The following is a 144,179-nucleotide window of genomic DNA, read 5'->3' on the forward strand; positions in this document are numbered from 1 at the left end:
GTTTCCTTTCAGAACTTACAGAAACCATCCTCAAACTGACTTTGGCAACCAAAGTACTGGATGCCGGTCAACAGATTTAATCAACCTAAGACCAGTAGGTCTTGGGTCCCCAGATTTTAATCTATTTCTTTAATTGTGCAGGAACAGTCAAACAGAGCTGTAAACAATCTGTGGGTTGTTGACAATGGCTGTTCCCGGCACGTGACTGGTAACAAGAAATTGTTACGTGACTGGAAATCTGTTCAAGGAGGAAGGGTTAGTTTCGCTGGAGAGAGTGGAGGTAGAATCAGTGGTATTGGAACTGTGACTAATGGAAGAATGAAATTAGAGAAGGTGAATTATGTGGAAGAGTTGAAGCATAACTTGTTGAGTGTGTCTCAGATTTGTGACAAAGAATACACGGTGCATTTTACTAAAAATGAGGCAATCGTTCTTTATCCTGGTTTCAAGATACCAGAGGCCTGGGTGGTAAAGAGAGCTCCAAGAGAAAAGAACACGTATGTAATGGATATGAGGTCAACTAAGATGACAACGGAAGAATCATGTCTTCTGTCAAAGGCAACTGAGTCTGAGTCAGAGTTATGGCATCAAAGAATGGGGCATATACATCTTCGCAAAATGAATTACATTGTCAAGAATGGGCTGGTTCTTGGTGTTCCCTTGAAGAATTTTAACTTTGAAGATCAATGCTTGTCGTACAAGAAGGGAAAGCAACACAAGAAACCTCATCACTCCAAGAAGGTTAACTCAATTGTCAGTACCCTAGACCTACTTCACATGGATCTCTTTGGTCCCGTGAATGTAAAGAGTCTCGGTGGAACATCATACTGCTTGGTTGTAACCGATGATTACTCTCGATTCTCTTGGGTATACTTTCTGAAGGCAAAAGATGAGACAGTTCAGTTGGTAATTAACTTGATTACCAAGGTTGAAAATATTGTTGGGAGAAAGGTTAAGTACATCAGGAGCGATAATGGTACAGAATTCAAGAACTACCAGATGGAGATGTTCTGCTTACAGAAAGGGATAGAACATCAGAACAGCGCTCCGTATACTCCGCAACAAAATGGGGTAGCTGAGAGGAAGAATAGAACGCTAAACGAAGGAGCCAGAACCATGCTGGCGGATGCTAAACTTCCCGTGGTGTTCTGGGCTGAAGCTTTTGCCACAGCCTGTTATATCCTTAATCGTGTTTTAACTGTTAAAAGATTAAATAAAACTTGTTATGAACTTATGCATGGTAGAAAGCCAAACTTGAATGGTCTCGAACCCTTCGGGTCCCCATGTTCGATACTAAAGACAAACTCAAAATTTGGTGAGAAAGCCGACGAAGGTATTTTAGTCGGATATGTTGTTGGGACAACCAACAGAAGAGTCTTTAATTTATCGAACAACAAGGTTGAGGTGGTATGTAACACTGACATTACGAGTTACTATTCACCAAAGCCTAGCATGGGACCCGCTGAAGCTTTCGACTATGATAAACTATTCAAATCTTTTAATATGCCTTACTTGGATTTTGCAGAAGTTGATGAGAAAATTGCTTCACAGATTCTGTATGACGAGGAGGAAATTATTTTGCAACGTCCGCGATATGATGAAAGTCAACCTTCCTCGTCAAGTGCAGTTGATACTCCTGCTGCCTCTACTGAAGAAGAATTCTACAATCCATTTCACTCTCAACATCAATCACTCATTGATGAACTCTCTTCGAATTTAGACAACAATCTGGAAGTCGGTCCGGTTCAGACTACTGGAATTCACAAAAATCACCCTTTGGAGAACGTGATAGGTAATCTGTCTGACGGTGTTCAAACAAGAAGGAGTTTGGATGAACACACATGTGTTAACGCAAGCATTAAAGACACAGGTATCATAAATGAATGCTTGTACACCTGCTTCATCAGCCAGATTGAACCGAAGAATTATCAAATGGCTCTAAAGGATAGCTCATGGGTCGAAGCTATGCAAGAAGAGTTAGCACAGTTCGAGAAGATGGAAGTATGGAAATTAGTTGAAAAACCAAAGAATGTAAATGCTATTGGTACAAAGTAGGTTTTTAAATGTAAAAGAGATGAGAAAGGGATAATCATACGGAACAAGGCAAGGCTGGTAGTAAAAGGGTTCAATCAGCAAGAAAGAATCGACTACAACGAAGTGTTTGCTCCTGTGGCAAGATTGGAGGCAATTCGACTATTTTTGGCATTTGCTGCACACAAAGAGATGAAAGTGTTCCAGTTAGATGTGAAAAGTGCCTTTCTTAATGGTAAAGTCGATGAGGTGGTGTATGTTGAACAACCTCCAGGATTTCCTGACCCTGATTTTCCTGATCATGTGTACAAACTGAGTAAAGCTTTATATGGGCTACATCAGGCACCTCGTTCCTGGTACGCAACCTTGTCCGATTACTTGATTGAGAATGGGTTCGAAAGAGGAAAGATCGACAGCACGCTGTTTGTCAAGAGAAAAGGGGGAGATTTTCTACTAGTGCAAGTCTATGTGGACGTCATCATTTTTGCTACATCAAAAGTCGCCATGTGTCAGGAATTTGAAGCAGTCATGAAAAAAAGGTTTAAAATGAGCGCCATGGGCGAATTAAATTTCTTTTTGGGATTGCAGGTAGATCAGAAGAAAGATGGGATGTTTATTCATCAAACAAAATATGTCCATGATGTGCTCAAGCGCTTCAAGATGGAAGATAGCACCCCATTTGATACTCCAGTTTGCGTCAACCACAAAATGGGTGCTGATTCGGACAGTGATGAAGACGTGGATCCCACCCAATATCGAGCAATCATAGGTTCTTGGTTGGCAGCTTGGTTATAGTCGTTATGAAGAATGAAGGAGCACTGCTGCACTTCCACGACATGGGAAAGGATCATGGGATGAGGAAAAGAAAGAAAAGGTGCAAGGTGAGGAGATATCGAGAGGTAGAATAGCTGAAATGAGTTCAAAGGAATTAGTTAAGACACGCTTCTTTAGCACAGGCCACGGAGTGAAGTTGGAAGGTTCAATGAACTATGCGAAGGGCAAATCTTGGGCGCTATTGTTGTCTATATACAAGTGGCGTAGGCGAAGCTGTGGCGACTCGTGGAGTAGACAGCGAGCTCCGCTTGAACAGAAAGCAGCAAGCTGCAAGCACTACTCTAAAAGTAGTGAGCTCCGCAACAAAAGCGGACCTGATATTATGTTTGCAGTTTGTCTTTGTGCTCGTTTTCAGGCAAGCCCGAAGGAATCTCACATGAATGGAGTGAAGAGAATATTGCGGTATCTTAAAGGCAAGCCTAAGTTGGGATCGTGGTACACGAAAGGGGGAGAACTGGATTTGGTAGCTTACACAGATTCTGACTATGGAGGTTGCAATCAGAACAGGAAGTCAACAACCGGTGGATGTTAGTTTCTGGGAGGAAGATTGATGTCGTGGCAGTGCAAGAAACAGACCTCAGTAGCCATTTCCACCTGTGAAGAAGAGTACATGGCAGCATCGAACTGCTGCTCCCAGGTTCTTTGGATACAACAGCAATTGCGCAATTACGGTCGGAATTTCACTCAGACTCCTATTTGCATTGATAATACTGCTGCAATCTCAGTAACTAACAATCCCGTCAAACACAGCAAAACTAAACATATTGACATTCGTCATCATTTTATACGGGATTGTGCTGAGAAGAAATTAATTGTGCTCGAAAAGGTTGATTCTTTGGATAATTTCGCCGATCTTTTTACTAAAGCGTTTGACCGATCCCGTTTTCAAAATCTTGTTGAGCTGAATGGGATGATCAATCCCGAGTAACCTTGTTTTTCGTTTTTATTTACAAAAAAAAAAAAACAAAAAACATCACTATCGCTTAGAATTATGTCAGTTGCTTCAGTTTGAAGGACACATCTTCGGATATGTTTGGTCCTTACTTCTACTAGTAGATTATGAGGATAGCTATTAACCAGATGACTGAAAGTGACCGAGGCGGTTTATGATGGGTTTGTATTCTTTCGCTGAAAAATAGTCGTTCATACTTAGTTAGAAGGACACATACTCGTATGTGGTCGGTCCACCTGATCCATTGGATCTTTAGGGTAGCCGTTTACCTGAAGAATTTGACTTGATCGGGGCGATAGAATTTAAAATTTTTTTAGGGAGATGATATAAATTTTTCAAGTCTATAACTTCTTAAGAAGTTTCAATACAATGTTTAAAAGAAAATTGATCCAACCATAGAAAGTGATAGAAAAACTAATTCTGTGTGCTTAACTGGTGAAGTTATTAAGCCTAAAAGACTCTAGAAAAACCATTGTAAGTTATGGTAGCTTTATATGGTGCGTAAAAGTAGAAGTGATACAAACTAAATCTCCTCGATTTAATGTGGAGAATCATTCTGAGTTGTGCATGTCTCCATATACATCTTTCCGAATGATAGGCAGAAAAGTGATTACCCAGTCATACACGAGCCCATGAGTGTTCTGATTCCCGAGAAGATGGTGTGTCAAGTACCTGCAGTGATCCAGATTCGGGACTTGCAGTCGTCTATTATTTGAAGCTGTATTAATATCTTTATTTAAAAAAAAATGTTGTTAAGCCTTCTGAAGCTTATGTTATTTCAAATATCAATCGAGAGGCAAGAAAGAGAACGGGAAGACGACTCTAAAGATCGATGTGTGCTTACTGTTTAATCAAACACTACGGGTCGAAGTCAACTCAGGGTAAGCCAAATACGCTTTGAGAATAGATAGGAGGCATCACAATCTATCATGTGATGTCCATCTAAATTTTGAGCTTAATTGAACCTAATCCGTATCACAGAAGCGATGAAAACCATACTAAGTTTTATACTTGCTTACAACCTGTTTCTTTATGTCATAATACCGCTGAACATGGATCTATGTGACAGCCACTTAATTAGTATGATCCCTGTTCGGATCTTTTCTAAAACATGCAGGTTCTCGTCAAGACTGAAATTTGATCCCGTTTAATTAATTACTAAAATTTTCATTGCATATTTTGTTCTATGGTTTAAAACTTGGTTACTTTGTTCTTTGATCGTAAAAGTTTAAACCTTTAACGGAGAATTTTAAAAGACAGTTTCATTTTAATCAAATTTATATGGGCCTGTTTTGTAAATTAAGTTAGGCGAACTTGTGATAAGGTAAAGAGGCGAAGTTGACCATGGTTGACCTTAAGCGAAGTTAATGGACCAGCGAAGTTGTCACAGGGGCGAAGTTAATCTTAACTTCGCCCATGTATTTTCAAACCTATATAAGGGTCAACGTGGTCAAACACTTTACAAATTATCAGAAACTAAGCGAACTTACACTCTCTTCCAACCTCGGCAAACTTAAAACTCGAATCGAACCTCATTATTATCTGTTTCCATCCGTGTTAAAGGTGTGTAGGCTTGGTATAACATGTAATTCATACTAATGGTGATAATCAGAGGCCTTGGTGATTCGATTTGTAACATAGTTTGTGCTAACCTTTAGACACTCGATAAACTATCTGTTTATACCATGTTTGTAACTCAGTTGATCTTCTAGATCTCATTAGAACTATCTTTTCATGTTTTCATTCTCAAATACACCAAACAAAACCTCGATCGGACCTCAGTATTACGCCGTTTCAGATTCAGGCGAAGTTAGGTTTAGGCGAAGTTGTTCTCAACTTCGCCCTAAGCATAACTTCGCCTGCTCATTTTTTTAATTAATTAATTGTTCTGGTTTGTTCTCAGGCGAAGTTAGTGTTAAGCGAAGTTATACTCAACTTCGCCTTATGATTAACTTCGCCTGCTCAACCTTTCATAATTAACTTCGCCTGCACATTAGATATTGTCATAACTTTGCTCATGGTAACAGGCGAAGTTATGATCTGCTACGCCAATGTTCTAACTTAGACCGTTTGTTGTGCAGATATGGTTGCTGTGGCAGGGGCTGGTGGTGCTGGTGGTGACGAAGGTAGTGACAACAACAGACAGTTCTTTCCGGGTCACAACATGTATATCACTTTGGATCCGGATGCTAGTGGTGTCTACGACTATCGCGAGATCATCTCCTTCCTCGCTCGCTCACGTATTTTTCACGCCATCACCACAACTCTCCCCATTTCTCTACCGAATATTGAAGATTTCTGGCGAAAGGTAGAATATGACTGTAGAGTTGATCCTCCGGTTATGCGCGCTACAGTGAACAATCAGGTGGTTCAGTTCTCAGCAGATCAGATCAGAGTCGCCTTGCAGTTCAGGGCTGAAACTACAGATGATCCAAAAGATTTTCCAGCTCTATTCAGAGATGGTGCATTTCTACGTATGGGCTATTCGGGTCCTTTGGGTGACACTCAAAGGGGAAAGGGTTTCTTACTAGATTAGTGGTGTTTTCTGATGCACGTAATGATAGTGTGCATGTCTGGTCGTAAAGCTGGTACTGACGGTTTGAGGGCAACGATGCAATCTGCTATGACAGCCCTGACTTACAACAAGCCCTACAGCTTTAGTCAGATGGTGTTTTATGAAATTGATCGTCAGAGACGCGCGGTCGCCAGGGAAAGATTTTTAATGTACCCGAGATTTTTACAGATGATTTTGAATCATGTAGCACCTACGCTACCTCAACGACGTCCTATCTATTATGTTGAGAGTGTAAGTAAGAGAATCTTTGCGCAATGCAGGTCGTCAAGTGCTCGTAGCAAACCAGAGCTTCGTCCGCGGCACACTGCGTTGTTTGGTTATTTGGTGAACCCTGATTATATTGCTCCTCAAGGAGATGAATTTCGAGACCCGAAACCGCAACAGGCAAATGTTCCTCAACCACCTCCACCTGTGGTACAGCAAGCAATGCCTACTGATCCTGTTGCAGCTCTGGAGAAACAGGTCGATCTTGAAGCTGCCTTTGGTGGCCAAGGGTTCTTTGATATGGAACAAATTGATCCAACTGCTGAGGTTCGAGCCCCAGAAGCTGAGGCATTGGGTGTGAATGTTTCGATGGTAGCTACGTCTGTAGCAGATTCTGAGAGAACCGACTCTGACTCCTCCACTGATGATATCGCTGAAGCACAACAGATTCTGGTCAGACAAGAAAGAATACATGGCAAGAGAAAGAAAGACTCGGATGACAGTGAATCTGACTTCGAGGAGGAGTTAGACTAGTTGATACGACGATCGAAGAGGGTCAGAACTGGTGAGGGTTCGGGAGACGGTGAAAGCTCAAGGGTGGTTCGTTTCTCTCCACCCTCGTTATCTGGTATGACTATGGTTCCTACTTCTATGAATTTAACAATACCGATAACCTCCAGTGTTCCCGTGGTGACAACGTCATCATCATTTGGTATTCGACCAACCACGTTTCAGTTTTCGGCTCCGGAGATAGTTTCCTTGCCACCTCCCACTGTTACTCCATCGGAGGTTGTTGCAAGATTTGTTGAGTCAACGTTGGTTGCTACTGCGGGGTTATCTGTTACAATTCCACCCGCGGCTACTATTCAGCCTGCTTCTGATACTCCAGCCAGTTTGGGAATACCTCCACCTTATGCTCAAGACGTTTCTCACATGCGTTTTGATTTTGATGCTACCTTGTCCGATTCTGAAAGGATAGCTACTCTTGAACGGGTCGTTGCTGAACAGACAAGAATCAATCTAATCCAGACTCAGGCTATCCAGAGACTTGTAGCAGAAATCAGATCCAATCGTCCCTCCTTGTTGAACACGGTAAACTTTTTAATGCTCTAAAGCAGTTCTTAGCATCTCAGGGGGAGACGAGCTGCAAGGGCGATGAGTTGAGAACCAAGAAAAGACAAGATAGAGACGATGATCCCAATGCATCGAAAGGTGCAGGTGGTGAGTTGCCAAGAACTGAACAAACTCTTGGGACTTCCACATCTCAGGGGGAGTCAACTGGTACGGCAGGTGGATCAGGTGGTGAAGATGTCGTGGTTGTTGATGATGATGATGTGGGTGATGATGATGTGTTAACTGTTGAGGAGATTGAAAAGATAGAAGAACAGATTGTGATTGATAGTGAGATAGAGGAAGGTGAGATTTTGGATGACAGTGTAGAACATGATATTCCAGACGTTGACAAAGTGAATGTGAGTCATGATATGGATGTGTCTGATGAGTCTGAGTGGGAAGAACAGCCGAGATGGAAAGAAGGCTACGCTCAGTGGTTTGTTAAGACAAAGAAGCTAGCGGTTCCAACAATGTTCAAAAAGAGTTACAATATCAAAGGGTATGCTGAGTCGAAGAAGGGTATTATTTGCTGGCTGTATGATGAGCAGTTGAAGTTATTTGTGATTAAACGCTTTGATGGGATTCAGTATTTTAAGAGGACGTTGAGATCTCTCAATACCTTTCCTGAGTGTGAGGTGAAGGATTTGGCTAAAATGGGATTGATTAATAGGAGTGATGACAATATGGCAAGAATAATTGGGAAGATTGTGTGGAAAGAAAGTGTGAAAGAGAAGAAGTTTGAGCTGTTAAAGCCTCAGAAAGGGAAGCTAGTTGAAGATAAGGAAAGAGGAATGCGAGCTGATGGCAAACCTTGGATGGTGATGAAATATAAGCCGGTTCGGTGTTTGAAAGAAGTGCCGATGAAGATAATGCCCAAGGATGTCTTAAAGAATCTCAAGTGGTGGTACGTTGATAGTCAAACAGCTGAAGCAGTTATGGAAGATGAAGACGAACAGGAGATTCTAAGAGTGTATGATCCCATGCACTTGGTAAATTTGTCTCAAGCTGACTTGCAGGTGCTAAACGATAAGAAGATATTCTATATTCCTGCATGGAAAGATGAAGCTAAGAAGTATCAGAGGGTAGTCTCTGTCTGTGTAAAAGAGGACGTTCATGCTTGAAGACGGATGACACGAGATTTTTGGGATTACTAGACAAGAGAATGAAGATAGCATTACTTAGTGATTTTTCATTTTCCACCAAACATGCTCGGGAGCAAAAGTGTGCTCGGGAGCAAGGGTGTGCTCGACACAAACTTGAGTTTTCTCTTCATAAGCATAATTGTTCAAGACAAAACAAAGTATGCTCAAAAAAGAGTCTGCTCGAATAAATGACAAAGTGTGCTCAAGACTTAAAGAAGATAGTTTTCTTGAGAAGACAAAGGACATGCTTTGGGTTTCACAAAGTGTGCTCGAATTTGATGTGCTCGATATAAGATGTGCTTGAAATAACCTATGCTTGAGTGTTGGTGCATAATGTCAGTAGTTCAGTATCTCGTGTTTTGTATGTGTCTGTAATCGTGTTAGATTGTTTGTTTTTGTTTTGGATATTATGTTACACAAGTTCGCCTGGGATGTAGGCGAACTTGGTGACAAGCGAAGTTATGACAACTTCGCCTAGCATGTTAGGCGAAGTTGTCGAGGTTATATAAACCTAACTTTGGCTTTGGTTTGAAAGAGTTTTTTTGGGAGAACGTGTATTGTGATAATTGAGATCACGTGTTGAAGTGTTGCAATACAAACGTGTTTATTAGTATTGTAAAATGTGTTTGTGTATCGTCTCAACGTATTATATATCTTACGCTCGTATCGTATTACGTGGGGATTCTGCACCCTCGTGTTACGAGATACTCCTGTGTAGATCCGGCTGGGATCCTACATTGAGCCAAACAAAGATGTGCTTGGGCAAAACACCTCCTGTGCTTGAAGCAACACTTAGTCATTTTTCATACTCGGGTCCAAAATTATTTGTTCATACTGTGCTTGAGACATCAAAACTTCATTTCTGCGTCATCAGTCACTGATTTGCCCTTGCAGAACCTGCTCGAATATTCACTTTGCATCTGCTGCAACAAACAATGATGAAATTGCCTTTAGTACCTGTTCATTCTTGACTTGTACATTCTCCTTATCAGTTTGTACCATCGGCAACATTTTTCAACAAACATCTACTGTTTGTGCAGCACGAGCACACAAAACCCTAATTTTTCAAATCCAAAATCAAGTTTCGGCATCTGAAATAAATCATTGTAGCACCATCCAAGTCATCTCGAAATCAAAGAAACCTATCTTCATATCATAATCAACCTTTTCAGATCTAGAAATAATCAGATGAATAGTGTTGCCCCAAAACGAGCCAAATAACACTGTTACATCAGATCTGGACCGTTCTGACCAAATAAGCATGAAATTGATGTTGGATCTCCAAACGAGTCATCAACCCAAACATCAATCCATATACTTTTCTCCGAATCATCAAATAATTACAAAACCCCCAAAAATAATTTCTACAAACTTCATCGTTTAACGTCCATTGTGGATTCAAGAGCGAAATGAATCAGTTCAGCGGTTAGTCTGAACGATTCGGTAACCCAGGCTCTGATACCAATTGACAGGTCCGAGCCCCGGTGCGGAAGCGTGAAAATAGTCGTTATTAAACAACGGTGTGGAGCTCGGATCTAGGGTTAGGATCGAATTTAACTCGTATTAACTCTTGAAAGATGTCTGGACGGATGAGGTGTATTGGAGAGAGCCTGATTTGATTAACTATCAACAATAAAGTAGGATGAACAATTGTAATCAAAACACAAAAGATAGAAATGGTAGTATGATTAATATTAGCCGAATGATTCACACAAAGATGAAACACTCATACATACATTCATACATACAATGGATTAAGAAATATCAGCCGCCACCAGGAGAGCTCATCCTGGAGGCGGAGACTCTCTCAAAGGGATAAAACCCTAAATCTCACACATACACAATACACACACTCATACTAGACAAAATAAAAACATCTATTTATACTAGTCTAGCATGACTTGGTCTTCAAGCCATCCACCCTTGGTTGAGACCAAAATAATATATTTTTCACCCACAAATTAATTCGACGCATCGGTCTAAAATATAAGTCCCAACAATTTCTTCTGATTAAGAAAAATAAGATTTTATATAATGAGGTTATAGACGAATTATGTTTCTTCTTGAAGAAGAAACATATCATAGACATTTCTTTACTAAAGAAGAAACATAGCACATGATTGTTAAACAAAGAGAAGAAATTCATATCAAAAATATTTTATTCAAACAAAAGATCAGTCAAGGTTTAAAGATGTCAAAACCGGATTAAAGGTCTATAGTCGGATTAAAAGACAATCTGGATATTAATATAAACCTATTTTATTACAGGTTAATCATTCATTCATTCACAAAGGTTTTTAAACGAGATCACTACATCATTAAGAATAAACAGTCAAAGGTGAACATGTTAAACTTTTTTTCAGTCAAGATAAACGGGTTTTTTATCTTAAACAAAGTCAGTCAAATAAAGATTTATGGGATTACGTGATCCCTAATAAAATACAAGATAGAAAATAAAAACAACTCAGACCGAGTACACATGTGTCTGGATCCAAACATAATTAATCTTGTCTATCAGTCAAGGCTACGTGATCGCGGACTAGATATCATAATAAAAGTTCTTCAAAAGGGCGTCAGCTCCCGGAGAACCGCTTGTTTGTGTATGGCAGTGGCACAATCCTAGAAATAGACGTTTCTTTTCAAGAAAACTAGTTTGTCAGTCCAAGAAAGATTTATAAAATATTTTTAGAGTTAACGATTCATCAGCATATCGCTAACGTATTTTTCCCCAACATTTCAAGTTAGAATAGGTAGCAAAGAATTATAGCCATCCAAGAAGATATATGCTCGCAAGATAGATATGTCTCAGTTTTTAAAATTATTAAAAGATTGTAAAAAATATAATTTGTAAATTCAAACAAGGTTTATAAATTAAAAACTCGGGTATTTTGTATCCGAAAAGCTTTTCAATTAAATTAATATTTTATTATTATTATTAATATTATTTTATTATAAACAAAAGTTTCAAAATATATATTAATATTTTATTTTAATTAAAGACTTCAGCTAAACTCTGATATATTTACAAAACAGGTACCAACTATTGGTCACACGCCTAGGCCCTAAGTCGGGGTGTGACAGGTTGGTATCAGAGCCATCGATTTTAGCGAATTAGTTATTTAGTCAAACCTAGGCTTTGATCAGATTAAGTTTATAATAATCATTAGTCTTTAAAATAGGGATATCAAAGAAATAATTATTGAATGATTAAATTATTACGGATAAGATATAAAACAAGTATGGATAAGATAGGAAATCACATTCCTATCCTTAATATAACCTCGTACAGATGTCCGAACGTCTATCTAGCCAAAAATTCATTCAACTTCGATCCGGTAAAGGGAAAGGCTATATGGTAACATCTTTTCTCCCAATTCCTATATCTAGTGATGAAAGTTCATACCAAATAACAATGGAGGAAGATTCGGATTCGTTTGATTCTAACATCCAGCTAGCTCAGATTATTCCAAATCAGAACACATATGGAGATGTATCAAGTAGATTCAAGAAACCAATGTTGTCAAAAGGAAAGGAAAGGAAAGTATGACTTATTCAGAAGAAAATCCTCAGGGACAGGAATATTATTCAATAATGCAAGATCTTTACTTTACGAACACTGAAGCTAAAGCAATGCTCAAGGAAGAAATGGATGCTGAGGAAAGATGAAAAGATGAACAGAAAGGAGAAAACCCTTAGATGGAAAACAAGATCAAGAAATTAGTTATTCGGTGCAAGAAATAAGAATCTTAGTAGTTGTAAACAATGAAAATGTAATAAATGTCGTGCAATCTTATAATAACATAAATAAGAGATATATTTAAATTTTCTCGAAATTAGTAATGTATCTTTTAAAAGAATTATGTCAAGAAAGATTGCACAAACTCTCAAGATAATTCTTTCACATACATCTGGAAGTGAGAGAGTAATAGCTAGACAATAAAGGAAGGTCCTGGTGGACAAAGTCTAAAAGATGACTAAACTTAAGTCAACGCTACATGAAATAACTAGCAAAGATTAAATGAAACAGACTTAGAAAAAGAATTATAGAAATTCTTATGGTCTATTTGTACACAAGGTATGTACTAACTATTTCAAGAATATACAACAAGAAAGTATTGATGCCTCTCAAGAACCCCATCGACTATCATCATTAAGATAACTTGGAAAATAATATAAAGTAATTATCGTTTCATACGATTATTTCAGTCATCAAATTCTCAAACAAAGAATAAACAATTAGATTGTGTCATTAAGAGACGAATAAACCTCAAGAAGATTAGAAAGAAATATTCTCGAAATACGACATACTTAATTAAACATTCTATAAACAAATCAATATTTTGCACTTATTTTCATTGTTCAAATGTTACACTCTGGTAAAAAACATTTTATCGTTAGTATATAAATAAGAATTTCATTCATACTAAAATCTATTCTGTTTACAGAATGTCTAACTCAAACAATCAAGAGAATAATGACGAGGCTTCAACTCATAGAAGGAACAAGGATATGAAAAAATCTACACAGGAGATCCTGAGCAGTATCTGGTCAAAATCCAAAAAATGATTCATAATGCAATGACTCCTCTCATCGATGCAATGAAAGGGGAAGCACGTAAAAGTAAATCTAGACATTCAAAAAATAGAACACATCCATATCGAAATCCTTCTCATAATTGTAGGCTCCTGGACGGATCGTACACGGGACGTCGCTAACAACGCAGGTGCGGAATCCCTGCGTGGGTAGATACGAGTGTAGAGTATGTGGAGATCGAACACACAAGCAATAAACCAACCACGTTATATTGATAACAAAACACGTGACCCGAAGTCACTGTTACAGACTATGACACGTAACTCGGTTACTGAACAACTGAAACAAAACCCTAAACGACCAACACCTAAACTGTTCCGCTGAACAGTTTATATATACGACAACTTCGCCACAGGCGAAGTTGTCGATAACTTCGCTGATTCAACAAGTTCGCCATAGCGAACTTGTTGACAACTTCGCGTATTACACAAATAAACATAATCAAAACATAATTGCATTACAGACTCGATTACAAATGCTAGACTATGAACTACTGACACACATGTACCAACAGACTCCCCCTTGGCAGTAGCTTCATATCTTTATCTTCAAATCTTGAGTCTTGTAATCTTGCATCTCTACGCGTGCGCTCCTTCTCTAACACATACCGACACCACCCGTTGATATTTCCTAGCTTGATCCTTCCAAGCAGGAATGTAGAAGATCTTCTTCTCGTTGAGCACTTTCAGATCAGCCTTCGATAGATTAACAAGATGCATCGGGTCGTAAACCCGAAGTACTTCTTGTTCATCCTCATCTTCCATTACCGCCTCAGCTGTCTCACAATCCACGTACCACCATTTTAGATCTTTGAGCACGTCCTTGGGCATGAACTTCATCGGTACTTCTTTAAGGCACCGGATCGGTTTGTATTTCATAACCATCCAAGGTTTTCCATCAACTCTCAGACCTCTATCCTTGTCTTCGACAAGTTTTCCCTTTTGTGGTTTCAGTAGCTCAAACTTTTTCTCTTTAACACCCTCTTTCCACACGATCTTCGCAATAATTCTAGCCATGTTGTCTTCACTTCTGTTTACCAATCCCAATCTGGCTAAATCTTTTACTTCACATTCTGGCAGTGTGTTTAGAGATCTCAACTTTCTCTGGAAGTACTGAATGCCATCGTATCTCTTGATCACGAAGAGCCGCAGCTGCTCGTCGTATAACCAGCAGATAATACCTTTCTTGGCTTCCGCGTATCCCTTAATATTATAACTTTTTCTGAACATCTTAGGGACCGCCGGCTTCTTCGTCTTTACAAACCAGTGGGCACAACCCTCCTTCCATTTCGGTTGTTCCTCCCACTCAGCATCTTCCTCCACATTCTCATCACCCAAACCTGGTCTGTCAACCTCCGGAATCTCGTGTTCCACGGAGTTATCTACAATCTCACCTTCTTCTAACATGTTTTCAACCGTAATCTGCTCTCCAATCCTCTCAATCTCATCAACTGGCAGCACATCGTCTTCAATCATAAACTCATCATCCTCCTCATCCAACTCTTTCAATGCGTCGATCACGTCTTCAACATCAGCATCATCATCAACTGCTACAACGTCGTCACCAGCTGCATTTGTAGACTCCCCCTCAGCTGTGGAAGCCACAAGAGCCTGAGAGGTTCTTGGCAGCTCACCACCTGCACCTTCCGGTGCATTGGGATCATCGTCATGATCTTCTCTCCGTTTCGTCCTCAACTCATCACCCCTACACGTCTTCTCCCCCTGAGATGCCAAGAATGCCTTGAAGGCATCTATAATTTTACCGTGTTCAACCAGGAGGGCTGCTTGTAGTCGATTGGATTCCACTAGGCTCTGAATGGTTTTTGTCTGATCAGCAACAATCCGCTCTAGTGATGTAATCCTCTCGGAATCTGAAGTAGGCGTTGGAGTTGGCGGGACATCAGCAGCAGAAGTGACCGCAGGTGGTACACATTGTAACCCTGCAGTAGTAGTGATGGTCGACTCCACAAATCGTGCAACTACCACCGGTGGATTAAGCGGTTGGGGTGGTAGAGACACAATTGCTGGGGTCGACGTCTCGACAGCAGTAACCTGTGCTGTAGTAGGAATAAGAGACATACCAGACAAGGCAGGTGGAGCAAAACGTACCAGCCTTGAAGATTCTCCAGCTTCCGAACCCATACCTCTCTGTTCTCTTCTTGAACGTCTGAGCACAATCTGCACTGCCTCCTCTTCATCAACTTCATCCTCATCCTCGTCTACAGTTCTCGGTCACTTTCCCGTAGTTCTCTCCCGAGACACCATAAGTCGTCTCGCCTCAGCAAACGTTTCGTCTAGATCGGAGTCAGCTACCGAAGTAACTGCTCTAGTAACATCCATAAACTGAGGACCCAAGACATCCATATCAAACACACCATGTATGCCAAAGGCAGCATTTAGATCAACGTCTTCAGCAGTAGACACAGCATGAGATACAGTAGCTGGCACAGCAGCAGAGGCAACAGTAGAAACAACAGGCGCAGCTGATACAGCATGAGGTGCTGCCGCCTGATGTGGTTGGGGGTCTCTGAACTCGTCCCCTCCTGCAGGAACATACTCCGGATTGATGAGATATCCGAATAATGGAGTATGCCTGGGACGCAGCTCAGGCTTGCTACGAGTGCTCGAGGTGCGGCACTGAGCAAAGATACGTTTCGTCACACATTCGACGTATCTTATTGGGCGTCTCTGCGGTAGCGACGGAGCGACATGATTTAAAATCATCTGTAAGAAACGAGGATACATAGTGAATCGCTCGCGCGCCACAGCCCTTCTTTGACGATCGATCTCGTAGAATATTAGCTGACTGAATGAATATCGGCGGTTGTAAGTCAGCGCTATCATGGCCGACTGCATCGTCGCGCCCATCCCATCTGTTCCTGCCTTCGTGCCGGACATGCATACAATCAACACATGCATCAGGAAGCGCCACTGATCTAGCAGAAACCCTTTTCTCCTCTGCGAGTCCCCCAGCGGACCCGAATAACCCATCCTCAAGTAAGCTCCATCCCGGAAAGGAGCCACGAACTCCGTTGGGTCATCTCTTGTTTCTTCACCGAACTGCAGAGCCAACCGTATGTCTTCCGAGGAAAACTGTATGTTATGACCATTTACGGTTGCTCGCATCACCGGAGGCTCAGGCCTGCAATCATAGTACACTGTCTGCCAAAAATCTTCAATGTTAGGCAGAGAAATGGGCAGTGTATTTGTGAGCGCGTGAAAGACTCTTGATCGCAGGAGAAACGTGATAATCTACCTGTAGTCTTCTACGCCTCGTGCGTCTGGATCTAACGTGATGTACTGGTTATGGGCTGGAAAGAATTGTCGTTGCTCATCACCATCGTCACCACCAGCACCTCCAACAGCAGCCATATCTGCACCAAACAAAACAAGTTAGACAGTGTGTAAGCAACTCACAAGTTCGCTAAGTACCACGAGCGAAGTTGTGATTAAACCTATACAGGCGAACATAACGGTGAGGCGAAGTTGGGAACAACTTCGCTTCAACTGTAATTTCGTCTAAAAAACTGTTAAGTAAAATGGTATAGGCGAAGATGATGATAACTTCGCCGAATCACAACATCGCCACAGGCGAACTTAAGTTCAAGGCGAAGTTACTGATAACTTCGCCACAGGCGAAATTAAGCTTCAAGGCGAAGTTACGGATAACTTCGCCACAGGCGAAATTAATCTCCTGGCGAAGTTGTGGATAACTTCGCCTAAACCTTAACTTCGCCTGCATCTGAAACGCCGACTGTTCAGATTCAAAGGTTTAGATCCGATGTTTTCGGACCGATTTGACGATCCATCAGTGAATAACAACATAGATTTAATGATATTGAGACGTAAAGGACGTCCATGAACACGTAACACAAAGGTGAAAAACTTGGTTTTGAAGGTTCGACGACCCGAGGTCTCGAACCGGGTAAAACTATACCGAACGAGTATGTTTGGGAATGATATTGACAACACATACCACGAGTATAGTAGAAACTAGAAACACAAGATCGAAAACGAGTGGTAAAACTAGATCGCCGGAAAAATTGATGATAAGTTATATGTTCGCCGGAATTTCGAAAATAATGATACTGTTACTGTATCAAAAACCTTATATAGGGCAGAGTTGGTTCAGGCGAAGTTACGTTTAACTTCGCCTAGGCGAAGTTAAGCACAACTTCGCCGAATTCAACAACTTCGCCCGTAAGTTCAAAATCAGCCCTTTAAGTTTGAATAATCTTGCACTTAACATTAGAAGTTTCCAAAAAGAGTTAAACAAAAATGATCATGTCCAAGTAACCAGTTTTACAATAACACAACTACAAAAATAGAAAAACTTATAAAAATTTTAACGAAATAAGGGATCAAATTTCAGTCTAGTCAGGGACCACTATGTTTTAGAAAAGATCCCAACAGAAATCATACTAACTATGTGACTGTCACTTGGATCCGTGTTTAGCCGTATTATGACATAGAGAAACAGGTTGCAAGCATGTAAATAACTTAAATGGTTTTCAACGTTTCTGTGATACGTATTAAGGTTCAGTTAAGCTCAAAATTTTAAGTGGGCAACAACTCAGAGATAATGATGTCTTCTATCTATTCTCAAAGCGTATTTGGCTATACCCAAGTCACCCCGAATTGACTTCGACCCATAGTGTCTGATTAACTTGTAGATACTCGTTGTCTGCTTCCCTTTCTCTTCTTACTCCAGACTTTTGAAGTCTTGATTGTTTCTATATCTCATAAGTACTAAAAATATACATGTATAAGTTTTTTTTTTTTTTTTTTTTTTTTTTTTTTTTTTTTAACCAAACATTCTTATTGACTTCGGAGTACTAAACTACTGCAAGTCCCGAATCTGGATCACTGCAGTGTCTTGACATGCTTTCTTCACGGGAATCAGAACACTCACGGGCTCGTGTATGACTGGGTAGTCGCTTTTCTGCCTATCATTCGGAAAGATATGTGTGAAGACATTCAAAACTCTTAAGGAGTTTCCACGTAAATTCGAGTAGTTTAGTTAGTATCACATACACTTTTACGCACCATAAAAATTACCATGACATACAATGACTGTTCTAAAGCCTTTTAAGCCTAATAATTTCACTAGTTAAGCACACACAATCAGTATATATATCATTTTCCAAGGTTGGATCAATTTTCTGTTAAACACAGCAAAGAACTTCTTACGAAGTATTAGACTTGAAAAGTAATTTCATTTCCCTCAAAAATTTTGATTTCAATCGCCCCGATCACGTCAAAGCCGTCAGGTAAACGGCTATCCTGAAGATCCAATGGATCAACTGGACCGACCACATACAAGTATGTGTCCTTCTTACTAAGAATGACCGACTAATTTTCAGCAACTGAAAGAACACATGTCATAACTGCCCCGGTCACTTTCAGTCTTCCGGTTAATGGCTATCCTCATTCTCGAAGTCGAAACGAGGACCAAAACATATCCGAGGATATGTCCATCAAACTGAGGTAACCGACTAATTTTAAGCAATAATGACACAATTTTTTTTTTTTTTTTTTTTTTTTTTTTTTAAATAAACACAAAGGCATGGTTACTCGGGATTGATCATCCCGTTCAGCTCAATTAGGTTTTGAAATCTAGATTTATCAAACGCTTTTGTAAACAGATCAGCAAAATTTTCAAGTGTATCAACTTTTTCGATCTTGATCAGTTTCTTCTCAGCACAATCCCGTATGAAGTGATGACGAATGTCAATATGCTTAGTTTTACTGTGTTTCACGGGATTGTTAATTACTGAGATGGCGGCAGTGTTATCAATTAAAATAGGAGTGAGTAAGAAATTCAGACCATAGTCGCGTAATTGTTGCTGAATCCACAAAACCTGAGAGCAGCAGTTGGATGCTGCCATGTATTCAGCTTCGCATGTTGAAATTGCAACTGATATCTGTTTCTTGCACTGCCAGGAAACTAATCTTCCTCCAAGAAACTGACAGCCTCCTGTGGTTGACTTCCGACTCTGATTGCATCCCCCATAATCAGAATCTGTATATGCCACCAGTTCAACGTCTCCTCCCTTTGGGTACCACAACCCTAGCTTCGGCTTTCCCTTGAGATACCGTAGTATCCTCTTTGCACCTTTCAAATGAGATTCTTTCGGATTTGCCTGAAAACGTGCACAAAGACAAACAGCAAACATTATATCAGGCCTGGAAGCAGTTAAATACATTAATGAACCTATTATCGCCCGATACAGAGTTGGGTCCACATCTGCGTCACCATCTGATTCAGCACCCAATTTGTGATTGACGCAGATTGGAGTATCATATGGAGAACTGTCCTCCATCTTGAATCTTTTCAGCACATCATGAACGTACTTCGTTTGATGAATGAACATCCCGTCCTTCTTCTGATTAACCTGCAATCCTAGAAAGAAAGTTAGTTCACCCATAGCACTCATCTCGAATCGTTTCTTCATGACAGCCTCAAAATCCTGACACATGGATACTCTTGATGCAGCAAAAATGATATCATCCACGTAGACTTGAACCAGTAGGAAGTCACATCCTTCTCTCTTCACAAACAACGTACTGTCAATCAATCCCCTTTCAAAACCATTTTCCAGCAAGTAGTCCGATAACGTTGAATACCAGGCACGAGGTGCCTGATGTAACCCATATAACGCCTTGCTCAACCTGTATACGTGATCAGGAAAGTCTGGGTCAGGAAAACCCGGAGGTTGCTCAACATACACAACCTCATCAACTTTCCCGTTTAGAAACGCGCTCTTCACATCCAACTGAAATACCTTCATCTTTTTAAATGCAGCAAACGCCAAAAACAATCGAATCGCTTCTAACCGGGCAACAGGAGCAAACACCTCATTGTAATCAATACCCTCTTGCTGATTAAAACCTTTAACAACCAGCCTCGCCTTATTTCTTACGATAATTCCCTTATCATCTCTCTTACACTTGAACACCCATTTTGTGCCTATAGCGTGCACATTCCTTGGTTTTTCAACCAAAGTCCAAACTTCCATTTTTTCGAACTGAGCCAACTCTTCTTGCATGGCCTCGACCCACGAGTTGTCCTTTAAAGCCATTTGATAATTCTTTGGTTCAATTTGGCTTATAAAGCAGGAGTACAAACATTCGTTCAGTATACCCGTTTCCTTAATGCTTCGCTGAAAAGAGAACTTCGCTGGATCTTAAGTTCGCTTGACTTGGCGAAGTTAAAAATAACTTCGCTTAGAATGAGCGAACTTAGAAGATAAGCGAACTTGGGTGGAAAGCGAAGTTGCGGATAACTTCGCTAAGGCGAACTTATGAGGTAAGCGAAGTTGTGGTTAACTTCGCTAATCCTTATATCTTCGCCGAAAACCCTAATTCCAGTGACGGCAACTTCGCCTGAAGAATGGTAACTTCGCCCGAAGAACGGTAACTTCGCCCGATGAACAAGGAAACTGTTCAGATCTGATTTCGTCAATCCAGCAGTTTCCGATCAATGCAATGGCTTGAAAATGACTGTCAAGCACGAGCAAAACACAATCCCAACAAAAACACGTCCCGCGAATAGGTCAAACGAGACGTTTTCTACACCCGCGTGAAATCCCGAACCTCACAATCGAGCCGATGGCTCTGATACCAATTGTAGGCTCCTGGACGGATCGTACACGGGACGTCGCTAACAACACAGGTGCGGAATCCCTGCGTGGGTAGATACGAGTGTAGAGTATGTGGAGATCGAACACACAAGCAATAAACCAACCACGTTATATTGATAACAAAACACGTGACCCGAAGTCACTGTTACAGACTATGACACGTAACTCGGTTACTGAACAACTGAAACAAAACCCTAAACGACCAACACCTAAACTGTTCCGCTGAACAGTTTATATATACGACAACTTCGCCACAGGCGAAGTTGTCGATAACTTCGCTGATTCAACAAGTTCGCCATAGCGAACTTGTTGACAACTTCGCGTATTACACAAATAAACATAATCAAAACATAATTGCATTACAGACTCGATTACAAATGCTAGACTATGAACTACTGACACACATGTACCAACAATAATGAAGAAAGTGTTCATATCTCTAACGCTGAGAGCAAATTCAATCGTAAATTCAAGAAAGAACTAGTAAATTCAAGGCAGTAGTTTTAAGAACTTTATGGCATTTGGACCAAAAGAATTCTATGGTGATAAAGGTGCCATATCAACTGTACGATGGCTTGAAGAAATCGAGTCCATTGTTATCATCAGCCAATGTACTGAGATTCAAAAGATTCAATACACCTCTCAATACTTTAAAGGTGAAGCATTGGAATGGTGGAATACCCTGATCTTGTCAAAGGGTAGAGAAACTACATACCAATTAAAGTAGAAAGAATTCAAAGAACTGGTATTACGAAAGTTCTATCCCATGCATGAAATTGATCTTATTCAAACTAAGTTTTTGAACCACAAGGTGGAAGGCACTAATCTCAAGGAATACAATACTAAGTTTCATGAGTATTGTAGATTGGTACTACATTTGGTAATACCCGAATCCAAAAAAGTAACCCGCTACATTTGGGGTTTACCTTGGGAAATTAGAGATATGGTAAGATCTCATTTTCCTCAAACCGCTGATTCAGCCATGGAATTAGCTGGTTATCTTATGAATGGTCTTATCAGAAAACAAGAAGAAGATAAGGATAACAAAGGAAAGAAATAAGAAACCGAGGAAAAGAAAACGAAGAAAAACAAAGAAAAGAAAGAAGGGTCGTTTAAATTCACAAGACCAATCTGTCAGAGCTGTGGCAGAAGACATCATGGAAAGTGTTTAAAACCAATAAAAATATTCCATTGATCACATGCAACTTTTGTAAGAAACTCGGTCATTCGGAAGACAATTGCAAAAGGAAAACAGTTGTATGTTTTAGTTGTGAAGAAAACGGACACTTCAGTTCGGAATGTCTGAAAAAGTGAAGAAAGGAAAAATAAATATATTGAACGCACAAGGAGCATCCGATAATCAAGAATAGAAGAAGACAAGAGTATGCCAAATGAATGTTCAAGATCCAAAGGCATTAGAAATGACTAATAGTTTAATTAACTCTTGTAAATTGTTTGTAATCTCATTTTAAACGAGAAATTTTGTAATCATATACGGGTATTTAAATCCCTAATGTATATAAAGAAGATTGTGACTTTACACAAGAATGCTTATATGCCAAGGAAAAGAGATAGTAACATTTTCGAAATCCAAGAATCTATGTTATTTAAAAATCATCATCTATAGAAAGGTGAAATAAATGAATTAAACTAAGAAATAAGAACATGTCTTCTCGAAGAAGATCAATTATCCGAACTTTGAAAATTCAAAGAAATGATTGATGGACATGAACGAAAGAAATCTGTCAAGATCATGAAGTAAAAGAATATCATTACTCATGTATGAAAATCTTGAAAGGTATCAGGATAAGTAAGGATTCGATAGACTGAATCCAAGAAGCAATGTTGTTAACATCAGTAAATGATTAGAATACAAAGGTAAGGTAAATAGTTAAAAACAACTTGCCACTATGCTTAGCAATTTACAATTAATTACGGTATTCTGAATGATTAACTGAATACATCATCCAAAGATATGAGTTAACAACAAATCATAAATTGCAACCATTCAAACAGTTCAAGTTAAGCTCAAGCAGCAAATTAGAAAGAGTCTAATAGCAAATCGATAAGCAAGGAATCACTCAAACCGAATCTCGAGGATGTAAGGCCCCGTTACCGGTGCCCTACATTTGGTGTTGGATTTACTCATAAACACAGTTCTAAATATTAGAGTTAATAAAAACATTCGCGAAATTGTAAATATTCATAAAACATTACAAGTAAATCCATAACTTAGTCTTATTAAAACATATCGTCTTTGAAATCAAAATATTAATTCTAAAACATCTTTAGTCTTCAGATGCCAGACTCTTATTCTTCTGCTATGTTCCCCCGCTCAAGCCAGCTGTCTCATTCTACTCACCTGCGTGCATACTAAAATTCAGCTACGCTGAGTGAGTTCTAGTTAATCACATAACATACAATACATACACATTTACATACTTTCATTCATACTTTCATACTTGCTTACCTTCATTCTTTCTTTCTTTCATATTTGTACCTTACATTTTAAAGAGCATTACACCCTATAACCTTCGTATATAATATTAGGGTATGTAACCCTTTAACCTTCGCATATATTATTCGGGTATGCAACCCTTTAACCTTCGCATATATTATTAGGGTATGCAACCCCTTAACCTTACCTTACCTTTCATTATCATTTACATTATCACATCCATACATATAATATCATACAAATCATAGTCGTACACACTTCCTTATTCACATACATATATATTACACTATACTTTATTAACAATACATGCAATACCCGAAGGTCGTTCACGTACCGTCAAGCATAAATTCGTAACTATCACATTCGTAATCAAGACATACACTTATCATTTAAGGTAAGTGTATTAGAATTCACATTGAGTATGCACACAACCCCGAAAACATAACAAGGAAATAGGGCTAGAAACTCACCAGAACTCGGTTACGTTCACCGTTAATCGTTATTCCCTTCTTGAGTTGTGCACGACTAACTGTATAACAATTACACGTATCAATTAATTATCACTACACATATCGTCTTTCTATTTTAATTATTACCCTCAACAAACAAGGGTCCGGGGGCAGCGCCCCTGGCAGCAGGGTTCTAGGGGCGGTAGCCCCTAGCGGGGTCCAAGGTGCAGAGCCCCTGGCTGGGGTTAAGCTGTCTTAACACATTTTCCATTAGGATTTTAATTTATTATTTAATTCGCTAACTCATTCGCTATAACGAATTAAGCCTCATTCCTTATCTTTTTTTCCAGATTCGTTATCCTGATTCGTCTTTGATAAATCCCCATTCGTTATCCTGATTCGTCACCTTATCATCTGATTCGTCCTCTGGTTCGTCAACTTATCATAACGAATTGGGTAAGTAACTAATCACTTGATTCATTATCTTTCAATATCGAACTGGTGGGTAAGGAATCACTTGATTCGTTATCTTAATAGAACGAACTGGGTGAGCTACTTAGTTATCTTGTCTTAACGAATGGTTGAACTAATTCGTTAACTGGACATAACGAATGGATGGACTAATTCGTTATCTTAACATAACGAACTGAATTAATATTATCCAGACTTTGACTCAGGGTCAAAGTCAAAATTTCCAAGAACAACAAATAGTCAACATAAACGGATTTTTACAATTGAACCTCAAATCTTAACGAAACAACACGATTTCGGTATCCATGAAATCGTAATCACATCGCCTACAAAATCCAATCATCGAATCCTTCAAACATCATGTTTTAAGGGGTAAGATTGGACCATTTCCTAACCCGTTTATTCATTCAATAATTAACCTATCAAATTGTAATGGATTTAAATGAGGTTTGCTTTGTTGGGTTCGTTTTTATCATTCTCAAACAGATATAAGATCCCCCAAACAAATCCGAACCTTAATGAATGATTTCTAATTATAAACGTACCTTAAACGAGCCGAACTACGAACACGGTTAAGCCTTGATGTTGTTTTGGTCCGTCATGACGTTCCAGCACCAACAAGCTCGGGTTTTCGCCTTCGGATCTTGGTTTGGGTTATAAGATGGTGTTGTTTGTGTTTTTGATGGTGTAGGCTATGGTGTAAAGATGGATAAAAAATGGAAAGGTTTAGGGTTTAGGGGGTATTTATACTCCCTTAAGCCCATGGACCTAAGGCCCATTCCATTCTCTTATTCCATCTTCTAAAGTCCAAGCCCATCATCTTATAATTTATTTATCTAAACTGATAACGACACACTATAAAATAAACGAAATTTATTTTATTAATTCTTTCAAAAGTAGGATGTTACAGAGGACGAGATTCATTCCAAGGTGGGGAGGATGTAACATCCCCAAAATTTTGATCCAAATTTGACAACTTAGGAAAGTAGAAGGATCAATAATATTCTCAAAGATAAGTTATGGGAAAAATTTAAATAAAAAAATAAAAAGAAATAAATGAAATAAAATATTCCATAAATAAGTTCATCCCATATTAAGAAAATGAGAAAGGAAAATCCATCCCACATGGAAGGATATAAGAAAGTGGATGCAATTCACTTGGGTATAAATAAGAAAAATGGAACCCATCCCACATGGAAAGTGGTAAAGAAATGGAAGCTCTTTATAAGGAAGATATTTTCCATAGTAATATTTTTTTATGCCAATCATACAACAAGTGGTACTAACGGATGGTGCGGAGCAACCGATGCGCACGCACACGGGCTCGGACTCAAGCGAGGACGAGGACGAGGACGGTGGCGACGACGAAGCACGTTGGGCGCAATGTAGCGCTTTGATGGTGCACGCTAGCATCGCCGTGAGCCGCCTTAGTATTTTTGGACATTGCGAGTAAGACTTGATCATGACAAGTTATCAAATTAAAGGGACTAAAAATGGAAAAATTCTGATATGTAAACCCATCGCGATACGCGATTGGCATAGCCAAAGGACCATCGCGTTAAGCAATGACTGTCTCATCAAACCCAAGAAAGGGCGATGCCACGAAACGCGATCACCAAAACCAACTACGCGATCAACGCACGACGCGTGTCCCCACGTGGCGACACGTGACGGATATTGCAGCACGTGGCCGCTCTGGTTATATTGAGCCATAGCGATACGCGATGGCCAAGGAAGATGGACTATCACGTGTCACGTTGGAGCCCGATTTCAGCATTAGAAGGGAGGGGTCACGGCTCATTCTCATCACATGCAGCACCCCACTCTCTCTCAAATTACTTTCTCTCTCTACATCATTTTGCGTGCCGAACATCGTTTGGCAGTTTGAACCTCATAACCCGTGCCAATACCCAATGTTTACTCGAAGTGCGTGCCACCCCCAAATAACCCGACATTCTGCCTCGAAATACGTGCACGAACTGGCGACCACCGATCGTTGTTTCGATTTACGTGCCAAGGAAAGTAGATCAAGAATACCCCGATATTCGTTTAATTGCGGAAGTGCTGCCGAAAGTCTAGGTATTTATTTAGCTAAGCAAGGTAGGGATTCTGCCCAAATAAAATATTATTATTCTAAATGCTTAGACCCTAATCGGGGGTATAGCCTAGACCTTGATCAAATTAAAAGATAACAATTAAATATGATTTCTCTATGATTAAGAAATACAAAATAATATAAACAAATGATATAGCAAAAATAAAGTTTCTTCATAATTAAGAAACCTAAGCTTTTACATACTATTGGTATAGTTGAAATATTTAAGAAAAGTAAAAGTTTACACCCAAAGGTTATAGTCAAAATAGTGTTTCTTCATGATTAAGAAACATAAGATTTTATATAATGAGGGTATAGACAAATGACGTTTCTTATTGAAGAAGAAACATATCATAGACATTTCTTCTTGAAGAAGAAACATAACACATGATTGTTAAACAAAGAGAAGGAATTCATATAAAAATATTTTATTCAAAAAAAGATTAGTCAAGGTTTAAAGCTGTCAAAACCGGACTAAAGTTTTGTAGTCGGATTAAAAGACAATCTGGATATTTATATAAACCTAATTTATTATAGGTTAATCATTCATTCATTCACAAAGGTTTTTAAACGAGATAACCACATCATTTAGAATAAACAGTCAAAGGTGAACACGTTAAACCTTTTTCAGTCAAGATAACGGGTTTTTAATCTTAAACAAAGTCAGTCAAATAAAGATTTATGGGATTACATGATCCCTAATAAAATACAAGACAGAAAATAAAAACAACTCAGACCGAGTACACATGCGTCTGGATCCAAACATAATTAATCTTGTCTATCAGTCAAGGCTACGTGGCCGCATACTAGATATCATAATAAAAGTTCTTCAAATAGGCGTCTGCTCCCGGAGAACCGCTTTTGTGTGTATGGCTGTGGCACAATCTCAGAAATAGACGTTTCTGCTAAGTGTTTTCAAGAAAACTAGCTTGTCAATCCAAGAAAGATTTATAAAGTGTTTTTAGAGTCAACGATTCATCAGCATATCGCTGACGTATTTTTCCCCAACATTTCAGGAAATAAAGTTAGAACAGGTAGCAAGAAATTATAGCCATCCAAGAAGATAGATGCTCGCAAGGTAGAGATGGCTCAGTTTTTAAAATTATTAAAAGATTGTAAACAATATAATTTGTAAATTCAAACAAGGTTTATAAATTAAAAACTCTGGTATTTAGTATCCGAGAAGCTTTTCAATTAAATTAATATTTTAGCATTATTATTATTATTATTATTGTATTATGAACAAAAGTTTCAAAATATATATTAATAATTTATTATAAATTAAAGACTTCTCGCTAAACTCTGATATATATACAAAACAGGTACCTACTATTAGTCCACACGCCTAGGCCCTAAGCCGGAATGTGACATCGCACTCTCCCTGTCTGAAGTTTGGTGTTCTTTTTAATTTTTAATAGGTATGTGTATTGTCTTTATTTGCATGTATATTCAATATTCTATTCAATATTGTTTAGGATCTTTGGATTTCGTCTTTAGTTTTCGCTTTACATGTTGCCTCTTGTTATTTTTTATGTGTTATTAACAATCCACGAATTAACAAATTCTATATAAAATATCTATTTTGAAGATGGTATGGCTCACAACTGCTAGAAGATGCTAACTTTGAAGGTTAGTTTACTTTTGACTTTTTCTATTTTCTTTATATAGATCCAATTAAAGATGTTTGTTTCATTATCAATGCCGTTCTAATATGATTCATCATGTGCAGATTGTTAGGAACAAAGCGGCGTAGCGGAACAACACACGAACAAGCACACACGATTAAACACGCAGTAAAACAGAAAATAATAACGATAAACACGACACAAGAATTTTACGTGGTTCAGTCCCAGCGGGGGACCTACATCCACGGGCTGCAACTAGGTTATTTCATTGATTAGGTGCAAAGATTACAATTACATATCAAGGTTATTTATAAGATATGAACTAGGGTTAAAGGCTTAATCAACAAGAAACAATAACGGGCCAAGTCCTTGTTCTTCTTGTCACCAATTTGAGCCCAAGCCCAAGACTAGCTCAAAGCCTTCACAAATCCTAACAATCTCCCACTTGAAGGCTTTGCACGAACCGCAACAGCCATCCAAACAAAACCCGATACCCAGTAACTCAAGTAATCTTCAATAATAGAAATCACCAAACCTCCAATTCCAAGAAAAAGCTAAAACTCCAACAATCCACCTAGTTGCAGCGGCCAGCCTTTGCATCAGTTTTTCGAAAGGCCATTGAAGCGCCCCAGCTCCAATACGGTCATCACAGACCCAGTCATGGCAAAGCCCGCCAATGACTCATCTTCAATCTCAACCGGCACCTACTTACTCATATAACCGGCTCCAGAGACTTCCAGAAGAAAAAACACTCTCCTAATACAGCAAGCACCAAAGAGAGAATTTTCATTCGGAATTCCAGTCTCAAAACCCCAACGTCACTATCAACTGTACTTGAACACCCCCGTACTCCCACTGTTACCAAATCCCCGTCAAGGTTTAAATCTCCGAATACGCTCAAGCTGACATCCATGTGGCTCCAGGATTCATGCTTGCAATACGAAACCATTTAGCTCTACCTGATGCAGCGAGCCAAGACTTTTACAACTCCAGAAAAGTCTTAAATAACAGATTTACCAATGCTTCATTGAAGTAGGTAACAAGAAAATGAAGCAAAACAAAATCTCAAACCCAAGAGTCTTCACTGCCTTCACCGAGTCCCAATGCATCACCACCTACACATTCTCAGAAGCAGAATTTAGCAATTATGGACATCGACTCTAAAGAATGTCCGACACCTTCATGCAGCCCCACCAAGTCAAACTATGCCCAGCTCCCACTGTCTCTGTTATCCCAACCCATGTCAAACTAACACGCTATGATATGAATCCTCAATTGTACTTCCCAGGCAAACGTCTTTACCCAGCACAAGATCCATGCCACCTCAAATGTTGCACCACTGATCACCACCGAACAAGATAAAACTTCACTGGTCTAAACCAGCTAACAGACAAACAAGTTATAACAGTAGTTGAGCTTTCAACGGAAAGTAAGCGGTACCAAGGGTTCTATGACCGTACACATGATCAGTTAACGCAAACACTAACCGAAAGATCATCCAAACGAGCAAAAGATCACATGACTTGTCACTAACCTTTTTTTTTCACTTATGTCGTCACCAGCGCACCCACCGGTTCCATTTTCTCCAAGTTTATCCATCACCAGTACCACATCCAAGTTCGCATGACAAACCAATCAACCAAAATCCATAACCGTCAACATTCCGATCATAACCACCTCGTCTTCAGTCATATCAATAACAAACGATAATAATCGAAAAGCAATGAACATACACAACAAGGGCACAGGCCTAAACTTGACGGTTGTTCTACCGAACACTGTCAACTAAACCAATTTTCTCCTGCTATAACCGATAAATAAACTGCAAACAGTTACCTCAGACTAATCTCTTGCAAACAAATCTAAACCCGAACCCAAACGGTCTTCGCAAAACCCGATTAAAATAATTATGGTTGATAATAACGTCAAAACCCGAACTTGAAATAATTCTAAAACCCAAAACATAGCCCATGATTATAACAAGTAGTGACCAAGACCAGCCCACTAACCTTGCAACTTGGCTCAACAGGTCAATGGCCCATCATCTAGCTAAAAGGAAATTGTAGCAAAAAATACCCAGGCCCAAAACATTCATTCACAACCCAAACGATAGGCTCAAGTCAACAAGGAGAATTATCTCCTTCACGTGAATAACAGAACAAAAAAGACCTTTTTGCCTTGGTTCCTTGAATACAAATGCAAACCCCAAGAAACATGAACCGAACACAAAAAAGGAAAATAAATTAGAACGCCAACCAACCTTGAACACGCACCAAAATCTCGCCGGCCATCGTGTCGCCAACTAAGCCCGACCATTGACTTTGATCTCACACTCGGCTGCAAATGCCGATGATCGATTTCTTTATTCCGTCAACTTAAGCCCAGCGAATCGAACACGGCCCTTGCAAGACAAACCGTCACCCCCTGTCTCGATTTTCCGGTGAACATCAAGTTTTTCCTGGCTAACAGAATTCAGCGATTTGCAAGCCGTTACCGGCTATGGATGTCGATCATGATCGCCGACACTAACCCAACCTAATCGCAATTCAGTCTTTGAACCTAAATAGGTGAACTCCAAGGATTCCCCTGCTTTCAGAAGCCGACAAAAACAGTAGGCTAAAACCAAAACCCTTATTCGCCTCTTGATCTTCAATCGGATAAACACCACTGCGAATTTTCTTTACAATGCAACACCGTGTGTTCAACGAGCTCTGATACCACTTGTTAGGAACAAAGCGGCGCAGCGGAACAACACACGGACAATCACACACGATTAAACACACAGTAAAACAGAAAATAATAACGATAAACACGACACAAGAATTTTACGTGGTTCGGTCCCAGCGGGGGACCTACATCCACGGGCTGCAACTAGGTTATTTCATTGATTAGGTGCAAAGATTACAATTACATATCAAGGTTATTTATAAGATATGAACTAGGGTTAAAGGCTTAATCAACAAGAAACAATAACGGGCCAAGTCCTTGTTCTTCTTGTCACCAATTTGAGCCCAAGCCCAAGACTAGCTCAAAGCCTTCACAAATCCTAACAAGATGAATGGCTTAATGAAATAGAAGAAGGGGTTCGTTTCTTTTGGCTACCGCAAGAGGAAACAATTTCGGGTTTCACAACATGGAGTCCAAAGCACAAGATGCTGAAAATAAGCTTGAAATAACCAAGTAAAGGGTTAAAATGCTTACTGAAATTGTGATTGAAATCCTTCAACAGAGCAGCCTCCAAAGAAACCACCCATTGCAACCCCTATCAACAAGTCAACAGTACCGATGGTATCAATATCGTCATGCCCATTGAAATTCAACGAAATGAATCAACACATTTTATGAAAACGTGGTGTTGAATAATGGTGGCGAATTGATGCTCTGATGATGATATTGGAAATGAAATTGAAGATAGAGGCTTATATTTGAACAACTTCAAAGGAAAGTAGTCATTTAAGATTTTATTTTTCATAATCTTTATGTATTAGTAATTTTTTGGGTCAGACCGAGTCTATCAAAAGATCCGTTCCTCTTTGGACTTACAAGAGCACGTCTAATACGAACAAAACATGGCAATAACTCGGCCCGCCGCAACGCGCGGGTACGTTTACTTGTTTTAGTAAAAACATGAATTTAATTATTGATACTAAAGTAAACCTTTTAACTCCAAAAGTGGAAAAATAAATGGATTTTCTTAAGACTATGAACCATCATTTAAGTTTTTTTTACGGTTTCATTTACGGGGTAAAACTAAAATTCAAAGGGAGAAAAAAATGAGAAGTGTGAGAAGTATTTGTGGTCACCCAAAAAACCACTTAATAAAAAATTCAAAAAAAGAAATAAAAAATTATAACTCAAAATATAAATAAAAAACAAAAAAATTTAACAATAAAAATGTTTCCCCCGTCATTCCCGTTCCAAAAAAAAAACCGATGAAAAGACACAGTGTTGAGAAAAAAGACATAATGCTGAAAAAAACAAACAACACAAGGATATATAAAAAAGACACAATAGGTCGCATCATTTAACTTAATGCCAAATAAAATATAACACAATGTTGAGTAATATAACAAAATATCAAAAAAAAAATGACACAATGTTAAGGAAAAAGACACAATTAAAGACAAAAATAAAAAGAAAACACAATAATAATTAACAAGGAAAAAAATGATATTTTTTCCTCAATATTGTGTCTTTTTCGAGTTTGTTTTTTTTTTTTCCTGAAACAAGGAAGACGGTGGAATTATTTTTGCGTTTTTACATTTTTTTCATTTTTTTAGTAAATTTTGAGTTACGGTTTTTTTATTAAATTATTATTTTTTAAGGTTTTTTTTTGCTATAAATCTTTCTCATTCTTTTAAATTTTGTCTCCTTTTGTAGAATAACTTATTTTATGTAAAAGAATAATTACAAGGTAACAATTTTTTACCTTGTAGAATAACAATTTTGTCTCCTTCATACATCATCCAAACTCTAAATACCTTATACATATATTAATATTTTTCTCATCAATCTACTTCCAACCCCTATGCATTTCCCGAAACCAATTTAATTTAAAAAAAGTTTGATTTTGCAAAAATAATATCTTCATAATTTAGCGTAACATCCCTAAATTTCCAAGAATAATATTTAATATATTATTCGTTAATAGTGGAAAAGTTTACTAGAATTGGTAGAGAAATGATGACGTAATAATAAGATGGTTCAAGTAGGCTAAGTAGATGGAATTATGGACAAAAAAGGAAAGATGGGCCTTAGGCCCATGGGCTAAGGGAGTATAAATACCCCTTAAACCCTAATCCTTTCCATTATTATCTATCACTACACCATAGCCTACACCTTGAGAAACACACACACACCATCCTTTAACCCGAGCCAAGATCCGAAGGCGAAAACTCAAGCTTGTTGGTGCTAGATCGTCGTGTAAAACCTAAACAACATCAAGACCAGCTCGTGTCTGTAGAACGACTCGTTTAAGGTACGTTTATATTTAGAAATCGTTCTTATAGGTTCGATTTGGTTTGGGAAATCATAGATCTGTGTTAGTATGATTAAAACAAATTTAATGAAACAAACCTTACCGAATTTGATTAGCATTTGATAGGTTAATTGTTAACATAATGTAACCCGTAACTAGATGCACAAATCGCACCCCTTAAACATGGATTTTTGGCCGATTTGATGGTTAGGGTTTGTAGGCGCTCCATAGACGATTCCAATGATACCAAAATCATGATATTTCATTAAGAATTAAAGGTTTAATTGCAGATCTAAGATATGTTGACTGTTATTGTTCTTGACGATTTTGACTTTGACCCTTGAGTCAAAGTCTGGATAAGAACTAGATGATTCGTTATAATTTAGATAATGAATCAGGTAGTTCGTTACTTGCCCATTCGTTCTGTCAAGATAACGAATTAGCTACCCAGTTCGTTATGATTCAAATAACGAATCAAGCGATTCGTTACTCACCATTCGTCATAATTCAGATAACGAATTAAGTTGTGTCTGGGTAACGAATCAGATGAAGATAAGGTAACGAATCAATTAGCGAATCAGACTCAATTCGTTATAATTGAGATAACGAACTAGGCCATTCGTTATAGCGAATGTAGGAGGATTTTGTAACGAATTAGACTGTGAATTGATAACGAATTAGTCAACGAATTAGGCTTAATTTGTCGACCCCAGCCAGGGGCTCTGCCCCTTGGACCCTGCTAGGGGCTGCCGCCCCTAGACCCCGCTGAAAGGGGCGCTGCCCCCGGACCCCCGTTCGTTGAGGGTAATAACTAAGACTAGAAAGGCGATATAAGTAGTGATAGTTAATTGATACGTGTAATTGTTATACAATTAGTCGTGCACAGCTCAAGAAAGGAATAACTACTATCGGTGAATGTAACAGAATTCAGGTGAGTTTCTAGCCCCACTTCCTTGTTATGTTTTCGGGGCTATGTGCAAACTCGATGTGACAGTTAATACACTTAACTTAAATGGTAAGTGTATGCCATGTATGATATATGTGTTAGATACGATTGATTGCTTGTCGGTACGTGAACGATCTTCGGATATTGCATGTACCGTTAGGTTATATATAAAGATATGGATATTGTATGTCATGCAGGGATGATTACTTGTCGATACGTGAACGATCTTCGGATATTGCATGTATTGCCAAGAATAGCGATGATTTTATCCTTATATGGATATTAAATGATAACTTATATATAGAGTTCCCTCTACGGATAATATATAGAGTGTTCCTTAAATGGAAAGCATAGTGTTCCTTTAATGGAAAGCCCCGTGTTCCTTTGATGGAAAGCATAGTGTTCCTTTGATGGAAAACATAGTGTTCCTTTAATGGAAAGCATAGTGTTCCTTCAATGGAAGTATATAGGATGCTCCTTCTATGGAGAATATGTATATAGAGTGTCATTCTATGGAGAATATATATATAGAGTGTTATTCTATGGAGAATATAAATAGTAGGGCAATAGTAATAGTTCTTTTAATCGATATTAAGTGACGTCCTCTTATGGACATTTATACAAGGTTAAGATATGTATGTATGTAAGATATGTGTATGTATTGTATGTCGCCTGATTAACTAGAACTCACTCAGCGTAGCTGACTTTTAGTATGCGCGCAGGTGTATATGTTTATCGAGAAGGCATGAGGATGACACATGGCATGGATTGAACGGCTGGCATCTGAAGACGAAAGAAATGGTGATTAAGATATGATGTTTTAAGTTGGTTCTAAAGAAATGATTTAATATTTTGTAACAAATGATTGATGTTTTATATTACGCGAAAAGTTTTAATAAACTATGATTTATAGAACTATGTTTATGAGTAAATCCAACACCAAAGTAGGGCTACCAGTAACTGGGCCTTACATTTAGGTTGTAGGGTGTGGACACCGTTTCACTGATCCACCACCTACATGGCAATTGGTGAACACCGACCCCTATTTGTAGTCAGTTAGTCGGCGAGGTTTATAAGGAAATTGGCTCAACTATTCTGCCGATCTTCATAAAAATATCATTTGTTTTAATATTATCGTTATACAACGGTACGATATACGAAGTAGAAAACAAAATATGGTGTTAGTTCAATATTTTATATTAATTAAAAAAGTAAAGAAAGTATAGAAATAACGTAAAAGGTTATACAGATTAACATTTTTTTAAAAATTTATGCACATAAATATTTTTATTATGTATCTAAATAACATTTAAATTGATTTAGATTTTAAAATAATTAATATCAAATGCAAATGTTACGAATCATTAAATAAAGAAAAGTATAGCCTATAGAAATAAAAATATATAAATAATCAAGAAAACCAAAAAATAATCTATTTGACAAAGTGTTTTCTATAAAACAGATCGACATACTTTTATTTTCAAGAAAAAAACATATACTAAGTTGTAACTTTATTTGAAAACAAAATTATTTGTCAAAGAATTCTTAAAAATATACACCCGCAAATATCATAAATAAATTTACGTAAAGTGTTTCTCGTAAACAATTTAATCAATATAATTAAGACTCGTTTCTAAATATTTAATGAACTTATAATTTGAATAAAAATATTTGGTTGATACAATACTTCATATAAATTAAAAGTTTAAGAAATATATAAAACAGGCTGACTTTTATTTTCAACAAAAAAATAATTCGTTTAGTGAAAGTGTTGCGTATATTTTTTGCCTTGCTCAGAATATCAAAAGCCAACACAATTTGTGACTTGTGTGAACACAAGAATAAACGAAGCTTGCTCAAAATATTAAAATGCCAAACTTTATTAAGAACCTTCGAAAAGCTAATAAATACAAAATCACAAGAATATGCAAAGGTTGTGTCCACGAATTAAATAATAAAAAAAGTAACAAGATATTGGGAAAATGAAAACAAACAATATCACTTTTCGTGCATTTAATAATGTTCATACCATTAAAAATCTTTATCAACGGTTCTTTCAACTATTTTTTCTTCAACAGACCTTTGTTAAAAAAACACTTAAAAACTTAATGTCGTTAAGTGTTTTTCCAAATTTCAACTGATGTTTTAGGAATTTTGAACAAAAAAATGATACGAGTCGATTGATTTAAAATTTATCTCGAAATCGTGATACAAACGACGAAACATTATTTCAAATCGGGTGTTTTAATTTCCAACTAACAAAATTAAAGCATTTACATTACCGTTTTTAGATAAGTTTTTAAACAATCGAATCGTATCTTTGTTCTAATCAAAAACCTTAAAACACTGGTTTGAAATTTGGAAAAACACTTAACAACTTCAAATATTTTTAAACGGAGGTCAACTGAGAGTTAAATAGTCGAAATACTGGACTATTGGCAAGGATTTTAAAAGGTTTTCAATTTCGTAAGACATTTATGATCTATAATATATATAAACGAAAGCTCAAAAATCCTAGGTGTCGCGATGTGGTCGCTCCCCTCTTTTATGAAAGCCATCAGATTGCTTGATTTTTAATTGGAGGTTTCTCATGCATTTTACTCGAATTCATGGGTATGGGTCTTATCAAACCCGAAAAGTCCTTAAACGGATTTTAACATCTGATTAAATTAAAAATTAATCTCACTAAATATTTGATATGAAAATCCTATAAGGGATATACTAAAATTTAATATATTTGTTGTTTACAAAAAAACATCTGATTTATAATTAAGAAACAATTTTATATTAAAAAAGAAGCGGATCATTGGTTTTACCAAACTCATAACTTTTAAACTAGGTTATAACATCTAATTTATTTGTGAAACAATTTTCATCATCAAATCCTAAGTATATAATTCTTAACTTCCTTACAATACATAAAATTAAAATCATATATATATATATATATATATATATATATATATATATATATATATATATATAGTAGAAACGAGTAACATAAAATAACCCAATAATACGAACGAAACCTTTAATATCCCACGTGTCGCGATCTGGTCACTCACCGCCCCCTCTCAAGCCACCAGATTGCTTCATTTGTAGTCTTTTTATGCTTTTGAACCGCTTTGACGAGTATGGGGCTTCTAACGAAACCCGGATAGCCCACGGGTCATAACAACTCATCTTAACATTTCCCGCTTTCCTCTTCCTGCGAGACTTTGCTCACACCCACCTTTATCGCTGGTGTGGATTGAAACAAGGAGAAGACTGAGCGAAGTTCATGGTGGATTGACATTCTTTCTCTATCTTCAATTGCAAAACCTTACCTTTCAATCAACGATTCCATGGTGCGATAGCAACACATTAATAGCAAACTAATTTTGAATCCATTTTTTTGCAGGCGTCTTTTACTTATTATGCTAATTTCAAATTAAATTCAATAAGTAAGTTGTATCATTGCCCTTAATCTATATGTATACCTAAAATTGATGAGCTTTTGTTCTATATTTAAGATCGACATTTGTTAACTATTAAAGATTCATAGTTCTTTATTAATTAGGTTTTTTCGTTAATCTTTTTAAGGTTTTATGATATATATCATTATTATTGTATTAAATTTTAATAGGTTATTTCCATTAGTGTTCTGATTAAGGTTATTTTTCGTTATGCCTCTGTTAGTTATTGAAGATCATTTGAGGTTTATGATCCCGATAACAAAATTATGACTGGATAAGTTGCTGAAACTTTACACCCATCTAAATTGTTGGGTCTTATATTTTAGACCGACGCATCGAATTAATATGTGAGTGAAAAATATATTGTTTGGTCTCAACCAAGGGTGGATGGCTTGAAGACCAAGTCATGCTAGATTAGTATAAATAGATGTTTTTGTTCATTTGTCTAGCATTGAGTTCATTGTGTATTGATTTAGATATAGGGTTTTATCCCTATGAGAGAGTCTCCTCCCCGGGATAAGCTCTCCCGGTATGGATGATATTTCTTGTGTATGTATGAATGAATGTATGAGTGGTTCATCTTTAAGAGAATCATTCGACTAATGATATCATACTACCATTTCTATCTTGTTTGTGTTTCGATTACATATATGTGTTCATCCTACTTTATTGATTATTGTTAATTAAATTAGGCTCCCTCCCAATAAATCTCATCCATCCAAATTGTAACATCCCGTTTTCCTGTTTTGGTTAATAAAATAATAATATTAATTATTATTAAGTTGGGATTGTATTGGGTTGAGCAATTAATAATATGAATGATGGACTTGGATTAATAAAGATGGAAGAAAGATCATGGGCTTAAGCCCGTGGTCCATAATATGTAAACTATTATTATTAATTATTCCATTCATTCCACTCATTCCATACACCAGTCAAAACACACACTTAAGCTCTCTCTCATCTTTCTCTTTCTCTAGCCGAAATAACCAAGGAAACCTAGTATCGATCCGAGGTAATAACGTTATGGTATTATATTGATCTAAACTCGCTAGATCTAGTCGCGTAATGACGATCCGACACCCTAAACCTTTAAAGTCACGAGATCTGGATGGAATCGGGTATAAACCGATCGAAGGACGAGCTTAGGGTCACCCTCGCTCGGATCTGGAACATCGGGACGAAAAATGGTGAAAATGGTGTAACTCCCGTGGAGGATCTTTCAATATGATATCAACTGATCTTGATGTTGGTGCGCAAATCCAACACAAGATGATTAAAGAAAAAATAGCAAGAACACGAAGAACACAAAGGAATGCTTCAAAACATACGTTTATTACGTCAGATGCTTAAGCAAATACAATACTTTTGTTTCACACCAAACAAACTCAACGATCAACAAAACCAGTTGAACCAACAACCTAACCCCTATACAATGAGATCTATATATATAAGGTAGCCGACATACTGGCCCAACAAAATCCCAAAGCCCACCGAGATCCATAAGGATCTCGGTTTACATATAAAACCCAAGACCAATACAACTAAGTACAAACCACCAAGTATAGACTCAAACATCTCCCCCTTGGTTTGTAGCTTCGTTCTTTAATCCTGCTCCATGTAGTCAATGTCAGCATCCTTCAAACCACCTGCCCAAAATTTAGTTCTGATGATTGAATCAGCCATACTCGTGTATTCCTTTGCAGCTATTTTAAAGATTGGGTCAGCCATTATTTGAAATGTGCTAAGGGTCTTGATATCTCTTTCTCCAAGTTTGAGCAAGTCTCTTGGATCAACAAATCTGTACTGCCCGTTGCCCTTCTATAAGCGTATAACAACAATGGCAGTCTCACTATCGTAAATCCAGAACCTCATATTGTCCAAGGTACCATTTGGAATGGCGTTAGGTACAGGAATATGAGTAGCCTTATTGGAGGCAGGCCACATGACGTTTACCTTGGTATTTCCTGTTCGTGGATCCCTAACCACCTTTGCCTTCTTCAAAAATGACTAAGCGGTCTTCATATTAGGAAATACATTGTCAAATTGACGGCGTAGAAAGTTCCAGAAGTCTTTTGCCCGCTTTTCATGAGTTGGGTTGTGGAATGGATCATTGATTAGGTCGCTGAGATCTACCTTTGTCCAAGACCCGAAGTCCTTTATCTTCTTGTAGTATTCGGTAGTCCCAGACTTCCGTTTAACCCACCACATGTTCTTGTCAGCATCAAAACCCCACGACATGATTCCAGAACGATCACCATATTTATCTAAAAATCCTTTTGGAAAGGTGACAAAGAACCTATCGGGATGATCGGACGACTCATCATTCAGATTGGAATTCTTCATTACGAAGAGCTTTTTCTGAATTCAGTCTGATTTCTCTTTTGTCATTAGAGGAGCAGACATATATTGTTCCAGTGTCTCATATTCATCTATGTTGGTAGCTGGACGACCACTGGAACTGCCACCTTGATCAACTTGAGTTGTCCTTGACGTTACATCATCACTGCTTTTGATTCATCTCCAAACTTGTGAATGAGTTTTTGTTGGAGGTCTAAGTACATAGCAGTTAATCCTCCCATGTTGGACTGAAGCTCTTTGATCTTGGAATCCTTTCAGAGTTGCTAGCCTCAAGTTCTTGAATACGTACGTCTTTTACCACAGAATCTTGTTCGAGCTCAAAAACTCGACGTTGTAAAGCTTGTACGTCAGCAGGAAAGTCTCTTGCGTGGCGAGAATCTGTGAAATCTTCTCGGAGGCACTAGAGCTTGACTGACCCTGATTGGTTGGGTCAGAAGATCCAGATGGGGCATCAGTATGTTGTAATTCAGCCTCAAAGTCGAACTCACGAGAAATATCATCAAAACTTTGATCTTGAGTTTGAGGCTCAGCAGTGGATGGACTGGGATTGTAAGGCCCCATTACCGGTGCCCTACATTTGGTGTCAGATTTACATATAAACACAGTTCTAAATATCAGAGTTAATTAAAACTTTCGTAGAATAATATAAAACATCAACAGTCATTACAAACATTCATCATCTTGTCTTTAAAACATAACCTAAACATGTCTGTTAGTTCAAAATATAACAAATAGATCTTCAGATGCCAGCTTCTTTATTCTACCGCCATGTGTCCCCGCTCAAGCCAGCTGTCTCATTCTACTCACCTGCGTGCATACTAAAAGTCAGCTATGCTGAGTGAGTTCTAGTTAATCACATAACATACAATACGTACACTTACCTTCCATTATGCATCCGAAGACACATAATAATTACATTACTATTTTACTTTCATTACATAAATTCATACATACATACATACATACATACATACATACTTTATTACTTTCATACTATATATTTACTGTCCATTCTATCTCATATATTATTAGGGTCTGATCTCTTCCTTTTCTATCTCATATATTATTAGGGTCTGATCCCTCTTTCCTTTGTCTATCTCAGATATTATTAGGGTCTAATACCTTTCTTGTCTATCTTAGATATTATTAGGGTCTGATCCCTCTTTACTTCTCTATCTCAGATATTATTAGGGTCTGGTCCCTTTCTTCTCTATCTCAGATATTATTATGGTCTGATCCCTTACTTCTTCATCTTCGTACATTCCGTCTTTGCGTACTCGTAACATACATAACATTCTTTACTCTTTCATACACATTCATACATACATCTATCACACACACCCATCTATAATATACATACCTCCCTTGTCAATACGTGCAATATCCGAAGATCGTTCACGTACCGACAAGCTTTCGATCACATTCAAGATATACATAATCAACATATCAATCATACATGGCATACACTTACCATTTAAGGTAAGTGTATTAACTATCACATCGAGTATGCACACAACCCCGAAAACATAACAAAGAAATGGGGCTAGAAACTCACCTGGATGCGGTTACGTTCTCCGTTAATAGTTATTCCCTTCTTGAGCTGTGCACGGCTAACTGTATAATATTTACATGTATCAATTAACTATTACTACTCATATTGTATTTCTATCTTTATATAACCCACAGCGAACGGGGGTCCGGGGGCAGCGCCCCTTGCAGCGGGGTCTAGGGGCGGCAGCCCCTAGCAGGGTCCAAGGGGCAGAGCCCCTGGCTGGGGTCTTAACACATTTTCCATTAGGATTTAAAACTATTATTTAATTCGCTACCCAATTCTTTATGACGATTTAAGACTAATTCGTTAGCTGATTCGTCCTCCTGGTTCGTTATCTTTACATACCTTGATTCGTTCTCTGGCTCGTTACCTGATCATAACGAATTAGGTAGCTATTTCGTTATCTAAATTTAGCGAATAGTTGAGCTAATTCGTTATCAGGATATAACGAATGGACAGGCTAATTCGTTAACAGATGGTTGAGCAAATTTGTTAACTCAGCTTAGCGAATTGCATCAGTCTTATCCAGACTTTGACTCAAGGGTGAAAGTCAAAAGTGCCAAGAACATCACACAGTCAACATCAACGGATTCAGCCATTTATCCTCAAATCTCAACCAAATGACACGAGTATGGTATCAACAGATTCGTAATACCAGCGCCTATAAACCCCAATCAACGAAACATCCAAAAATCACGTTTTACACAGTCCGATTTGTTTGTTTATAACCCTGGTCTTTACACTACCGATTAACCCATCAATTGATATTGGATTTCACTGAAAATTAGCTCGTTTGATTCGTTTCTATCATATGTATACAGATCTAAGATCATCTAAATGAATCCGGACCTAAATGAACGATTTCTAGTTATAAACGTACCTTAGACGAGTCGAACTACGAACATGAGCTGGTCTTTGATGTTGTTTTGGTTCTTCACAACGATCTAGCACCAACAAGCTCGGGTTTTCACCTTCGGATCTTGGTTAGGGTTATAGGATAGTGTTTGTGTGTATTTTCCAAGGTGTAGGCTATGGTGTAGAGATGGACAAAATGGAAAGGATTAGGGTTTAAGGGGTATTTATACTCCCTTAAGCCCATTGTGACACCCGGTAAATTTCTCAATCCTATAAACTAAGTAATCAACCTAATAATTAGGTGATTGTAAATATCGAGCGCGCCATGTTAGTCAGCGCGTGCATTTGTTATGTGCGCCCTGCGCGAGCGCGCCATGTTAGTCAGCGCGTGCATTTGTTATGTGCGCCCTGCGCGAGCGCGCCATGTTAAGAACCAGCGTGGGCATATGTTATATGCGCCATGCGCGAATATTTTGGCTTTATGTTTTCATGTACCTTAACGTTATGATGTCTAATGGGTTGACCGTCACGCATGATGCTAAGGCGGGTGCACCCTAAATCGTTTATGCGCGTGCGGAAGGGAACTAACCTCCCCGCATGGCGGGAACATTGAGAGCTAGTTTGTCTGAAGCTCCAAGATGGAATTGACTTCAACATAACTGATCACTATGTTGAAATACCAAGACCACCTGGAGAATCTACAAATGAAACTCAATGTCCCTGACTGCGAGAAGGTCACGCACCTACCCGCAGCAAAGAAATGTCCTTCACGCAGAAAGCTATGCGCACAAAGTAATACGCGCAGAACACTTAGTCTATTCTCCAGTTGTAAAGAGATTACTCCCGCCCAAAAGGAAACAGTAGCGTGTTTCAGAGATTTTCCACTTTTTACTGTACACTAACAAAAGTACCTGAAAAAGCACACTGTAACACGAAAAGTCAACTGTCAGCCACCCTATTCTCACCAACCCCAGACCTGCATGTCCTGACCAAATCAAATCAAAATCTTTTATCCACTACTCCACTCTTAAATAAATAATAATAATTTCCATACTTTATCATCATTACCCCTAGATATGAAAAGATTACAATCCCCTAAAGCAAGGGATTGTGTTCCCTTGAGTTTGCCTATAAATATGTAACCTAAATTATCACCCAAAACACACTTCAAAGAACTGCAAACTTGCACTAAGCCTCTCCCAAGCATCCGTTGTTTTCATTTCCGATCCTGTTACTAGGTAAGCCGAGAATATAACCTTGAGATCTACTTTCCAACCCTTATATTCTCCTATTTCTTGATCTTAATATATATGCTTCTTGTTATTTAATCGTATTCTAGACCTTCAATTCCAAGGCCAACACCAAGAAAACCCGAATCTCGATTTAATCCCTTAACAAGAACCACAGGTGAGTCTCACAGCCCCTATCCTCGCTATTTTCACTATTTTTAAACTGTTTTCGGGGCGAGGGACACGTACCTAAGTAATATTTTATCATGGTATACTTACAAGCTATGCAAGCGATTATGTGTTTAAATTATATTTCATGATGAGCAATGCGAACGGTTATCTAAGGTTTTCGATGTGTGTGCGCTAGAACTCGAGTAAGTGATCACTTTACCATTGGAACTCTAAGGGTAGGGACTGCTGGTTTGATCCACCCACTCGTAGGGGTCGCACCTCTTTGCATGGACGAGTGCCTAGTATGGTCATGGGGCAGTACTATGGGTTTGAGCCCGCTCGTAGGGGTCGCACCTCTTTGCATGGACGAGCGCCTTGTTTTCCGGCACAACGTCCGCGCGTAACCCGCGGGACGGAATTATTGATTAGCTCGTAGTGGCAGCGCCACTTTGCATGGACGAGCACATTTTCCTGAAACGTCCGCGCGTAACCCGCGGGACGGAATTATTGATTAGCTCGTAGTGGCAGCGCCACTTTGCATGGACGAGCACATTTTCCTGAAATGTTCGCTCGTAAACCGCGGAACGATTTTATCAGAATATGCTGATAGAACTGTTTTACCAAGCATGTGTTTTAATGAAGATATCAGAATTATGTTTCAGAATGATTTGTATCAAGATTATAATGCAATACGATTTATCAAGTTACTAAAACTTGTGAACTCACTCAGTTTATACTGATTCGAATGTTTTTACGTGTCTTTCAGGAGATAACTAGGTAGCGCATGGAGTCACACTTAGAGCACCTCACGCTGAACATCTAAAACTAGCTTTTTGGAAGATTTTAGTTCTATCCCTTCGATGCGCGTGGTTGTTCCCGCCGCGCAAGGGGATATGGCGTGGAAATCAACAGTTTTTACACTTGGATGTTTTTATAATTTTTAAACAATGTAATGTATTTGTATTAAACTTTTCATGCGCAATAAAAATCTTTGAATGTTTGCAATGGCCCGTGCTTAATTATCAATCCCCACTCGCGCGCGCCCGGCTGTTTCCGCCGCTCAGGGCCGGGTGTGACAGATTGGTATCAGAGCCCTGGTTATAGCGAACTAGGAAAAGAAGTTTTAACCTAGACTATAACCGTTGGGGAATCACATGAAATACTTTTCAAAGAAAATATTTTCAAAAGAAACTATACACACACTTAGGAACACGGGTCACACAGTGTCTAGTAAATAATGACAACATTATGTGCTCAGAGTACATGCGCTAAGTTTGATATATTTCCATTCTCTTTTAAGCGAGAATGCCTCCAACTAAAGCCAAAGGAATTACCATGACACCCGAGGAACTCGCGGAAATAATCGCGCAAGCAATCGCAACACATGAGGCCAGCAAGGCCGAATCAAGTCAGGGTCGTCAGAATGAGACCCCAGAACCCGAATCAGGGGCCTTGGACAAAGGATGCTCCTACAAGACATTCATGGCCTGTAAGCCTTGGCCATTCAAGGGTACCGAAGGGGCCATTGGGCTCTACAACTGGATTGACAAGATGGAGACAGTTCTCTCCATTAGCGGATGTAGTGAGAACCAGAAGGTCCTTTACGCGACCTGCATGTTCCAAGAAGCAGCTTCGTCTTGGTGGAAGCTTCAAACGAAAACATTGGGGCGAGAAGTTGCTCTCCACAAGACCTGGGAGGAACTGAAGGAAATGTTGATGAGAAAGTTCTGCTCTCGCGCAGAAATTCAGAACCTACAACAGGAATTCTGGAACCACACCATGGTAGGAACGGATATCGACGCCTACAACAACCGGTTCAACGAGCTTTGCCAGTTGGTGCCAGACATGGCAAACACGGAGGAAAAGAAGATCGAGAGGTATATCTTTGGGTTACCTCCTGTTGTTAGGGTTCCGCTCAACGCCGCAGCGCCTCCAACCTTTGATGAGGCGGTAGCGCGGGCCATCACCCTTACAAGGGATACGGTCCGTGCGGGTTTGTTAACTACGCGCGGAATCGAGCAGCGAACCTCTGATCCCAAGAGGAAGTGGAACTCTCACCACCGAGGGTCCGACTCCAAGCAGCCACCGTTCAAGAAGCAGGAGAGCGTAAGGGCTTACGCGATCCAAGCCGCGGAGCCATCAAGGAAAGGATACAGCGGGCCTCGCCCATGGTGCAACAAATGCAAGTATCACCACGAGGGTGAATGCGCAAGAATCGAATGCGCCAAATGTGGCAGACCAGGGCACAAGACGATGAATTGCCGTGTCAGAGAAGCTGGAGCAAGCGACAACTGCTACGCATGCGGGAAGCCAGGGCATTTTAGTCGGGATTGCCCGCAAAAGGGAAACCAAGCTCGCGGAAGAGCTTTTGTGATCGGCGCAGGCGAAGCTAAAGAAGAGCCGAATGTGGTAACCGGTACGTTTTTGCTTAACGGACATTTTGCATCTGTCTTATTTGATACTGGCGCTGACCTAAGTTTTATATCTGCTGAGTTTAAAAACTCCCTAGGCTTAGCAACCAGTAGGCTAGACACGCCTTATACTATAGAACTAGCCAATGGTAGGCAGTTATGCGCGAACGAAAGAACTGAAGAATGTGTAATAGTCATGGGAGGTCACGGGTTCAATATTAATTTGTTGCCAATAGACTTGGGAAGTTTTGACATTGTGGTAGGTATGGATTGGTTAGTCGAGAACCACGCGGAAGTTATTTGCCATGAGAAGCAGGTTCGGATCCCACTGTTGAACGGAGAAACCTTGGTAATTCAAGGGGAAAGAAGGGGAGTTGCGACGAAACTGATTTCGTGCCTAAAGGCGCGTAAGTGCCTAAGGAAAGGGTGCTACGCCTTCCTGGCGCATGTCGTAGAGAAGAAAGGAGATGAGCGAAGAATCGAAGACTTACCAGTAGTGCGCGAATTTCCAGAAGTTTTTCCTGAAGATTTGCCCGGATTACCGCCGCCGCGACAAGTCGAGTTTCGTATTGATTTGGTCCCAGGAGCTGCGCCAGTAGCTCGAGCGCCTTATCGACTAGCTCCATCTGAGATGCAAGAGCTATCCAATCAGTTACAGGAACTATTGGATAAGGGTTTCATACGCCCAAGCTTTTCACCTTGGGGAGCTCCAGTACTGTTTGTTAAGAAGAAGGATGGTTCGTTCAGAATGTGTATTGACTACAGGGAGCTGAATAAGCTGACAGTCAAAAATCGGTACCCCTTACCGAGGATTGACGACTTATTTGACCAGTTGCAAGGATCCAGTTATTATTCGAAGATAGATCTACGGTCCGGATACCACCAACTTAGGGTCCATGAGGAAGATGTGTCGAAAACAGCCTTCCGAACTAGATACGGCCATTATGAGTTCTTAGTGATGCCTTTCGGGCTAACTAATGCGCCGGCTGTATTCATGGATCTGATGAACCGCGTATGCAAACCATACTTGGACAAGTTTGTGATTGTGTTTATAGATGATATTCTGATTTACTCTCGGACCAAGGCCGAGCATGAGCAACACCTGAGATTGATTCTGGAATTGTTAAGGAAAGAAAAGTTGTATGCGAAGTTTTCCAAGTGCGAGTTTTGGCTTAGAGAAGTTCATTTTCTCGGTCACGTTGTAAACGAGAAAGGAATACACGTTGATCCTTCCAAAGTCAAGGCCATCGAAAACTGGGAAGCGCCAAAAACCCCAACTGAGGTAAGGCAATTCCTAGGACTAGCTGGCTACTATCGACGCTTCATTGAGAACTTCTCCAAGATAGCTCTACCTCTGACCGCGCTAACTCAGAAAGACAAGAAGTTTGTTTGGGGCGAAAATCAGGAAGCAGCGTTTCAAATGTTGAAACAGAAGTTATGTAGTGCGCCAATTTTGTCTCTGCCCGAAGGGACGAACGACATCGTCGTTTACTGTGACGCTTCACATCAGGGACTCGGATGTGTCCTTATGCAGCGAGACAAAGTCATAGCGTATGCCTCGCGCCAACTCAAGACCAATGAGAAGAACTACACAACGCATGATCTGGAACTTGGAGCGGTTGTCTTCGCGCTAAAGATTTGGCGCCATTACCTCTATGGTACAAAGTGTGTAATCTTTACGGATCACAAGAGCCTTCAACATATATTTGATCAAAAGGATTTAAACATGAGGCAACGAAGATGGGTTGAATTGTTGAACGATTACGATTGTGAAATTAAGTACCACCCTGGAAAGGCGAATGTGGTAGCAGACGCGCTAAGTAGGAAGGAGCGAATAAAAACGCTACGAGTCAAGGCTCTAAGGTTGACCATTCACGCAGATCTCTCTACCCGCATCCGAGACGCTCAGCATGAAGCCTTGAAACCAGAGTTTGTTAAAAACGAATGCCTTGGGAGTATGATTAAGAGTTTGGAACTTAAAGAGAACGGCAATCTATATTTCGCTAACCGCATATGGGTCCCTCTCAAGGGAGGATTGCGCGAGCAAGTATTAAACGAAGCTCACAAGACGCGGTATTCCGTACATCCTGGCGCAGACAAGATGTACCAAGATGTTAAAGCGCTGTATTGGTGGCCCAATCTTAAAGGCGCCATCGCGACGTATGTCAGTAAGTGCCTGACGTGTTCGAAGGTAAAGGCTGAATACCAGAAACCATCAGGGTTGCTTCAACAGCCAGAAATTCCCATGTGGAAGTGGGAACAAATCTCTATGGACTTCATCACCAAACTGCCAAGGACACCTGGGGGTTACGACACGATCTGGGTTATTGTGGATCGGCTAACTAAGTCAGCACACTTCCTGCCGATCAAGGAAACCGATAAGATGGAAAAGTTAGCCCGATTGTATATTCGAGAAGTAGTTTCAAAACATGGAGTCCCAGTGTCCATCATTTCTGATAGAGATAGTCGGTTCACCTCAAGATTTTGGAGATCGTTACAAGGAGCTCTAGGTACTCGCCTTGATATGAGTACAACTTATCATCCTCAAACGGATGGGCAAAGCGAGCGAACAATCCAGACATTGGAAGATATGCTGCGCGCGTGCGCAATCGATTTCGGTGGTAGCTGGGATACTCATCTCCCATTGGTTGAATTTTCTTACAACAACAGCTATCACACAAGTATCAAGGCTGCGCCGTTCGAAGCTTTGTACGGGCGCAAGTGTAGATCCCCACTGTGCTGGGCTGAGGTGGGTGAAAAGCAAATGACTGGTCCAGAATTGATCCAAGAAACAACAGACAAGATTTTTCAAATAAGGGATCGCCTTAAGACAGCGCGCGATAGACAGAAGAGCTACGCAGATGTGCGAAGGAAACCATTGGAATTTCAAGTAGGGGATAAAGTACTTTTGAAAGTCTCTCCATGGAAAGGAGTCCCCCGTTTCGGCAAGCGAGGAAAGTTGAATCCGCGCTACATTGGACCATTTGAGATCCTGGAAAGGATCGGTCCGGTTGCTTATAAACTCCGTTTACCCGCCGAACTCAGTGGAGTTCATGATACGTTTCATGTGTCCAACCTCAAAAAGTGTTTATCTGATGAAACGTTGATTTTGCCGTTGGAAGAGATTCACATCGACAACCAGCTGCACTTCGTAGAAGAACCTATAGCAGTAACCGATTGGAAGGAACAAAAGTTGCGCAGAAGCAAAATCAAGTTAGTAAAGGTTCAATGGAACTCGAGGCGTGGGCCTGAATTCACTTGGGAAAGAGAAGATCAAATGCGCCAGAAATACCCACACCTCTTTCAGAGCATGGCTTCTGCCAGCAACGTCTCCTAAATTTCGGGACGAAATTCGCTTAACAGGGGGAGAATGTGACACCCGGTAAATTTCTCAATCCTATAAACTAAGTAATCAACCTAATAATTAGGTGATTGTAAATATCGAGCGTGCCATGTTAGTCAGCGCGTGCATTTGTTATGTGCGCCCTGCGCGAGCGCGCCATGTTAGTCAGCGCGTGCATTTGTTATGTGCGCCCTGCGCGAGCGCGCCATGTTAAGAACCAGCGTGGGCATATGTTATATGCGCCATGCGCGAATATTTTGGCTTTATGTTTTCATGTACCTTAACGTTATGATGTCTAATGGGTTGACCGTCACGCATGATGCTAAGGCGGGTGCACCCTAAATCGTTTATGCGCGTGCGGAAGGGAACTAACCTCCCCGCATGGCGGGAACATTGAGAGCTAGTTTGTCTGAAGCTCCAAGATGGAATTGACTTCAACATAACTGATCACTATGTTGAAATACCAAGACCACCTGGAGAATCTACAAATGAAACTCAATGTCCCTGACTGCGAGAAGGTCACGCACCTACCCGCAGCAAAGAAATGTCCTTCACGCAGAAAGCTATGCGCACAAAGTAATACGCGCAGAACACTTAGTCTATTCTCCAGTTGTAAAGAGATTACTCCCGCCCAAAAGGAAACAGTAGCGTGTTTCAGAGATTTTCCACTTTTTACTGTACACTAACAAAAGTACCTGAAAAAGCACACTGTAACACGAAAAGTCAACTGTCAGCCACCCTATTCTCACCAACCCCAGACCTGCATGTCCTGACCAAATCAAATCAAAATCTTTTATCCACTACTCCACTCTTAAATAAATAATAATAATTTCCATACTTTATCATCATTACCCCTAGATATGAAAAGATTACAATCCCCTAAAGCAAGGGATTGTGTTCCCTTGAGTTTGCCTATAAATATGTAACCTAAATTATCACCCAAAACACACTTCAAAGAACTGCAAACTTGCACTAAGCCTCTCCCAAGCATCCGTTGTTTTCATTTCCGATCCTGTTACTAGGTAAGCCGAGAATATAACCTTGAGATCTACTTTCCAACCCTTATATTCTCCTATTTCTTGATCTTAATATATATGCTTCTTGTTATTTAATCGTATTCTAGACCTTCAATTCCAAGGCCAACACCAAGAAAACCCGAATCTCGATTTAATCCCTTAACAAGAACCACAGGTGAGTCTCACAGCCCCTATCCTCGCTATTTTCACTGTTTTTAAACTGTTTTCGGGGCGAGGGACACGTACCTAAGTAATATTTTATCATGGTATACTTACAAGCTATGCAAGCGATTATGTGTTTAAATTATATTTCATGATGAGCAATGCGAACGGTTATCTAAGGTTTTCGATGTGTGTGCGCTAGAACTCGAGTAAGTGATCACTTTACCATTGGAACTCTAAGGGTAGGGACTGCTGGTTTGATCCACCCACTCGTAGGGGTCGCACCTCTTTGCATGGACGAGTGCCTAGTATGGTCATGGGGCAGTACTATGGGTTTGAGCCCGCTCGTAGGGGTCGCACCTCTTTGCATGGACGAGCGCCTTGTTTTCCGGCACAACGTCCGCGCGTAACCCGCGGGACGGAATTATTGATTAGCTCGTAGTGGCAGCGCCACTTTGCATGGACGAGCACATTTTCCTGAAACGTCCGCGCGTAACCCGCGGGACGGAATTATTGATTAGCTCGTAGTGGCAGCGCCACTTTGCATGGACGAGCACATTTTCCTGAAATGTTCGCGCGTAAACCGCGGAACGATTTTATCAGAATATGCTGATAGAACTGTTTTACCAAGCATGTGTTTTAATGAAGATATCAGAATTATGTTTCAGAATGATTTGTATCAAGATTATAATGCAATACGATTTATCAAGTTACTAAAACTTGTGAACTCACTCAGTTTATAATGATTCGAATGTTTTTACGTGTCTTTCAGGAGATAACTAGGTAGCGCATGGAGTCACACTTAGAGCACCTCACGCTGAACATCTAAAACTAGCTTTTTGGAAGATTTTAGTTCTATCCCTTCGATGCGCGTGGTTGTTCCCGCCGCGCAAGGGGATATGGCGTGGAAATCAACAGTTTTTACACTTGGATGTTTTTATAATTTTTAAACAATGTAATGTATTTGTATTAAACTTTTCATGCGCAATAAAAATCTTTGAATGTTTGCAATGGCCCGTGCTTAATTATCAATCCCCACTCGCGCGCGCCCGGCTGTTTCCGCCGCTCAGGGCCGGGTGTGACACCCATGGACCTAAGGCCCATTCCATCTTTTATTCTATCTTCTAAAGTCCAAGCCCAACCATGTACAGTTTATTATCTAAACCGATAAACGACACGATATAAAATAAACGACATTTATTTTATTATTATAATCAAAAGTAGGATGTTACAAGTCTTCCATCCTTAAAGTGGTTTCGTCCCCAAAACCTAACTATTACATAAACAAATTCAGGTAAAACTTGCGCATCTCATCCTCAGCTTCCCAAGTAGCATCTGAACCCTTGCGATGCTTCCATATCAATTTCACTAAAGGTATAACCTTGTGACGGAGTTGCTTTTCCTTGTGGTCAACTATCTCAATCGGTTGCTCGATGTAATTCAACTGTTCATCAAGCTCAATGTCCATTAATGGCACGTGAGACATGTCATCAGCAAGACATTTTCTCAAATGAGAAACATGGAAGGTTGAATGAATTCCTTCTAACTCTTCTGGCAAATCCAGCTTATAGTAGGTTCCCAGCCGGATCTACACAGGAGTATCTCGTAACACGAGGGTGCGGAATCCCCACGTAATACGATACGAGCGTAAGATATATAATACGTTGAGACGATACACAAACACACGTTACAATACTAATAAACACGTTGTATTGCAACTCTTCAACACGTGATCTCGAATATCACTTACACGTACTACCCAAAAAAACCCTTTTTTTCTAAGCAAGCCGAAGTTAGGCATATATAGGCCTCGACAACTTCGCCTAATAGACTAGGCGAAGTTGTCTTAACTTCGCTTGTCTACAAGTTCGCCTACATCAGGCGAACTTGTGTGACACCATATCTAAAACCAAAACAACCAATCTAACACGATTACAGACACAGACAAAACACTAGATACTGAACTACTGACATTATGCACCAACAGACTCCCCCTTGGCAGTAGCTTCATATCTCTATCTTCAATCACGTGTCTAGTAATCTCAAAAATTTGTGTCTCCCGTCTTTAAGCATGAACACCCTGTCTGACACACACAGAGACCACTCTCTGGTACTTATTGGCTTCATCTTTCCATGCAGGAGGATAGAATATCTTCTTATCGTTTAGCACCTGCATGTCAGCTTGAGACAAATTTACCAAGTGCATGGGATCATACACTCTCAGAATCTCTTGTTCGTCTCCATCTTCCATAACCGCTTCAGCTGTTTGACTATCAACGTACCAACACTTGAGATTCTTTAAGACATCCTTAGGCATTATATTCATCGGCACTTCTTTTAAACACCGAACCGGCATATATTTCATCACCATCCAAGGTTTGCCATCAGCTCGCATTCCTCTTTCCTTATCTTCAACTAGCTTCCCTTTCTGCGGCTTTAACAACTCAAACTTTTTCTCTTTCACACTTTCTTTCCACACAATCTTCCCAATAATTCTGGCCATATTATCATCACTTCTATTAATTAACCCCTATTTAGCCAAATCCTTCACCTCACACTCAGGCAAGGTATTCAGAGATCTCAACATCCTCTTAAAGTATTGAATCCCATCAAAGCGTTTAATCACAAATTATCTCAACTGCTCATCATACAACCAGCATATAATACCCTTCTTCGACTCAGCATACCCTTTGATATTGTAACTCTTTTTGAACATTGTAGGAACCGCTGGCTTCTTTGTCTTTACAAACCACTGAGCGTATCCTTCTTTCCATCTCGGCTGCTCTTCCCACTCAGACTCATCTGTCACATCCATATCTAGACTCACAATTACTTTGTCAACGCCTGGAATATCATGTTCTACACTATCATCCTCAATCTCACCCTCTTCAATCTCACTATCGATCACAATCTGTTCACCTATCTTTTCAATCTCTTCAACAGGTAACACATCGTCATCACCCAACGTTTCCTCATCATCCACAACCACAACATCATCACCACCTGATCCACCTGCTGTACCAGTTGCTCCCCCTGAGATATGGAAGTCCCAAGAGTTTGTTCAGTTCTTGGCAACTCACCACCTGCACCTTTCGATGCATTGGGATCATCGTCTCTATCATGACTTTTCTTTGTTCTCAACTCATCGCCCTTGCAGCTCGTCTCCCCCTGAGATGCTAAGAACTGCTTTAGAGCATCAAAAAGTTTACCGTGTTCAACAAGGAGGGACGATTGGATCTGATTTTCTGCTACAAGGCGCTGGATAGCCTGTGTCTGGATTAGATTTATTTTCGGCTGTTCAGCAACCACCCTTTCAAGAGCCGCTATCCTTTCAGAATCAGACAAGGTAGCATCAAAATCAAACCGCATGTGAGAAACGTCTTGAGCATAAGGTGGAGGTATTCCCAGACTGACTGGAGTATCAGAAGCATGCTGAACAGTAACCGCGGGTGGTAATGTAACAGATAACCCCGCAGTAGCTACCAACGTCGACTCAACAAATCTTGCAACAACCTCCGATGAAGTAAGAATAGGAGGTGGCAAGGAAACTATCTCTGGAGCCGAAAACTGAAACGTGGTTGGTGGAATACCAAATGATGATGATGTCACCACGGGAACACTGGAGGTGATCGGTACTGTTACAGTCATCGAAGCCGAAACCATGGTCATACCAGATAACGAGGGTGGAGAGAAACGAACCACCCTTGAGCTTTCACCAGCTCCCGAACCCTCACCAGTTCTGGCCCTCTTTGATCGACGTATCAACTGGTCTAACTCCTCCTCGAAGTCAGATTCACTGTCATCTGAGTCTTTCTTTCTCTTACCATGTATTCTTTCTTGTGTGACCAGAATCTGTCGTGCTTCAGCGATATCGTCAGCGGAGGAGTCAGAGTCGGTTCTCTCAGAATCTGCTACAGACGTAGCTACCATCGAAACATTCACACCAGATGCCTCAGCTTCTAGTGCTTGAACCTCTGCAGCTGGATCAATCTGCTCCATATCAAAGAACCCTTGGCCACCAAAAGCAGCTTCAAGATCTACCTGTTCCTCTGGAGCTGCAACAGGATCAGCAGGTAAAGCCTGCTGTACCACAGGTGGTGGTTGAGGAACATCAGCCTGTTGCTGTGCCGGGTCCCGAAATTAATCTCCACGAGGAGCAATATAAGCAGGGTTCACCAAATAACCAAACAATGGAGTGTGCCGCGGACGAAGCTTTGGTTTGCTACGTGCGCTTGACGACCTACATTGCGCAAAGATCCTCTTACTTACACTCTCAACATAACGGATGGGACGTCGTTGAGGTAGCATAGGTGCTACATGATTCAAAATCATCTGTAAGAATCTGGGGTACATTAAAAATCTTTCACGAGCGACAGCGCGTCTCTGACGATCGATTTTATAAAACACCATCTGACTGAAGCTGTAGGGCTTGTTGTAAGTCAGGGCTGTCATAGCAGACTGCAACTTTGCCCCATACCGTCAGTACCAGCGTTATCACCCGACATGCACACAATCATCACGTGCATCAGAAAATGCCACTGATCCAACAAGAATCCCTTTCGCCTTTGAGTGTCACCCAAAGGACCCGAATAGCCCATACGTAAAAATGCACCATCTCTGAATGGAGCTGAAAAATCTGTAGGATCATCTCTAGTTTCAGTCCCGAACTGCAAAGCGACTCTGATCTGATCTGATCTGCTGAGAACTGCACCTCCTAATTGTTCACTGTGGCGCGCATAACCGGAGGCTCAACTCTACAGTCATATTCTACCGTTCGCCAGAAATCTTCAATATTCGGAAGAGAAATGGGGAGAGTTGTAGTAATAGCGTAAAAAATACGTAAGCGAACTAGGAAGGAGATAATCTCGCGATAATCGTCGATTCCACTAGCATCCGGATCCAAAGTAATGTACATGTTGTGACCCAGAAAGAACTGTCGGTTGTTGTCATCACCTTCGTCACCACCAGCACCACCAGCTCCTGCAACAGCAGCCATATCTGCACAACAAAAGGTCTAAGTTAGAACATCGACAAAGCAGATCATAACTTCACTTGGTACCATAAGCGAAGTTATGATAACATCTTATGTGCAGGCGAAGTTAACCATATGGCAAAGTTGAGTACAACTTCGCCTTAAACATAACTTCGCCTGATAACAAACTAGAACTTTTAAATTAAATAAGATTAGCAGCAGGCGAAGTTATGCATAAGGCGAAGTTGAGTATAACTTCGCCTAACCCTAACTTCGCCTGAGAACAACCAGACTAATTAATTAATTAATTAATTATGAGCAGGCGAAGTTATGCCTAGGGCGAAGTTGAGAACAACTTCGCCTAAAGCTAACTTCGCCTGAATCTGAAACGGCGTAAAACAGAGGTCCGATCATGGTTTGTTTGGTGTTTTTGTGATTGAAAACATGAAAAGATGTTACTATGGAGATCTAGACGATCAAATGAGTTACGAACACATTAGAAACAGATTGATTATCGGGTGTTTAAAGGTTGCATGACCGAAGTCACGAATCGGACCAAAAAGACTTCTGATTAACAACATTGACAAGAATTACATGTCATACCGAGCCTACACACCTTTAACACAGATTGGAAACAGATAATAACAAGGTTCGATTCGAGGATTAAGTTCGCCGAGTGTTAGGAGTGTATATAAGTTCGCTGAGTTTCTGATAATATGTAAAGGGTTTGACCAGCCTGACCTTTATATAGGTTTAAAAATACAAGGGCGAAGTTAAGATTAACTTCGCCCCTGTGACAACTTCGCTTGTCAACAGATTATTTTAACTTCGCTTAAGGTCAACCATGGTCAACTTCGCCTCTTTACAAGTTCGCCTATTTTAAATTACCAACAAACCTTATAAATTTGATCAAATTTCAACGGTCTTTTAAAATCCTCCGTTAAAGATTTAAACTTTATAATCAAAGAACCAAGTAACAAAGTTTTAAACCATAAAACGAAATTTGCAATGAAAATTTTAGAAATTAAATAAAACGGGATCAAATTTCAGTCTTGACGTGAGCCTGCATGTTTTAGAAAAGATCCGAACAAGAATCATACTAATTAAGTGGCTGTCAGATAGATCCATGTTCAGCGGTATTATGACATAAAGAAACAGGTTGTAAGCAGGTATAAAACTTAGTATGGTTTTCATCGCTTCTGTGATACGGATTAGGTTCAATTAAGCTCAAAGTTTAGATGGACATCACATGAGAGATTGTGATGCCTCATATCTATTCTCAAAGCGTATTTGGCTTTCCCCAAGTCACCCCGAATTGACCTCGACCCGTAGTGTCTGATTAAACAGTAAGTACATATCGATCTTTAGAGTCTTCTTCCCGTTCTCTTTCTTGCCTCTTGACTGATATATGTAACAACATAAGCTTCAGAAGGCTTAACAACATTTTTTTAATAGAGATATTAATACAGCTTCAAATAGTAAACGACTCCAACTCCCGAATATGGATCACTGCAGGTACTTGACACACAATCTTCTCGAGAATCAGAACACTAACGGGCTCGTGTATGACTGGGTAATCACTTTTCTGCCTATCATTCGGAAAGATGTATATGGAGACATGCACAACTCAGAATGATTCTCCACATTAAATCCAGGAGATTTAGTTTGTATCACTTCTACTTTTACGCACCATATAATGCTACCATAACTTACAATGGTTGTTCTAGACTCTTTTAGGCCTAATAACTTCACCAGTTAAGCACACAGAAATAGTTTTTCTATCACTTTCCAAGGTTGGATCAATTTTCTTTTAGACATTGTATAGAAACTTCTTACGAAGTTATAGACTTGAAAAATTATATCATCTCCCCTTTAAAAATTTTAAAATCTATCGCCCCGATCAAGTCAAAGTCTTCAGGTAAACGGCTATCCTGAAGATCCAATGGATCAGCTGGACCGACCACATACGAGTATGTGTTCTTCTAACTAAGTATGAACGACTATTTTTCAGCAAAAGAATAAAAACCCATCATAAACCGCCCCGGTCACTTTCAGTCATCTGGTTAATGGCTATCCTCATAATCTACTAGTAGAAGTAAGGACCAAACATATCCGAGGATGTGTCCTTCAAACCGAAGCAACCGACTTAATTCTAAGCAAGTGATTTTTTTTTTTAATAAAAACGAAAAACAAGGTTACTCTGGATTGATCATCCCATTTAGCTCAACCAGATTTTGAAAACGGAATCGGTCAAACGCTTTAGTAAAAAGGTCACCGAAATTATCCAACGAATCAACATTTTCTAGCACAATTAATTTCTTCTCAGCACAATCCCGTATAAAATGATGACGAATGTCACTATATTTAGTTTTGCTGTGTTTGACGGGATTGTTAGTTACTGAGATTGCAGCAGTGTTATCAATGCAAATAGGAGTTTGAGTGAAATTCAGACCGTAATCGCGCAATTGCTGTTGTATCCAAAGAACTTGGGGGCAGCAGTTCGATGCTGCCATGTACTCTGCTTCGCAGGTGGAAATGGCTATTGAGGTCTGCTTTTTGCACTGCCACGACACCAATCTTCCTCCCAGAAACTGACATCCACCGGTGGTTGACTTCCTGTTCTGATTGCAACCACCATTGTCAGAATCTGTGTAAGCTACCAAATCCAGTTCTCCCCCTTTCGTGTACCACAATCCCAACTTAGGCTTGCCTTTGAGATACCTCAATATTCGCTTCACTCCCTTCATGTGAGATTCCTTCAGGCTTGCCTGAAAACGAGCACAAAGACAAATTGCAAACATAATATCAGGTCTAGATGCAGTTAAATACATTAAAGAACCTATGATTGCTCGATATTGGGTGGGATCCACGTCTTCATCACTGTCAGAATCAGCACCCAGTTTGTGGTTGATGCAAACTGGAGTATCAAATGGAGTGTTATTGTCCATCTTGAAGCGTTTGAGCACATCATGGACATATTTTGTTTGATGAATAAACATCCTATCTTTCTTCTGATCTACCTGCAATCCCAAAAAAAAAGTTAATTCGCCCATGGCGCTCATTTCAAACCTCTTTTTCATGACTGCTTCAAATTCCTGACACATGGCGACTCTTGATGCAGCAAAAATGATGTCGTCCACATAGACTTGAACGAGTAGAAGATCACCTCCTTTTCTCTTGATAAACAGCGTGCTATCGATCTTTCCTTTTTCGAACCCATTCTCAAGCAAGTAATCAGACAGAGTTGCGTACCAGGTACGAGGAGCCTGATGTAGCCCATATAGAGCTTTACTCAGTTTGTACACATGATCAGGAAAATCTGGGTCAGGGAAACCCGGAGGCTGTTCAACGTACACCACCTCATCGACTTTACCATTAAGAAAGACACTTTTCACATCTAACTGGAACACCTTCATCTCTTTGTGTGAAGCATATGCCAGGAATAGTCGAATTGCCTCCAATCTTGCCACTGGTGCAAACACTTCGTTGTAGTCGATCCTTCTTGCTGATTAAACCCTTTTACTACTAGCCTTGCTTTGTTCCTTATGATTATCCCTTTCTTATCTCTCTTACATTTAAAAACCCACTTTGTACCAATAGCATTTACATTCTTTGGTTTTTCAACTAATTTCCATACTTCCATCTTTTCGAACTGTGCTAACTCTTCTTGCATGGCTTCGACCCACGAACTATCCTTTAGAGCCATTTGATAATTCTTCGGTTCAACCTGGCTGATGAAGCAGGTGTACAAGCATTCATTTATGATACCCGTGTCTTTAATGCTTGCGTAAACACATGTGTGTTCATCCAAGCTTCTTCTTGTTTGAACACCGTCAGACAGATTACCTATCACATTCCCCAAAGGGTGATTTTTGTGAAGTGCAGTAGTCTGAATCGGACCGACTTCCAGATTGTTTTCTAAATTCGAAGAGAGTTCATCAGTGGGTGATTGATGTTGAGAGTGAAATGGGTTGTAGAATTCTTCTTCAGTAGAGGCAGCAGGATTATCAACGGCACTTGACGAGGAAGGTTGACTTTCGTCATATCGCGGACGTTGCACAATATTCTCCTCCTTGTCATACAGAATCTGTGAAGCAATTTTCTCATCAACTTCTGCAAAACCCAAGTAAGGCATGTTAAAAGATTTGAATAGTTTATCATAGTCGAAAGCTTCATCAGGTCCCGTGCTAGGCTTTTGTGATTTGTAACTCGTAATGTCATCGTTACATACCACCTCAACCTTGCTGTTCGATAAATTAAAGACTCTTTTGTTGGGTGTCCCAACAACATATCCGACTAAAATACCTTCATCGGCTTTTTCACCAAATTTTGAGTTTGTCTTTAATATCGTACATGGGGACCCGAAAGGTTCAAGACCATTCAGGTTTGGCTTTCTACCATGCATGAGTTCGTAACAAGTTTTATTTAATCTTTTAACAGTTAAAACACGATTAAGGATATAACAGGCTGTGGCAACAGCTTCAGCCCAGAACACCACGGGAAGTTTAGCATCTGCCAGCATGGTTCTGGCTCCTTCAATTAGCGTTCTATTCTTCCTCTCAGCTACCCCATTTTGTTGCGGAGTATACGGGGCGCTGTATTGATGGTCTATCCCTTTCTGTAAGCAGAACATCTCCATCTGGTAGTTCTTGAACTCTGTACCATTATCACTCCTGATGTACTTAACCTTTCGCCCAACAATATTTTCAACCTTGGTAATAAAGTTAATTACCAACTGAACTGTCTCATCTTTTGCCTTCAGAAAGTATACCCAAGAGTATTGAGAGTAGTCATCGGTTACAACCAAGCAGTATGACGTTCCACCTAGACTCTTTACATTCACAGGACCAAAGAGATCCATGTGAAGTAGGTCTAGGGTACTGATAATTGAGTTAACCTTCTTGGAGTGATGAGGTTTTATGTGTTGTTTTCCCTTCTTGCATGACAAGCATTGATCTTCAAAGTTAAAATTCTTTAAGGGAACACCAAGCACCAGCCCATTCTTGACAATGTAATTCATCTTGCGAAGATGTATATGTCCCATTCTTCGATGCCATAACTCTGACTCAGACTCAGTTGCCTTTGACAGAAGACATGATTCTTCTGTTGTCATATCAGTTGACCTCATATCCATTACATACGTATTATTTTCTCTTGGAGCTCTCATTACCACCCATGCCTCTGGTATCTTGAAACCAGGATAAAGGACGATTGCCTCGTTTTTAGTAAAATGCACCGTGTATTCTTTGTCACAAATCTGAGATACACTCAGCATGTTATGCTTCAATTCTTCCACAAAATTCACCTTCTCTAACTTCATTTTTCCGTTCGTCACAGTTCCAATACCACTGATTCTACCTCCACTCTCTCCAGCGAAACTAACCCTACCTCCTTGAACAGGTTTCCAATCACGTAACAATTTCTTGTTACCAGTCATGTGCCGGGAACGGCCACTATCCACAACCCATAGATTGTTTACAGCCCTGTTCGACTGTTCCTTCACAATTAGAGAAAAAGATTAAAATCTGGGGACCCAAGACCTACTGGTCTTGGGTCGATTAAATCTGTTGACCGGCATCTAGTACTTTGGTTGCCCGAAGTCAGTTTGAGAATGATTTCTGTAAGTTCTGAAAGGAAACCTTCTCGAGGATTGACTATGAGGCCATCCAAACTTTAGTGAATTAACTAAGTTATAATTGTTGGTTTGGTTGTTAACTGGGAAAAAGTTAGATCGATTTCTTTGAAATCTTGGATTAGACCAATGTCTGAAATTTGGTGTGTTCACATTCATACCATTATTATAATTAATATTCATTTTATTCTCAGTTTTCGGATGCCTCATACCTCTAACTTTTCTCTGGTTTAGAGGACAATCAGCAATAAGGTGTCCTACTTGATTACATCTGAAACAACTTCTGTGTTCAACTCTCATCTTAACAGTTGTTGTAGAGATCGAGGTTGCATTACTACCCGTTTGTCTTACATATGGTGGGACGAACGAGTTTAGGGATGAATTCTTTTTATCTCCCACGTTTATATTCCTCCCACGTTTTAGTAACACTACCTCTTCTTTTATCTCACCCGATTTGGATGACTTGTCCGAATTTGATGAGAAAGAGCTAGGAACAGAAATCTTAACATTAGAAATTGGCTTACTTGTTTCGCTCTTATCAACTTCAGGTTCTTTAGTCGAAATTTTGACTGGAACTGTCTGACTAATCTCAACATCAGCAGACTTCTGATTACTAGGATTATAAGTATAGTTATTGTTATACGGTGGTGGAACTTCAGAAAATCCAATTCCCCCTTTGTCAACTGGGGAACGTTGGACACTTATGATGTGATCAAGCATTGCTGAAGAATTTCTAAATTGTTCAATTTTTCTGTTTAGTTCCACCACTTTTACCTGGTAATCAGCTATCTGTTTATCTTGTTCAGCAATTAGTTTGGTTTTTTCTTCTAACACTTCATAACTAAGATCAATTACTTGTATTTTATCAGCTAGACTTGCTTTAAGACTTCTGATATCCTTTTCACTAGCTTTTATTTTTACCGAGTAACTGTTTTCTCTAGTTTTAGTGTAGTGATGATCTTCTTTTAACATTTTAATTTGTGCATCCAAACTAATAAACTGATCAGTTACTATTTTCAATTGTTCAGACAGATTTTCACATTGTATACAATGAGGTTCAGAACTTACCTCAGATAGCTGATCGTTCACTTCTGCCATATATGCTTGATTTTTTCCTGTCTACCTCTCACTTCGTCCCGTTTCGATGTTTACCAAGTTAGCCTGTTCGAACACTTCCTCAACTTGTATATTCCAGTTGTATCCACCATTCTGTCTGGATACCATAGCCCTATTCTCACTACCTCCCCCATTCTGTTGTGCAGGCCTGTTCTGACTTCGTTCGACTCTCTCATTTGTACATTCCTTAGCAAAGTGACCATTCTGTTGACAGTTGTAACATCGAGCCTTTGATTTATCAAACCCTGGTCTTTCTCCAACGAACTTTCTACCCGTTTTCTTCATGTATCTCTTTACCCTTCTTACTATCATAGCCATCTGCCACTGCAGATCCATCTCCTCCAAATCATCAGCATCAATCTGATCATAGTATCCAAAGTTGCAGGGTCGACTATTTTACCTTTGATGTAGTTCTCATAAGATGCAATGAAGGATGCATAAAGAGCAAACTGTTGTTCAGCTAATTTAACACTCATGGGCATCTGTGAGTAGTTGTAGCCCGGAACATTTGACGAGAAATTTCCTGTTGTGGCTTGAGGTTTTGAAGAATTACTACCTCCAGCTACGAAACATACGTCACCATCCATATTGAGAGTCACATGACCATCACGAGTTGAGTTTGAGTTTGATTCTCCCTTTGAGTAGTAGGCAGAGGATTCTGATTTTGAACTTGAACTTGGAGTGACTTTCGCACCATACATTCCCGGATCCTGAACCTGATCAGTTGGTGTCTCCTTCTAAACCATGTTAAGTTCAAAATTTCGTAACTTATTGACTGCTGTTTCCAAATCAATATTGGCAAAGTCTTTATCCTCTCTCATCAAAACCGTGTACATTTCCCATTTCGGTGGAAGAGCATCAAGGAGTTTCTCTACTATCTCTTCTTCCTTGTATTCATTGGAGTAATTACTAAGTTCGGTCATCAAGTGATAATATCTGGTGATGATATCGTCAAGTGATTAATTTTTCAAATACTTGAATACAGAGAATTGTGTTTTTAGTAGCTTTGTCTTGGAGGCACGTATCCCCACATTACCTTCAAATCGATTTTCTAGTGCTTCCCATAGCTCTCTAGCAGTTTTGTACTTCTTGAAGTTATGAAGAATCTCTTATGGAAGAGCCATGGTTATTGCTGCATGAGCTTTACTCTCTGCCTCATACATTTTCTTTTCCTCCTCTTCCATCTTACTGTACTTCTTAATTTGATCACCACATTCAAACAAGGATGTTGGTGGAATGTATCCATCTTGAATGCAAACCCACATCTTAGCGTCTTGATACTTCACGTACTGTTCAAACCGATCTTTCCATGCAACGAAATCGGTACCCTTAAGCATTTTTGGAGCCTTAGTAGCTGAACCGGCTTCAACCTCCATTTTTACCAGTTCTGTAATGTTTATTGAACTCATAGTTGAAAGAAACACGACTCGAAATAACAAGAAAGTATTTAATATTTAAACAGTGACCAGACAGCGAAGTTGTGACAACTTCGCTTGTTAACTTCGCCTGATCCTAACTACGCTTGTATTCAACTTCGCTTATACTCAATTTCGCTTGACAACTTAACTTCGCTTCAACCTCCTAACTTCGCTTCTTACAACTTCGCCTGCTCTTAACTTCGCCTTCTCTATAACTTCGCTTAAACCCTACAAACAGTGACGGCAATTTCGCCTGATGAACACAAGGTTTTTGCAGGTTTTAATTGGACGTATTGCGAGATATGCGAGGGCGTAATGGGTTATATTTGATGGTGGGAGATGGGTAAGACACAAAAACTAGGTATTTCAACGTAAACTCGTTCCGCGAATAGTCAAATGGAATGGTCTTAACACCCGTGTGATAATCCCGAACCACACAATCACGAGCAAAAGCTCTGATACCAATTGTAGGTTCCCAGCCGGATCTACACAGGAGTATCTCGTAACACGAGGGTGCGGAATCCCCACGTAATACGATACGAGCGTAAGATATATAATACTTTGAGACGATACACAAACACACGTTACAATACTAATAAACACGTTGTATTGCAATTCTTCAACACGTGATCTCGAATATCACTTACACGTACTACCCAAAAAAAACCTTTTTTTCTAAACAAGCCGAAGTTAGGCATATATAGTCCTCGAAAACTTCGCCTAACAGACTAGGCGAAGTTGTCTTAACTTCGCTTGTCTACAAGTTCGCCTACATCAGGCGAACCTGTGTGACACCATATCTAAAACCAAAACAACCAATCTAACACGATTACAGACACATACAAAACACTAGATACTGAACTACTGACATTATGCACCAACACTTATAAGCCACTTCACCTACACGATCTATAATCTTAAACGGTCCAATGTACCTCGGACTCAACTTCCCCCTCTTTCTAAAAAGGATAATTCCTTTCCAAGGAGAGACCTTAAGCATCACATTGTCACCAACGTTGAACTCAATCGGTCGTCGCCGCTTATCAGCGTAAGACTTTTGTTTGTCTTGAGCAACTTTCATTCTTGCCTTAATCTGATCGAACTTTGAAGATGTTTCTTGAACTCTTCCAAACTTCCCATCTCCTTTTGACCAATCTCTCCCCAACATACCGGGGTTCTACATCGTTTACCGTAAAGCAAATCAAACGGTGGCATACCAATACTTGAATGGTAGTTGTTGTTATAGGAGAACTCTGCCAGATGCAGATGATCATCCCAACTCCCACCAAAATCTAAAACACAAGCACGTAGCATATCCTCAAGGGTTTGATTGTCCTTTCAGACTGTCCATCGGTTTGAGGATGATACGCCGTACCGATGTTCAATCTCGTTCCCATAGCTTCATGGAACTTCTTCCAAAATCTCGAAGTAAACCGAGTATCTCTATCGGACACGATCGAAAACGGTACTCCATGCTTAGACACAACCTCTTTTATGAACAAATTTTCTAACATTTCTGACGAGATGGCCTCTCATATGGGCAGAAAGTGAGCACTTTTGGTCAGATGGTCCACTATCACCCAGATGGTATCATAATGCTTAGCTGTACGGGGCAGCTTAGTTATGAAATCCATGGTGATGTGTTCCCATTTCCACTCTGGTATCTCTAGGCTGCATCTTTCCGTAAGGTTTCTGGTGCTCTGCTTTGACTTGTAAACAAGTTAAGCACTTACTGACATAACCTACTACATCATTCTTCATTCCCGGCCACCAGTAGTCTCTTTTAAAATCTTGGTACATCTTAGTAGCTCCTGGATGAATCGAATATCTTGACTTATGAGCTTCATCTAAGATTCGACCTCTGAGATCTCCATGGAGTGGAATCCACATACGGTCAAACCTAGTCTTAACACCATGAGTGTTTTCCATAAACTCGTCTTTCTGACCGAAAATCCTTTCTTTCTTCACTAGCCCTTCATCTACCAACACTTCCGACTGTACTTTGATGATTTCATCAAACAGACTTGAATTCATAATCAACTGATATGACTTCACTGTTGCAATGACTTCCTCGTTGTTACGACTTAGCACGTCGGCGAACACATTAGCTTTACCAGGATAGTATTTGATGTCACAGTCGTAATCCTTTATCAATTCTAACCACCTCCTCTGTCTCATGTTCAGCTCTTTCTGCTCGAAGAAGTACTTTAAACTTTTATGATCCGTATAAATAGTACACTTAGTACCATACAGGTAATGCTTCCATATCTTTAAGGCATGCATTACTGCTGCTAGCTCTAAATCATGCGTCGGATAAGTACTCTCATGGACTTTCAACTGTCTAGACGCGTAAGCTATTACCTTTCCTCGTTGCATCAGGACGCAACCTAACCCACGATGCGAAGCATCAGTACAAACAACCAAATCCTCGTCACCATCGGGTAAAGCAAGGATTGGAGCTTGCGTGAGGTTCTTCTTTAACTTCTGAAAAGCCTCTTCTTGAAACTTACCCCAACTAAACACTATCGACTTTCGGGTCATACCGGTCAACGGTGCAGCTATCTTGGAGAAACCTTCGATGAATCTCCTATAGTTGCCAGCTAACCCTAGGAAGCTTCGTATATCAGTCGGATTCTGTGGAGTCTTCCAATTTGTTATCGCTTCAATCTTAGTTGGGTCAACGGTAATCCCTAGAGGATTAATCACGTGACCTAGAAATTGAACTTCTCGCAACCAGAACGCGCATTTCAAAAAATTAGCATACATTTTCTCTTCCTTCAGAGTCTCCAATACCTCCTTCAGATGCTCAACATGATCAGACTTGCTCCTTGAATAAATCAATATATCGTCGATGAAGACAATAACCGACTTATCCAACATTGGCCGACACACCCTATTCATCATGTCCATAAATGCTGCAGGAACATTGGTTAGACCGAATGACATTATGAGGAAATCGTAGTGTCCATACCGCGTTCGGAACGTTGTCTTAGGGATGTCTGCCTCCTTCACCTTCAATTGATGATAGCCTGATCTAAGATGTATTCGTGAGAACCAACTTGAACCTTGAAGTTGGTTGAACAGATCATCAATCCTTGGCAAAGGATATCTATTCTTTACCGTAATCTTATTCAACTCGCGATAGTCTATGCACATTCTCATGCTTCCATCCTTCTTCTTCACGAATAACACTAGGGGGCCCCATTGGGAAACACTTGGTCTAATAAAACCCTTGTCGAGGAGTTCTTGCAATTGGGACATCAGTTCTTTCATCTCGGATGGTGCTAGACGGTAAGGCACTTTCGCGACGGGCTGGGCTCCTGGTACTAAATCTATCCGGAATTCTATCTCTCGCTCCGGTGGCAACCCCGGAAGATCCTCTAGGAATACTTCTGGGTAGTCGCGCACAATAGGAACATCTTTCATTTCTTTTGTCTCGGCCGTAGCGTTGACAACATACGCCAGGTAGGCACCGCACCCTCGCCTTAACAAACCCTCGGTTTTTATCATCGAAATGACATTAAGCCCGTAACTTTCTTTATCACCATAAACCGTCACCGCACTACCATCCAAGGACTTTAACCTTATTATCCTACTCTTACACACTATCTGAGCTTCGTACTCAGGCAACCAATCCATTCCCAAAACCACATCGAACCCTCCTAAGGTTATAACATACAATGTAACAGTGAACTCATGTCCCTCTAACTCTATCTTACAGTCCTTAACCATTCTCATTATTTTAACCGAGGCGTCACTAGCGGTTTCTACTATAAAAGTTCCTGACACACGGCAACATTTCATTTTAGCTAGTTTACTAAATGACGTGGCTATGAAACTTTTGTTCGCACCTGAATCGAATAATACTGAAGCGGATATACCGTTTACTAGAAACGTACCTGTGACAACATCTGGAATCTGCTTGGCTTGTTCCTGGGTTAACATGTAAGCTCTGGTCCTCGGCCTAGTCTGATCAGCATCATTCTTTCCACTACCTCCAGCTCCACCATCAATACACTCCTTAGCAAAATGGCCCGGATTACCGCATTTGTAACATGCGGGTTTTGCAGTACAATCGGGAGCATAATGCCCCACCTTTCCACACTTATAACAGGCATTCGATCCCAGCCTGCATTCCTCTCCGTGAGCCTTACCACACTTATGACAAACGTCAGATCCTTTACCCCACTTGCACTCACCACCGTGCAGTTTACCACACGTCTTGCACGATCTCTTCTCCCACACCTTCTGCTTCTTATCCTTGGAGTTCCACAACTAAGTACCGAGTCGTTTGACAGGATTTACCCACTTCTTATCTTTCTTCTCTTTTTCCACCACAACATCATCCGTAGCCAGGTCTGCATAAACCATCTCTGCGAGCTCGATAGCAGAGTCAAAGGTGGCATGTTTACTTGTCCTGACTAGCGTGCGGACTCTCTGTGGCAATCCTCTCACATAGCACTTGATCCTTTTAGCCTCAGTGTTAACCATATCAGGTACCAACCTACACATTCGGTTGAACTCGGTGGTATACTCACGATGGGTCATCGTTCCGGCTTTCAGGTTCAGAAACTTCATCTCCGCCCTCTCAACTTCTGCGTCAGCACAGAACCTCTTCATTACCAGCTCTTTCAGATCCTCCCACCTCAGGGCCTTAATCTCATCCCGGGTCTTTTTCTGCTCCACACTTTCCCACCAACACATCGTCACCTCCTCAAACGATTGGGTGGCATAACCGACAGCTTGGTCGGGACGGCACTCGCTGATTCGGATAATTTTATCCATGGCAGTTATCCATTGAAGAGTAGCGATTGCGTCTCCCAAACCAGTCAGTTTTGGTGGGTCACAACCTTTGAAGGACTTATAGTTGCACCCACCTCGGCCCCTCTTTCAATCATAAGCCTTCACAGACCTCACTACGCTCGAAGCCTCCCTCTCTCCTTCATCATCTTTCCTACCATCTCCTTCCATCCTTTCAGCAGTTCTTTCACGGTCTCCAGCAGACCTCTCCGGGTTCATGTTCTTCACAGCTGTGGCTACTGCTTGGACAATAGCTGCTTGGATTAAGGGATCGAGTTGAACCCCTTCGTTGTTTTCAGGGTTTCTTCTAGCTGCGCTTCCTTCAGCTTTGGTGTTGGAAGCTGTTTCTACCGAAGGTTGTTGGACGCGACGAGGCCTGCCACGACGTCCAGTGCGCCCCCCTGCTCCAACAACTGCCCTAGATCCAGCCATCGTATTCTGGAAAGGAAAACAAAAACGTCATCACTCAAGGAACCATTTAGTACAAGGATAGTAAGGCTAACAGGTAATAACAGTGGCTAGCTGTGATTAGCTGATCACGTTACTTTCCGTGTCCTATACACTTCCCTTTATGAGTCTATTTGTGATGGTTCTACTCTAAACAATTAATCAATCAAACAATCAAATAATCCTATCCCTAACATTCACATATCCTTTCTTTAGCAATTAAACTAACATTAACATACATACTTAACCATACACTTTACCTTTAATGAGCTTGCTTGAGTGACACATGGCTACCTTGAACTGGCATCTTCGTTCTTTCCTTTCTTAAATCCCATTCTCTGTTCGAGTCTAAGCACTTAGGATGCTTAAATCTCTCGAACTTTGCTCTGATACCAACTTGTAAGGCCCCGTTACCGGTGCCCTACATTTGGTGTCGGATTTATTCATAAACACAGTTCTAAATATCATAGTTAATTAAAACTTTCGCAGAATAATATAAAACATCAACAATCATTACAAACATTCATCATCTTGTCTTTAAAACATAACTTAAACATGTCTGTTAGTTCAAAATATAACAAATAGATCTTCAGATGCCAGCTTCTTTATTCTACCGCCATGTGTCCCCGCTCAAGCCAGCTGTCTCACTCTACTCACCTGTGTGCATACTAAAAGTCAGCTACGCTGAGTGAGTTCTATTTAATCACATAACATACAATACGTACACTTACCTTCCATTATGCATCCGAAGACACATAATAATTACGTTACTATTTTACTTTCATTACATAAGTTCATGCATACATACATACATACATACATACATACATACTTTATTACTTTCATACTATATATTTACAGTCCATTCTATCTCAGATATTATTAGGGTCTGATCCCTTCCTTTTCTATCTCAGATATTATTAGGGACTGATCCCTCTTTCCTTTGTTTATCTCAGATATTATTAGGGTCTGATCCCTTTCTTGTCTAACTCAGATATTATTAGGGTCTGATCCCTCTTTACTTCTCTATCTCAGATATAATTAGGGTCTGATCCCTTTCTTCTCTATCTCAGATATTATTAGGGTCTGATCTCTTACTTCTTCATCTTCGTACATTCCATCTTTACGTACTCGTAACATACATAACATTCTTTACTCTTTCATACACATTCATACATACATCTATCATACACACCCATCTATCATATACATACCTCCCTTGTCAATACGTGCAATATTTGAAGATCGTTCACGTACCGACAAGCTTTCGATCACATTCAAGATATACATAATCAACATATCAATCAAACATGGCATACACTTACCATTTAAGGTAAGTATATTAACTATCACATCGAGTATGCACACAGCCCCGAAAACATAACAAAGAAATGGGGCTAGAAACTCACCTGGATGCGGTTATGTTCTCCGTTAATAGTTAATCCCTTCTTGAGCTGTGCACGGCTAACTGTATAATATTTACATGTATCAATTAACTATTACTACTCATATCGTATTTCTATCTTTATATAACCCACAACGAACGGGGGTCTAGGGGCAGCGCCCCTGGCAGCGGGGTCTAGGGGTGGCAGCCCCTAGTAGGGTCCCCCTGGCTGGGGTCTTAACACATTTTCCATTAGGATTTTAAACTATTATTTAATTCGCTAACCAATTCGTTATGACGATTTAAGCCTAATTCGTTAGCTAATTCGTCCTCCTGATTCGTTATCTTTAGATACCTTGATTCGTTCTCTGGCTCGTTACCTGATCATAACGAATTAGGTAGCTAATTCGTTATCTCAATTTAGCGAATAGTTGAGCTAATTCGTTATCAGGATATAACGAATGGACAAGCTAATTCGTTAACAGATGGTTGAGCAAATTCGTTAACTCAGCTTAGCGAATTGCATTAGTCTTATCCAGACTTTGACTCAAGGGTCAAAGTCAAAATCGCCAAGAACATCACACAGTCAACATCAACGGATTCAGCCATTTATCCTCAAATCTCAACCAAATGACACGGGTTTGGTATCAACAGATTCGTAATACCAGCGCATATAAACCCCAATCAACGAAACATCCAAAAATCACGTTTTACACAGTCCGATTTGTTTGTTTATAACCCGGGTCTTTACACTAATGATTAACCCATCAATTGATTTTGGATTTCACTAAAAATTAGCTCGTTTGATTCGTTTCTATCATATGTATACAGATCTAAGATCATCTAAATGAATCCGAACCTAAATGAACAATTTCTAGTTATAAACGTACCTTAGACGAGTCGAACTACCAACATGAGCTGGTCTTTTATGTTGTTTTGGTTCTTCACAACGAACTAGCACCAACAAGCTCGGGTTTTCACCTTCGGATCTTGGTTCGGGTTATAGGATAGTGTTTTTGTGTGTTTTCAAGGTGTAGGCTATGGTGTAGAGATGGATAAAATGGAAAGGATTAGGGTTTAAGGGGTATTTATACTCCCTTAAGCCCATGGACCTAAGGCCTATTCCATCTTTTATTCTATATTCTAAAGTCCAAGCCCAACCATGTACAGTTTATTATCTAAACCAATAAACGATACGATATAAAATAAACGACATTTATTTTATTATTATAATTAAAAGTAGGATGTTACAGGTATCAACATGATTCTCAGGAACATTCGACTCAAGCTGATGTGGTTGTTGCTGTAGGCTTGTTGTAGTAGTAGTTGTTGTTGTTGTTGAATCTTCATTGACCAGCACGCCTGGTCTTGGATCTTTCTTCCTTCGTTTACGTGGAATGATATCGGCGGCTGGTTCCTCGGGGGTGTCATCATCTTCATTTCCAGTGACTTCTTGAGGAGGCTTCAAGGCAGTCGACTGTTGTAGTTCTTTGAACTTCTCAAAATCTTTTAGTTGCTCAGCAGTCCGAGCTTTATCAGCTTCACGGTGTTCTATCTCTTTATCTTCATTATCAGAACTCATCTCAAGTGTAGCAGCACGCCTTTGAGCTGGCGCCACATGTTCTTCAGCAACTTGAGCTATAACCGGTACAGTCTCGGTTTCAACAAATCCGCCAAACTTGACTAAATCATGAAGGCCCTTATAAACAACCTTTGACCCTTTCCTGGACTGCTTCATAAATCCAAACGTATTGGGTCCCATCGAATTCATGTCCAATGTCTCTACATATTTAATAATGTCATTTTAATGTGAGTCAATAATCATCTGTAAAAATCAAGGATACATAAGAAACATCTCTTTCTTCTTTCCCTTCAAATAGCTCATCATCTCATCGAAAAAGAACTTGGAATAACTGTAATTCCAATCCATGATCAGAGCAACCACAACCGACATTTGTGTGTGGCTAATCTCATCGGAACCTCCTTTTCGTCCCCACACACACGTAAAGAATGTGTGTATCAAAAATCTCCAGTACCGGTGGAATAACTTCTTGATCGCTGGAGGATAGGATCCCTCGTAGCCAATTCTTGTAAGAACCTCTGAAACAACAGCATTCGTGTATTCCGTTGGGTAATCAGATTGATCCCCAAATAAAAGAACCTCCCGTATGATGGCCTCTGTGATGACGACCGGCTTCTTTTGCACTTTAGAGTCTATAGACATAACTCCATATGGTCCTTGCTGGTTGATCGAAGAATTGTTCCAGAACTCGGTAATCGTCTTTTTGCAAATGATAGGATTTTCTCGTAGAGCGTGAGAAATCCGACAGGTGTTGAGACCAACAATCATAGACTTGAACTCCTTGTGAATCAGTGGTGGATCAAATAGGTAACCAGCTATATTATGAGTATCAAAAAATTTTAAAGGAGCCTGATCAGCCATTACTACAACAAATGAGTCAAGTTAGTAAGTGTTTACAGAACTTGAATGACAATCACAACTTTAATAGCACAAATTTTAACTTCTCAAACGTTAGGGACTTATTATGACAAAAAACAAATTATAAGGACCAAAATAGGATTAATAAAGTATTTCGATGGTTTTCTTTCCAAGGTGGCTGTTTTCTGTCCATGTTAAGTGATTTCGGTCAAAAATGGGTGTTCTCGGTCAACAGAAAATTATCTCTGTCCAGTCCCACCGAGAACAAGAGTTTTCGGTCATGGACAGGAGATCTCCGTCAACAGAAATCAACCGAGAACCCTTGGTCTGACCAAAAGTTTTCGGTCAACAAATCAGGGAAGCAACTCTTTGAATCCAGCCTGGAAATACGTGTTGTCTTCTTCAGCAAGACCGAAAACTACATGAATCGAGAGATCTGCAAAAATATCTCAAGACCACAACACGATCTTAAGGCTACCATACTGGTCTTAATCAACAACTAATACGATGCACGTCCATCATTTGAATCAATGAACAATGATCCGAATAGTCATTTGAATCTCATCTCACACAATCCAACTAATAATATTATCACAGTAGTGTCACGACCCACCATCCATAGATCTCTCACCTGGAATTTAACACAAGGAAGCTAGAAAGCAATATCATACTTGATTAGTATTAGGGTTTTTGGCCGGATGAAAGTTTAGGGAGAGATGATATCAGTTGATGTTTGGAAATAATAGCAATAATTGCGGTTAGCAACCATTTATATCACAAGCAATGTGGGCCTCGAACCCATAAAGATCCAAACCAGACGAGCCCAAGCATAAAATTAGCCCAATACCAAGTTCCAATGTATCCATTACACAGAATCAAAGCCCAAAGCAGTTTAATCACATCAAATAAAGCCCAAATTGAACACATGTTTCGAGGAGAGTAGTTTTGAGATGAAAAAAAAGAGCAATATAAAAATATACAAAATTTAACACAAACACAAATATTCTTGAAATATAATAAATATTGGGATCAAATTTCAGTTTTGATAGAACCACCACTTTTTATGAAAAGATCCGAACATGGAATCGTATTGCTTAAGGTGATGTCACGAGGATTCATGTTCAGCGTTATTGTGGCATAGAGAGACAGGTTGATAGCAGGTATAAAAACTTAGCATGATTGTCATTGCGTTAGTGATATTGATTAGGTTCAGTTTGGCATAAAGATTAGATGAACATCACTTATGGACCTATGATGCCACCTATCTCTTCTCAAAGCGTATTTGGCTTTCCCCAGATAACCCCAATTTGACTCCAACCCCCTAGTTCTTGATCAAAATTGTTTAGGAAGCGACAAAACTTTGAGCTTTAAGCTTATTGAAAGAAAACAACACAAATTATATACATACTTAACTACTCAACATCATTTTTATTTATTTATTTATTTATAAAGAACATGTAAGTCCCAAAACTGGATCACTACAGTTAGATATCACAATATTTTTGGTGATCAAGACACTAACGGGCTCGTGTATGACTGAGTAATTGCTTTTTTGCCTATCATTAAGAGAGATGTATATGGAGACATGCACATTTCTTCAAAATGACTCTCCACAGTAAGTTCAACATATTTAGTGTAACACCCCGTGACCGCAGCGGAAACGTAAACGGGATGCGACAGACACCTCTGATATCAACCACATTGTTTATAAAAAAAAATCGAATGTATTAATATACTTCAAAATTACATTGTCTCGTCTTTCATTATCGTCTAGGTGATACACACTTCATACAATACGATTCATAATTCTATCTGTTATAATGTATCCTAACGTCCAGCATGCAAAACTTACACACATCAAGCACTTAGCACGTAATCAATCACTTTATCTTAGTTGTACCTGAAAAGCATGTGAGAAAACGGGTCAACTACGAATAGTTGGTGAGTTTCACAATTTTAGTAAACCATGATAAATCCATATCATAACATAATATTATCTGGGGACACTGTCAACCCATAAATACATTTAATAACCTCTGGGAACTCTGTTACCCCAGAAACATACTTCCAATAACCTCTGGGAACTCTGTTACCCCAGAAACACACTTCCAATAACCTCTGGGAACTCTGTTACCCCAGAAACACATTTATTAACCTCTGGGAACTCTGTTACCCCAGAAACATACTTCCAATAACCTCTGGGAACTCTGTTACCCCATAAACACATTTAATAACCTCTGGGAACTCTGTTACCCCAGAAACATACTTCCAATAACCTCTGGGAACTCTGTTACCCCAGAAACTGTTGCGGGACCTTACAATATTAACAACTCAAACAATTACCATTTCAATACATTACCGTACGATTCCCGTACATTAAACATTATATAAATACATTCATTTCCATGCGTTCAGCACGTACTTAATCATTTTGATAAAAACATGCTTTCCGCCCCGGGAAAATATTTAAAACAGTTCAGTAAAAGGGGCTCGTGAAAACTCACCTTAGCACATGCAAGCAGGTAATAACAATCATTATCAATTAACACGTCCAATCTGTAATATGATCCCTACGATCGTTATTATACAATTATTGTTTATATAATCTTTAACCTTATCAATCGGTACATCTGGGGACTCTGTTAACCCAGTACTGTACCTATTCTGGGGGCAATGTTAACCCAGAAATACTTCTCCGGACTCAGATTGTTATGTCGTTTAGAGTTCCATGGTCATAATTTCTATTAGTCGTTTTCTCGTTTTGTGTGCCTAGCACGAATATCTGTTTTATGTTTCAAAAATGAGTTTGGTCACACACGACCCGAAAATAGTGGTTGTCTGATAATTTAATTTAAAAAGTGAAATTATAGCTCGGTTTAGACGTCCCGATTGGCCGCGGGACCCGTTTCCGTCTTTGGCGTACCGGAACTGTTAAAATAGATTAAAATTACTCATTTATATGAAAATAGATCATTTTTAGGATTTTTATTCACCAGTCAGCTCGCTTATGCGAACTTCACCGGTTTACGCATTTAAGCTTTAAAAGTTTGTTTTTGCACAAATAATTATCCGTTTGATCTCGGATCTTGAAATTTTGCACAAATCACTTTTTGACAGTGGGGAATTTTATAAAAATATTTCCAGAATTAATTCTTATATTTAAAATTTATTTATCTATTTTTAAACATCATTTAACACCAAATATGTCGTAAATACGAAACGACTTTAGAAAAATCCCAAATTTTTCCTGGATGTCCCCTGCCATCCACATAGTCTCCTGTAATTTTTCCAGAACCAAAATCTTCTTTTACATGCCCTTTTTCCAAAACCGAGCTAGAAATCCCTAGAACTCGTTTAACCGAAAAGCCTACTTAGACTTCTCCAACGGACCTCAAATTTTGTGTGTGACTTATACATGATATGAAAAGCTTATCTGAAATTTTCCAGAATTTTTCATGATATTTAACTATTTTTCACCATTTTTAGCCAAAACTGAGCATTAAATTCACCAAATATTCATCCTTTATCCAAAAATTACCAAAAATTCACAGAACTCATAATTCCATGTGTTTAACACCTCTGTAAAATTTCGTGACCTAACTCTAAACGACCAACAATCTGTCCAAGAACACATACACCGACATAAACCGAATATACCTTTCGTTTTCCGCCACTACAAGCTACAAACTCGTCTTTCCGCCTTATCTACCACTAAATACAGAGCCTACAAACAACATACCACAATACCAAAGAAGTTACACTCACGATCAAGCCATTTCTTTCATGGTTACGGTTATGATACTAAAACAAAGATTTAACCGTAAAAATTCGTTTTTGACTCGTTTAACTCATTTCTTGGACCAAGATCCCTTGTATAACTTGTATACATCACTTGATCATGCAAGAATCGGTTTCATCTCAGGTTTCCACCCATTTTTCATTTGAAACTTCATTTTCTTGAAAGAAAACTCAAGAAAGAACTATGAAAACGATTATATCTCGATCTTTACCTTGGTTCCTTGATTATAGACTTGGGTTTTTGTATGAAGGTTTGAAAGGTTGAGAGGATTTGGACTTGGTTGAATGAGAAAAAAGAAAATGAATTGTGTTTTGGTGTCAAGTGGTCCGATCGGACATGGATGGAGGGTGGGGTGGGACCCACAAGTTCATTCATGGCCACACATTCGGATTACGCAATCTGGATAATGTTGTGGATAATCTGGTTCAGTTCGTTTTTCGGTTAAACGTTTAATTTGACTTAAAACGGTCGTTTTTCGGCTTTAAAAAAAAGAAATTTATATAAAACCGATCTAAAAACTTTAAAAACTTAAACCATGATGTTTATTAACTTAAAACATCATATCATTAATTATCGTGCATCTTTTTCGGCTTGATCGATCGTCTCTTGCTCGGTTTGGTATTAACGGTTTCGTTTAAGGTACAGACGTACCTTTAAATCGAACTTCTTTTTCTGTGCCGTAAATCACTTATCCCGAAGCTTTAATACTTCGTAGTCATTACTAAACATCATATATCTCGTCTATAATTGAACCCTCGATTCATTCGGGTTTCAATAACTATCGATCGTTTGATCGCATATTCAATACGGTGAATCATATATTCACGTACAATCAATACAATGAACCATGTATTCTCGTATAATTGCCATGGTAATTCATGTATCCGACATTACATATGACGTAGCTAACGCCTACCGGTTAGGGTATACTTGGTTTCGTCGGAATCGTTACATTTAGTTTATATCACTTCTACTGTTACGCATCATGAAAATATACCATACAAATCAATGACTGTTCCAGAGCCTTTTAAGCTTAATAACTTCACCCGTTAGGTACACAAAAACAATTTTTCTATCATTTCCAAAGGTTGGATCAATTTTCATTTAAAAATATTTTGAGGCTTCAAAAAGCTGTTAACTGAATAGTCATATCATTTCCTAGAGAGTTACGGAAGGCACACATGTTAAGAAATCAGTACCCCAGTGACTCTTTAGCTTTCAGGTAAATGGCTATCCCGTAGAACCACAAGTGGTTAACGGGACCAAACAATTATGAGAGTACATGTCCCTCCAATTTAGAATTACCGGCATAATTTTATGTGAATGAACTGAAAACACAAAACACTTCACAATCGCCCTTATGAACCTACGAGTAGATTACTGGACCAACCATATACAAGTATATGTCCTTCAAACATGAGCAACCGATATAATTTTAAGCGAGAGTGAATCTTGAAAACCACAATCAATTTTTTTTAATAATAATAAACACACACACACTCTTTTTGAATTTTTTAATTTTCTCCCCAAAATTTCTGCAAATTTAAAAACATGTACAAATTTATTCTCAATAAGACTCAATCCTCGAAACGAAGCATTTTAAGAAAATTTACAAGCACATTAAATTTGACTGTTCTGAGCAGTTTTGTAAATAAGTCCGCAACATTATTATTAGTGTAAACTTGTTCAAGATGAATCAATTTTCGGTCGAAACAGTCACGAATAAAATGAATCTTAATATCGATGTGCTTGGTTTTAGATTGTTGAACCGGATTCTTAACAATTACAATGGCATCATCATTATCACAAAAGATAGGAGTGTCAAGAAATTCCAAACCGTAATCCAACAGTTGGTTTTGCAACCAGATAACCTATGAGCAGCAAGCTGATACAGCAATGTATTCAGCCTCAGCAGTTGACGTGGATACTGTTTGTTGTTTTTTGCATTTCCATGAGATAAGACGATCGCCCAAAAACTGGCAGCCAACAGACGTGGATTTCCTGTCAATGTCATCTCCACCATAATTGCTATCAGTAAATGCATATAAATCAAAATCTAAGTTCTTGGGATACCAAAGACCTAACTTCGGTTGTCTCTTCAAATATCTAAAAATACCTTTAACAGTAGTTAAATGAGAGAGTTTAGGGTTAGCCTGAAAGCGAGCACACTGGCAGATAATGAACATAATGTCATGACGACTGGCGGTGAGATACATCGGAGACCCGATCATCGATCGATAGTACGTTTGATCTACGGGACTCCCTTCCTGATCAGATTTCAGGGGTGGTCTTTCCGCCATAGGAGTGGTAGCACTCTTGGAATCCTGAAACTCAAATTTTGTAAGCATATCTTCAACGTATTTCCTTGATGCAGCAAAATTCCCATCGAGCACTGACGAACCTGCAACCCCGAAAACGTTGTCATTTATACCGATGAGCTCATCTCAAATCTTTTCTTCATTACTTCTTCAAATTCTGTACACAACTCAACACTAGTGGATCCAAAAATGATGTCATCCACATAAATTTAAACCATAATCAAATCCTTCCTGACACTTTTAAGGAACAGAGTTTGATCAATGGTTCCCCGTATATAACCATGACCAAGAAGATGAGCTTTCAGCGTAGCATACCACGCCCAAGGAGCCTAATGAAGCACATACAACGCTTTGTCTAACTTGTAGACGTGATTGGGATTTTTGGATTCCACAAAACCCGGTGGCTGATCCACATAAATCTCTTCTTTAACCTCGCCGTACTGAAACACGGTCTTAACATCTATTTGATATAATGTGAAACCCATGGATGCCGCATAAGCCAGAAAAATCCTAATGGCCTCAAGTCTACCTACGGGAGCGTAGACTTCAGTGTAATCTAACCCCTCAACCTGACGAAAACCACGAACTACTAACCGTGCTTTGTTTCTAACAATAACTCCCGTGTCATCTTGCTTGTTTCGGAAAACCCATCTCGTATCAAGCGCTTTCTTTCCTTTGGGTATCTCAAACAATCTCCAAACTTTCAATTTATCAAACTGATTTAATTCTTCATGCATAGCATCCACCCAACAAGAGAATAGGCAACTGTTTTTGTGTCCAGTCTGACTTCTGGTGGACACGCCTTTTTCATGAGGACCTATGATATTCTCTATTGGATGATTTTGTTGAGTTCTTGTTGGAATCGGTTGCTCAGGAACAACTCCTGTAGGAGGTAGGTTTGATAAATTCTCATCAATTTCAGTGAGGGGATTCTTCCACCCAGAAGCTGCTGTACTGTGTGAGTATGAGGTGCTGGCAACATATTCATTTTGAATGACATCAGGAAACAAGGTGCTCCCAAAAATTTGACATATAACACTCTCCCCCTCAACTGTTGGAGCATTTTCTGAGGAAGTTGAAGACACAGTCTTAGTAACCTCTTCTGGCTGATTGACGGAGACGGGCGGAGTAACATCAAGTGGCTCTTTGAGATCACATCCAGGATTGAAGATATGTGAGATACTGCATGTGGATCTTATTTCTCAGCATCTACGGTGGCTTCACCTGACATTTCTGTGTTGACAACCAGAAATACATTGAATAGTTTAAAGAGTTCATTATAATCGAACAACCAGTTAGGACCACCACGGGTATTGGTTTCGTTTTCTTCTAGCCAACGAACATCATATGATTCCAAAATTTGATTGGTTGACTTATTGTAGACTCTATAAGCAGTATGCCCAGTATAACAAACGAAGTAACAGTCATCCGCCTTGGCCCCAAAATTTTGGAGTTGACTCAAGATTTAGTAGATTACATGGGCAACCAAACGCTCTAAAGTGTGCAACTGTGGGCCTATGACCGTAAACAATCTCATATGGAGTTTTCATTTTAGACTTGTTGATTATCACCCGATTTTGAACATAGCATGCTGAATTGATAGCTTCAGCCCAGAAAAATAATGGCAATTTGGAGTCACAAAACATGGTTCGTGTCGCCTCGATAAGAGTAATGTTTCTCCTATCAGCCACACCATTCTGTTGCGGTATACGAGCTGAACTGTACTGGCGAAGCACCCCCCCATTTCTGAACAGAAATAATTCTACGAAGCATTCTTGAATTCCATATAATTGTCGTAACGAATGCCCTTCAACTTCAGATTAAGTTGATTCTCCATAAGAACCACAAACCTTTTGATCAGTTCTGCAGTTTCACTCTTATTTGACAAGAAAAAACACCCAAGTAAACGTGAGTAGTCATCAGTGATAACTAGACAATAAGAGCTACGAGAAAGACTCAAAACATGAACCAGACCGAAAAGATCCATATGATGAAATTGAAAAACAGATGAAATGGTAGTAATAAATTTTGGCTTATGAGATTTTCGGAAGTTTGCCCAAAGCACAAGCCATACATTTTTCAATAGTAACAAAATCTTTAACGGGTAAACCACAAACCAAATCATTTTTAGCAAGACGGTTCAAGTTTTTCATATTAGCATGACCAAGACGACGATGCCAAAGCATGGCATTATGTTCAGACACTTTTAAAAACAAGCAGGTTATTTCATTAGGGACGTTTTTGTTCATGTCGATCACATAAGCGTTATCTTTTCTTTGTGATCGAACAAGAATCCAGTCTTCTGGTATGATGATACCAGGTTTCTAAATCAAACACTCGTTTTAGTAAAATGATTTGAAAACCCTTTATCACATATTTGTGACACACTCAACAAATGGTGCTTCAACTCGGGAACAAAAGTGACGTTTTCGAATTTTAAAACACCGTTACTTATAGTACCCTTTTGTGTAATATTCCCCCTTTCTCCTCCACAAAGGACACATACCCACCATTGAAGAGTTGAATGTCATGTAGCTGGGAAATGTCTACTGTCATGTGCCTAGAACAGCCACTATCAGTATACCAAGGTCTGATGATATTCCTCCATAGCCTTTCTTTCATGATGTGCGAGATCAGTTAGACTTTGGTACTCAGTCCATAGTTACACTGGATGACCCTGACTCATCGAAAGTTGTCCAGGTTGCCATGGCATGTCCTTCTGATCATCTAAGATTGAATTTAATGCTTTTTTTACCAAAGACCTAGGAAACCATTCATATCTACCATTGTAAGATTTGGCATTATATGTATGAATGGATGACTTGATCTCCGTTTTTTGAGGTTTAGAAGCAGACGATTTTGCCTTTTTCACTTGTTTCGGTTTAGAATACGTGTTCGTTCGGGAGACCGAAGCACCTTTTCCACCCTCTTTACGAAACAAGTTGGGTTTGGTCTGATAAGGACTAAACCTGCCATATTTGTTTTTGTTCCAATCACCATCAGAGGGATTAGCCTGATTGTGCATGAAGTTTCGCCTGTAAGCATTATGAGGCATATAAGGCATATTCCTCTAATAAAATCCAAAATAAGGTACATATGGACGATGTGGACAATTTCTGGCAATATGACCGGGAGTGCACAGTTAAAACAAGTTTGTCGTTTGACATATAAATTATTTTGGGAAACTCCTTGTCTGGACCGATTGTGTGGACCAGCTTTTTTAGCATGATGTTCACCAATTGTCACACTATTTGACTTACCACCTTATTTGTCATTTGAGCATCCCTCTTTGACAAACTTAGGCGGCGAATACTTGTTAGAACTTTTTGAATCTTTATGTTTATTGGAAACCACATTATTAGAATTCATAGTCTTAACAGAATCAACCACACAAGAATTCTTGCTCTCAAAACTAGAGCCCACACAAACAGTCGGAATAACAGAATTCAAAACTGTTAAATTTGAAGAAACATTAGAATTAATGTCTTTATTATTATAGACACCCGGGTCATCATCCTCATCAGTCCAATTCTTAATGATTACTTCCTTTGCACATGAGGCAAACACATTAGAATCGTTCACCCTTGAAGTGGACGTATAGGTTTTTACTAAGTTAATTGTCTCAGTATTATCAGGTTTACCATATTTCATATCTTTAACCTTTTATTCCTACTCTTTGGTAAGAGGAAGACCGGTGTAATTGTGATTATATGGTGGGGGTACCTGACTATATCCTATACCCTCTCCCTCATTCTCCTTCCACCATAACTGATTTTCAATTATGAAGTTAACTACTTTACTAGAACCATCGAACTTTCTGAAATCGAGTTCAGCCCTTTGAAATTTTTCAGTTAGATTTAAGATTTCTAACTTAGAGGCTTCCAGTTCAGCAGTTAATTCAATGATTTTCTCTTTAGCATCTAGATGGTGATAACATTTTAGGCTAAATTCAGATTTCAGTTTTGAAAAATCTTTCTTTTGAGCCTCAATTTTATCCAAATAAGCCTTTTCAGTTTTCTTAAGCTTATGATTTTCAAAATTTACCGTTTCCATTTCTCTAAGCAAGTAACTGTTATGAGATTTGTAAAGTTCTATTTTATCAATACAAGCTTGAGAACATGGAGAAGAACTTACCTCAGACGAGCTGGGAGAAGTGAATGCCATAAATGCAAATTGAAGTTCCTTGACTTGTTCCTCAGCAGCGTTTTCCTCTTCAGTATCTTTCACACGAGCAAAGTTGGCAGTTTGATTGTTTATGTTGAGAGCAGCCATTTGATCAAACCATGAGAACTGTTGAGCAACCATACCGCTTTCACCATCACTTGAGTTACCTCCAGCTTCTCCTCTAGCATTACCCACGGGAACTAGTGCCCTTTCCATGTTTCCTTCTTTTGATGGACTGGTGCACTCACGAGTAAAGTGGCCCGGCTCGTGACAGTTGTAGCACCTCAAAGTGTCTTTGTTAAAACCCACATTCTGATTATTTGGCATGTTCCAATTATTTCTTCTTGTTCTCTTAGTAAATTTCTTAGCCCGGAACATTGCCATGGAAATTTGCCAAGAGATATTCATTTCCTCTACATCATCAGGATGAATTTGATTGAGTTCAGCAGCCACAACGGGTTGAACCGGATCTCCAACAAGGAAAGCATTGTAACAGTTCATGAATCCTGCCATTAAATCAATGTTCTCTTGAGTTTCTTTTGAAATAACGGGAGTCTGATTGGGATTCTGACTAGGAGAAACACCAGACGATTGAAGCTGAGCATTAGTAGTGGAGGGTTGACCAAGTTTAGCAAAGAACACTGGTGCAGGTTGTGGTGAGACATGAGAATATTGACCCTGACCCTGAGTGGACTTAAAACATCAAGAAGTTGGGTTGAGGTTGAAATTTCTGTTGTCCGTAAGTGGTCTTGAACATGGAGAAATTATCTTGGGAGATGAGTGCATTGTTTGAAGCAACATTGTACCCAGCTGCACTGTAGGAGTTTGCATGGTTTATAGCACGCTGCTTGTTGTCCATGTCACATGCTTTGATGATAACCATAACCTCAGACAGTGTTAACTTGTTGAGGTCTTTAGTCTTTTTAATGACAGCAACATTCATGTCCCAACTTTGAGGTAGTGAGATCACCAACTTATTATTTTTTTCAGCAGCTGTTAAGTTGATGCTAGCAGATCTTATTTCGTTTACAAGAGCTATGAACCTCCGAAGCTGAGTTTCTAATGACTCTCCCAAAACATGATTGAACATATTGAATTTTTGTCGTAGTAGATCTTGACGACTTCTTTTCATGTCTTCGTTTCCTTTATATACCTCAATCAAGGCTTCCCACAGTTACTTAACAGATTGTAGCTCTCTAAAGCCTAGGGCAATCTCAGGTGAGAGTGCCATAGTTAAGGTTGAGAGAGACTTTTCATCTTCTTCCATCTTGGCAAGATCATCATCATCATACATAGCAATAGGCTTTACAGCAAACTGAGTAGAGCTTTCCTATTGATAAGTGATGACTTGGGGACCCCCTGACTATGCTTCTCCATAATTTTGCATCTTTCATTTTAACATACTTTTCGAATCGAAACTTCCACTCACTGAACCCCTCATGAGACAGCAGACGGGGTACACGAGTAGTGGTCCCCATTATGGAGTCCAGTTCTTGATGGAGTGAAGCATTTGATGACATATTACTATTGATTAGTTGATCCATTTTGATTAAATTAGTCCAACAGTAAATAAAATCCAAAGGCTCAAAAGTCCAACACACAAGGCCCAAAACAGATGGATGAGGCCCAAATAAGTTCAGTGATTGCGTAGACCGAAAACCAAGGTTGACTGAGAACCAGTATAGTTGACCGAGAACCACAGAATGTTGACCGATAACTCAAAATTTTGACCAAAAACACTAGTCTTTGGCCGAGAACGAGTAAACTTTGTTGAAAACACTGATTTTAAGTCGAAAACTCTAGTTTGTTGATTAAGTTAGGCCGAAAACAATGAAAATCTGCCGAAAACAGATTATTTTCGCCGAAAACAAGAAAATCTGTAGGATTTTAACTGTAACTAACTTCCAAGAATTATGGGATTTGATTTGTTTCCAAAACAAAAACCAATCTTTCACCAAAAATAAACCTTTCTCTTCTCCGATCAACTGTTCACCGTAAATAAAACAACCAAATCACCAAGGTACTAAGATATTGAATCCTTGATATCAAAATAACGAGCCTTAATAGGTTTAAGGCTCTGATACCAATTGTAAGTCCCGTGGAGGATCTTTCAATATGATATCAACTTATCTTGATGTTGGTGCGGAAATCCAACACAATATGATTCAAGAACAAATAGCACGAACACAAAGAACACAAAGGAATGCTTCAAAACATACGTTTATTACGTCAGATTCTTAAGCAAATACAATACTTGTGTTTCACACCAAACAAACTCAACGACCAACACAACCAGTTGAACCAACAACCTAAACCCTATACAATGAGATCTATATATAAGGTAGCCAACATAATGGCCCAACAAAAGCCCAAAGCCCACCGAGATCTATAAGGATCTCGGTTTACATACAAAACCCAAAACCAATACAACTAAGTGCAAACCACTAAGTATAGACCTAACAAACGGTGTGGAAATACGTTATTCCGGCCACCGCCCGTTTTTCCGGCATGACGGTTCCGTAAAATGGCGTACGAGGTTAAAGGGATTGTCAGAGAATATGCTGGCATTCTCTAACCTAATCCTAATTCGTTAACAGAAGAATAACGACTTAACAGCAGTTCATTATCTCCATTCGTTAAGGAAGAATAACGAATTAACAGCAGTTCGTTATGCCCATTCCTTAAGGAAAAATAACGAATTAGCAGCAATTCGTTATCCCCATTAGCTAAGGAAAAGTAACGAATGAATCTTATATCATTATGCTCATTCCTTAAGTAAGAATAACGAATGAGCAGCCATTCACTATGACAATTTGTTACAATAGAGAAATGACGAAGGAGCCTCCTTCGTTAAGAAACTGAAAAACGAATTAGACTTTTAAAGAATGACAAAAAGGTCCCTGGACTTAGAAAAGAATGACTTAATTACATAATAGCCCTTGGACTTTATTAATTGATGAAAGATATCTTAAAGTATTAACGAGTTAACAATATAATATTATTATAGAATTCTAATGAAAATTGTGTTAAGACAGATAATGAAAATAAAATTTTTCAGCTCGACCCCAGCAAGGGGCTCTACCCCTCGGACCCCGCTAGGGGCTGCCGCCCCTAGAACTTTGCTGCCTGGGGCGCTGCCCCCGGACCCCCGTTCGTTGAGGGTTATAATTAAACTAGAAACGCGATATGGGTAGTGCTAGTTAATTGATACGTGTAATTGTTATACAGTTAGTCGCGCACAACTATAGAAAAGAATAACCATTAACGGTGAATGTAACAGGACTCAAGTGAGTTTCTAGCCCCACTTCCTTATTATGTTATCGGGACTGTGTGCATACTCAATGTGAACGTTAATACACTTACCTTAAATGGTAAGTGTATGCTATAATGTTTGATGTGATGATATGTATAAATGTATGAATGAATGCTACGCGTGAACGATCTTCATGTAATTACCTTTTTAAAGCTCAAATCTCAGATCTGATAGATAATAATAATAACGATTACGGATCTAGTTCATGATGCTCTTAAACGATTATGTATTATTGTTATATATTAGTTAGTATCGATTGTATATGTATGTGTATGTATAATATTAAGTTGAAGCTTGAGAGAACAATTCAGCAGGTGTTCGTTAAACTTAACTCAAAACTTAAATTAACAGTGGAATGAAACCACTATATATAGAAGATGGATCTAGTTCGTTACACATTCCTTAACGAACTAGCCTCCACTTCGTTTCATTACAATAAATGAAACAAACATAACGAATCACCCCCTGATAACGAATCAGGAGGGAACATAACTTAAGTCTAGTTCGTTAAAATCCTTAACGAACTAGATGATACCTTCAACGAACTACATTAATTGTCTTTAATAATCATTACATAAATAAACGACAAATACATTAACGATAAATACAAAGACTCGAGACGCAAAACCGTGTACTAACACTTCAGATATTGCACGTATCGACAGGGAAAGTGATGTATAGTATGTCTAGTATGACATATGTATGTTGAAGAATGTAAGGAAATGAGTATGTACGAGAGTATGATTACATAAAGAAAGGAATGGATGGTTATAGATCAAATTAAAGGTACGGTTTGAAAGGGAACAAACCCTAATAAAATCTGCGAATGTAGGGAACAGACCCTAATAATATTTACGAATGTAGGGAACAGACCCTAATAATATATGTGAATGTAGGGAATAGACTCTAATAATATTTGCGAAGGACATATGGCGGAATGCTCTTTAAAACGTATATGTATGAATGAAAGTATGTATGTAAGTATGAAAGAAAGAATGAAAGTACGTATGTATTTAAGCATGTAAGTAAATATGAAGGTATGTACCTTCGGGTGCATATGTAAGTAGGTGAATGTATTGTATGTCGTCTGATTAACTAGAACTCACTCAGCGTAGCTGACTTTTAGTATGCACGCAGGTTATTCGAATGAGACAGCAGGGTTGAGGGAGACAAATGGTAGGATCCTAAGTGGCCGACATCTGAAGATTTGTCATGATGTTTTGATGTTATCATTTATGTTATGTTTTAAAAGACAAGTTACGAATGTTTGTAATGAATGGTTGATTTTTATTAATATTCCGCGAAAGTTTTAATTAACTCTGATATTTATAACTGTGTTTATGAGTAAATCTAACGCTAATGTAGGGCACCGGGACTGGGGACTGGGGACTTACACAAATACCATTCCTGAGTGAATAAGAGTGCGATTCGATCCTACCTTAGATTCGAGCTCCTCCTTTTTTTCATAATCATATGTATTAGTAATTTTTTGGGTCAGACCGAGTCTATCAAAAGATCCGTTCCTCTTTGGACTTTCAAGAGCACGTCTAATACGAACAAAACATGGAAATAACTCGGCCCGCCGCAATGCGCGGGTAAGGTTACTTGTTTTAATAAAAACAACAATTTAATTGTTGATACTGAAGTAAACCTTTAACTCCAAAAGTAGAAAAATAAATGGATTTTCTTAAGACTATGAACCATCTTTTAAGTTTTATTTACGGGGTAAAATTAAAATATTAAGGGAGACAAAAATGAGAAGTGTGAGAAGTATTTGTGGTCACACAAAAAACCTATTAATAAAAAATTCAAAAAAAGTCTTAAAAGATTATAACTAAAATATAAATAAAAAACAAAAAAAAATTAAAAATCAAAATGCTTCCCCCGTCATTCTCGTTCCAAAAAAAACCGACGAAAAGACACAGTGACGAGAAAAAAGACATAATGTAGAAAAAACAAACAACACAATGATATATAAAAGAAGACACAATAGGTCGCAAAATTTAACTTAATGCCGAATAAAATATAACACAATGTTGAGTAATATAACAAAATATCAAGAAAAAAGACACAATGTCAAGGAAAAAGACACAATTAAAGAAAAAAATAAACAGAAAACACAATGATAATTAACAAAGACAAAATGATATTTTTTCCTCAAAATTGTGTCTTTTTCGAGTTTTTTTTTTCTGAAACAAGGAAGACGGTGGAAACATTTTTGCGTTTTTACATTTTTCATTTTTTTAGTAAATTTTGAGTTACGATTTTTTTGTTAATTTATTATTATTTTTTAAGGTTTGTTTTTGCTAAATATCTTTCTCATTCTTTTAAATTTTGTCTTCTTTTGTAGAATAACTTATTTTATGTAATATAATAATAACAACGTAACATTTTTTTCAACTTCATACCTCATCCAAACTCCAAAGGATTGAAAACCAAACTCTAAATACCTTATACATCGATAAATATTTTTCTCATCAATCTACTACCAACCCCTATGCATTTCCCGTAACCAATTTAATTTAAAAAAAGTTCGATTTTGCAAAAATAATATCTTCATAATTTAGGTTGTAGGGTGTGGACACCGTTTCACTGATCCACCTCCTACATGGCAATCGTGAACACCGACCCCCATTTGTAGTCGGTTAGTCGGCGATGTTTTTATGGAAATTGGCCCAACTATTCTTCCGATCTTCATAAAAATATCATTTGTTTTAATATTACCATTATACAACAGTACGATATACGAAGTAGAAAACAAAATATGGTGTTAGTTCTTAATTTTATATTAATTAAATAAGTAAATAAAGTATAGAAATAATATAAAAGGTTATACAGATTAACATTTTTTTTAAAAAATTATGGACATAAATATTTTTATTATGTATCTAAATAAGATTTAAGTTGATTTAGATTTTAAAATAATTAATATCAAATGAAAATGTTACAAATCATTAAATAAAGAAAAGTATAGCCTACAATACATAAGATGTTTCAAAAATTGGGTTCCAATATGTAGAAACATAGATATTACATCAATATAGCAGGTAGGCGGATCGACATACTTTTATTTATAAATAAGCAACTACGCAAGAATAAACAAAGCTTGCTCGAAATATTAAAATGCAAACTTTATTAAGAACCTTCGAAAAGCTAATAAATACAAAATCACAAGAATATGCAAAGTTTGCGTCCACGAATTAAATAATAAAAAAAAGTAACAAGATATTTGGGAAAATGGAAACAAACAATATCACTTTTCAAGCATTTTCCAAATAATGTTCATACCATTAAAAATCTTTACCAACGGTTCTTTCGACTATTTTTTTTCAATAGACCTTTTTAGAAAAACACTTAATAACTTAATTGTCGTTAAGTGTTTTTTCAAATTTCAACTGATGTTTTAGGGATTAAATGATACGAGTCGACTGATTTTGAAATTTATCTCGAAATCGTGATACAAACGACGTAACATTATTTCAATTCGGGTGTTTCAATGATCAATTAACAAAATTAAATCATTTACATTACCGTTTCTAGATAAGTTTTAAAACAATCGACTCGTATCTTTGTTCTAATCAAAATCCTTAAAACACTAGTTTGAAATTTGGAAAAACACTTAACAACTTTAAATATTTTTTAACGGAGGTCAATTGACAGTTAAATAGTCGAAAGATTGGACTATCGGCAAGGATTTTAAAAGGTTTCCAGTTTTCATAAAATATTTATGAATCTATAATATATATAAACGAAAGCTCAAAATCCTAAGTGTCGCAATGTGGTCGCTCCTCTCTTTTATGAAAGCCATCAGATTGCTTGATTTTAAAATGGAGGTTTCTTATGCATTTTACTCGAATTCATGGGTATGAGTCTTATCAAACCCAGACAGTCCTTAAACGGATTATACATCTAATTGAATTAAAAATTAATCTAACCAAATATTTTATATGAAAATCTTATAAAATAGAGAAATACTAAAATTTAATATTTATTTATTATTTTAAAAAAAAAACATATGATTTATAATTAAGAAACAATTTTATATTAAAAAAAAGAAGCGGGCCATTGGTTTTATCATACTCATATAACTTTTAAACTAGGTTATGACATCTAATTTATTTGAGAAACAATTTTTATCATCAAATCCTAAGTATATAATTATTAACTTCCTTACAATACATAAAATTAAAATCATATATATATGTATATATATAGTAGAAACGAGTAATATAAAATAACCCCTTAATACGAACGAAACCTTTAATATCCTACGTGTCTCGCTCTGGACACTCCCCGCCCCTCGCAAGCCATCAGATTGCTTCATTTCTAAATGGAGTCTTTTTATGCTTTTAAGACACAATTTTAAAAAAATATTCAAAAATAATAAAAAAAAATTCAGAAGTGTTGGTGCATGAATGTCAGTAGTTCATAGTCTAGTATCTGTAATCGAGTCTGTAATGTTATTTATGTTTTTGTATAAGCGAAGTTGTCAACAAGTTCGCCTAGGCGAACTTGTTGAATAAGCGAAGTTATGGACAACTTCGCCTGAACATATCAGGCGAAGTTGTCGTGTATTTATATATAGATTACGGCTTGGTTTAGGGGAATCAATCAGTTAGCAGTTTTGGTTATCGAGTTTGTTCGGTAACGTGTGTTTTGTAACAGTGATATTTACATCACGTGAGTTCGGTTATAATATATAACGTGTTTCGTGTATTCGTGTGTTTGGGTTCTATACTCGTAACGATCTACGCAGGGATTCCGCACCTGAGTAGACCGCGATATCTCGTGCGATCCGTCCAGGGAACCTACAAGAAGTCAAAATATAAATAGAAAACGGAAAAAGTAACAAAAACTAAAACATTTCCTCCGTTGTCCTTGTTCGAAAAAAAACCGACCCAAAACCCGTTTTGACTCGTTTCGACCTTGACCCATTTTGACCCGGACCTGTTATAACCCGAACCTTTTAACCCTGACCCGTTCCTACCCGAACCATAGCAAATTTTTTTAATTGACCCGTTCCGACCCTGACCCGTTTCGACCCATAACCGGTTCTGACCCATAACCCGTTTCGACCCAACACAACCAATTTTCCACCCCTATGTTTAATGTATATCGACGGGTTAGGCGAGTTGTACATCTTAAGACACAATTTAAAATTATATGCATAATGCGTCATTAGAGATTTCAAGGCCCAATATGGTCCATTAGGACATGTGTGACTTGTTTTTGTCTATTTTGGTCTAATATGTCTCCCTATAACACGATATAACCGTTAAATATCTAATGTTACATATCACATGCCATAATAGACCACTAAGAGATTTCAAGTCCTAATATGGCCCATTAGAGCTACTATGACATGAAAAAAGGCTATAATGGACCACTAACACCAACAAGGCCCAATAAGACCTATTGATGAAAGTATCACATGTTGTCGGCCATTAACGTCTAACTATGACTAATGACATTCCTATACAACCTTCCTAGAGAAACTATGATGTGATAAAGGCTATAATGTGCCACAAACACCAGTTAAGGTCAATAAGGCCCATTGATGAAAGTATGACATATTATTGGGCGTTAACCAAACTATGACTCACTAAACTCATATTCAACCTTTTTAGAGCAACTATGATATGATAGATACTACAATGGGTCACTAACAACAATCAAGGCCCAAGACGGCCCATTAATGTAAAGTATGACAACCAACTATGACCTCACTACACTCCTATACAACTTGTTAACGTAACTATGACATGATAGAGACCATACTAGCCATTAACAACAATCAAGGCCTAATATGGCCCATTAATAAAGTTATTGGGCGTTGACACATGGCTATGGCTCACTACACTCATATACAACCCTCTTGTAGCAACGGGGACATGATAGATGCTATAATGGCCACTAATATCAATCAAGGCCCATTGATGAATGTATGACATGTTTTGGGCGTTAACATCTAACTATGACTAATGATAGTCCTATACAAACTTCTTAAAGCAACTATAACGTAACCAAGGGACACTAACATCTAACTATGACTAATGATAGCCAAATAAGGCCTATTGACAAAAGTATGGTGTGTTTTAGGCGTTAACACCTAACCATGACTAATGACACTTCTATATAACTCTTTTAGAGCAACTGTGACATGATAGATGCTATAATGTGACAGTAACACCGATCAAGAACTAGTATGACCCACTAATGAACGTATGGTCCATTGGGCGTTAACACAGATTACTACACTCTTATACAACTTTTTTAGAGAAACTATAAATATCACGTGTATTTATTTTATATGTTTTTATATTTAAAATACAATTTCTTATATTATTTAAGGTTTAATTAGTTGTTATATATATATACACACATTTACACTAACAACTCTTTATTTTAATTATTAAAAATAAAAAAAAATAATTCTATTTAGTTCCTATTAATTTCACTTCCCTCAAAATTTCAAATTAAATTCACCCTCTCTTTTCTTCAAAAAATTTTGAATTACCCTCTCATTCTTAAATCGAATTTGACCACATATTTAACCTACCTTTTTTTCTTTCTCTTCATTCATCATCATCTTCTTCTTCTTCTTCTTCTTCTTCTTCTTCATCTCTCTACACCCACCATAATCCTTCTTCTTTAATTCTCACTCACTCAATTCTTAACCAAATCCTTTGATTCCGGGCTCTAATCTTATTATTTTTGCGAGAGAAATTCACGTGTGGTGTCGGTTTTCGTCAATTTTATCTCGATATTTTTCGGATTCGTGTTGAGCGCAAGTTTGAAGATTTTCAATTTTAAGTGTTATTTCTTATAATTGAAGCTTATACATCTTCTTTTATCGCTAAAATGGTATGTATTTCACTTGTTTGATGACAACAGTTTGCTGATAGATTCGTTTTTGTTTATTTATTAGTATGTAACTTGTTGTTAAACGATGATTATTAAAAGATTGTTGATTCTAGGGTATAGTACTATGAGTCTAGTTTCCAGAAAGGTAAAGCATGTAATTTTTGGACGAGTTTTAAATATTTTGTATATTTTACAAAAACACTGGTCAAAGCTGATTCGAGGAGTTATATTATGGTTTGTCTTTTCGACACCATAAATTCCTAATGACAAAACCAAACAGGTTGGTTCCAGTTCTGAAAATTAGTATTATGAGTTTTGAAGACAACCCAATTGGTCTTGCACAAATTGGATCAATGAGTTGATATAGTCATTAAATAAGTGCTTGCTGTGTAATCTACTGAACTGTTGGTACATATTTGTAATGGTTGAATTATTGTGAGTTTTCTATGCATGAGAAAAATATAATAAAACTTGTTTGAGAAACCTAATTCATATATTCTACAGTGGTAAATTTTTTAGAATTTATACTTAATCTTTTCTTAGTGAATAAAATTAGTTTGTAAATGCTATAATTTGTCTTGTGAACTAAGTGATCATAAGTTAAGTTGTATGATGAATGTTTGATTGATTTGCCATGATACTATGTGTGAATACATGTTAGGACTTTTTATTACAATTGACATTGATTGTTATCACCAACGAGTCGTCGATTCAAGTTTGTGTATACATTATGTCTAATGTGATTATGCATGATAGTCGTCGTGCTGTACGTCGATTCAAGTTTTTGTTTCTATATTTGTTACCCTATATATGTATCATATATTTTTTCTCTTTAAAGGGTTGGAACACAGAAAAATGGCTAAAGAAGTCCACGAGCGAGAGCGACAACCGCACGAAAGAGGTTAGTGATGGCAGTATTTCTCGGCATACGGGCGGTTCAATAGGGTTTGATGAGCATCGTATCCGCTTGGTAAGCTAGTTTTATTTGTAAATTCAATCTTAAAAAATTTGGTCAAAAATTATAATTGTTTGTGCTTTAACGTTTATTACATTACTTCTTATTAGGAAAAAGAACATGGTCGAAAAGTTAAGTGGATTGAAGTATTCTTGGGTACCCACCTTATGAAAGAAAGCAAGAAAAAGTACTGGCGGGCGAGCTCGGCATTATTAGCTTTGTGGGATTTGATTTTTGTACGAAAAAGTCAGAAGACACATTTTTAAGTTATCTTTATCATTTTTTGTTTTTTATACAATTAGGTATAACATATCAACGAGAGGCGAGCAAATGAAATAGACTGTTAAAATTTCATATACATGTGGCAACATAAAAACTGCTAACATTATAATTTAATATACATGTGGTATACTCATAAACGGGTTGGTTCGGTTTATAACTGAAAATTTAAGTGAAAATTACATACTGATTTTATGGGTGTAATATATAAACGGGTCGGTTCGGGTTCAGGTCCATGAAACCAAACCGGAATGAAACCGTTACTAACAGTTTGGTTTGGTTCGGTTTAAAAGTTATACGGTTTGGTTTTGGTTTACATAAATCAAAAAGCATTACCAACGGTTTGGTTTGTGGTTTGACGAAAAACCGCCAAAACCGGACCGTGAACACCCCTACTTGGCATTGAGGTTTTGCCTCACATTAACCCTTTACTAGTTATGATGTATATTTTAATAATTTTAGGTTCAAAATGTCAGAGCCGAAATGGAAAAAGAACTAGAAAATGAAAGTAAGTCAAGAAACGAGTTGGAAGAACTAGTGCAACGAATGGAACAAATGGAAAAAGAACTTAAGGAAAATGAAGAAACGAGGCAAAAACAATTTGATGAGTTTATGAGAAAGTTTGTGGTCGGTAGTAATTAGTAGTAGTTTCAAATATTTTGAATTTATAACTTATTGGTGAAGGTTTGGTAATGTAAACCCATTTTGAATTTATGTTATTGGGTTTGTTAAATTTATGAAAAAGCATGTTTTGAATTTATGTTAATGTGTTTAGTTACATTTATAAAGTTATATTTTGAAATGTCTAACGCGTTTCCGATGGAAAGGAGCGTAGGAAACAACCCAGTTATCTAGTAGTGATATGTGACAAAAGCTTATACAACAACCACGCTTAATTATTATGTGTGACTAAAGGTTAGACAATAATCACACTTAAAATTGAAAAAAATTGTGTGGCTAAACTTAACCATTAGCCACACTTACAATAAATTCATGTGACTGTATAATAGAAAATGTCACACTTACAGTAAATTGATGTGGTCATTGCTACCCTTTAGCCACATTTTTCTATGTGTGACCAAAAGCATGATAATTGCCACACTTTATATTACAAAAGCATTATGTGTGACAAACAGTAAGATAATAGTCACACCAAAAATTACAAAAGAGTATTTGAGTGGCAAGTTCACATTTTTAGCCACATTGAAAATAACCTCCAGTGTCTATATGATATGATTAGTCACACAATACATCACTAAGTGTGACGAAAAGTTTGAGTAGCCACACTTTAAATTACTAAAAACATTGTGTGTGACAAACGGTAAGACAATAGCCACACTTTAATCTACAAAGGAGTGTTTGAGTGGCAAGTAAACATTTTTAGACACATATAATATAACATCCAATGTCTATATGATATAATTAGCCACACTATTATTAAATTCAAGTGGCCATTTCTTTGCTATAGCCACACGGTATAGGTCACAATGCTCGCTTACCACAACGCTATCGGCCACATTATTATAAAATTCATGTGGATGAAACGTGAATTCATGTGGCTCTATACGTGCAATGGTCACACCTAGTAAATAGTCATGTGGCCATTTTCTACCGTTTAGCCACACTTATTGGAGAGGCTTCTTGATGGCCAACAACTAATGCTGATACCCTTTAGCCACATTTATAACAACATAAGGCCACTAAAAACTGTGTGTGGCCATATCATACCTACGATGCCACGACCTTTGCTCACACATGACCTAAACCAGACGTGTGTGGCTAAAGGCCTACGGCCACACTTTTTTCGTGTGACCAAAGGTCATTTTTCACGTAGTGTGACTTCTGAGCATTTATAATGACAATTTTGTAATATCTCCGCTGCTGAATGGGAAATGTTTTAGTCTGCTGATCTGGTTATTAACTAACACAAGGGAAGAATTATTATTTCATGTTGTTGCAGGGGTATTTCTATAAATACACAACTGCTGGTTTTTCATGTTTGTTGCTGCAAAAATTGTTTTAAAGGCTGCAACAGGGGCATATTCAGTATTTTGCTGAATTATTAAGTGGTCGAGCATATGAAGTCACAAACAGATGCTACACAATAACGGACTTGAATACTTGCATTAGAGGCTGTTTGCTGATTCTGAACAGTTACTACAACACTTAGCCGCAATAGACTCAATCAAACACATATGCATGGGCTTATGGGTATTCTCTTAAATTATACTATCGGTACAAGTGATTTTACATGATTAAAATCTGCTGATGCGCTCTTGATAAGAGCTTATAAGGTCAGTTTGGTAAGAAGAATGTAGTACAGTTTGCTGATATGAAAAGTTAGTAGCTGTGATGTTTGTCACAAAGGTTACGAGTTAAATCATTTGCTGGTGCGGAGGGTTATTCATAAATAGTTAAGATGCTGATCTGTTCATTTTTTAACACTTAGTTGCTGCATTTTAGTTTGTTATTCATGAGCAATTGCTGGATAAAGCAATGTCACATGTAGAATATTTCAAATAGTTGCTGCAAGTGCTACGGTTATAATGGTTGCTGAGCGGATTTTAACAAATGGTTTGTTGCTGATTATGATGCTGCAAGGGGCAGTTTTGTCATGTCATTGTTGTTAAAAAGTGCAGATTTTATTGCTCAAGTTGCTGATTTTATTGCTGAGATTGCTGATAAAATGTGCTATTAATGGGCTGAAATTGTTGTTATAACGTGCTGTAAACGTGCTAAAATTTACTGATTAAAACAGGCTGTTCATGAGCTAATTATTTGCTGGGAAACATGTTGAAATTGGTGTTAAAAGTGTTGTCGATGCTGATATGATTTTAGGGGCAGTTTTGTAACTTTAAAAGGTGATACAAAAAATGTCTGCAAAGGTTACAAGATGATGATGCATAATTCACGGTCATTTTGAAGCTGGAATGAGAATTATGTGTGCAGAAAAGGTTAAGCTTTTATAATCCGAGCCTCTAATTTTTTCGCGAACACATCTTGTTTTTATTCGAGCATATCTTTTCGAGCACTCTTTGTTTTGACATGAACAATTATATTTTTTTTAGCATATCTCTTGCTTGAAAATATTCTAAGCATACGTGCTCATAAAGGAAAATCTCAAGTTTGTGTCTGGAGCACACGTTTTTCTCACGAGCATACATGGTGCTCGTAAAGAAAACCTTTATGACAAATCATTGCATATCTTTTTACTCTCGAGCACACTTCTTACTTACAAGCATGACTATGGTCTAGCATGCTCGTGAAGGGAAATATGTGTGCTCGTGAATAGAAAGTTTGTGTTTTGTGAAACATTTCAAGGTTTTGAAGAAACTTTTGGGATATTTGATGCAGTTGACTTTCTAAAGTCAAACGGGCCAAGATGGAGAAAAGATTTAATTTTTTCTTATCAGTTGACCTTTTTTTACCATGTGCTCTAAATGAAAGATGTTCGCCCAAGTATGATTGATTATTTGGAAGAGATTTTTCTGGTCAAATCAGTTGTTGACTGTACCGGGTCAACGAGGGGCATTTTGGTTATTTTTAGGGATTTTTGAGCAAAAATTGGGCAAAACTCACGAAAATTTCACAACTTCAACAAGGTGCTTACAAGAACAAGATGGTTGATTTTATGGATTATTTGATGAGTTGACCAAGTCAAAGATTGTCGAAATTAAGAGTCTCATGTTTTCACCCGTACTTGATTTGAAGGCACGTTTATTAAAGATAATTGCAACGAAATAGGGGGAGTAAAATTCTTTGAATTTCATTGCAAATTGATTGCTTCAAATCAAGTAGAAGATTCAAGTTAAGGAAAAGTTAATCAAGATAAATAATCCAAGGTTTTTCAAAGATGTGGAGGATCTTGATGACGTAATCAGATGGAATCTGTCGTCTCAACATCCACACCACAAACGGGAAAATTGAAGATTATTTGATGATCACGTTGAGAGTATTTCCTTTTATGATGACCTTGTTACTTATGTTGATCATTGATGTTCAAAGCTGCTTAAAGTGAGGGGGAGAATTTAAATGAAAGGCAATGGGTTATGAAGTAATCATGGAAGTAATTCGATGTCATTGGTTTAAGGGGGAGATTGTTGGGTCTTATATTGTAGACCAAGACATCAAATTAATATGTGGGTTAAAAATATATTGTTTGGTCTCAACCAAGGGTGGATGGCTTGAAGACTAAGATCTAGGGTTTTATCCCTATGAGAGAGTCTCCTCCCCTGGATGAGCTCTCCGGGGGTGGATGATATTTCTTGTGTATGTATGAATGTATGTATGAGTGGTTCATCATTATGAGAATCATTTGACTAATGATATCATACTACCATTTCTATCTGGTTTGTGTTTCGATTACATATATGTGTTCATCCTACTTTATTGATTATTGTTAATCGAGTTAGGCTCTCTCCCAATACATCTCATCTGTCCAAATATCAATTAAGAGTGAACACGAGTGCGATTCGATCCTACCCTAGATTCGAGCTCCTCCGTTAATAATGACTATTCACGCTTCTGCACCGGGGATCATCAATCATGTACATTTATTTTTTTTATTATTATTATTATTTTATATATGATTGGAGCGGTTTGTTACAATGGAACTCTAAATGATCTAGAAGAAAGTCATCGTTGCTATTCATCGATGTTAAAAGATCTGACTACTAAAAGTACTATGTTTTACAACTATTAATCATTGTTTCTATAGGTTTGACCACATCCAGATTCTTCTTAATTTTATGTTCGATGCTTTATTGATAAACTCCAAATTTGTGATCTACAAATATATGTTTAATTTTATTCAGAGGCTTCAAGCTGAAGTGAATTAGGTTTTGTTTACTTTCAAAGTTAAAGTATCAGATTATTGAATATGGTAACTTTAATGTTTTGGGCTAAACATCCTAGTCGGGTATTCTGGTGGAGTTTGACTTTCATGATCAAACAGTTTTTTATAAAATTTAATTTCATGTTGATTGATTTTAATTTACTTAAGTTCTTCAGTGGGGTATTCTAGTAAACTTTGGGTTTCATGGTCAAATAATTTCTTTTATGCAGAATGGATATAACTCATTTAAGGATTTTTAAATTGTTTTATCTCCTGATTTATATGCAGATTAGAACTCACTTTAACTTAGATGCTCATTTAATTTGCAACGTTTTTTTTTTCATATCTGTTTGCTTGATTTTGGATTTATATGGTTTTGTTTAATAATATATTTTTTAGTAACAATATTGTTGATGTTTGAAATTTCACTTTTAACTCAACATTACTACATGTTTTACTTATTTGTAAGTTTAAGTATCTAAATTGAACGGATGAGTTATCTGCAGTTTTGCACATAAATAAAGAAATAATATAATTTTGCATATTTCTTTGAAGTAGCAATCTTATGAGAGTGTCTTGGTACTACACTCAAGATCAGTTGTTTCTACTCTATATGTAATATGTTTTTATGATTTGCTCTTGGGTATGTGTGTGCCTTTGAATGTTGGTATTATGTAGTTTAAACCCTTTTTTTAACATTAAATTTTTAATAATTGTAGTGTCAAACGTGTGTTTTATCTTCGGCGAAGTTCGTCAACAATGAGAAAATAATACATTTTTGTGAGACAAGACATGTTTTATAAGACGAGAATGAAGTCTCTATAATTAGGTAAAAAAGAAAAGGTATGCAACTTTGTTTTATCCCTGATAATTATTTTTGTTACAACATTAGTATGATCACCACCATAATCTGTTTATTAAAGACTAAAAATAAAATAATCACTTGTAGGTAATACCAACTTAATATTGCAAAAGAATCCCAAATGTTGAAGCATTTGATATGATTAAAAAATCTTATTTCAAGAACATTGCTGATGTTGTTTTAGTTATCGAGTAGCAAATTACTGATATTTTATCATCAGATATCAAGCATGTTGAAAACAAGGTCAATTCTGGAATAAATATCATCATGCATCAATACAACACTTTCAAGAAGTTAAAGTTTAGGTGTTAGTTTCTTTCTCAACTGATGTGGGTCATAAATCATAAACGGTCCAGTGCTAACAGGAAGCGTATTTGATTGATATTCATTCTTAGTGGAGGTTACATATTTTGTTTACATTTAGACCAAAATATTTAGCTTCGTCTTTCAGAAAATGGAAAACACTAGGCCGTTGGCATGATAGAATCCTTGGTATTCCAAGGTACCTTATCATTACTTTGTTCATGTTCATTCATAAAAAATAGGGGCATGACCGTGTGAATTCTTGTTCGTTCAATTAAAATCTAAATGAACATTTTGCAATGGAAGTGCACAAGTCTAATACATCACAATTTATCAAGAAAACACATCTAAATTAGTGTCTTAAATTTACCTGCTTCATTTTAACGAGCACTTTTTATTTTCATATATATATATATATATATATATATAACTACTTAGATGTTTATAAAACATAAACGAACGAAAATACATCCACGTAAATAAACGAGCATAAATGAACGATAACTGAATGCTCGCGAACATATATGAACAAACAAAATGCATGTTCATGTTTCTTCGTTTTTTAAATAAACGAAGATGATCTTCCAGCCGAACAGTTCGTTAATGTTCGGCTCTTTTATAGGCTTAAATTAGCATGTAAGCTGATTGGAAATACATCTAGAAGTTATAATGAATAGCGTATATTTTTAGAGTAGTAACTATAGATATATTTATATAAACACTTTTAGAAAATTTCTACATTTACAAGCTCAAATTAACAATACTTGAAAAAGAATAAAACATAATCCTAAAAGGGTCATATGGGTCACACGGGTTAAAAGTCGTCTCAAATTTATTGCATTGTGTTTTTGTAATTATGCTAATGGGTTCTTGAAGTCCGACCTAACCTTGATAAAATTTTATGAATACATTGACAGAAGATGATGCTATTTTAGCTCAATTTTATCCTCAAAATTTATTTCTTCCATTAAAGAAGATACAACATGTATACACACTTATTTTGTGATCATGCTTTGTAATGGACTGTTTATAAATGAATCATAATATCAATTTCATATTTGGCAGGAGGAGCCATTAAGGTTAAAACTTGTATTATCATTTGCTTCATTCAACTACCATGTGAAGTCTAAAAGTCAAGTGATAAGATTCATATTAATATTTTATCTTCTTTTAAAACTTATTGGCTTGATTTCAAAAGTCAAAATTCACCAAATAAAACATATATAAAATATTTTAATATTTTTAGGAAACTGGTGGTGGTGGCGATCGTGGTGGTGGTGACTGCCATGGTGGTAGTGGCAGTGCAATTTGTCACATAAGCATGCCACATATATGCCAAATAAGAATATCACATCATGAAAACTAACGACGTTAGGATTTCGTTAGTCAGGGTTCATTGGTAGAAAAAATGATAAAAGGTGTGATTGCCATTAGTCATTTCGTTAGTTATGATCGGGAGTGGCCAAAAGGTGATAGTTGAGATTATTTAAAAACCAATATATTATTTTAAAAGTGGTTGTAAATTGTTATTGACACAATGTTTGATTAAATAAAGTAAGAACAAACACAAATCCCTTTAACAATCTACAAAACTTCCACTTAAGAACAAAATTCGTCTTAATTAAGGAGACTATTAACTTAGAGTTTCTAATTGTTAGATGAAACGAATGATTTGATAAAGAAGGCAAGAAAAGAGTTTCTTAAGATGGTTTATAATCATTATAGTGTCACTTTCAAATGACGGCTTTCAATTATTACTCATTTCAAAATATAAAAAAGAAATAAATCTATAAAACTTCATAATACAAAAAATTTATGTATGAAATATTAAAATGTATACATTATTAACAAAAATTAAAATTTTAGAAACTTAGTTTTTAGACATGATCATAAAATTTTCGTTAATATAATACATAAACTAATATAACTTTTATTATATTTCTTAAGAATAAAAGCTAATTAATAAATTAAATGTTCTTTTAATACACAACAATAACTAAACTACAAAATCTATAAATACAACAAATACATACAAAATAATAAGAAAATCACAAACTAAACATCATACTAGAAAAAATATAATAATTAATAATTCACCCAAAGATGAAATGATAACGCATGACGTACCCATTTCAGATAGACGTGGAACTAGAATTGTCTAATAGAAATTCAAATACATCAATTTATTAAAATCTCAATTCATTATCAAGCACAAAATACATATTTAAACAACAAGAAGCAAAATGTTGGGCTACATTAATTGACAGACACATGAGAACCCTTTTATGGTGATCCATGATTAGACAACATATACGTTCTACATCACCAACGAACAGTAACAACTCAATACGAAAATAACACAAACCATATAAATTTCTTTATGCATTCATGTATATAATGACGAAAATTCGTATATTAAATAACAAACTGTTGGGTCACGTTAACTATTAGACCAATGAGACCCATTTGAGATATAAACAAAAAACAAAACAAACTATACTTTAACTACAACTAATAAATATATCATATTTAATAAGTTTATGTAACCTTTAAGTTTAATACCTAAACACATCCTACATAAAAAATATACATAAACAACAATTAAAAAGTAATTTATTAAAAAAACCAAATATAACCCGTGTAACACGCGGGTTAAAAGCTAGTTGAAACAATAAAGATAACAAAATTAGCTTATATAAAAATTAATTGGTTTAATATGTGTATTATAGTTGGTGTAAAGAGTAGTGAAATTAGAATTCAAAATAAATAAAAAAACCAAAATAGGTTTTAATCATGTTGGGTAGCCAGGTAGGGTATTATTCAGTCTACATAATATATGTAAAAATTAGAGAAAATTATTGTTTGCGTTCATGTGATTTCAGGGCGAGGGCATAATGAGTCTCTGAGAAAAAAATTGAATTGGTTGAGTCCCTGTGGTTTTACAAATGAACAATTTGAGTTTATGCCGTTAATTAACTATGTTAGCTTTAGTGTTAGATTTGACATTTCACTTATATGTATATGTATATATATATATATATATATATATATGGGATGGATCATGCGAGAAATGAAATTACAGTGAGAAGCGCGAGAAATCAATCTAAACCATTGATTATGTGTAATCAATGGATTGTATTAGTTGTGGCAAACTTGTAATTATGAAAGAGATTAATGTTAAAAGATTTAATGAAAAGGGGCAACTTGGTATTTTTTTGTAGAGTTTATGAAATGAAACTTAAGTAATTAATAGTATTTATGTGTAATTAAGGCTACTAATTCAAGGTTACACACACGAGTTTTTAATTATTATTTTTAATTGATTTTTTTAATCAAGTTAATGTTAAACAAATATCATTTTATTCAAATACCATATTAACTTCAATCATATTTCTTCATATGCGTCAAACACTAGAATCATGTATTGCCTACACAGAATCATGTATTACATACACTAATTCATCTATTATGTAGGACATTGTGTTTGTGGAAATTTTACAATTATAGACTGTTAATATAATCTATTATTTATTATATGTAGTTTATTGAAAAAATAATAATTTATTTTGTACTGGGTATGCTCATATATGTACTGTGTAGGTAGTTTGACAAATGTGTATGTGAACATTTTTATATATGTAGGTTATTAGTATGGTCCATTATTTATTATATGTAGTATGATGTAAAGAAGTAAAAAAAAATTGTATTGTGCGGGTTCATATATTTACCATGTAAATTTTATCGTGTGTAGGTTCATTTATATATTGTGTATGATATTAGCATGATCCGTTATTTATTATATGTAGTTTAATGTGAAAGAAAATTTTATTTTGTACCGTGTATGTTTATATATGTATTGTGTAGGTGGTATGTTGAATTGTACGTCTATATATTTTATTGTGTGTAGGTTCATTTATTTACTATGTAGGTTACAAGTGTAGATTATTAGGATCCTTTATTTATTTTATGTAGTTTATTGTGAAATAAAATATTTATTTATACTCTGTAGGTTCATATATTATTGTGTATGTAGTATTTCAAATTTTGTATATGTAAATGTTATCGTGTGTAGGTTCATTTATGTACATACAATGTGTATATGGTATTACGAATTCGGTACAAATCTCAAAATATTCCTAGGTTTGGTTAAGTTTGAAAATTAATGATGAACGAATTAATCATAGATTAAAAATACAAAAAAACACACATTTAAACAAAAAAAAAAGTTTATTACATACGAATTCTTGAAATCATAAGAAAAAATACAAAAAGGAAAAGATAAATTGTGTAACATATAAAGCTAACAACATGTAGGTTCGTTTTAATGAAACTAAATGTATGTATATATATATATATATATATATATATATATAGGGGATGGATCATGCTAGAAGTGATATTATAGCGGGAAGTGCGAGAAGTCGATCTCAACCATTAATTATCTTCTAGTTGTTCAAAATATTAATTCCACTAATTACTCCTCAATAATTCTCCATATTAAATATTGTAGAAAGTTACAAATCTTAGAAAATATAAATTGACTTTTACATAAAATATCATCTAGAATAATTTTAATAAAATATAATTGAGAGAAAATTATTTGCATTCATGGTTTCATAAGATTTATTTGAATTTTCTTTTACGTACCTACATATGAAAATAAATGTATATGTAGGTGAATTGTAATTAATTGATCACGTACACAAGTAACACAATAATCTACATATAGCATATGTTTAATTATACAAATTGTTAGTTATTTTTATTTTTATCAAAATGTAACTCGTATTACAAACACAATTTATGTTCACCTACACAAATTTTGTTTCTTTTGTTTTCACCAACACATAACTAATATTCACCTAAACATAACTCGTATTCACCTACACAGATTGCTAGTTCATTATATTTTCACCTACATAAAAATAATATTCAGCTACACATAAATCGTATTGCCTACACATAAAAGAGATTAAAAAAATGATGTATTCCAACATTGCGAATATTTTACAACTTTAGGTTAACAATATTAATTGTATGTGATATCATGAATAATTTTTGATTGTGTAGCTTATTTTTTTTATCAGCGTAGGTAAATACAAATGGGTAGGCTATAACATGAAGTCAATTTATATATATAGGTTAATATTGTGATTTGTGTAGGGTACCATGAACTAGTTATGTGCATGTATATTAATATTGTGATCTGTGTAAGTGATAATATGAACTAGTTTTTTTATGTGTAGGTTAATGTTATGATTTGTGTAAATATTTGTTTTTATGATGGTTAATTTAATTTTTTTGTAGTATGAGTATGGTGGTTTTGTTTTATGTATTTTTGAAGATTAAATCAAATTAAAAAATAAAGATTAAATTATAGTCATTTATAACTTAACATTAATTAGTATTAATTACAAAAAGAAACTCCTAAACCATTTATTAATATACTTCTAGAATTAAATAATTCAAAATTAAATAGAAAACTTTTGATTAGTTAAAATCTCTTCTCGCACTTCTCACTATAAGAACGCTTCTGAAATGAACGAAATCCTATATATATATATATATATATATATATATCACGTTCATCAATATGGCGATGTAAAACTTTATGGAATTAGGTAGATAACAATATAGGATGATTGAGATATAAAATCAAAATTTGAAGAAATAAATCTGGATAAAGAAATGAAATTATGATTAAAAGAAAACAATAATAATATACAATTTGAAGGAAAAAAATAAAAATAAAACAATTAAAAATTAATTATTTGTAACCTTCATGGAATTAAAACCATACCTTATATAAAAAATACACATCTTACAACTATGCCCTTAATATTAAATAAAAAATAGAAAAGAAGAAATAAATCTGATTGGTTGGATTTATTTCTCACACTTCTCGCTCTAAGAAACATTTCTCAAATGAACCTAATCCTATATATATATATATATATTGTCACTCTGAGTCCATGAAGTTTTATTAATATCTTGTCTTTCTAAAACTATTTTAAATATGTTTGATATCATATTTTTTTCATTAAAATTATTAATTTTATTAAGATTCTTCCCTATTAATTAGTTAACTTAGTCTTGTGTGTTGGCAACCTGACTAGGATCCAGATATTTGTAGTTTTCTACACCACAAAGCTATTATTATAACGTTGAGATATCCCCATCAGATTCCATCTGATGTTTAATTTGATACTCCAATCATTTGCTATTACTACTATTGAAATTTCTGTCATGTAGATTACTGTTTCATCAAACCATAAAATTTAACACATCAGACCAACAAAATCAACAAAGTATTCAACTATTTGGTAATAAAAATAAAGTAGGGAAAGTCGTGTCCTTTGGATTCGATACTGGACTCTTCCATGACTTATACTACGTTATGCCAATGTATAGTTTCTTATTGCCTGTGGTTAGTTTAAGTCGTAATGAAACATACAAACTAAAACCAGTATAACATGTTAAGAATCATATCTAAAAATTAGTGTTAAACATAAGCACATGAGAAACGTCACGAGTTGAAAAGTTGTAATTCAAAATCTGCAAGTGTGCCTTTCGGCTACTTGGTGTTCATCTTCTTGGTCATGTGGTGAACCCATGTGTAATCATCATGAATCCTCTAAATTTGAAGTAGTGACAAATTTGAAGTCTCCCAAGACGCCAACAAAAAAACAAAGTATTGGCAAGACTTTTGTATAGAATGTTGGGTTCCAGTGGTGATCAGTCAGCGGTTTAACAATAAAACCCGCTTTTAATTTGTTTCATAATTATTAATCAAATTAATAATAAATAAGAAAACACAGCGGAATAAAATGGAGTAATCAACACATTAAGGAACCGTACAGGATCTGGTTACATACAATACGAGTACGATACGAAATAACCAAAGAAACATAAATATTAACTGATAATATTTAAGTTTACCTCGGTTAATAAACAATCGGTTAAGACACCGATAGCTAACGAACAACGCTAGTTGACCAAACGTGACAATAACCGACGATGGCAGTGCACGATGACACCCGGCAGCGGTGGTGGTGGCTGGACAGCGGCTGGGCAGCAGTGGCAGCAGCAGCTCGGGACAGCAGCTCCAGTGGCGGAGCTGCTGGACAACGGTGGTGGCTGCTGAATGGCGGTGCCGGTGGTTGCGTGCTGCTGGACAGCGGCATCGGCGGTCTCCGACGAGCAAGGGAAGGCCGGCGGCTAGGGTTGAGTGTAAGAGAGAATTTTTAATGGTGGCTAGCTTAATCTCCTTTCCTATTATATTATTAGGTTACTAGTTATAATAACTAGTAAAGCTAATTATGGGCCACCAAGCCCGTCTATAACTATCAAGCTCAATGCACTATTATTTCTCGTTAATATGTCAAACCCGGTTACCTAACTTAAGTGGGTTTCACGTTCGTTACCCAAGGTGTAACTCTCACGGGACACAACCCGGTCGGCCGTGTTGACTTAACCGAGCCGGTCCATAATTACAACAGTTTCCCATTTGGACGGTCTCTAGTTAATTTGATCAACGCTGACAGCCAGCGGTGCTCTAGCTACACATGGCTGCCCGCAACTGGTTATGACATTTTAAATTCGTTAACCAAAACATCTTGGAATACACAATTGCAAGATAATGAACTTATAGTAATCGTTATCTATCATTTCTGTATAAGACACCAATTGAACAATGAGGCATGGATTAGATCAATCTCATCTGGAGTTCAATCATTATCGTTTTCGTTCTCGATTTAAAGTGGTCCAGTCAAACACACAGCAAGTTTGGCTGAGGCCTCAGACTTTACCAGTTTGGATCAACGAAGGCGCCACGATGTCTAACTGTTACATATCATGTAAGAGTATAGAATCCCATCTTGATTACATACAACTCCCTCTGAAGTTAAGAATATTCTCAATCAATGTCTTTATAGCCGGCAGTTAAGCGACAACGATTGACATTGATCAAAGAATAGCCTTTAGTAAACGAAAGTTCTAGTATGTATCTCAGGTCTAAGGATACTAAATGAGTATATCAATATCAAACCATCTTATGATTAAGATCCATAAAGATGAGGTGATGCGAGTTACATTCAACGTCATTCATAATGAGGACTGTGAGTTTGGAAGTCAACTCCTTGAGTCCAAAGTCAGAATAGTCTTAATTCAAAATCTTTCCCACGTGTCTGACCGACTACGGATTTTATTTAGAATATAATATTCATGGATTAAAAATATTAAAATGAACACATTTATAATATCCAATGTTTGCATTTAACCATTAAATCAAAAGTGAACTCAAAAGTATAACTGTTTAAATGTTCGTACATCCAAATACTAAATCAAAACAAATTATTATCTAATATAAGACCGATAGCATTCCTGTGTTGGTCATGCTTGTCCTGAGTCATCGGCTTAGTGGACGGGTCTGCAAAGTTTTGATCTGTGTCTATTTTGCTTACTATTATGTCTCCTCGTTCCATTATTTCCCGAATAAGATGGAACTTCCTTAAAATGTGCTTGGATCTGTGATGAGATCTGGTCTTTTTGGCCTGAGCAATAGCACATGTGTTATTACAAAACACCTCGATTGGTTTGCGTATACTCGGAACCACATCGAGATCAGGGATGAACTTCTTCATCCAAGTAGCTTCCTTTGCAGCATCTGATGCAGCTATGTATTCAGACTCAGTGATGGAATCTGCCACCACACTCTGCTTAGAGTTTTTCCAGTAAATAGTTTCACACCCCAAAAATCTTAATTAAGACAGCGGAAGAGTTTAACTTAAGTCGTTCGGGTCGTGACAGATACCGATAGCCAACAATAATAGAACACGAATATTTAATAATAAAAGGTTAAATTTTATTTAATAAAATATTCATTACATTATCAGAGTTATACACGTGCTACCGCATGGATTATTAAAATTCCCGGTTTCTACATTATTCAAACACACCAGCCACTTTCTTTTCCTCGTCTCCTCGAAACCATCAATTACCTGAAAAGCATGTTAAAATAAACGTCAATACGAATGTTGGTGAGTTCTCTTTATTGAAAATAACAAACACACACACACACACACATATATATACACACACACTTACATATAGATTTACTTATATATTATAATATTATGAAAAATAATGCAATCGAAACTTCCATATAATTCAGCATGAAAATTATAATAAACGACATTATACCAATATATCAAGTAACACAATAACGTAAACGAATTCATATCAAATCTTTCCATACCATGGTTCAACAACCATTCTGTTTATCATAATCCATTACCATAAGCAACGGCGGTGGCCTTTCATACCATTCTTTTAACATGGTAATTATATCTTTTAAAAATTCTCAGCAATCGAAATTACCATAAAAACGAAGCATTTTATGTTTTAAACAAATCGTACTGTTGTAGACTAGAAAGGAATACAACAAGTTTATGACTATTAAAATTGATAACTCGATACCTATCATACTCAAAATATTCCCATTTTTAACCCAACGCGATTGGAAATGGGGGCGTCACCCCGAACGATCTACCTATATTTCTGTGTCCTTATTAATTCCATTAAAAGTTATTTAACCAATTGTTGACTCATCCCACTTTTTACACAGTTTGTAAAATAAAATGCTTTATAAAACTTTAATTAAAACTGATAAAAGAATATGCTTTTTCCCCAAAACACAGTAAAAACATTTCGAAAACGAGGGTCGATAGAGAAACTCACGGTTTTAAGCTTTTCATTCCAAAATATCGTGTCCTATATTAATACACGTTTTGTTAATAAGAACTTGGTTTTAGTTTATGAAAATCTTTTAAGTTTATTAATCCTAATCTAATGTCCACACAAGCACATAAGCAAATAAGTTCCTATTAAGTTAACGAATACGTATAGTTCGGTTTTCGTTAACTGTTGTTTAAAACATTCATTTGCTGGAAAGTTGTAAGAAAATATAAATTTATTATTTTTAATGAATCTTGTCGGTTTTTTTAGCGTTTAAAAATGAACCGTTCGACTTTTCGTATATAACATAACTTTTAAATCTTGAAAAAAACTTGTTACGTATATATTAGTCAAGTTTTATGAGTTATTTTGCAAAGGTATGTTATTTTCATTTTTGTTAATATTTTCTTAAAATAGCAATTTTTAACGATTTCGTGTCGGTTTTTGTGACACGAATCGTTTAGGACCAAGTTTTATTATGTTGTCCTTTTCTCATATATTAACTTATGTTATATATGAGTATTTTACTACGTTAGGGGCTGTTCTAAAACAGTCCCTAATAGTCGTGTCGATTCACGTTCAGAAGTTGTCGATAAGTCAAATAAATCAAATAAGCCTACATCAATTATCCTATGATTTCATTACACATATTATAACACAATTTCATCCAAACTTCCAGTTTTGGTCATATAATTTCACAAGACATATTTAAACCAATTTTAAAGTTTCTAACTTAATATTCAAAATATCATTAACTGTTACAAATTAACTTATCATTTCTTAGTCAAACAACATTATCATCTAATCCTAAAAGTCCAGATTTAAATCTCTTATTATGATTCCATAACAAGCTAAAACAATACTTTACAACAATATTCCTTTTAATCTATTTTGGAATATTCTACATGTATGATCATATATGTCTTTTTCAAAGATCATGTACTTTAACTTTTGTGTTCATTATCATTATTATCACTTCATCACATCATTCAACTAAATCATTCAATCATCATCAATCATTTAAATCAGTAGATCATGTTTTCTTATGAATTTCTGAAGTGTCAATCTAACAAAATTTCCTATTATAATAATTTTTAACTTTTGATAATCCTACTTAATTCAATCTTTCAAATTTGATTAAGTATGAACTTAAGTTTATCTCATTTAACTAGTATGGTAGAGTTTCATGCATCATATGTTTCTATTCAAGTTTTAATCTTTCAATTCATCAAGTAACAAAGTTTCCACTTCTATTAAGTATTTGCTAATTCAATCAATATGCTAAACTAATCTATACTTCAACCATGAACCCTATATTAATTTAAAGATAAAATTTATCACACATTAAATACATTCATGCCAAGTATTCATATTAAAATCCAAAATTTATCTTTTCAATGAATAAAGTTTCCTTAATTAGCAACTATAACAATCTTCAAGAATTAACTATGGGTTTTATGAGTTTACTAGCATATACCTTATTTCATTTCCAATTATATTATCTCATAACACTTTCTTGATCCATTAATTCATCCAACATCTCTTAATTTCCAAGAATAAAAAATCCCCAAAATTTTCAATTATGAACCTGTTCTTATTTTTTTCATATCTAACAACAACTATTCAATGATTCAAGTCCATAACATCAAACAAATGATCAACAATTTACCTAATTCCATTCCATCATCAAACCCTAACATCATGTTCATCAAAGTTTATACCAAATAATCAAGAAATTTAACAATGCTCATAATCAATCCTCACAATCAATGTATGATCTTTCAAGATGAATGTATGCATGCATAAGTGAGCTTAATCCCTCCTCTTACACATACATACGGCTCATACATACATACATACATCATCCATAATTTCAAACTTTCAAGCTCAATATTAACTCAAGAACATCTAATCTATTGTGTCTAATCCTAGAATCAACCTTATAGTAATACTTACTTGTGTTATTTTCGATTTGAAGATGAGAGTGAGAGTGTAGTGGGTGTGATTATGATGTTTTTCCTTCCTAATCTTCTTCCTATCTTGCTTGATCTTTCTTGTTTCTTGATTAATCTTCCATGGATGTTGATTTAATGTATGTTTATGATTTTTGAATTTGAGTGTGTGTATGTATGTGTGTTTGTGACGTGTTTATAGAGAGAAAAAGAGGGAGGAGTAGAGTGATGAGTGGGTGTTTAGAGTGTAAGGTGAAGCTTCTCTAATTCAACAACACATAATCTTCTAGAAGCTACAATGATTGGAAGGGGTAAGTTGGAGTGTGGCTATTTGAAAATAGTTTTTGTCGGGTCCTTTCCGGGTCCTGTAATAGCTTTTGCTTACTTATTTTACAATTTTCGCGATTCGAGCCTTCCTAAATTACGTTTATATATTGTCTAAAATGTTTTAACATATATTTTGAATTTTAGGGATTATTTAATCATTCTAATGATTTATTTACTTTCTGGCTCGCTGCCCGAGGTTTTTGCACGTTATACTCGTTACGTGTCGAAATTTATACTTTTTTGTTGACTTTGCAAGATATAGAATCTTAATAAAGAAGAATTTTATTAATCAAGTGATATTATGATGATAAACATGATGACATTAGTGAAAAATTTTCCGAATGTTACGTTCTCCCTTCCTTTAAGAAATTTCGTCCCGAAATTTAGGATGTGTCGCTGGCTTCAGATTCTACTAGAAACAAGTGACGATATTTTTGTTTCATCTGGTCTTGTCGTTCCCATGTGAACTTAGGACCTAGCTTTGAATTCCAACGAACTTTGACTAGCTTGATTCGATTTTGTCTAGGCTTTTGTAATTTCCACTCCATGACCTCTACTGGCTCTTCGAAGAATCGAAGCTTATCGTCAACTCGAATATCATCAACAGGAACAATCAGTGATTCATCATATAAGCATTTCTTCAGATTTGATACAATGGAAGACATCGTGTATTCCGTTAAGCTCCAAAGGCAATTCGAGTTGATATGCTACCGAAACAATTCGATTGGTGATTTTGAATGGTCCAACATATCGAGGACCCAATTTTCCTTTTTTTCCAAATCTGATCACTCCTTTCCAGGGTGAGACTTTTAATTGTACTTGATCTCCGACTTGGAATTCCAATGGTTTTTCTACGATTGTCAGCATAACTCTTTTGTCGGTCTGATGCAGCCTTTAACTTGTCTTTGATCTGGAAGACCCTGTCGGTGGTCTCCTAAACAATTTCAGGTCCTGTCAGTTGTTTATCTCCAATATCAGCCCAAAAAAGTGGGGATCGACATTTCCTCCCGTATAAAGCTTTAAACGATGCAACCTTAATACTGGAGTGGTTGCTGTTATTATAGGAAAATTCAGGTAAAGGTAAATGAGTATCCCAACTTTTGCCAAAATCGAGAACACATGTGCGCAACATATCTTCCAACGTTTGAATGGGCTAGAAAACAAGCGCAGTGTTGCAGCTCCTAACACTAGAAATTTCGCAGTATGCCTCAAGTGTGGCTTATTGTAGGATGACATAGACTATTGATTTTATAAATTGGGATTAATTTTAGAATTTACTGAATAGAGTAAAAGTCCAGTTTTACTGTATTAATCGGGACAACATGATGGAGCCTTTCATCTCTCAGTACACTTAGTTTTAAATAACCTATTAAAACTAAGTTTGTCGCAGTATCTCTAACCAATTTAAAGTTAATAGATAAACTATTAAGTTTTTAGTTTTAGAAAATCAAATCTAGTTTAATTTTGCAAAAACAATAATTGTTTAATTAAAATTTATTTTAATATATTTGGTATTAGGTTGGTGGTATTATAACCTATTATAATAAAGCAAGCGACCACAATAGCAAACAAGAATATGAAAATCTTAAATGACCAATGAAGGTGATTGGTTTTGCTAGAGCCTATTAGCACTACCAATCGGAACACAACACAAAACAACCACAAGGATGGACTGTTGGTGCATCCCGACATCTTTGTTAACTCCCATTGACTTCAAGAACTCTGTGAGCTTGTCCTCGGTTTTCCTTCGGGTCTTCTTCATTACAATATTATAGTGCACATATAATGAAAAACCAAACCCTATCTATTACAATTTTGAACCATCAAAGTGGCCAAAAACCATAAAATAAAACCGTAAAATAAATACAACATTGAACCATCCATATTGCCAAAAAAAAACAAACAACCAAACAAATAATGGTCAGACCAGTTTTACATATTCAATAAAATAAAATCGAACAATATTTTGGTTAATTAAAATAAACGAAAACTTTGACCTAACCAAGATTGCCTTAGAAAACTATGTAGTTCAAAAACTTCAACTAGCTTAAAGTTTATGATGTAGATTCGGTGAAAAGACCGGATTCGACTCATATGTTGTAACTAAGGCTTTGATACCAGTGTTGGGTTCCATTGGTGATAAGTCAACGGTTTAACAATTAAACCCGGTTCTAATTTGTTTCATAGGTATTAATCAAATTAATAATAAATAAGAAAACGCAGCGGAATAAAATTGAGTAATCAACACATTAAGGAACCGAACAGGATCCGGTTACATATAATACGAGTACGATACGAAACAACCAAAGAAACATAAATATGAACTAATAATATTTAAGTTTACCTCGGTTAATAAATAACCGGTTGAGACACCGATAGCTAATTGTCACACCCTCAAAATCCACTAACGGAGTTTTACCGTCAGAGGATGTGAACTAACATGATCGGAATCATTAGTTATAATCAAACCATAAAAACAAAGTTTCAAAACCATGAAAACGTTTACGAGTAATTAAATGCGGAAGCGTAAAAACCCTTAACCAAAAGTTGCGTCACGCAGGACGACTTAAAACCAATGATTACTGTTAAAAGTAAGTTTGCATAACAAAAGCGTTTTCAAGCAATGCATGTTCCTAAACCGCGCGCCCGCCTCGGCTACCTGAGAATAACATACTAAAAGTGTCAACACAAGGTTGGTGAGTTCACAAGTTTATACAAAAATAAATGTTTAGCGTTTGTGTTCAGCGTGTTGCGTTAAGCGTTTTGCGTTACAGCGTTTTGCGTTACAGCGTCTTGCGTTACCAGATAGTGTTATGTCAATTATATATCTATAGGTAGCTAGCCTATAAAGCAAGTATTACTAAGTGTTCGACACCGAAGCTGACTGTTTATCAATTTGCCTTGCCACCAGGTCATCCAGACCATGGTATGTGTTTAGCCAAGATTACACCCGCTCGACCTCCAGTCGAGTTTAGCCTTGGGTGGGGTTTGTCAAACCCAGTAGTACTACTCAACAATGACTCGCTATTCCAAATATTAACCGGTTCGATGTTATGAAGGACTTTTGTTATTGCGTTTGCCACTTAGTCTTTACAAGTGATATATAATCTATATTAACAAAATCTCAAATGCGTTTCGGAGTATGTTATCTCCCCCAAGTGGAAAGCGTTTAAAACAACTTAAAAGGGGAAAGTGAAACTCACTGTTTGCGAAGAAATTCCCAAATTAAATCACCAAGATGCGCGTCACAGAAAAACTCTCTCTAGCGTTCTAAAACAACAAAGAGATTTTTCTAAGTGTCGGAATATTATCGAGTCTCTAGACCCGGCACATAATACCTATGCACATTACATGTTTCGTGTTTCGTTTGTGAATCGTGTGTGACTTTAACAAATGTATTTGTGATACGTTATATGTGTAAGCAATTATATACGTGTCATGTATTCATAAAGTACATTACTAGCAATTACTCCCTGAAAGGACATTTTGGTCAACAAATAACAATTAACTAGCCATTATTCCCCATGAGGGCAATTTGGTCAAATCATGACAATCAATTAGCAATTATTCCCCGCAAGGGCATTTTGGTCAAAACATAACAATTATATAGCAAGTATCATGTTTCATGCATTTTCACACAATTCAGCAGCTAGTTTCACCGAGACAGAAATTCTACTTGAAAGATTGTACTATTCCACCGATTTTTGTGATTACAAGACACGAGAATGAAGATGGAGATATGAAGCTACCGCCAAGGGGGAGTCTGTTGGTGCATGATGTCAGTAGTTCAGTATCTTGTGTTTTGTCTGTGTCTGTAATCGTTTAGTCTTGTTTGTTTCGTGTCGAATACTGTTGAGTTTGTATGTTCGCTGATTTGTTTGAGCGAACTTAGGGAGTAGCGAAGTTAGACAACTTCTCCTAGCATGTTAGGCTGTCACACCCTCAAAATCCACTAACGGAGTTTTACCGTCAGAGGGTGTGAACTAACAGGATCGGAATCATTAGTTATAATCAAACCATAAAACAAAGTTTCAAAACCATGAAAACGTTTACGAGTAATCAAATGCGGAAGCGTAAAACCATAGAAACCAATGTTGCGTCACGCAGGGCGACTTAAAACCCAGTGATAACAGTTTAAAATAAGTTTGCATAATTAAAATGTTTCAAGCAATGCATGTTCCTAAACCGCGCGCCCGCCTCGGCTACCTGAGAATAACATACTAAAAGTGTCAACACAAGGTTGGTGAGTTCACAGTTTATATAAAATAAAGCGTTTAGCGTTTGTGTTCAGCGTTTTGCGTTACAGCGTTTTGCGTTACCAGATAGTGTTATGTCAATTATTTATCTATAGGTAGCTAGCATATAAAACAAGTATCACTAAGTGTTTGACACCGAAGCTGACTGTTTATCATTTGCCTTGCCACCAGGTCATCCAGACCATGGTATGTGTTAAGCCAAAATTACACCCCCTCGACTTCCAGTCGAGTTTAGCGTTGGGTGGGGTTTGTAAAACCCAGTAGTACTACTCAACAATGACTCGCTATTATCCAATATTAAATGGTTCGATGTGAATGAAGTACTTTAGTTAACGCGTTTGCCACTTAGTCTTTACAGGTGATATATAATCTATATTAACAAAATCTTAAATGCGTTTCGGAGTATGTTATCTCCCCCAAGTGAAAAGCGTTTAAAAAGTTTAAAAGGGGAAAGTGAAACTCACTGTTTGCGAAGTATTCCCAAAATAATTCACCAAGATGCGCGTCACAGAAAAACTCTCTCTAGCGTTCTAAAACAACAAAGAGATATTTCTAAGTGTCTGAATATTATCGAGTCTCTAGACCCGGCACATAATACCTATGCACATAACATGTTTCGTGTTTCGTTTGTGAATCGTGTGTGACTGTAACAAATGTATTTGTGATACGTTACATGTGTAAGCAATTATATACGTGTCATGTATTCATAAAGTACATTACTAGCAATTACTCCCTGTAAGGGCATTTTGGTCAACAAATAACAATTAACTAGCCATTATTCCCCATGAGGGCAATTTGGTCAAATCATGATAATCAATTAGCAATTATTCCCCGCAAGGGCATTTTGGTCAAAACATAACAATTATATAGCAAGTATCATGTTTCATGCATTTTCACACAATTCAGCAGCTAGTTTCACCGAGACAGAAATTCTACTTGAAAGATTGTACTATTCCACCGATCATAGCATCTCAATTAATTTACCAAAAATCATCACAGAAGCACATATGTCTTAGGTTTCCAGAACATATTTTATTATATTTTTATTCCACAAAGTTTTCTCACAATCATCAAATCATTACAGCAAACTCATAACAGTCAAATTCATGCGCAACAGAATGTTATTTGCAATTCCTGTTAAACGAAAAATCCAATAAATGTAAGACCACATGGGTTAGGTTGCTAACTCAATAAGTCAACTTTCAGAAGTGGAACCAACCCAATTGGTCTCGTAGTTCATGAGATATAACATTTAGAAAACAACCTAACAGCAGGTCTAAGAGCTCAGCTTTGCACAACGTTTTTGTAAAATCATAAAAGTTAACCTTTACTTGTCCAAAAATTACAAATTTATACTCTATAGAAACTAGACTCAACCTAGTTTACTGTAGTACCAATAATCTCAACCAATTTTCACATTTACACTTCGTTACAGTCACTTAAACATCAATAACACATTCTGTCCAGAAACTGTTTGCATCCAAACTCAACATATTAACAATCTATGAACTATCATGCATTCATATAACACTATAGACTCCATAAAAACCATCCATGCACATCAATTACACATTACATACATGATTAGGGTTTTTGTTTGAACTCAAATCAAAGACACAACAATTAACGTGTAACAATATCAATACTAGTTATCATATCGTTACTCAATCAACAACAATCATATTGGTTACATGCACACATGAAAACGGCAGCTAGGGTTTGTAGTTAACCCAACAAACATCAAAATCAAGTATAAAGGATGCATAGGATAATCGATTATACCTTCCTAGCATCTAATTCTTCAATCAAAAGCTTGATTTGATGGTTGTATGTGTGTGTGAAGGTGACGGCAGCCAAGGAGGTGGAGAGGGTTTCCGATCGGGGTTAGGGAGAAGAATAATAATAAGTTAGGGTTTAGTTTATGATGTATTTATAAACATAACATGTTACATTCAAGTCCCTCCACTTCTAAGTATTACTTTTCTAGCCTAACTAACTTGTTTACATCTTGAGTTAACGTTTATAACCATGTTATCAAATAAGACATAAAGCTAACACATAATTATCACATAATTTCTGTTTTGACGTTTTTCGTTTATTCATCAATCGTTTGCGTCAACTCGTTTGTGTTTTGGTGCAACTCCCGAAAGACTACACATGTAGTAAGTGTTAAGCGTCATTTAAACCCTAGTTTAAATGTAATGAAGTGTGCGTTATAAATTAAATGATCTTAAGTTTGAATTGACGGAGTTGAGTTAACGGAGTTAACCTGAAATTGACGATTGTCACACTAAGGAACAAAGCTAGGTTACCAAACGTGACATTGACCAACTGTGGCGGTGCACGGCGACACCCGGCAGCGGTGGTGGTGGTTGGGCAGCAGTAGCAGCAGCAACGCGGGACAACAGCTGCGTTGCCGGAGCTGCTGTACGGCGGTGGTGGCTGCTGAATGGCGGTGCTGGTGGTTGCGTGCTGCTGGACAGCGACGGCGGCGGTCTCCGGCGAGCAAGGGAAGGCCGGCGGCTAGGGTTCAGTGCAAGAGAGAATTTTTAATAGTGGCTACGTTAATCTCCTCTCTTATTATATTATTAGGTTACTAGTAAAGCTAATTATGGGCCACCAAGCACATCTATAACTATCAAGCTCAATGCACTATTATTATCTCGTTAATATGTCAAACCCGGTTACCTAACTTAAGTGGGTTTCACGTTCGTTACCCAAGGTGTAACTCTCACGGGACACAACCCGGTCGGCCACGTTGACTTAACCGAACCGGTACATAATTCCAGCAGTCTCCCACTTGGACGGTCTCTGGTTAAGTTGATCAACGCTGACAGCCAGTGGTGCTCTAGCTACACATGGCTGCCCCAACAGGTTATGACATTTTAAATTCATTAACCAAAAGATCTTGGAATACACTATTGCAAGATAATGAAGTTATATTAATTGTTGTCATATATCCTTTCCGTATAAGACACCAGTTGAACAATGAGACATGGATCAGATCAATCTCATTTGGTGTTCAATCATTATCATTTTCATTCTCGAGCCAAATTGGTCCAATCAAACCCACAGTAAGTTTGGGTGAGGCCTCACACTTTACCAATTTCAATGAACAAAAATGCCAAGATGTTTAACTGTTACATATCATGTAAGAGTACAGAATTCCTTCTTGATTACATACAACTCCCACTGAACTTCAGAAGATTCCCAACCAATGCCTTTATAGCCGACAGTTACGCGACAGCGGTTGACACTGATCAAATATTAGCCTTTAGTAAATGAAAGTTCTAATATGTATCTCAGGTCTAAGCATACTAAATGAGTCTACCAATATCAAACCATCTTATGATTAAGATCCATGAAGATGATTTGATGCGAGTTACATCCAATGTCATTCATAATGAGGTCTGTGAGTTTGGAAGTCAACTCCTTGAGTCCAATGTCCGAAGAGTCTTAATTCAGAATCGTTCCCACATCTCTGACCGATTACGGATAATTTAGAATATAATATTCATGGATTAAACATATTAAAATGAACACAGTTATAACATTCAACGTTTTCATTTAACCATTAAATCAAAAGTGAACTCAATAGTATAACTGTTTAAATGTCCATACATCCAAATACTAAATCAAAACAAATTACTAGCTATTATAAGACCGATAGCATCCCTGTGTTGGTCATGCTTGTCCTGAGTCATCAACTTAGTGAACGGGTCTGCTAGGTTTTGATCTGTGTCTATTTTGCTTACTTTAATGTCTCCTCGTTCCATTATTTCCCGAATAAGGTGGAACTTCCTTAAAATGTGCTTGGCTCTGTGATGTAATATGGGCTCTTTGGCCTGAGCAATAGAACCTGTGTTATCACAGAACACCTCGATTGGTTTGCGAATACTCGGAACCACATCGAGATCAGTGATGAACTTCCTCATCCAAGCAGCTTCCTTAGCAGCATCTTATGCGCTATGTATTCAGACTCAGTGGTGGAATCTGCCACCACACTCTGCTTGGAGCTATTCTAGTAAATAGTTCCTCCGTTAAGAGTGAATACAAATCCTGATTGTGAGCGAGAATCATCTAGGTCAGTCTAGAAGCTAGCTCAGTGTAACACCTTACAATGAGCTCTTCTTCCACTCCTCCAAACACCAAGAACATATCTTTGGTCCTCTATAGGTACCTTAGAAAGTTCTTCACTGTAGTCCAGTGGGCAACGCCAGGACTTTGCTGAAAATGGCTAGTCATTCTTAAGGAATACGAGACGTCAGGTCTAGTGCATAACATAGCGTACATGATAGAGCCAATCGCTGAAGCTTATGGAATTGCTTGCATGTGCTTTGTCTAAATGTCCGTTGCCGGAGATTGCGATTTTCTCAACACGGTTCCTTTAGAAATGGGAGCAACTCCTTTCTTGGAGTTATTCATTGAGAAGCGTGGAGTGACCTTGTCTATGTATGTACTTTGACTTAGCCCTAATATCCGCTTAGACCTATCTCGATAGATCTTGATTCCCAGAATATAAGCAGCTTCACCAAGATCTTTCATTGCGAAAAAGATCCCAACCAGTGCTTAACTTCCTTAAACATAGGAATGTTGTTTCCAATGAATTGCATATCATCCACATACAGGATGAGGGAGAATATAGTGCTCCAACTAGCCTTTCTGTAAACACAAGGCTCATCTTCATTTTGATAAAACCAAATCTTTGATTTTCTCATCAAAATGTAGATTCCAGCTACGAAATGCTTGTTTGAGTCCATAAATGGACTTATTCTGTTTTCACACCCTATTAGGTTATTTAGGATTGACAAAACCTTTAGGCTGAACCGTATAGACATCTTCCAAAAGTTGTCCATTAAGAAAGGCGGTTTTGACATCCATCTGCCATATCTTGTAGTCATAATACGCGGCTATGGCAAGTAATATCCATATTGACTTAATTATAGCAACGGGCGGGAGGGTTTCATCATAGTCAACCCCTTGAGTTTAAGTAAAACCCTTCCCTACTTGTCGTGCTTTATAGGTCGTGCTTTTAAGTAAAACATTTCCATGCATGTCAATTTTTATTTTAAAAATCCACTTGCTCCCTACTACCCGACCTTCGGGAGGTAGCTCAACCAAGTTCCAGACGTGATTGTAGTGCATGGATTGCATCTCGGCGTTCATGGCATCTTGCCATTTCTGAAATTCCGGATCTAAGACAGCAGATTTGTACTTAGTAGGTTCGTCATTTGACTCGGTTACTAATAGAACTTCGGGACCATCCAGATGCCATAGGTATCTAGGATTTGGTATGGGAGTCCTACTACTTCTGCGAACGCTCGTGTTTATGTCTGATGTATCAGCAACAACACCTTGTTAATCAGACGCTCCAACTTCCTCAACGGTTGTTTGTGGTTTTTGAATTTCTTCAAGATCGACAATATTATTCCTAGTTCCTCGATCGAGAATTTCTTTCCCTAGGAAGTTGCCCTTCATTTTGTTAGAAATCAAATTTGTATCAGGGTGGAAGAACTACTATCCGCTTTGGTTATAGTATCCGACGAAAACAACCTTTACGCCGCGGGGATCGAATTTGTCATCAGAATCACTGGTGACATATGCATCGCATCCCCATACTCTAAGGAAAGATAAATTGTGTTTACGCCCATGCCATTATTCATATGGGGTTTTGTTTACCATTTTAGTTGGAGCCAGCTTAACAATGCGGGCGGCGGTCATAAGGGGAAAGTTCCAAAAGGAGTGAGGCAAGTTAGTTGTACACATCATCGATCCGACCATGTTTAGCAAGGTTCAATAACTCCTCTCGCTCATGCCAATATGTTGGGGTGTGCCAGGTGGAGTGAGTTGTAAAACAATTCCACACTCTTTTAGATGATTGATGAACTCTGAGCTGAGATACTCTGCACCTCGATCTGATCAAAACATTTTAATAGTTTTTCCGAGTTGGTTTTCCACTTCTTTTTGAAATTCTTTGAATTTTTCAAAAGTTTCATGTTTTTGTTTTATAAGATACACATAATCATATCGACTATAATCGTCAATAAAAGAAACGGAGTATCTTTCATGGTTTCTAGACTTGGTTCTGAAAGGACCGCATACATCAGTTTGTATAAGTCATAACAGATCCCTTGCTCGTTCACTTTTATGAGTAAAGGAGTCATTGGTGAGTTTGCCAACTAAATAAGACTTACATTCGTCAAAAGAGTCTGGTCCTGTGGATTCAAGAATCCCTTATGATTGGAGTCTTTTAACTCGTGCCTTGTTTATGTGACCAAGACGGCAATGCCATAGAAACGTATCATTGATGCTAGATCTGAAATGTTTAGAATGATTAAATACATTATTGTTTATTTGAACATCAATCTTATAAATACCATTTCGAGGTTTAGCCTCAAAATAAAAGATATCATTCAAGTAGGCAGATATAGCAATACCAATAAAAGCATACTTAAATCCTTGTTCAAAAGGTAAAGAAAAAGAAATAATGTTTATGGTCACACCAGGTGCAAACAAACAGTTATTCAAAGTAACTACAAGGCTAGACGGACAAGAAAAACGATACATGGCGGTTGCAATAACTGGGACTCTCTTCCCATCTCCAATTTCTTCCATTCATAAGGCTCCTGCAAGACATTAACGATGTGGTAACCACATCCGTTATCAAATACCCATGTGTTGCTAGAAACAGTGAAAAGTTCAATAACGTATATGGAAATGCCTTTAGAGGAGCCTTCACCATTGGCCTTATTTTTTTTCTAGCTCAACTATATGCTCGGGCAGTTACGCATCCAGTGCCCCATCTTGTTGCACTTGTAGCATTGGCGCTCCTCAGGAGGCGGCGGTGGTACCTTTGCAACACTCTTGTTAGTGTTCGTGGCATGTTTGGCAGCAACAGTAACCTTCTTCTTTCCTTTACCATTATAACCCCGGTTCTTGGGTTTAGGCTTGTTGACACCAGTAGATCGAAACATCATAACTTGATTAATTTTAGTAGGGATGTTCATCTAAGCCATCTTGAGCATACCATGAAGCTCCAACACTGTCTTCACCCAGGCATTCATATTGAAATTCATTACGAACTGGTCATAAGAGCTGGGGAAAGAGTTCAAGATGAAGTCCGCTGCCATTTCATCTGATAGGGAATAATCAAGTTTCTTCGGTTGGTCGATGTACCATTTCATCTTGACGACATGCGCACTAACAGGGGATCCCTGTTCCATTTTGCAGCTTATAAGCTGTTTCATAGTGTCGAAAACATTCTTGACGGGCTTAATTCTCAAACATGCCCTTGAGTTGCTCAAGCATCTCATAGGCACCAAGATCTTCCAAGCCCTTAGAAAGCTCAGATGACATGGTGGCTAGCATAATGCAAGAGACTTCAGTAGAGTCGTCATTATGCTTCTTAAGAATCTTTCTGGCAGCAACTGTATTGTTTTCAGGCTCTAATGGAACCCGTCCATCGAGAACATATATGCTCTTTGCCATTTTGAGAACGAGTCTTAAATTGTGGTGCCATTCAAGAAAATTAGTGTCATTCAGTTTTTCTTTCTCAAGAATAGAGGGTGAATGAGGAGTTATTATCAGTTTACATATGTATAAATAAGCAAAAGTAATTTAATTAGTATTTTCTATGTTATAATCCTATTATTAATAACCCAATTAACATTAATAAAATAGGAACTTGAGAATTTGGCTTCCAGTTAGTAATGGCAGCTGTAGCACACAACATTAGTAAGTAGTTAGGCAGGCTGACAACGATTGCCAATTGTGAATAAAGCACATTGTTGGAAAGATTGGAGAACAGATAGAGGTTGATAGTGAGTTAGAAGAAGACGAGATCGTTGATGATGGTGTAGAGCACGATATTCCGAATGTTGATAAAGTGAACTTGAGTCAGGATGCAAATATGTCAGATGAGTCCGAGTGGGAAGAACAGCCGAGATGGAAAGAAGGCTGTGCTCAGTGGTTCTTCAAGAAAAAGAAGCCTGCAGTTCCAACAATGTTTAAGAAGAGTTACAACATCAAGGGGTACGCTGAGTCCAAGAAAGGTATCATCTGCTGGTTGTATGACGAACAATTGAAGTTGTTTGTGATTAAGCGTTATGATGGAATTCAGTATTTTAAGAAGGCACTGAGATCGCTCAACACCTTGCCTGAGTGTGAGGTGAAAGATTTGGCTCATTTGAGATTGATTAATAGGAGTGATGATGATATTGCATGAATAATTGGAAAGATAGTATGGAATGAAGCTATTAAGGAGAAAAATTTTGAACTTCTAAAGCCTCAGAAAGAAAGGAAGGTTGGTTGAAGATAAGGATAGGGGAATGAGAGATGATGGCAAGCCTTGGATGGTGATGAAGTACAAGCCTATTCGGTGTTTAAAAGAGGTGCCGATGAAGATGATGCCCAAAGACGTGTTAAAGAATCTCAAGTGGTGGTATGTTGACTGCCAGACCGCTGAAGCTGTTATGGAGGATGAGGACGAATGGGAGATTCTGAGAGTGTATGATCCCATGCACTTGGTTAATTTGTCTCAGGCTGATTTGCAGGTACTGAATGATAAGAAAATATTTTACATTCCTGCGTGGAAGGATGAAGCCAAGAAGTACCAGAGGGTGGTATCTGTCTGTGTAAGGCAGGGCATTCATGCTTAAAGACGAATGGCACGTAATTTTTGAGATTACAAGACACGAGAATGAAGATAGAGATATGAAGCTACCGTCAAGGGGGAGTCTGTTGGTACATGATGTCAGTAGTTCAGTATCTTGTGTTTTGTCTGTTTCTGTAATCGTTTAGTCTTGTTTGTTTCGGGTCAAATACTGTTGAGTTTGTATGTTCGCTGATTTGTTTGAGCGAACTTAGGGAGTAGCGAAGTTAGACAACTTCGCCTAGCATGTTAGGCGAAGTTGTCGAGGTATATATAAACCTCAACTTCGGGTTTTAGAAAAAGTTTTTTTTTAATGGAACGAGTTATTGGTGATTTGAGGATCACGTGTTGGCGTTTGGCAATATATCAAGTTTACAAGTATTATTCTGTGTTTTTGTTTTACCGAATAAAACGTATTACTTGTCTTACACTCGTATCGTATTACGTGGGGATTCCGCACCCTCGTGTTACGAGATACTCCTGTGTAGATCCGGCTGGGAGCCTACAATTGGTATCAGAGCGTTTTGCTCGTGACAGTGTGGTTCGGGATTATCACACGGGTGTTAAGATCGTTCCGTTTGACTATTCGCGGAACGAGTTTACGTTGAAATACCTTGTTTTTGTGTCTTGCCCATCTTCCCTCATCAAATATACCTCCAAATCACCTTCGCATCCCTCGCAATCAACCCAATTAAAACCTGCAAATCCCGACGTTCATCAAGTGAAGTTGCCGTAACAAAAAGTAGGGTTTAAGCGAACTTATAGGATTTGGCGAAGTTGTTACTAGCGAACTTAACAAGCTAGCGAAGTTGTTCAACGAAATTAAGCCCTAGCGAAGTTAAACCTCAGCGAAGTTATACTACAGTGAAGTTAAAGCTCAGCGAAGTTATACTACAGCGAAGTTAAACCTCAGCGAAGTTATACTACAACGAAGTTATACTGCAGCGAAGTTAGACTAAAGAGCGAAGTTATACTAACTTCACTATAGCTGTTTCACAGAACTTTGTTTTTTGTTTCTTGAATCTCTATTTTTCAACAATGACTTCGATAAACATCACAGAACTAGTAAAAATGGAGGTTGAAGCTGGTTCTGCAACTAAAGCTCCAAAACTAATGAAGGGTACTGATTTCGTCGCATGGAAAGATCGATTTGAATAGTATGTGAAGTATTGTTGGTGCATGAATGTCAGTAGTTCATAGTCTAGTGTCTGTAATGTTATTTATGTTTTTGTATAAGCGAAGTTGTCAACAAGTTCGCCTAGGCGAACTTGTTGAACAAGCGAAGTTATGGACAACTTCGCCTGAACATATCAGGCGAAGTTGTCGTGTATTTATATATAGATTACGGCTTGGTTAGGGGAATCAATCAGTTAGCAGTTTTGGTTATCGAGTTTGTTCGGTAACGTGTGTTTTGTAACAGTGATATTTACATCACGTGAGTTCGGTTATAATATATAACGTGTTTCGTGTATTCGTGTGTTTGTGTTCTATACTCGTAACGATCTACGCAGGGATTCCGCACCTGAGCAGACCGCGATATCTCGTGCGATCCGTTCAGGGAACCTACAATTGGTATCAGAGCATTTGCTCGATTGTGAGGTTCGGGATATTCACGCGGGTATAGATTTCGTCCCGTTTCGACTATTCGCGGGACGTGTTTTCGTGTTTCTAAGTCAATCTTACCTTCTACCACAGTATTCAAGCCTTTGCACCATCAAAAACCTTGTTAAATCCAGATTCCAGATCTTCAAAAACGTCCGTGTTCATCAGGCGAAGTTGCCGTCACTGTACGTAGGGTTTCAGCGAAGATATAAGGTTAAGCGAAGTTATCCACAACTTCGCCTACCTTCTCAAGTTCGCCTTCTCAAGCGAAGTTCTCTACAACTTCGCCTACCTCTTAAGTTCGCTTATCTCAGCGAAGTTAATCAGCGAAGTTCGTCAGCGAAGTTCTTCAGCGAAGTTCTCTACAACTTCGCCTACTTCAAGCGAAGTTATCCGTAACTTCGCCTTCGGTACTTAAAAAAAAAAAATTTCTTAATTTTTTTTCAGGTTGCTTACTTTTCGGGAAAGATGTCGTCGATCAACATCTCTGAGTTGGTGAAGATGGAAGTTGAAGCAGGGTCAGCTACTAAGGCCCCAAGATTGCTGAAGGGAACCGATTTCGTTGCATGGAAGGATCGGTTCATACAGTACGTCAAATACCAGGATGCGAAGATGTGGGTATGCATCCAGGATGGTTATATTCCACCAATTATTGAGTATGAAGGTCGTGACCAAATCAAGAAGTATAGTAAAATGGAAGAAGAAGAGAAGAAGATGTATGAGGCTGAGAGCAAGGATCATGCTGCTATTACCATGGCTCTTCCACAGGAGATCCTTCATACTTTTAGGAAGTACACTTCAGCAAGGGAGCTTTGGGAAGCCCTTGAGAGCAGATTTGAAGGAAATGTAGGAATCCGGGCTTCAAAAATAAAACTGCTCAAGACCCAGTTCTCAGTCTTCAAGTATTTGAAGAATGAATCATTAGATGATATCATCACTCGATATTATCATCTGATGACTGAACTGAGCAACTATTCCATTTCTTATAGAGAAGAAGAGATAGTTGAGAAGCTTCTGGATGCTCTCCCACCAAAATGGGAGATGTACACTGTGCTGATGAGGGAAGACAAGGACTTTCCCACTTATGATCTCGAAACGACAGTCAACAAGCTCAGGACCTTTGAGCTTAACATGGTAAGAAAGGAGACATCTATGGATCAGGTTCAAGATCCAAGTATGTATGGAGCTAAAGTCAACACTAGCTCAGGCTCAAAGACTGAATCGGCTGCTTACTACTCGAAGGGAGATTCGGGCCCCAGCTCATCACATGAGGGGCATGTGTCAGTTAACACAAATGGGGATGTTTGCTATGTAGCAGCTGGATCTAGTGGTTCTCAACCCCAGGCAAGCAAGAGTAGTTGCTCTTCAAGTGCTCCCAGCAACAACTACTCCAAGATGCCTATGAGTGTCAAGTCTGCTGAAGAGCAGTTTGGCCTCTATGCTTCTTTCATTGCTTCCTATGAGAACTATATTCAAGGGAAGATTGTTGATCCAGCTATGTTGGATGAAGATTACGATCAGATTGATGCTGACGATATGGAAGAAATGGATCTACAATGGCAGATGGACATGATTGTAAGGAGGGTGAAGAGGTTTATGAATAAGACCGGTAGAAAGTTTGTCGGAGGAAGACCAGGGTTCGACAAGTCAAAGGTAAGGTGCTACAATTGTCAACAAAATGGTCACTTCGCAAAAGAATGTAGGAATGAGCGTGTAGAACGAAGTCAAGGAAAGTCTACACCGCATAATGAGGGAAGAAGAGATTACAGTGCCATGATTTCCAGTGGAGATGGTGAATATAACTGGAACCTGCTTTCTAAAGAATCTTTCGAGCAGGCAAATTTGGCAAAGGTTGAAACAGAAGAAAATGAGAAGGTTACTGGAGAGGAAAAAGCTCTTATGGCAGACGTTAATGACAAGCTCTCCGAGGTATGTTCTAAACCAACTTGTTCAAAATGTGAGAACTTGTCTGAGCAACTAGCAACCATAACCGATCAGTATGTTAGGTTGGATGCTGAATTTAAAACCTTAAAAGAAGATCATCTTGGATGCTGAATTTAAAACCTTAAAAGAAGATCATCACTTTATTAAATCAAGAGAAAATAATTATAAAATTAAAATAAAAGCTTGTGAAAAAGATGTGAAAAGTTTAAAAACTAAACTTGCTGAAAAAATTGAAGTGATTGATTTAAGTTATGAGGTTTTGGAAGAAAAGACCAAACTAATTGCTGAGAGAGAAAAACAGATTGCTGACCACCAGGTGAAAGTGGTGGAACTAAATCGAAAACTGGAGCAGTTCAGAAATTCTTCTGCTATTCTTGATCACCTTGTTAGTGATCAAGGTTCCTCTACTAAGAGAGGAGGAATCGGTTATTATGAGGTTCCACCACCGTACAATCATAATTACACTTTTAACCCCAGTGTTCAGAAATCTGTTGATTTTGAGGTTGCTCAGACAGTGCCAATTAAAGTAACTGTTAAAGAACCAAACGTTAGTCGAGGCGAAACAAGTTCGCCTGTTTCAAGTGTTGAAATTTCTGTTCAAAGTCCAGTCTCGTCAGATTCGGATAAGTCATCCGAGTCTGGTAAGGCAAAAGAGGAGGTTGTGTTACCCAAGAGTGGAGAAAAAGATAAAATGAATAAAAAGAGTACTCCACTCAACCCGTACGTCCCACCATACGTGAGACGAACGGGCGGGAATATAGCCTCGACATCTAAAACACCGGTTGATAAAAAGGTTGAGCATAGGTGTTGTTTTAGATGTAATCAGTTAGGACATCTTGTTGCAAATTGCCCTCTGAAGCAGCGATTCAGAGGTGTAAGGCCTACTAAAGCTGAGAATAGACCTAATAGTAATTATCATGCTGCTAAAAATGAAAACCACTTAAAATTCAAAAATGTGAATAATTCAGGTTTTCATAGAAACAAATCTCAGTTTTACACTTCTAATAACCAAACCACAAGCTATAATTCTTTCAATTCTCAAAGGTTTGGAAGGCCTTACAATCAATTTTCAATGAGATATCCTAATGGGACTTACAGGAGTTACCGAGATACTAACTTTGGAAAGCCAAAGTTTGGGATGTATAGATCCAAGACCAATTGGTCTTGGGTCCCGAAATTCTAATCTTTTGCTTTATTGTGCAGGAACAGTTGAACAGGGCTGCCAACAATCTTTGGGTTGTAGATAGCGGCTGTTCCCGGCACATAACGGGTAACAAATATTTGTTACACGATTTGAAACCTGTTCAAGGAGGGAGAGTAAGTTTTGCCGGAGAAAGTGGAGGCAATATTACTGGAAAGGGAACGGTGTCGAACGGAAAGATGACGTTGGAGAATGTCAACTTTGTAGAAGAATTGAAGCACAATCTGCTGAGTGTGTCGCATATTTGTGATAAGGAGTACACCGTTCATTTTACAAAGAACGAGGCGATCGTGCTGAAACCGGGTTTTCAGATACCAGAGGAGTGGATTTTGATGAAGGCTCCTCGTGATAGGAATACGTACATTATGGATATGAGATCAACTGAAATGGCCACGGCAGAGTCATGCCTTTTGACAAAAGCGAGTGAAACAGAGTCCGAGTTGTGGCATAGGAGAATGGGACACATTCATCTTCGGAAGATGAACCACATTGTCAGGAATGGACTTGTGCTGGGCGTTCCCTTGAAGAATTTCAATTTTGAAGATAAATGTATTGCGTGCAAGAAGGGAAAGCAGCACAAGAAATCCCATCTCACCAAGAAAGTAAATTCAATTGCCAGTACTCTAGAATTGCTTCACATGGATCTCTTCGGTCCCGTGTATGCAAAAAGTCTAGGAGGTACTTCATACTGCTTGGTGATCACTGATGACTACTCACGAAACTCGTGGGTATATTTCCTGAAATCAAAAGATGAAACGGCTCAGATGGTGAAGAATTTGATTACCAAAGTTGAGAACGTTATGGATAAAAGGGTTAAGTTCATCAGAAGTGACAATGGAATAGAGTTCAAGACTTTTGAGATGGAGATCTTCTGCCTTCAGAGAGGGATTGAACACCAATACAGCGCTCCGTATACACCGCAACAGAATGGAGTGGCTGAAAGGAAGAACAGAACGTTAATTGAAGGAGCCAGAACTATGCTGGCTGATTCGAAGCTTCCTGTGGTGTTTTGGGCTGAAGCTGTTGCTATAGCTTGTTATGTTCTGAATAGGGTCTTAACTGTTAAAAGACTTGGTAAAACGTGTTATGAGCTTATGCATGGGAGAAAGCCCAACTTGAGTGGTCTTGAACCATTCGGGTCCCCTTGTTCGATTTTGAAGACAAATTCTAAATTTGGTGAAGTAGCCGATGAAGGAATCTTAGTCGGTTATGTTGTTGGGACTCCCAACAGACGTGTCTTCAATACATCGACAAGCAAGATTGAGGTGGTGCGTAACACAGATATCACAAGTTACCAACCGCCAAAATCAAGCAACGGACCTGCGGAGTTTTTCGACTATGTTAAACTTTTTAAGTCTTTTAACGTACCGGATTTAGATATCTCTGAAGAAGAAGAAAGAGTTGCTACGAAGATGATCCTTGATGAGGAAGAAAATCTATTGCAAAGACAGCTGATTGATAATTGTCAACCTTCCTCATCAAATACTATCGATACCCCTGCTGCCTCAACTGAAGAAGAATTTATCAATCCTTTTCACTCTCAGCATGAAACAACCATTGACGAGCTCTTTTCTAACTTGGAAGAGAATTTGCATGTCGGTTCTGTTCCGACCACGAGAATTCATAAAGATCACCCTTTGGAGAATGTGATTGGTGATGTGTCCTCCGGTGTACAAACAAGACGTAGCTTGGATGAGCACACCTGTGTTTACACAAGCATTAAGGAGACAGGGATAATCAACGAATGCTTGTACACCTGCTTTATCAGCCAGATTGAACCGAAGAATTATCAAATGGCTCTCAAGGACAGCTCGTGGGTCGAAGCTATGCAAGAAGAGTTGGCTCAGTTCAAGAAAATGGAAGTACGGGATTTGGTTGAAAAACCAAAGCATGTGCATGCGATTGGCACAAAATGGGTGTTTAAGTGCAAGAGAGATGAGAAAGGGATTATCATAAGAAACAAGGCGAGGCTAGTTGTGAAAGGATTCAATCAACAAGAGGGGATTGATTATAATGAAGTGTTCGCTCCTGTCGCAAGGTTGGAAGCCATTAGATTGTTTTTGGCGTTCGCTGCTTATAAGAAGATGAAGGTATTTCAGTTGGATGTGAAGAGTGCGTTTCTGAATGGGAAAGTTGATGAGGTAGTGTATGTTGAGCAACCTCCGGGTTTTCCTGACCCAAACTTTCCTGATCACGTGTACAAGTTGAGCAAGGCATTGTATGGACTACATCAGGCACCTCGTGTCTGGTACTCAACTTTATCAGACTACTTGCTTGAAAATGGTTTTGAAAGAGGGAAGATTGATAGCACGTTGTTCGTTAAGAGAGAAGGAAGCGACTTCCTGCTGGTGCAAGTCTACGTGGATGACATTATCTTTGCTGCATCTAAAGTCTCCATGTGTCAGGAGTTCGAGGACGTCATGAAGAAAAGGTTTGAAATGAGTGCTATGGGTGAACTAACTTTCTTTTTAGGATTGCAGGTTGATCAAAAGAAGAATGGGATGTTCACTCACCAGACCAAGTATGTCCATGATGTGCTCAAACGATTCAAGATGGAGGACAGCACTCCATTCGACACTCCAATCTGCGTCAATCACAAATTGGGTGCTGAGTCATACGGTGATGCAGATGTGGACCCAACTCAGTATCGGGTTATTATAGGTTCTTTAATGTACTTAACTGCTTCTAGGCCTGGTATAATGTTTACTGTTTGTCTTTGTGCTCGTTTTCAGGCAAACCCAAAGGAATCTCACATGAAAGGTGTGAAGAGGATCTTGCGGTATCTTAAGGGCAAACCAAAGCTGGGGTTGTGGTACCCGAGAGGAGGAGACTTGGAGCTAGTCGCCTACACAGACTCTGATTATGGTGGGTGCAATCAGAGTCGGAATTCAACAACAGGAGGATGTCAGTTTCTTAGTGGCAGATTGGTGTCGTGGCAATGCAAGAAACAGACTTCGGTCGCAATTTCAACCTGTGAAGCAGAATACATGGCAGCATCCAACTGCTGCTCCCAGGTTCTTTGGATTCAACAACAATTGCGCGACTATGGTCTGAATTTCTTACTTACACCTATTTGCATTGATAACACAGCTGCTATCTCAGTAACTAACAATCCCGTGAAACATAGTAAAACTAAACATATTGACATACGTCATCATTTCATACGGGATTGTGCTGAGAAGAAACTGATAGTGCTTGAAAAGGTGGATACGCTTGATAATTTCGCTGATCTTTATACTAAAGCGTTTGATAAAACAAGATTTCAAAACCTTATCGAGCTAAATGGGATGATCAATCCCGAGTAACCATGCTTTTCTTGTAATATTTTTTAAAAAAAAAAAAAAAAAATGGGGGTCACTATCGCTTAAAAATATGTCGGTTACATCAGTTTGAAGGACTTGTCTTCGGATATGTTTTGGCCCTCATTTTCTACTTGTAGATTTTGAGGATAGCCATTAACCAGATTACTGATTGTGACCGGGGCGGTTTATGATGAGTTTTCATTTTTTCGCTTAAAATTAGTCGATCATACTTAGTTAGAAGGACACATACTTGTATGTGGTCGGTCCAGCTGATCCAATGGATCTTCGGGATAGCCGTTTACCTGAAGACTTTGTTTTGATCGGGGCGATTGAAGTCAAATTTTTTTTGAGGGAAATGAAATTATTTTTCAAGTCTACTACTTCGTAAGAAGTACGTTTGCTATGTTAAACGGAAAATTGATCCAACCTTGGAAAATGATAGATATACTGATTCTGTGTGCTTAACTAGTGAAGTTATTAGGCTTAAAAGGCTTTAGGACAGTCATTGTATGTCATGGTAACTTTTTATGGTGCGTAAAAGTAAATGTGATACAAACTAAAACTACTTGATTTTACGTGGAAACTCCTTACGAGTTTTGCATGTCTTCATATATATCTTTCCGAATGATAGGCAGAAAAGCGATTACCCAGTCATACACGAGCCCGTAAGTGTTCTGATTCCCGTGAAGATAGCGTTTCAAGAAACTGCAGTGATCCAGATTCGGGACTTGCAGTTAGTTACTACTCTGAAGTCTTTGTAAATGTTTATCAAAAAAAAAAAACAAACTTATGAGTTATTGAAACATTTTAGAGTTCAACATATCAAGACTTCTTAATCATGGAGTAAGAAAGAGAACGGGAAGGAGATAAAGAGTAATTACAAATTTAATCAGACACTAAGGGTCGAGGTCAATTCGGGGTGACTTGGGGAAAGCCAAATACGCTTTGAGAATAGATAGGATGCATCATAATCTCTGAGTTGTTGCCCACTTAAATTTTGAGCTTAATTGAACAAAACTCGTATCACAGAAACGATGAAAACCATCTTAAGTTATTTACCTGCTTACAACCTGTCTCTTTATGTCATAATACAGCTAAACACGGATCTATGTGACAGTCACATACTTAGTATGATTCCTGTTCGGATCTTTTCTAAAACGTAGCAGTCCCTATCCAGACTGAAATTTGATCCCTTATGCTTTAATTGTTAAAAGTTTTCTTTTTATGTAGTTGTATGCTTTTATAACAGGTTACTTGGACTTGAACGTGTCATTTAGTTCTTAAAGGAAAGTTTTATAACTTAATTGGAAAAATGTTAAACTTATAAGGTTAAATTTTGTAAATATATAGGCGATGTTGTTGAACAGGCGAAGTTGTGGATAACTTCGCCGAGGCGAAGTTGGCGAAGTTATCCGTAACTTCGCCTGAATAACTCCGCCCATATATATGGATTTCAACAGTCAATTCGTTCATTATTCTAAATATCAGCGAACTTATTCTCGTCTTCACAGCGAACTTACACAGATACAAAACTTGTTATCTTGTTCTTCGATTTCAAACCGATCTAAAGGTTGTTTGGGTTCTTTAATCACATGTTATATGTTCATTGATGTTAATCTAAGGTTGTTTCGACAACCGGTTAATAACCTCGAACAACCGATCTTTAAACCCGATTTCAAAACTTGTTTTACGTGTTCATGTACAACCTGGTCGTTTAGTTATCATTAATATCATGTGTTTGAGCCTCCTCAATCGTCAAAGTTAATCGAAACACCGGTTTTCCGGATTTCGATTAACCTTACTGTCGCCGTTTCAGATTCAGGCGAAGTTAAGATTTAGGCGAAGTTATCCGTAACTTCGCCTGGGGCTTAAATTCGCCTGAGGCGAAGTTATCCGTAACTTCGCCTGATGCTCAACTTCGCCTGAAGCTTAAATTCGCCTGAGGTGATGTTGTGGTGAGGCGAACTTAAAGATGAAGCGAATTTGTTCTCAACTTCGCCCCAACTTTAACTTCGCCTATACAGTCTTTATCACAACTTCGCTCATGGTAACAAGCGAACTTGTGTTATGTCTTAATGTTTATCTAACTTGGTTCGTTTGTTGCAGAGATGGCTGCTGTTGCCGGTGCTGGAGGTGCTGGAGGAGATGACGGAGGAGACAATCAGAGGCAATTCTTTCCGGGTCACAACATGTTCATCACCTTAGACCCGGAAGCGAGTGGTGTGGAGGATTATCGCGAGATAATCACATTCCTCCTACGCTCGAGGATATTCCACGCAATCACGACGACACTGCCGATATCCTTACCCAATATCGAGGACTTCTGGCAGACGGTGGAGTACGATTGTCGTGTTGAGCCCCCGGTCATGAGAGCAACAGTAAATAATCAAGAAGTTCAGTTCTCATCTGAACAAATTCGGGTGGCGTTACGCTTTGGAGAGGAGACTCGGAACGACCCTACGGAGTTTGTGACTCCGTTTCGTGATGGAGCATTTCTAAGAATGGGCTATTCTGGTCCATTGGGCGATACCCAGAGACGGAAGGGGTTCCTACTTGATCAGTGGCGCTTCCTCATGCACGTTATGATAGTATGCATGTCTGGGAGGAAGGCGGGCACTGACGGTATGGGTGCGACCATGCAGTCCGCAATGACTGCACTGACCTATAACAAACGTTATAGCTTCAGTCAGATGGTCTTTTACGAGATTGATAGACAGAGGAGGGCGATAGCTCGTGAGCGGTTCATAATGTATCCAAGATTCATCCAGATGATCTTGAACCATGTGGCTCCAGCTTTGCCTCAACGACGCCCGATAAGATACGTGGAAAGTGTGAGCAACGTATCTTTGCTCAATGTCGTACTTCGAGTGCGAGGAGCAAGCCTGAACGTCGTCCAAGGCATACTCCACTCTTCGGGTACTTGATAAACCCGGGGTATGTGCCAGCTCGGGGGGACGAGTTCAGAGACCCTCAACCACAACAGGCAGGGGCAACTCGAGATGTACCTACTGTGCCTGTTGTATCGGCTGAGGAGGATGTTGACCTTGATGCTGCTTTTGGTGGCCAAGGTTTCTATGACATGGATCGTTTTGATCCACATGAAGAAGTGCAGGTCTCTGCTGCACAGGTGAGGGAAGTGATTGTAACTAGAGCAGCTACGACTGTGGCTGACTCAGATCTTGACGATGTGATGGATGAAGCGAGGAGGATGTTGGTGACACGTGAGAGGACGTTGGGGAAGAGAAAGAGGACGGTGGATGATAGTGAGTCAGAGGAAGAAGAGGAGGACATAGACAAGTTGATCAGACGTTCGAGACGTGAAAGGACAGGTGCTGGTATGGGAGCTGGAGAGACCTCACGTGTTATACGTTTTGCTCCATCCGCACTGTCAGGTATGTCAATTGTTCCTACTTCTGTACAGGTTACAAGCGCTGCAGATGTTCCTGTGGTGGCTACATCAGCTGTTGGCATCCCATCCACTACACTACAGACGACGACTCCGGAGATTGTGTCGTTACCACCTCCAACGCTTACTCCTTCAGAGGTGGTGGCACAATTTGTAGAGTCGACGGTCGTCGCAACTGCAGGGTTGTCGGTCACGATACCACATGCGGTTACGTCCACAACTGCTTCTGAAGTCCCAGTTGCATTCGAAATCCCTGCTGAGTATACTCCAGATACATCTAATATGAGATTTGATTTCGATGCAACCATCTCAGACTCGGAGAGAATAGCTGCACTTGAGCGGGTCGTGGCAGAGCAATCAAGGATCAACTTTATCCAGACCCAGGCTATTTAACGCCTTGTAGCAGAAAATCAACTACAGTCGTCCCTCCTGGTTGAGCATGGGAGGATTATAGATGCTATGAAGGCGTTCTTGGCATCTCAGGGGGAGACAGGCTGTAGAGGCGACGAGTTAAGGACTAAGAAGAGAAACGACAGAGACGATGATCCCAATGCACCGAAAGGTGCAGGTGGTGAGTTGCCAAGAACTACTCAAGCTCTTGGGACTTCCATAGCTCAGGGGGAGTCTGCAGGTGCAGTTGGTGGTGATGAGGTGGTGATGGTTGATGATGAAGATGATGTGATTGATGCGTTGAGAGAGTTAGATGATGATATGCTAGATGATGATGTGTTTGATGATGATGTGCTGCCGTGTGAGGAGATTGAGAAGATTGGCGCACAGATTGTGATTGAAGATGGGATAGAAGAGGGGGAGATAGTAGAAGAAGACGTTGAACACGAGATCCCAGATGTTGAGAAAGTCGACATGGGTACTGAGATGGATGAGACTGAGTGGGAGGAGCAGCCTAGGTGGAAGGAAGGTTGTGCTCATTGGTTTATTAAGACCAAGAAGCCTGCTGTTCCAGCCATGTTCAAGAAGAGTTATAACATCAAAGGCTATGCTGAGTCGAAGAAGGGAATTATCTGTTGGATATATGATGAACAGATAAAGTTGTTTGTGGTGAAGCGTTATGATGGTATTCAATACTTCAAAAGAACCCTGAGATCTCTCAATACGTTGCCGGAATGTGAGGTGAAGGATTTGGCCAGGTTGGGCCAGATAAATAGAAGTGACGACAACCTGGCAAGAGTGATTGGGAAGATCTTGTGGAAAGAAAGCATAAAAGAGAAGAAGTTTGAATTATTAAAGCCACAGAAGGGAAAGCTCGTGGAGGATACAGAAAGGGGAATGAGAGCAGATGGCAAGCCATGGATGGTGATGAAGTACAAACCGATCCGATGCATCAAGGAGGTTCCAATGAAGACTATGCCTCAAGAAGTGTTGAAGAATCTAAAATGGTGGTACGTTAATTGCCAGACTGCTGAAGCCGTGATGGAAGACGAAGACGAACAAGAAGTGCTGAGGGTGTATGATCCGATGCATCTTGTTAACTTATCGAAAGCTGAACTGCAAGTGTTGAATGAAAAGAAGATATTCTATATTCCTGCTTGGAAGGATGAAGCAAGGAAATATCAGCGAGTAGTCACGGTATGTGTTAGAGAAGGAGTGCATGCGTGAAGATACAGGATTACAACACAAGAGCTTAAAGATCAAGATATGAAGCTACTACCAAGGGGGAGTCTGTTGGTGCATGAATGTCAGTAGTTCATAGTCTAGTGTCTGTAATCGAGTCTGTAATGTTATTTATTTTTTTGTATAAGCGAAGTTGTCAACAAGTTCGCCAAAGAGAATTTGTTGAACAAGCGAAGTTATGGACAACTTCGCCTGAACATATCAGGCGAAGTTGTCGTGTATTTATATATAGATTACGGCTTGGTTTAGGGGAATCAATCAGTTTGCAGTTTTGGTTATCGAGTTTGTTCGGTAACTTGTGTTTTGTAACAGTGATATTTACATCACGTGAGTTCGGTTATAATATATAACGAGTTTCGTGTATTCGTGTGTTTGTGTTCTATACTCGTAACGATCTACGCAGGGATTCCGCACCTGAGTAGACCGCGATATCTCGTGCGATCCGTCCAGGGAACCTGCAAGTATCAAGATGCTAAGATGTGGGTTTGCATTCAAGACGGGTACATTCCACCAACATCCATGTTTGAAGGTCGTGAACAGATTAAGAAGTACAGTAAGATGGAAGAGGACGAAAAGAAAATGTATGAGACAGAGAGTAAAGCTCATGCAGCTATAACAATGGCTCTTCCACAAGTGATTCTTCATACCTTCAAGAAATACAAAACTGCTAGAGAGCTATGGGAAGCACTAGAAAATAGATATGAACGTAATGTGGGGATACGTACTTCCAAGACAAAGCTGCTAAAAACCCAATTCTCTGTATTCAAGTATTTGAAAAATGAATCACTTGATGATATCATCACACGATATTATCATTTGATGACCGAACTAAATAATTACTCCATTGAATACAAGGAAGAAGAGGTAGTAGAGAAACTTCTTAATGCTCTCCCACTGAAATGGGAAATGTACACGGTTCTGATGAGAGAAGATAAAGATTTTGACAAGATTGATTTGGAAACAGTGGTCAATAAGTTACGAAATTTTGAACCTAACATGGTTCGAAAGGAGACACCAACTGATCAGGTTCAGGATCCGGGAATGTATGGTGCGAAAGTCACTCCAAGCTCAAGTTCAAAATCAGAATCCACTGCCTACTACTCAAAGGGGGAATCAAACTCCACTCTAGAAGGTCATGTGACCCTCAATATGGATGGTGACATATATTTCGTAGCAGGTGGTAGTACTACCTCAAAACCTCATACTACAACTGGTAATTGCTCAACCAATGCTTCGAACAAGAACTACTCACAGATGCCTATGAGTGTGAAATCATCTGAACAACAGTTTGCCCTCTATGCATCTTTCATTGCATCTTATGAGAACTATATCAAAGGTAAAATAGTCGACCCTGCAACTTTGGATGAAGACTATGATCAGATCGATGCTGATGATTTGGAAGAGATGGATCTGCAGTGGCAGATGGCTATGATAGTAAGAAGGGTAAAGAGATTCATGAAGAAAACGGGTAGAAAGTTCGTTGGAGAAAGACCAGGATTTGATAAATCAAAGGTTCGATGTTACAACTGTCAATAAAATGGTCACATTGCTAAGGAATGTACAAATGGGAAAGTCGAACGAAGACAGAACAGGCCTGCACAACAGAATGGGGGTGGTAGTGAAAATAGGGCTATGGTATCTCAACAGAACGGTGGATACAACTTGAATATACAAGTTGAGGAGATGTTCGAACAGGCAAATCTGGTAAACATTGAAAGTGGAGGAAGTGAGAGGGAAACGGGAGAAGATCAGGCTTACATGGCAGAAGTGAACGATCAGCTCACTGAGGTAAGTTCTGAACTTCATTGTGAACAATGTGAAAATCTGTCTGAACAATTAAAAACATTAACCGATCAGTTTGTTAGTTTGGATACTCAATTTAAAAACCTGAAAGAAGAACATCACTATTCTAAAACTAAAGAAAATAGTTACTCGGTAAAAATAAAAGCTAGTGAAAAGGATATCAGAAGTCTTAAAGCCAGTCTAGCTGAAAAAATACAAGTAATTGATCTTAGTTATGAAGTGTTAGAAGAAAAGACCAAACTAATTGCTGAAAAAGATAAACAGATAGCTGATTACCAGGTAAAAGTGGTGGAACTGAACAGAAAAATTGAACAATTTAGAAACTCTTCGGCAATGCTAGATCACATCATAAGTGTTCAACGTTCCCCGGTTAACAAAGGGGGAATTGGATTTTCTGAAGTTCCACCACCGTACAACAATAATTTTACTTATGATCCTAGTGATCAGCAATCTGCGAATGTTGAGATTAGTCAGACAGTTCCAATCAAAATATCTACTAAAGAAACTGAAGTTAATAAGAGCGAATTGAGTAAGTAAAGTTCTAATGTTACGAGTTCTGTCCCTAGCTCTGTCTCATCAAATTCGGACAAGTCGTCCAAATTGGGTGAGATAAAAGAAGAGGTTGTGTTACTAAAACGAGGGGAGGACTATAAGTTTGATGAAAAGAAATCTTCTCTAAATCCGTTCGTCCCACCATATGTGAGACAAACAGATAGTAACGCTACCTCAACATCTGCAACAACTTCTGAGACGAAAGTTCAACAAAAACAGAAGAACAGAAGTTGTTTTAGATGCAACAGGATAGAACATCTTGTCGCTGACTGTCCTCTGAAACAGAGAAAAGTTAGAAATATGAGGCCTACAAAAACTGAGTATAAAACGAGTACTAATGGTGATGTTGGTACACACTAACATACCAAATTACAATCATTGGTCTAAACCAAGATTTCAAAGAAATCAGTCTCGTTTTCTCCCAGTAAATTACCAAAACAATAATTATAGTCCAATTAACTCACGAAAGTTTGGATGGTCTCATAGCCAGTCATCTAGAAATTTCTCCTATAGAACTAATAGAAACTTTCCTCAAACTGACTTTGGGCAACCAAGGTACTGGATGCCGGATAACAGGTTTACCCAACCCAAGACCAGAAGGTCTTGGGTCCCCAGATTTTAATCTATTTCTTTAATTGTGCAGGAACAGTCAAACAGGGCTGTAAACAATATGTGGGTTGTTGACAGTGGCTGTTCCCGGCACATGACTGGTAACAAGAAATTGTTACGTGACTGGAAGTCTGTTGAAGGAGGAAGAGTAAGTTTCGCTGGAGAAAGTGGGGGAAGAATTAGTGGTATTGCGACCGTGACAAATGGGAGAATAAAGTTGAAAAAGGTGAATTTTGTAGAAGAATTAAAGCATAACTTGTTGAGTGTTTCTTAGATCTGTGATAAAGAATACACTGTTCATTTCACTAAAGATGAGGCACTCGTGCTTTATCCTGGTTTCAAGATACCAGAGACATGGGTTGTAATGAGAGCTCCAAGAGAGGGAAACACGTATGTGATGGATATGAGATCAACCGAGATGACAACAGAAGAATTATGCCTTCTGTCAAAAGCAACTGAATCTGAGTCAGAACTGTGGCACCGAAGAATGGGTCATACACATCTTCGTAAGATGAACTACATAGTCAAGAATGGGTTGGTGATAGGGGTTCCTTTGGAGAACTTCAATTTTGAAGACCAATGTGTATCGTGCAAGAAAGGAAAACAGCACAAGAAGCCTCATCACTCCAAGAAAGTTAACTCAACTGTCAGCACCTTGGACCAACTTCACATGGATCTCTTTGGTCTTGTGAATGTAAAGAGTCTAGGAGGAACTTCATATTGTCTGGTGGTAACCGATGATTACTCTCGATACTCTTGGGTCTATTTTCTGAAGGCAAAAGATGAGACAGTTCAGTTGGTAATTAACTTGATTACCAAGGTTCAGAATATTGTTGGAAGAAAGGTTAAGTACATCAGGAGTGATAATGGTACAGATTTCAAGAACTATCAGATGGAGATGTTTTGCTTACAGAAAGGGATAGAACATTTGTACAGTGCCCCATATACTCCGCAACAAAATGGAGTAGCTGAGAGGAAGAATAGAACGCTTATCGAAGGCGCCAGGACCATGCTGGCAGATGCTAAACTTCTTGTGGTGTTCTGGGCTGAGGCTGTTGCTACAGCCTGTTATATCCTTAATCGTGTTTTAACTGTTAAAAGATTAAATAAAACATGTTATGAACTTATGCATGGTAGAAATCCAAACTTGAAGGGTCTCGAACCTTTCGGGTCCCCATGTTCGATATTAAAGACTAACTCTTAATTTGGTGAGAAAGCCAACGAAGGTATCTTAGTCGGCTATGTTGTTGGGACACCCAACAGAAGAGTCTTTAATCTATCGAACAGCAAGGTTGAGGTGGTCTGTAACACTGACATTACTAGTTACAAATCACCAAAGCCTAGCATGGGACCAGTAGAGACTTTCGACTATGATAAGCTTTTCAAATATTTTAATATGTCCTACTTGGATTTTGCAGACATTGATGAGAAAATAACCTCGCATATACTGTATGACGACGAGGAGACCATTGTGCAACGTCCACAATATGATGAAAATCAACCAACCTCGTCCAATGCGGTTGAATCTCCTGCTGTCTCGAATGATGATGAGTTCTACAATCCATTTCACACTCAACCTCAGACTCACACTGATGAACTTTCTTCAAATCTTGAGAATGATATGGAAGTTGGTCCGATTCAGACTACTAGAGTTCACAAGAATCATCCTTTGGAGAATGTGATCGGTAATCCTTATGACGGTGTTTGTACAAGAAGAAGTTTGGATGAACACACATGCGTTTACGCAAGCATTAAAGAGATGGGTTTAATAAATGAATGCTTGTACACCTGCTTCATCAGCCAGATTGAACCAAAGAATTATCAAATGGCACTGAAGGATAGCTCGTGGCTTGAAGCCATGCAGGAAGAACTGGCACAGTTTGAGAAGATGAAAGTGTGAAAATTAGTTGAGAAACCGCAAGAAGTAACTGCTATCGGTACAAAATGGGTATTTAAATGTAAGAGAGATGAGAAGGGGATAATCATACGAAACAAGGGAAGATTGGTAGTGAAAGGGTTTAATCAGCAGGAAGGGGTCGATTACAATGAAGTGTTTGCTCCTGTAGCGAGATTGGAGGCAATCCGACTATTTTTGGTGTATGCTGCACACAAAGAGATGAAAGTGTTCCAGTTAGATGTGAAAAGCGCATTTCTTTATGGTAAAGTCGATGAGGTGGTATATGTTGAACAACCCCCGGGTTTCCCTGACCCAGATTTTCCTGATCAGGTGTACAAACTGAGTAAAGCATTATATGGGTTACATCAGGCTCCTCGTGCCTGGTACGCAACATTTTCAGACTACTTGCTAGAAAATGGGTTTGAAAGAGGAAAGATTGATAGTACACTATTTGTCAGGATAAAAGGGGGAGAGTTTCTTCTCGTTCAGGTTAATGTGGACGACATCATTTTTGCTGCATCAAAAGTCACTTTGTGTCAGGAATTTGAAGCGGTCATGAAGAAGAGGTTTGAGATGAGCGCCATGGGCGAATTAACTTTCTTTTTGGGATTGCAGGTAGATCAGAAGAAAGATGGCATGTTTATTCATTAAAAGAAATATGTCCATGATATGCTCAAACGCTTCAAGATGGATGATAGTACCCCATTTGACACTCCAATCTGCGTCAACCACAAACTAGGTGCTGATT

Source organism: Bidens hawaiensis, unplaced genomic scaffold (genome assembly GCF_021521415.1).
Source record: "Bidens hawaiensis isolate Kalapana, Puna unplaced genomic scaffold, B.hawaiensis_p1.1 tig00003570_1, whole genome shotgun sequence".
In the NCBI taxonomy this organism is placed as follows: Eukaryota; Viridiplantae; Streptophyta; class Magnoliopsida; order Asterales; family Asteraceae; genus Bidens; species Bidens hawaiensis.